Genomic DNA, 142,536 nt, shown 5'->3' with positions numbered 1-142,536 from the left:
TTATAGTCTTGAGAAATACCTAGATAAATGCCAGATAATACAAGCAGGTGAAGAAGCTGTTTCTGGGGAATGAGATGTGGAAGTGAGATAGATGCTTTTCCTAAAAGCTCTTTAACTGTTTGGATTTTTTAAAATCTGTATGGATTACTTTAGCAAGATAAACTAATTTTTTTAACTAATTTTTTTTAAAGATCTTATTTATTTATTTGACAGAGAGAGAGAGAGAGAATCAGGAGGAGCAGCAGGCAGAGGGAGAAGGAGAAGCAGGATCCATCAATGTGGGGCTGGATCCCAGGACCCTGGGATTAGGGCCTGAGCTGAAGGCAGACACTTCACCAACTGGACCCCCCAGGTGCCCCTAAAAAAACTAATTTTAAAAAGAGAAGGAGCAGCAGGCCTGACTGCCTCAGTGGGAAAAGCTGTGACTGGATCTTGGGGTTCTAGGTTCAAGCCCCACACCTGGTGCAGATATTACTTAAGTAAAGAAATAAATAAACTTAAAAACGAGAGAGAGAGAGAGAGAGAGAGAAGCAGCAAGCAGTTGCCTCAATAAAGAGCAGATGAAGGTCCCGTAGGACAAGGATGAGCGTAATCCCTGGATTCAACTGATCTACAGCACTGGGAAATTAGAGCCATGCTGGAAAAGAGCAAGGGGAGGCAAGTCCTGACATTTTTGCTGTTAGATTTGTTCGTGTGGAGCCCATCACATTCCTCAACTCAAATGATTTTCATGTCTCTAAGGGAGAAGTTTGTGTTTCCAGTCTCCAGGGGGCTGGGCAGTAGCAGGACTTTTCCCATAGCAGCCCCACATCATACAGGACTTCACACACGGCGGCGTGAGCCTAGAGGGATAGGGGCTCGTAGACTTTCCCTGAGTGAGCCTGGATTCAGAGATCCTGCCTTTGGGGGTCTAGGGCTGTTAGTTTATGGAGAGATGACTCAGAGGTCACCCAATTGACACTGTGGCTGCCACGTAGCATGAGTTCTGGATACCATTGCTTTCTATTCCCCTGGCCTCTTCCTTGTCAGTCTAGCTCCCTTGAGACAAGTAAAAGCTCTTTTTTTTTTTACCCCCGCCCCCCAATTTTTTTGACAATGTAGAGCAGAGGTCAGAAGTCTAATCAGAGTGGGTTGAGGAAAAGAAACTGATTATAGGTGATATTTCCAAAAGCCAGGTTGAGAACAAGACAGAAGCACTTCAAACTAGGAAGGGCAAAGACCAGCTGGTTTGATTTGAGCTGCAAATTCTATTTTGGTTTATATGCTGATGAAAAGCCTGAGAATAGGAACTTCAAGAGTTTAGGTTAGGAGAGGAAGATAGACTTGCAAAGAAAAGACAGAAGTAAATATATGAGCTTGTCAAAGCAAGACTCAGGTCAGGTGTGCACTAGCAGAGAAAGGGGCCAGGAAGTTGTCTGTCACAGAATAAACCCAACCATCATCCTGGAGACTTGGTTTCACTTGGAGGGGACATAAGCTATCCAGAGTCATATATAAACAAACCTCATAAAGGATGAAGTACAATGCTGTAATTTACTTTAAATTTGTGGATAAGACCCAAGATAACACCTGAGGTGTTTCTCACCTGCGTTGGGCAATACTTGGGAGCTTCTTCCTAAAACCCCTCTAGTTATCGTGCTCAGATGGGACCACAGCAAGATACAAGTGAAGAAACGAGAAATTCTAGAAGAGTGGTTGCACATGCTTACTTTTGGAAGAGATTGACCTTAAATGAGCTTTTGTTTTAAAGATTTTATTTATATATTTATTTGAGACAGAGAGAGAGCACAAATGGGGAGGAGGGTCAGAGGGAGGGAGAGGGAGAAGCAGGCTCCCCGCTGAGCAAGGGACCCCCCCCCCCCCCAGTGTGGATATGGGGCTTGACCTGGGATCATGAACCAAGCTGAAAGCAGGTGCTTAACCAACTGAGCACCCAGGTGCCCCAGTGATTTCTACTTTTTAAAAATGTTTTTCCAGGGGTGGCTGGCTGGCTTAGTCAGTGGAGCAAGCAAATCTTGATCTTAGAGTTGTCAGTTTGAGCTGCACAGTGGGTGTAGAGATTACTTAAAGTCTTTTAAAGGGACTCCTTGGGGGCTCAGTCAGTTCAGCATCAGACTCTTGATTTTGGCTCAGGTCCTGATCTAAGGGTTGTGAGATAGAGCCCTGCCGTGGGCTCCTGTTTAATATTCTTTCTCTCCCTCTCCCACCCCACCCCCCAGTTCATGTTCTCTCTCTCAATAATAATAATAATAATAATATCCTAAAAAATAAAAATGTTTTTCCATATTTAAATTTTTTTTCATAACAATAAGAGGTTTAGTTCAAAATAGGGAGATGCAGGTTGAGTTGCTTGCAGGGAGGTCACTTTGAGGTCTTGCATCACACACATGCATTCCCAGCCTACCTTTAAATTTTCAACCCACATAAACAACAAACAGGATAACAACTTACCGTCTTCTAAATCCCTACGGTTCTCTAAGCACTTTACTTGCTTCATCTCATTTAATCCAGTGCCTTTCCAAAGAAGGTATTATCAACAATATTCCTAATTTAGAGGTAAAAGGAGATTAGATTTGAAGAGGTGAATGAACAGGCTTAAGGCCTTACGTCTCATTTTAGTGTTCTCTTGATCCTCTCTCTTTTTTGTCCAGTCACCTTTGATTGAGTCCAGCTCATCAGTGTATATTCTGGTCTTTGAGCTGAAGACCACAAATATACAGACTCACCATCTGTCTGGAAAACTTCCCCCCCACCCCCCAAGTAAAGGCATCTGGGACCTGGGGGCAGGCTTTCCTGAGAGCACTTCCCCCTTCCTTCTTCCGCTGTCTTTAACTTTTGCTCCTGGGGCCACAGCCAGCTCTACCGATTGCTCGCTGGACCCCCTGGTGCATCTTCCTGCCAGATCAGAGATCCGTACGGTGACCGCTCCCGCTCCTCCAGAGAACCCGAGAGCCCGCAGCCAGCAGCGCATTTGCTCTTCCTCTGGCTCCTTCTTCCCCATTTCTTTCCCAGTCCCTCTATCCCTCTACCCTCTACTCTTTGTTCTCTCGGTTCCCATTCTTGTGCCTTCTCCCCTCATCTTTTCTCTGTTCTCTTCCATTTCAACCCCCGGTTTCTGTCTCAGCCTGCATTGCTCAAAGCGAATACCAAACTACTGTATTTGGGAGGAAAAGAGGTTTTTGAAAAGCCGTGGTCCCAAGCCTTGTTCGTTGATACGAAGCGCATTCATGGTTACTAGGCCTCACCATTCTCTTCTAAGATTCTCTTGGGGTTTTAGGGTCTCTTTCGCGGCGGTATGCGCGGCGGACCAAAGGGGCAGTGGGTGCACGGTGCCGTGGCTGCGGGACCAAGGGTCTGTAGTGGGAGGGGGCGAGCGGAGGGCTTCAGGTGCAAAGGTCCGGGGCGTTCCAAGCTGGAAGGAGCCGGGGCGGGGGGGAGGACGCAGAGAAGGGCGCGATCTCCCGTGCATTCATTCGTTGGTTCATCACCCAGGCGGGAGTTCTGACGACCACCGGTAGGCCACCAGTAGCTTCTGCCCCAGGAAGGCTTGGAGATGGCAGTTTCCCCAAAGTCGTGTCTACTCTTCCTCACTCTCTTCCAGCTGTCCAAGCCAGATTCGGGTAGGTCCCCGCTTCCCCCGCCCGGGCCTCCCGCTCGCGGCCCCGGCGACCTCCGCCGGGCACTCCCGCTGCCGACACCGACTTGGGTCTGTGCGGCCGCGGGCCTCCCGCGTCCACGCTGTCTGCCTGCCCGCTTTTCGCAGCCCGCTTTGACGTGATCGGACCCGCGGAGCCCGTCGTGGCGGCGGTGGGGGAAGACGTGGAGCTGCCCTGCCACCTGTCCCCGAACGTGAGCGCCGAGCGCATGGAGCTGCGCTGGTTCCGCGGGAAGGCGGCGGCCGTGGTGCTGGTGCGCAGGGACGGGCGCGAGCAAGAGGCCGAGCAGGTGGCCGAGTACCGCGGCCGGGCCTCGCTCGTGGACGCCGACATCGCGGCCGGGCGCGTCGCGGTGAGGATACACCGGGTGAGGGCCTCGGACGACGGCGAGTACCGCTGCTTCTTCCGGCAGGATGCGAGCTACGAGGAGGCCAGCGTGCACCTGAAGGTGGCCGGTAAGTACGCCTGCTTTGACCGGGCGCGGTGGCGTCCGGGCGGGGTGGGTTATCCTGTGGCCCTGGTACTTTGGAAACCACCAGATGCAGTGCCCAGATGCCTTTTAGGATGGACAAGGGGGCAGGCCCAGAGTGGGAGGGGGCGGGAGGGGCGTTTGGGAGTGGGGTCAGAGCATTTCCCCGTATTATTAATCAAATAAATGTAAGATGTAATGGCTCTAGAACACTCTTTTCCATGGGCACACCTAGTCTCCGTGATTCAGGCTCAGCCCTGAACATTTTGATCTACTTTTCACTACGTACTTTTCACCCACTACGATGAGGCTGTGGTGCACATCCTCTGCGGCTGCTTTATGGATTAGCACCCAATGACTGATTTCCTAAGATCCTAGAGCCTGGCTGCTCCTTAACATTCTTGATCCACCTAGACAAGCTTTTGGTTTTTGATTCCTTTTATTTTGCTTCAAGCCAAAATTCAGGGCGAAACAATAAAGGAAATGGTAAGCATTCAGGAGGAAAGCATGCACTGTCTCTGGTTTTCCCACTTACTAGTGAATGGCAGCAAACAAATCTCTTTCTGAGCCTTATTCCTTGCTGTAAAACTGTCAAAAGGAGATTTTTCAAGAATGAAATAAAATTAGACAATACCTAAGAAACTGCATTATCAATGCTTGTAGAAGTATTGTATACTTGTGAACAAGTATAATACTTGTTATTACTTGTGAACAAGTAATTATTATTGCTATGCCTCAGACTGCCCTATAATTTCCAGTATATGAATATATTACCTTTTATGTTTATACTAAAATAAAGTTTAAAAAATACTTGGGTGTAATTTGGGTCCCTGCCTCAGAACAGGGACATAATGCATTATGTACAACTCACATTTCCTTCTTCGGAAAGTATCTTAAACATTGATTATAAAACCCTAGAGATCTGATAGCATAAAACTGCCGTTGTTACCTTTTATGAATGATAGACATCTTTGAGAATCTGCTGTAGATGGCAGCTTTTTCATGAAAAGAATCCACATTTTCACACAAATTGGAACATGGATTTAAACCAACAGTTGTGGACACATGTTTGAGGATTCTTCTCTGCAGCTTGGTTTTTTTTGTTTTTGTTTTGTTTTTTGTTTTTTGTTTTTTGTTTTTTGTACTCTGTAGAAGTGTAAGAAAATAATCAGGCTGAAGACAGAAAGGAAAAACAGCTTTATGTTGATATATATTAGGACATAACTGTGTGTAGGGAAGATGAGGTTGAAACCCATTTAAGAAAATCCCTGAATCAGTAACACAGATAAAGGAAACTTAAATTGTCAGCTACAATCTCAATGCAAAGAACCTCCAACCTCCTTCTCTTCAAGGATACTCCTTCTCTGATCATCCTCAAATACCCACTCCTAGTTCTCCTACCCGCCCCCCACCCCCCAAGGCTTTCATAATACTTCTGACCAAAGCCCTCTCCCATCTCTGGAGCTCCCTTACTTGTGTCTATGCCATTGGTCTTGTTCTTCCTGCCGATTAGAAAAGCTCCCTTTGTTGGCCCATCAATCTCCTGCCCACATCTCAAGCACTAAGTCCCAATATGGCATCCCTCTCCGATAAGGCAGGAAATTTCTTTTATTGATAGCACAGCTTTCTTGTGTAATGGAATAGGAGATGAAGATGGATCCTTCACTCCCAGTCCCTGCGTGCTTCTGTTTCTAAAACTGTGTAACCCTATGGTTATAAGACTCCCAGGAGAACGTCCACTAAAGAAGTAAGGCCAGTTTCTCTCTCCATAGCTCTGGGCTCCGATCCTTACATCCGTATGGAAGTTCAAGAAAGTGGAGAGGTCCGGCTGGAGTGTACCTCAGTAGGATGGTACCCAGAACCCCAGATACAGTGGAGAACTTCCGAGGGAGAAAAGTTTTCATCCACATCAGAGTCTAGGAATCCTGATGAAGAAGGCCTGTTCAGTGTGGCTGCTTCAGTGGTCATCAGAGACCCCTCCATGAAGAATGTAACCTGCTGTATCCAGAACCTCCTTCTTGGCCAGCAGAAGGAAGTAGACATTTTGATACCAGGTCAGTAAAATCAAGGCTGAGTTCCTATTTGATGCCATTTCAGGGCCATATTGCCTGGGACACCTGCCCAAGCCATGCCCTCATGGTACAATTGTCTACTTTCCCCACCTAAGCATAAAGGACCACTGGCATAAAGGAACCTCCCTCAATTTCATTAGAAGAGAAAAGATTAAAAAAAAAAAAAAAAAAAAGAAGAGAAAAGATTCTTTAAAAAAAATATTTATTTATTCATGAGAGGTACATAGAGAGAGAGGCAGAGACATAGGCAGAGGGACAAGCAGGCTTCCCGCGGGGGATCCTGATGCAGGACTCGAATCCAGGACCCCGGGATCACAAACCAAGCCAAAGGCAGACACTCAATCACTGAGCCACACAGTGCCCCGGAAAAGAAAAGATTCTAAATGCATAAAATCAGGGGGTCCTGGGTGGCTCAGTCGGTTAAACATCTGCCTTCAGCTCAGCTCATGATCCCAGGGTCCTGGGATTAAGCCCCACCTTGGGCTCCCTGCTCAGCCAGGAGTCTGCTTCTCCCTCTGCCTCTCCCCACTGCTTGTTCTCTCTCTCTCTCTGTCCAATAAATAGAATATTTTTTAAAAAGATTTTATTTATTCATGAGAGACACAGAGAGAGAGAGAGAGAGAGAGAGAGAGAGAGAGAGGCAGAGACACAGGCAGAGGGAGAAGCAGGCTCCATGCAGGGAGCCCGATATGAGACTCAATCCTGGGACTCTGGGATCACACCCTGAGCTGAAGGCAGACACTGAACCGTTCAACCACTGAGCCACCCAGGTGTCCCAAAAAATAGAATCTTTAGGGGTTCCTGGGTGGCTTGGCGGTTTAGCGCCTGCCTTTGGATCCTGGAGTCCCAGGATCAAGTTCCACATTGGGCTCCTTGCATGGAGCCTGCTTCTCCCTCTGCCTGTGTCTCTGCCTCTCTCTGTGTCTCTCATGAATAAATAAATAAAATATAAAAAAATAAATAAATAGAATCTTAAAAATTTTTTTTAAATCCTAAATCCATAAAATCTGCCTTGATCTCATAGAAAGTCCAGATTTTCCATTTTGGGATATAGATCTTAGATACAGAAACTTTGTCTCTGGGGGTGGGCCTCCTCTCCTGAAGTAACAAGAAAACCCATTTCCACCCTTGCCCCTCTGTCTTTCTCATCCCATGCTAGAGCTCTGTCTAGGTTTCCAGGGTCCTCAGGAAAGCAGGTATTCTCATTATTCCCCCAAACTATCTCTGGCTTAGGCAGGAACATTTCCTTATTCTTTGGTCATTGAGTCCCATTCTGTGGCACACAGTCCCATTCTGTGACAATTCCCTTCCTGATTTACTTCCTCTACCCACTTGGCTCCCATCCTGTATTGACAGTTAAGAAAGAATTTTCACAATAACCTGAATTGATCCATTATTTTCTTTATTTCCCCGGTCCTGTCCCGAAATGACTTTTTTTTTTCTTGCCCATAATTCAAACTTTCTTGAAAAACTGACACCAAAGTAGATCACTGTTGTATACCTTGCAAAATTAAACATAATTACATCATCTTGGTTATATTAACTGGAATTACTAAACCATTAAGGCTTTCTGCAATATAACAGAAATTCAAGAGGTTGTGTGGACCATACATGTTGTTTTCTTCTAAACAAATACACTTGTGTGAGTGGCCTTTTGTCCTGTTGGCTATCACAGCACTGTTAAATAGCCTGCACAAGGAACCACCATCTGAGCATGGTTGAAAAACAGGGTAATCTTGTAGCAACCTTGACATCCATGAACTAGGAATTTGGGCTCTGAGCTAGCTATTTCTTTTTACGTTTTTTTCTTATCCCTTCCAAGGGCAGGTGTAGTAAATCCTTAGCCAAAGGCATGAAAAACAACAACAAAAACACACACACACACACACACACACACACACAAAGGCATTTTGATCCTTTCACAGGCAGCCAGTCCCAATCTCTAAGGTGACACCCCTAGTGAGCAGCATGCCATCAGGCCCGAAATGACTCCTGTTCATTTCATTCCTCTCTTTCTCTGCCCTCACCTACTTAAGATTGAAACTTTTCTGAAGAGCTAAAAGCAGCATTGGAAGGACTATTTTTTTGCCAGGGGAGGAGTGGGAGAGGTCCAAATTATCCTCTCTTCCAACCCTTTGGAATCAGAAAACAGAGCTGGATTTATTCGGAGTTGTACAACAACTTGTCCTTCTTGGGATTTTGTTTCAGCTCCCTTCTTCCCAAGATTGACTCCTTGGATGGTGGCAGTGGCTGTCATCCTGATGGTCCTGGGACTTCTCACAATTGGGTCCATAGTTTGTACTTGGAGACTATACAAGGAAAGATCTAGACACAGAAGGGATGAATTCAGCTCTAAGGGTAAGTCGTGGGCTGCTTGTCAGGCGTGCTTCCAAATGGGGTTAGATCCAAGTCCTTTCAGATGGCTGCCAATAGGAAGATATTTGATTCCAGAATTCTGAAAGTCAAGAGGGGGGGGGATTATAAGGCACCTGAATCCACCAATACCCAATATGAAGGTCTGGGGTGTAGAAGGAGTCAAAACCAATGCTAACTGAGATATTAGACCTGATATTCACTCACTATCGCCACTCCACAGCCCCCAGACTCTCTTCTCACTTCTAACTCAGTTTCCCAGTAAAGATTGCAGATCTCATCCCAAACCAGTAGGAACTTCCTGCTGACACATTTCTTAGGAAAAAAAACAAAAAACAAAAAAAAACACCACCATAATCCTTGTTCCTTATTATTGACAAAGTTTCTGTAATCAGGTAGTCATGAATTAACAATTTACTCCTTTATGTGTTCCTCACACCAGTTTTTTACCCTCCCTCATGCCCACTATAAAAGGTCATTAAGGTATTTGTTTGTTTTCCAGAGAAACTCCTAGAAGAGCTCAGTAAGTTCTCTCTTCTTGTCATTATTTCACCAAGATGTTCTCTCTTGTTAGAAAACCTGTCACTGACTCTCTCTCTCTCTCTCTCTCTCTCTCATTGCAGAATGGAAAAAGGCTACACTGCACAGAGGTCAGTGGCTCTGAACTTCTCAGGAGCTCTGAGGCTCAATCCCCCAGGGATTCAAAGTCCTATCATACTTGGAAATAAAAAACACTAACCCATTTTCCTGGTAAGGATAGATAGGGGAAAGATGATAGCAAATGGCCTCCACATTTTCCTTGAAGCACATAGAGGGCCCTTGGGAGATGATGAGAAGACAAGCCCCTCTGACAGGGACCATTGGGCATTGGCGACAGTTGGCTCACACTTCACCCCAAGACTTTTGATGGAAGAGGAAAATAGAGACAGCTGCACAGGCCAAACAGTTCTCCTCCTAAGAGGACCTGCCAACATCTAGAACAGTGCTTATTTACTTACTTACTTACTTACTTACTTACTTACTTACTTACTTACTTACTTATTTATTGGAAAAGAAAGAATAGGTCTTGTAACCCCTAATGGTCACTGATGCTCAGACTTGTGCTCTCTGTCTCTAGTTGATGTGACTCTGGATCCAGACACCGCCCACCCCCACCTCTTTTTGTCTGAGGATTCAAAGTCTGTCCGACTGGAAGATTCACGTCAAGAACTGCCTGAGAAACCAGAGAGATTTGACTCCTGGCCTTGTGTGTTGGGTTGTGAGACCTTCACATCAGGGCGACATTTCTGGGAGGTAGAGGTGGGAGACAGGGCTGACTGGGCAGTCGGCGTATGTAGGGAGAATGTGGTGAAGAAAGGGTTTGACCCCATGACTCCTGAGAATGGGTTCTGGGCTGTGGAGTTGTATGGGAATGGGTACTGGGCCCTCACCCCACGGCGGACCCCTCTCCCATTGGTAGGACACCCCCGTCGGGTGGGGATTTTCCTGGACTATGAATCAGGAGACCTCTCCTTCTACAATATGACTGATGGGTCCCCTATTTATGCTTTCTCCAATGCTTCCTTCTCTGGTCCCCTCCAGCCTTTCTTCTGCCTGTGGTCCTGTGGTAAAAAGCCCCTGACCATCTGCCCAATCACTGATGGGCCTGAGAGAGTCACAGTGGTTGCTGATGCCAAGGACTTCACTAAGGAGATCCCGCTGTCCCCCATGGGGCAGGACTCTGCCTCTGGGGATACAGACACCCTCCATTCTAAGCTAATCCCCACCCAGCCCAGCCAAAGGGCACTTTAAGGAATATCCCAGCCAGACTGCTTTCCTTTGCCCTAAGGCCTTCCCTCCATGCCTCTGAAGCACCACCTGTCAGCTCCTCCATTTCTTCCTGTTGGGTAGGGATCAGTTGGTCTTGGGGAGGTTGTGCTGCTGCTGCTGCTGCTGCTGCTGCTGCTAGAGAGTGTGGGGTGTGGGACCTTCCTCATCTGTTTCTGTACTGATGCTCAGGGGGCAGGGAGGTAACTCTGAAGCTCCTTCCAGTGTTCTCCTATCCCCAGAGGCCAAATCCTAAAGGGAGGGATAGCTCGGCAATAAGATGGGGGTTGGGTTGGCATGGGGTTATGACAGAAACATCTGGGTGTCCAGAATAGGGATGTGTAGAGGAACATGCTTTAGGCAAGCAGGAAACCCAAAAGGTTCTGGGAAGAGAAGATCCAAGGTTGAAATCCCATAAAGTAACTTGTGTGTGGGGGGGGCATCCCAAAGGAGGACAGTGAGGGGAACCCAGGCCAAGGATGAACACCTGGCCCACTTCTAGAGTTTCTGGGCTTGTATCTCCAGTTCCCTAAGACACACCCTCCAGAGTGGAGACCACTGGCACTACTTCTGTGGGATCTGAGCAGTTGGCCTGGGGGCCTAGAGAAGGGATGAAATGAGCAGGGCTGGGGGCCAGACTGAACATTTGATCCAGGAGAAAACTTCAGACAAAAGCCAGGCTGCAAGCATTGCCATACCCCAGATCCTGCTTTCCTCTCTGCTGTCTCCTGTTTGCCTGTCACCCAGGGGTCATTCCAGTCTCTCTTTGTGGACTCCACACACATTTTCAGCTCTCTCCTTCCTTTTGATTTAGAATCTGTCCATCTCAGAGGCTTTACAGGAATCCACCTGAGTGACTGCACCCTTTTATCAGCCAGGGTCAGCCTCAGGGCCCCTCGGCCCTCATCCCAACATCTGGTTTAAACCCCTCAGACTCGGAACCTGCGTGGCTCAGTTGGTTTGGTGTTGGCCTTTGGCTCAGCTCCTGGTTCTGGGGTCCTGGGATCGAGTCCCACATGGGGCCCCCTGGTCAGTGGGAGCCTGCTTGCCCCTCCCCCCTGCTCGTGCTCTCTATCTCAGTCAATTAAATAAACACATAAATCTTAAAAAAAAAAAAAAAGACCCCAAATGTACCTTCAATTTGCTCCCCCTGCAGTTCATGGCCACCCCAGGCCAGCATTCAGTCTCCCCACCCAGCATCCCTGTGCACTGCCCCCTGGGTCCCCAGATGCCATGTCCCTGTGCTCAGCACAGCTAGGCTGACCACGCCTGTTCATGTCTGCATTTTCCTGTAGACATGTAGCTTATCATGCCAATGGACTGCTTACACCTTCCATTTCCATTGTGTTTTTCCAGTTTCCAGAAGAGAGGTCACCCATGGTTTTAGCCTAATAAGTCTGTTGATTGCTGAAAGTGGCATCTGCACATTTTCTTTACCCCAATGAGTGGAACTGAAACAAAAACAGGAAAGAAACTGCATGCATAGAAAAAAAAGAAAGAAAGAAAGAAAGAAAGAAAGAAAGAAAGAGAAACTGCATGTGAATGCAGCTGACTGGACAGAGCAGCGTGCGTTTCTGTTTCCAAGACTCCTCTGCAGGCCTGATGGCAGTGGGCTGGCAGGGGCAGGCAGGCACTAGGGGCTGCTGTCCCCTTAGCATCTAGCTACTTACAGAAAGGCCGGAGTACCCGTGGCTGCTGACTTGTAGCCTCTGGGAGGTGACTCCATGTCTACTACTAAAAAGGTAATTGACTCCTGGTATAGGTGAGTGAGGCCACCTCTTCAGATGTTAACAGTACTCCTCCAGGAGGAGGAAAGATTTGGGAAATTTTTAATGGTAATGCCTTGTAATTGGAAACCAGAAACACTTGGGTGATCTTTAGAAACCACTCTTCCAGAGGGGAAGCCCTATGGTTTCCTATTTCAAGACCCTTGTTGTTCAGTAAGATGCCCACTTTCCCCTGTGTGGTCCCAAGCAAGGATCGAAAAGGGTCTCCTTCACAGAAGGCCTGACCTTAATGCAATTCAAGCATGTCCACAGCCCAAAGGGGACAGATTGTGAATCTCCAAAGGTCCACCAAATGGTGGGAGACCATATCACCTGATATGTGTGTCGCCTGCCAAGAAATCATCAAAATCAGATCTATTACAAATCCAACAACAAGAAAGCCAGCTTCCAAATTATGTTCACACTGGACATATTATTTCCATCATTGTACCACATGACATATCTCATGAGTAAGCTAAGAACCAATTTTTCTTAATTTGCAGTCTACTAACTACCCTCACAGAGGACTGTGACAAAGTAAAGCCCAACATTGTCTCTTAGGGGGCGATTCTAAACACCAAACAGGCCTATTATCATCACATTCACTGTGTATCGTGACATACGACATTGTCAACAACTCTCTATTACTCATCTTTGTTACTATCAGCCCGGAGACCCCAACCCCTTTATGAATACACATAAAGGCTTGTGCATCAGGAGACCCACACAGGTGTTATTTGGGGATTTCAGAGATAAGAAACTGAAGCCAGGAGTCATAAAGATATCTAATTAAAGCATATAGTCTGTGTCCAAGCTAGGATCTGAAAGTGAGTGTCCTTGTTCTCTCTCTGTTTAGGACATATTCCACAGAACAAACCACGATGAGTAGCAAGACTAGAGACTTAGAGAGATTACCAAGGTGGGATCCATTGATTGGGTGAGTCTTAGGTATGAAGAGGGTCAGGAGAAGAAAAACAATGAAATGTGCCACCTTTTACTCGGACCAAGAGCAGGGACCTGGAGAACCAGATAGAAAGGGCCCCTTCATCATTTCATGGATCCTCAACACCCAGTGTCTTCCTTTCCATTGGAGCCCCTGCCTCAAACACTTCTCACCACATTGTCCACCTCATGCCATGCCCCACACCCCAATACCCTTGGGAGAAGAGCATTATTTATCACGGCTTTAAGTATTCATTTGTGTTCAAATTATACTTCTAGAAAGTCAAAGAAAAACAAAGTCCAAAGTTCTTTAAAAATATTTGGGAATCTTAGGCAGTTGCTCTGCTGGTTTAATGTATAACGTGTATCCTGAAATGTTTATGTGAAATCTCACTCAGAATAGACAGGGCTGCCACAAGAACCCCTCTCTGAGAATAGAAAGACATCATAGGTTTTAATCAGCTCTGTGACTCCTCTCCCCTTCCTCCTAATCCTTGACCTACCCATGATCCATGATTTCCCTGACCACTCAAGGAAAATGGTCACCAGGTACAGTACTGAGCTGACAGTAGATTCTTAGGAAACATTTGTGTCCTTCCTTTCCACTCACCCACTCCACCCCCAGCTCTCACCTCTTTTCATGAGACACCTCTAAGGAAGAACTTATCTGATCTCCTCCAGGCTCTCTCCAACTGGCTCTCTCCAACTGGCACCAGCTACCTCCAGGCTCTCTCCAACTGGCACCAGCTACCAGTGCCTAGAGGAAACAATCAGTCTTGGTAGTCCTGGCTTTATTTCTGAATTTTCTAGAAGAGATGACATCGGATGTTGCTAGACCTCTAAAACCCAAAAAGTTTATCTGTATCCTTGAGAGATTATATTTGTCTTCACAAAACGCTTACATACAGCCTCCTCCTGTACAACCACTCCAATAATCGGATTTTAATATTCTCTACAGATTATTTCCGTCTTTTCTCCTGGACAGGTGGGCTCTGGCATTTCAGGTACCAGGGGACACCTTCCTTTGGTTATAGTCATCCCTGGCTATTTCCAATGATTCATATCCAGACCTCCCAGTGCACGTGGGTACACATATACGGAGCCTATGAACATCCATCGTAAGTTGTGCTTTGGACTCTGGCACTCTAGGATTCACAAATATTTTGGGCCAGAGGCCTGTACCACAGAGGTCTGAACATTCTTTTGAATGTGGCTCCTCCACTTTACCCTTAAAAGAAAGATTCAGCCTTTTTCTAAAGCTCCTAAAATAATGATTCAAACGTGGGTTCACAGGAGAATCACCTAGGGGTGGAGGGGAATTCTTAACAAATACAATTCCCAGGTGGAACTCTCAGGTCTGAGGTGGGGAGGATGTTGGCAATAGCTACATGCTTTCACATGTCACCTCCTGCTACCGGCAGAGCAGTGGATCTGTTAAGAATTACAGGTTGCGCCCCTGGGACCCACTGTGCGACGGATCCACCCACCGATGAGCCTGCCCAGCACCTGCGAGCACCATGTCTGGTTCCTCCAGCGTCGCCGAGATGAAGAAAGTGGCTCAGCAGCTCCGGCTGGAAGCGGGGCTCAACCGCCTGAAAGTCTCCCAGGCAGCTGCAGATTTGAAATAATTCTGTCTGCAGAATGCCCAACACGACCCCCTGCAAACTGGTGTGTCTTCAAGTACGAATCCCTTCAGACCCCAGAAAGTCTGTTCCTTTTTGTAGTAAAACGAATCTTTTGATGGTTTTCTAAACCACTTTACATGAACCAGTGAATATTCAAAGGAGAACTAAATTTGAAGCCTGTACCAAAGCTTATCCCTATAACACGTGCCATACTATATAAACTTCTACCTTTGTCAGTCCTTAACATCTACCTCTCTGAATTTTCATAAATTTCTATTTCACAAGGGCAATTATTTTATATACACTGGCAGCAGCATATAATAAAATACTTAAGTGTAAAAGTTTAAAAAAAAAAAAAAAGAACTACAGGTTGCTAGGCTTTAAGCGGGTGACTCTCACACTTGGGCCTGCCTTGGAATTGCATGGAGCGGTTATTAGACACAGATTACTGGACTTTGTCCCCAAAATGCCTGATTCAGTAGGTCTGGCTGAGACTAAGAATTTGCCTCTAACTGGTTCCCCAGAGAGGAGGATTTGTTGCATCATTTATGAGATGAAGCACTGTATTTCCTTAACTGAATTTAGATGAAACTGTAAAGCACCTAGGAAAGCAGTTTCTCAGATGGACAGAGACAAAATGTCTCGTCTGAAATACTGCGGGCAGTTAATACACTAGTCCTAGCTTTGTTTGAAACTCGCAGTCAGGTTCCTGGACTTGCAGTGAATGCTTTTCTGACCACAGGATCCTGATTGTAACACTTGGCGAGAAAAGGTCATATATGATATTAGGTATGTTTAGAAAGGTGGCTGCATGGTATCAAGGGCCCCCTGTGCCAGGTTTACTAGATACAGAAACTACTCCCCCCACTCCCCCCCTCCTTTTTTTTTTCAAACTACCTCTTGCAGTAAAACATCCATAGAGTAACACCGTAAGTCCTCAGTGCATAGAGCAAAATGAACTCAGAACCCGGAGCTAGACCAGCCGGCCTCCTAACCTGGCTCCCAGAGTGAGCACCTGCGGGCTGGGCTTCAGCCCGCACACACCTGCCGTGCCCTAAGACCTGGGAGAACGCGGTCTGCCTTCTGCAGGACTCCCCGAGAGTGGAGGGAGGGTGCCCTTCTTCTCCGGCATCCCGCCCCGCCCTCCGCGGGGCCTGGCATCCAGGTCGCAGAACAGGTGCTCCTCGGCCGCCCCGGGAACCCGGCCGCGTGCGGCGCTTCCCAGGCGGGCGCGCCGGCGGCTTACCCCGGCGCACTTTAACTCTTTCTCCGGAGAAGTCCCTTATCTTGAATAAATTAATAGTGTTTCCGGAGACCCAGAAATATATTAAGAGCAAGAACAACCTTCGGTGAGTCAGGATGGCCGAGCGGTCTAAGGCGCTGCGTTCAGGTCGCAGTCTCCCCTGGAGGCGTGGGTTCGAATCCCACTCCTGACAAGTTGTTTTTAGCAATTGAATGTATCCTGCCTCCTTTTCCTATATTCTCCCTCGTGTGAAATGATCAATATTTTAAAATTTCTTATCAACGCTCTAAAATTATGCACTCTATCTAGAAGACATAAGATCTAGTAGTTTTACCTTCATCTCCTATCTTTCTCACATTCAAGGAATGAAAGGCATGTCAACTCCTAAATCACAAACACTGATGTTCCCAGGGCCCCTCTTTTGTTATGTTTACTTATAGATTTCTTTCTAATATTCACCTTCAAGCTTATTTCCCATCCCTCACCCCCATAAGAAATTACTGGAGAGAGGTCATCTTTTCCTTTCTAAATATTTTTTTTTGTAGAACATTTGTTTTTGGTTTCAGTGCTTCCCTCTTTAATTTACATAAATGACGCTGCCTCCTATATTTCATTCTATTTTTACCATATTATGTCCTACCATGGCTTTCAGGTTTATTTATGCTGCTGTATGTACATCTAGGCCTGGAAAAAAAGATCAATTTCTTTCAATTGCCACAAGTGTGTGTTTGCCTACTCACCCAGGGATGACTCCCAGTTTGGGTCCCATGCCTCCCCACCACAGAAAAGGTGCTCTCAATGAACATCCTCCCATCTATTCCATTGTGGAGCTTTCCCTGTCATAACAGCATGAGAGTCTGACGGTTTGCAAACTTTGAGCTTCAGAAAAGGATTCAGGACCCAGGGAATGTGATTTAGAAACACAGAAATTCGTGTGTAGTGACGTCTTCAGAAATATTCCCCAAATTCAAGGTTCCTGATGTCCAGCCTGCTTATCTTAAGCATCAATAGCTAATTACAAATATTAGCATACGGTATTTCTATTTTGAACTCAAAACTTGGACAGTGAATATTATTATTCTTACACAATTTATTGCAAAGCCCCAAATAATAAAAAATCTCAGGTAACTCGAGTTTTCTCCCCACTGTTCCTTTTTAAAAAAGAAATCTAATCAAACACTCACTTAGAAAGACAGCAAATGGGGCAAATCTGTTTTGTGATCATTGACATTCAGAATCATTCTGCCCTCTCCCAAACTCCTTAAAATTCACAGGAATGTTCATACATATAGTGAAAGAAAAATGAATTGGTATTTCTTAGAAAGATGGTCATCAATAAGGTTAGTAAAGAACAACTAAAGTAGGTTTCTCCTTATTGTCCAGGTGGCCATATATTCAGTCCATGTCTGCCCGTTTTGAGTCCCCACTTGGGTCTCAGCAGCACATGACAAAGGAGGGAACAGCAAATAGGTGCAAAGAGGAGAAGCATTCAGAGATACTTGGGGGGCCAACAGGTTGATTTAATGCTATTCTGGTTACATGAGCTCACCCCTGACTCTGCCACTTATGAACTCTATGACTTTCCAGGCAAGTGACTTTGTATCCCTCTGCCTTGGTGCCCTCCTCTTTAAAATATGGGAAATAATTGAACAATCCTTTGTAAGTATGCTGTGAGAATTGCATAACCTAGTATGTATTAAGTACTTGGCAAATAATAAAGGCCTGGTAAATAACCAACACTGGATAAACGATATTTTTTTGTTCCAATAGAGCACCTGCTGTTTGCTGGGGCCTATGTTGAACTCTGGAGATCCAGAGATATAGCCCTTGCCCCAAGAAGTAGACAGGATGGCAACAAAGATAAAAAGCAAGTAGATGAGTATTGCTATCCAGGGTGAAATAAGAATTCCAGCTCCACCTCCTCACAGAAAAATCTCAGCAGTCCAGCCGTAAACTCTACTTACTCACAACTGGTAAATTCCAAATGCCACCCTTTCTGCTTGGGTAACACATGGTCTTTTTGAAAAACACAAACATAAACACAAACAAAACCATAAAGCAAAAACAAAACAAAACAAATGAAGTACTTGATAACTGTCAATTATCAGGTCATGTCCATCTGTGATCTTCATGAGGCCACAAATGATGAGGATGCCCAAAGGCCTTTGGTCATCTCCAGACACAGAAGAGTTTCAGGTGCAGACATACCTCCCCCCCTCATTGCTTCCACTTACCTGCACTGGGCATCCCCTTTCACACCTCTGGTCACACAGTTTCCCCTTTGCCCTGAGCACTTTTTCCACTCCTTCTCCTCAATCCATTCTCATGTCTGCAAGAAGTCTCCTACATTTCCTTCATGCTCAGTCTGGATGTCACTTCTTTCATGAAGTCCTCCCCCACTTCCTTCTACCTCCGCCAGTCTGGGTTAAATAGCAAACCATGGCCCACAGTGTCCCCACTCCCAGTATTATTAAATACTACCATCCTGGAACTGCCATTGAGTTGTTTGCCACACCGTCCCCTAGTCTTTTTAGAACAGAATTCAGGACCCATGTGTGATTAGCATGGTGCTTGCCCTATAGTTGGCTCTGGACAAATAGGCACCGCTTGAATAAACAAGCATTTGATTAAGTCATTTCCACCGGTACGTATAAATCACTTTCATGATTGAAAATATGGAGACTTAGAAAGGCTTTTAAGCTTTTGGGAGAGATGGTTAGATTCATCACCTGGAACATTCTATACATTTTAGTAGCCAGTACTATTACCTCATGCAATCAATTGAGGGCCTCTTGGCTGGAAGCATCCCAGTAAAGGTGTTCCTGGACCCCTATGGAGCAGGGGGGTGAAGATTAAGTCAAATTCAGTAACGGGATGAAGTAGTGGTTTAGTATTGACTTCTATACAGTGACTCAGCTATCCTCTGCATTTGATAGAATTCTGTACTCTAGGCCTGGAAAAAAAGGCTTTCATGAGCAGAGGATGGGAGGGTGTAGTGAAAAAGAGTCTGCCTTTTCATTACTGCTGATGCCTCTAAAGAAAAGGGGCAGTTAAGCTGCAGAGTGAGCGGAGAAATTCTCCATAAGAATAGTTGGTGTCTGAACTTTTCCTCAAAGCTTTGTGACATTTTGTTTCCATAGATAGAACAAGAGATCATATTTCAACCCTTGACCACCTACATAAAATAATGTGCTCTGAAGGTAAAAGCAGGTTGGTGGAACTTTTTGTGCCAGGTGGTGGGGAGCTTGGCGGTGGGAGATGAATAAGAGGGCTGGTAACAGCTACAGTGAGCTTCCATCTCTCTGGTCTTAGTTTCTGGAGGGGCCTGGCTGCAAGTAGAACTCCAGACTTCTTTCCTTCTTTCCATTTTTTCTTCCCTCTTGGAAAGTTTGGGAGTAGGTGCCTCAGCTCTTCTGAGCTTCTTCAAGTCAGCCTGCCTTTTCCAAGTCTGCCTGTTCTAGTGGGCCACCCACTCTGATGGACAATCACATAGATGCTTCTCCCTGACACGCTCTTTTCTGAAATCACGGTAACAAGTATTTGTTTCTGTTTGATTTTCCCTTCCAAAAAAATTCTGGGCACAAAATCACCTTTTAAAATACTCATTTACAGCTTGTGTTATATTGTTGGGTTTTGGTGGCTTTCAACAACACATTTATCAATCATGCCAGAGGTTGACCTTTCTAAAAATACTGCCTGCAGGTTGTGAGAGTGCATCCCTTTGGAATTCCCCCAGGTGAAAGAGAATAGAATGACCAGAGATGATGATGTAGTTTGTAGTTTAAACGTGGTGATTTTGCCTTCAGCTTTCCCTGGTTCCTTTAGCAAGTGCTAAAAATATATTACATGGGCAATAAAGATGTTGACATAAGGTAGAAATTCTTTCTCCCTAAAGAAATGTAAGTTCATCTTTACATTTCCTCTACGCAAACAGAGAGGCCACCCTCAGACCCATATAAAACAGTAGAGTCAAATTCCAAACTCTGCAGAGTAATCTATCCCAAATACTACACTTTGATCACTCATCCTCTTTATTGAGGGTGGGAAAATCACAAAAGGCCCCGCTGGGATTCGAACCCAGGATCTCCTGTTTACTAGACAGGCGCTTTAACCAGCTAAGCCACGGAGCCAACTCGTTCACTGGCTTCTAAATCGACTGTGAAAGGGAATGATCTTTGCTTTTGTTGCGTGCATCTCTGGATTTTCTCACTATAGAGGGTCAGGAGCAGCACAAATGCTTCACCTCCATGACGACCCCAGACCCTAACGACGAGTCAATCCCGCTTCACCACCACGAAGACCTAAGAAACCGCGCGGCTACAGGAAAACTTGAGTTCCTTCCCGCGGGAGCCCGAGGCATCCTGTCCCAGAAACTGCGAGCAGGGCAGTTCTCCTGCCTCCGCGGGGAGTGGGAGTGGGACCCGGGGCCCAAGGGAGGGAACACACCACACTGACACCAGAATACTCCCAGCACCCAGAACTGGTCCCCGAAGGGAGCCAGCTCTCAGTCCTATGTTTCAGTCTTTAATTAAAAATTCATTCCTTAACCTCATTTCTTTCCAGAAAATTGGTTTCCACCTGCCTGCTTCTTGCTTATAATGTTAGCTAGTGGAATTCCAGAGTCACACCTTAAAAATACAAGACTTCATAATTAAACCTAGTCTTAGAGAGAAAGGAGAGAGCAGTCCCTTCTCCTCTGCAACTACAGAGGGAGAGAAGCTTTCTTGTCCCAAAACTTGTCCAAAGGATCTGTTTGGTAAGATGTCAAATTGAGACATTCATAAGAATTTCTAGATTGTCATGAGGTCTCAAGTGAGTATTTGTAAGTGTTCCCAATTTATTCTATTCTCTGTAAAATAAATCTGTCCTTGGGAATAAAATTTGAACAGTAAGCACCAGTGAAACTCCCAATTGTTGCCGTAAACTGTGAAAGTAACTTCCCCTATGAAATGATGATTGGTTGTGTTGCTTGAAATCTATTGTCATGGTGATAATGTTGAAATCAATATTTTAGTTTTTCTAAACTCTATCAATATTTGAAGGAGTTCTCTGTCACACTATAAGAGGCCTTTACCTCCACCTACATATATGATGGGAGGTGGGGGAGTGAGGTGTAAAAGCCCATGACTCTACTAGATTTCTCATTTCAGTAAAACATAGAAAGTCTATACAATTAGTTTGAGACTCTAAGGAATAATCACCTATTTTCCTTAATATGATAAGAGTAGCCACTATATTATTAGTGCACTTGGAGCTAATATAGTCATAAGCAGCACAGTCACACCTCATATGGCTTTGACCAAACTGTGGCCGTCAGAAAGACAGCAGAGCCGAGAGTATTTTGTTTGGCTTTTCCCTTTGGTTAGCAGCTGTCTACATTCACACTGAAATTCTGGGAAGGCAGTTGTTTAACAAGCTAGAGGGAAAAAATTGAGACTTAGAGCAATTGTTTCCAGAAATCTGGGTGTGAATTCTCTCTTCTACTCAATTCCAAGTGTGACCAGCAAAGACCATGGAAAGGCCTCTTACATTAGCTCTATCCCACAAATCTGAAATTGGAGAAGGTGGGAATCTCTGTGTCACAGCCTGCTGACATTAATGTAAACAAGAGTGGGAGGGGCAGACAGTGCCATTTTCCATATGCTTGAAAGAGAAACCAGAAGAACAAGTATACTGGGACACAGAAAAGGAGAGGAGTCTACCACCGTGACAGTTAGCTTGGTGTATTAACTCAACTAGGCTATGCTATCCAGTTATTCAACTGAACAATAATCTACATGTTACTGTGAAGATATTTTGTAAATATGGTTAAATCTACAATTACTTGACCCTAAGTATCCACAGTAATATGGATAAGCTAGCCAGTTGAACCAATTATTGTTTCTAACCAATTAATATTTCCAACCAGTTGAAAGTAAGCAAAATGGAGGTTTTCCTGAGGAAGAAGAAATTTGGTTTCAAGACTGTAGCCTCGGCTTCTGCCTGAGATTTTATTAAAGTATAGGCCTGCCCTGCAGATTTCATACATGCCAGTCCTAGAAACATTCATTCATTCATTCATTCACTCATTTATATTCTCCTACTGGTTCTATTTTTTCTGGACTCTGTTCCTCTGACTGATACAACCACTAAAGAAAAGACTGGAAACTAGAAACTGGAACTCTCAGAAAAGAAGGCGCAGTATAAAGATCTCCAAAAACAAAGTGAAAACCTGCCCCCAGCTCATGTCCATTTGTGAACATGGCTAAGAAATTTGAAGCAGCAGGAGAAGCTTTCAAAACCTGCAAAACAAAGGGAGGTCTTTGTTGGTGAGCGGATGAGCAGAGCAAATGTGGACAGGGCCTCCAGCTATCTGAGTGGAAGCCCATTTTAGAGGTGCAGGATAGGACCCGTGGCTCCAGGGACACGGTGGGATCTGGCCTGCCTATCCTGAGTATGTGATGAGGATAAAACAGAACCAAGAAGTACCCCAGTTTGCTTTATTTCTGAAAACTCAGGCAAATTGTTCATGTTTCCAAACTTCTCTTTAGAAGTCTTTTGCTTCCTTTAGGGACCGGATAGTCTGTGAACTTGGATGGGAAAATACATTTTTATTTTGACTTACTTATTACTGAAATTTTGGGGTTTCTTCCATTATGAATGCAGGCAACAAATCACACTTCTATTTCAGTCCTTTTTACTTTATCGCTTTTGGAAATCACGAATATTTCATATAAAAGAACAGTTGTTACAAATTTCTTTAAATACCATTTATAAAAAAAAAAATAAATAAATAAAAATAAATACCATTTATGCTCACAAGTGCTTTGAAATTACAGTACTTATTAGACCTCCTGCTGTATATTGTCATTTAGTGCATTAATAAAGGAGCACAAATATTACCATATATTCCATTTTAATACTTTGACAACATATTTCAATATAATTGATTTCCCCTTGAAATCTTACGTTATTTTTTTCTTTATATTTAAAAGTATTCTGTGAAGCAATCAATAACCACCAAAGTGCCCTAGGGGTACAAGGACAAAACCCCGTCAGAAGTCCCCTGTTCTACCATGGGCGGGTGTGTGTGTGTGTGTGTGTGTGTGTGTGTGTGTGTGTAATTCCTAACGAGGTGTACTTTGACTTATGCAGAAAAGATGCATATTCTTCTTAAGGGCTGCTGCAATCTTACGAGCTGAAAGCAAGTATTTTCTAAATTCAGCGCGTATGTTCTCCACGTCAGGCAGTTTTACTCTCTCTGTGACCAGCCCTCAACTTCACAGCGTTCAACCCAGGCATGGAGATAACGCTGACTCCTCAGGAATACAGAGGCTGAACCGCACACGTAAGAGAATAGAGATGCTTATTTGAGAAGGCAAACCCGTGAGCGTTCCTGTGTCGGGGCTGATGATGCTCCATTTACAGGTGTCAGATGCTGTGCGGTGGGGCCCAGCGGTAGAAGCACAGGCAGAGCAGGTGCTTAGCACCGAGTCTTGCTCAGTAAATACTGAGATGGAAATTTTTTAACGACTGGAGGAGAGACAAGAAAGCATGTCCGATCACGCCATCCCCCAACGACTTCCAGTTTCCTACAGGTCACACGCAGAGCCCTCGCGGGGTCGCCTGCGCGCACCGGTACCTCCTGGCTTCCGCCCTGATCTCCAGCGTTCCAATGGCTCCTTCCTCCGGTGGCCGCGTTTCTCTATCGTTGATCCCCGACTCCGCTGGGCTTTCCTAGACTTCCCGGTTTATTTTCCTCCAAGTGCTTATCATAATTACTTTACATATTTAGTGATTCACGGTTGTAATCTCCTCGATGGGCAGGGATCACACCTGTTTTCTCCTAGGCTCCGCTTCCAGAGCCTTGGACGGTGGGTGACACAGGTTGGGGCGCGAACGCGTGGATGAAGAGGGAATGCGGGCGGCGAGCGGGTGGCTGCCCCGGACCGACCTCGCGGCGGCGGCAGCGCGACCAGAGCGCGAACGCCTGGCATCGGGACCCGCCGGAACCCGAGTCCTCACGAAGACCTGCAGGCGCCCCCTCTTCCACGTGCGGGGCCAGTGGCGCAATGGATAACGCGTCTGACTACGGATCAGAAGATTCCAGGTTCGACTCCTGGCTGGCTCGGTGCGCGCGCTTCCATTTTACTCTTCTCTCCACGCCTCGTCGACGAGCAACGCAGGGTTCCAGACCTCGGGCAGACGGAGTCTCCTGCAAGTTCTCCGCAGCGAGAAAGCCCCCGCTTTTACCACAGTGGGGATCACCACGCCACTGCAGAGCTGATGCCGCGGCTCGGCCGCTGAGTGTGCGCCGCCCTGGGGCGTGCCCATTCCGGTCGAAACTCGTGAAGATCGTGGTCTCTCTAGTTTTCCTCCGTCTGGCCACTTTGAGAGTGAATTGTTAAGGCTCTGGCCTCAGGTATGTACTCTGGAAGGACTCGTCTTACCGCCTTGTCAGGTGCGAGCGCTCAAGGTCCAAGCACCCACGCACCCGCGAACGAAGCTCGGCTGCAGGGATTGGGGAAGGGGCGCGGAGGAGAGCGAGCGCGGGGCGTGTTCCGCAGGGAGAACTACCTTCGAGGGAAAGAGTCCCGCGGCTGGTTTCCGTAGTGTAGTGGTTATCACGTTCGCCTCACACGCGAAAGGTCCCCGGTTCGAAACCGGGCGGAAACAGGTGTGCTCTGTTTTGCAATTCATTCTTCAAAATTTTGTTTTATGTAATTTTTAAAAACACCACGTCTTCAGAAATACGCTCCCCAGCCTTTGGTGGTCCTGTCGCCGGGCCACAGTACTGAGGCGGCGCCGCCCTAGGCGGGTCGGGGTCCCGCGGCCGGGGCGGCGGCCTGACGTCTCGCGAGGGGAGAGACGGCTCTCCCCTGCCCCGACGCGAGGTAGCTGGTTGCCCGCAGTCCCGGAAGCGGTTCCTCGCCGCGGGTCCCCTTCCTGTCCCCGGCAGGGCCCGCCGCACGCGTCTCTCCTCCGCGCCACGGCCCGTGCCCGCCCTGCCCCAGCCGAGGGCACCCGCGCGGCCCGGGCCGCAGCTGGGCGCCCTCGCCTCCGGACGGTCGCGGACTCGGGTAAGCGGCGGAGGCCTCGGGGCGCGCCTGGGTGCGTGGGGAGGTCCCCCAACTCTCGGGTGCTGGGACCTCCGCAGCCGAGCCGGGTCGCCGTGAGGGCCCGCCTGGCCCGCCCTCTCCGGAGTAACGGCACCGCTGCTGGCCCGGGGGGCGGGGTGCCGGCGCTGGGTCCCCGAGCCCACAGCCCCGCGGGGACGCCGGGGCAGGACCGGGGGCGGGGGAGCTCTGGGAAGGCCGTGAGCTGCGGGCCGCGGCGGGCAGGTACTCTCCCCGCCTTCTCCCTCGCTGCGCCTCGGGCTACCTTCATCGTGGCCTTCTGCTTTCCCCGCCGAAAGAAAGAAAACGATCCCAAAGTTAAGAAACGGACCAGCTGGATTCCGCGTATTGCCCTGAAGCTTGAGAAAAGTACCTGGTAGCCCCCGTTTAAAATCAGGTCTTGAGCCCCAGTGTTTGGCCTCTACCTCTGTTTTGCCATACATGGCCTGCTTCCGTGTTAATGGGATCCGTCAAAGGCTTTTCTGGTGCAGAAGTCTTAACATTCCAGTGGACAGCTTCAGGTATATCCTCGGGATTTCCCTCCTAGATGAATTATTACTACAATTAATACTTGTATTATTTTTATTACCGCTGCTACTACTGCTGCTATTTTTAGGGGTTAGCCAAGCCTGGTCTCTCAGGTCCCATTGCTCTAGATTCCCTGAAATGATTGGTATGAATGCGGTGTTTTTACGGCCATAATATAAAAAAGAAAGGGCAGTCTTTATCGAATGAGCTGTTTCTTTCTTTCACTCTTTTTTTCTTTCTCCCTCCCCAGGTCCCTCTTCTTCCTCCATTTTCATACCTATTCCAAAAACCCTTGCTTTTTTTTTTTTTTTTGAAGTTTTTATTTATTTATTCATGCGAGACACAGAAAGAGAAAGAGGCAGAGACACAGGCAGAGAGAGAAGCGGGCTCCATGCAGGGAGCCCGATGTGGGACTCTGTACTGGGACGCCAGGATCTTGCCCTGGATGGAAGGCAGGCACTCAACTGCTGAGCCACCCAGGCATCCCAAAACCTTTGCTTTTGTCATCTTTTTAATTTCCTTGTTAGCAAGATAATAAGCTTTGGCATGTGCTCAATAGAAATGTACCCAAGACATTTTCATTTGAAATCTCTCCTGTATCACTCAGAAATACAAGTGAGTGAATGAGGTGCCCTGAAAGGAGGCACGGGTCTCAGGAACCTGGGAGATGTTGGCAGATTTGTCCTCTCCCATCCTTCTGGGATGCCAGTGGGCAGGAGTACCTTAGCTGGGAGACCATGTGTGCCCCAAGCCAACTAGTTGCAGATGAGGGACAGTTTTACTGGAAGCCTGTGGCTCTCTGCTTTTCTTCAAACCAGGTGTATTCTGGCAAGATGCAGAAGCAGCCCTACCCTTTGAGGCACCCTGCCTGTTCTTACCTTTTCCTACTACCCTTCCCTCCCTGCCTCCCTCACTTAATACCAAATGGAAGCTAAGGCTGCCCACCTTGGCTGATAATTCATTTGGAAGGTGGAGAACAAAAAGGCTCTAGGTAATGGCTGACGCCATGTGAGCTCTTGCTCCTGTGGCACACCACACCCTGCATCTACAATTTTTTTATTTAATTGTGTTATGTCCTTTATTCTCTCTTTCCTAACCTTGGTGTTAGCAGTCTTCTTCCAGGTCTTCCCTCCGACCCCAAGGTGCAGAGAGAAGAAGGTGGCCTTCTGACTTTGGGGTGGGATTGAGACTAGAACCCAAGTTAGAACTATCTCCCTGAGATCCAGGTCAGTAACAGTCAAGGGAGCAGAAGAATGCTGCTTAAATGTGCCTTGTACATGGTTGCTGGAAATGGAAGGGTGTGTGTGTATTGGATGAGGTAGGATTTGCTCCAGGGATACTGGAGACAAGCTTACAGTGAAAGAGAAAAAAAAAAAAAAACAAACAGGAAAAGGATTTTGAGAGCTATGCAAAACCTCAGAATGAACCTAATCCAAGATGTGTCACAGGCCACTAAGGTCTTTACGCTCTATTCTCCTGTGTTGGTCGTGCCAGGACTGCTGTAACAAAAGTGCTACTGACCACGTATGACAAGCAATGGAAGTTTATTTTCTCATAGTCCTAAAGTCTGGAAGTCAGTCATCAAGATGGTGGCAGCTTTGGTCCCTTCTGAGGCCTTTCTCTCCTTAGCTTGCACATGTTCACCCTCTTGCTACCTCTACACACGGTCACCCCTCTGTGTTGTCTGTGTTCTAATCTACTGTTATTAGGGCCCACCCGTATGACCTCATTTTTCCTTAACTACCTTTCTAAAGGCCCTATCTCCAAATACAGTCACAGTCTGAGGTCCTAGGGGTTAGGACTTCAACCTATGAATTTGGGTGGGGGCTGGGTGAGGGACAAATTCAGCTCACTTTTGGGGACTGAGATTGACGTTTTATATATATATTATGGCCACAGTTTGGAAAATTTCCACCAGTTAATCTCACAGAAAACTGTAGTACCCTGCATCTCCTCATTTTACTCATCATTTGCATATTTCTGTTGCAGATGAAATAGATTATTTGCTTCTTATTTGACTTTTAGGTCTTTGAAGCTACTTCTGCCGGTTAATTTAAACTTCATGGGTCTGTTTCTAATGAAAAATGCAAGTCTTCATAGCTAACAAAAATATTTTTTAAAAAGGATGGGACAGATGTTCCCTCTCCCTTGAGGCTGCTGAGGGAAAGATACCTTTCCACATTATAGAACAAGCACTCTAGTTAAATGAAGAGTTGAATTGTGAGCTTTCTTAAGAATTTCAGTCTGATTCTTTACAACGTGAAAATGAATGATTCAACACTTTCATGAACTATTTTGTTTGTTCTGTTCTCTGTTAATATAATTATGTCCTTGGATGTGTTATTTTAACAAAGGGGAATTGTTAAGTTCCTAAAACTTTAAAAATTGTTGCCATGTCTTGATAATTTCTTGCCCTGGTGATAGTATTGAAAGTCCTATCTCTGTATTCCCAAAGTTATAAAATTACTTATGTGATTTATCTGCCAGTTTATAATATTTATTTTCTCTCACATGCATGATGGAATATTTGTAATCCTATGACTTCTATATTTTATTGCCTAACAAATTATCACTTCTTTTTCTTAAATTCTTAAAATAGTTTTTTTTTTTTTAATTAGTAGACTTTATTTTTTTAAGAGCAGTTTTAGCTTTTTGACAAATTGAGCAGGACGTAGGTTCTATTATTAGCTTCTCTTATTAATAACAGCTTGCGCTCGTGGGATACATCTGTTACAATTGATGGAAGTCCATTATTTATTTAGGCTTCACTGTATACAGTTGAGTTTTGTTAACTGCATAATGTCATCTATCTACAATTATAGTTCATACAGATTAGTCTCATTATCCTAAAAAATCCCTGGCACTCCACCACCAATAATTTCTATGCAGTTAACACCACTGGGTGGTGAGAACCCTCCCTACCCATCTATCTTTGGCCTTCATGGAAATTAAATTACTTTATTCCACTGGCCCTTTTTCCTTATTTGTGTATCTGTCTCCTGATTTGCAAGGTCTCTGGAGAGTCAGCCTGTTGTCTCCTGATTAGCTTCTGCAAGGTGAGTTTCAAGGAACTAATCCATTTCATATACTCAGATACAGCATCTAGCTGGTGGCCTGTTTTCCTTGAATTTATCTTTATTGTTACCTGCTGTGTTTCGGCCTTTGACATGTGGCGATCACGGCCCCCCTGCTTGGGACGGACTGCAAGGGATCTAACATGAAGAAGACTGAGCCCAGGAAACAGACTGTGAGCGTTCCCACACCAGGACATGGGCTAAGATACACAGTTTTGGAGTGAGATGGAAGGAGAATGGTATGAAGTGTCCATTCTTTAGGGAAGTGTGTCCTAGAAGAAAAGCTCACCCTTTGGTCTCCTCTCTCTCATCCTCTGGTAATGAAAAGGCCTCTAAAAATATATGCAGAATGTTTACAGTGACATTATCATTTTTTATTCACATTGGCACACTTTTGAGAGTGAATGGGGACATTATTAATAATCACACCAGGGCAGTGGATGTAAACCAAGTTACCCTAATAGGAGACCAAATGATTTTCATACCATAAAATATCTCGCAACGTTGGTTCCTTCCTCATAAGAACAGCTGTCTTTTCCTACCTGTTCCTTTCTGGGCACATCTTTACCATACCCAGAGTTGACCTATGTGATTTCTGGCATCCTTCTCAATTACTTTCTTTATAAAGTATTTTCTTTTTTGTGTCAGAATTTGGATTAAAAAAAAAAACTTTTCTCTAAGAATCGCTTACACATTTCTTTAGTGGTACATTTGGGAGAGAGAAAAAAAGGGAATAAATCAGGCATAAATTCACAAAATGCCTAGGGAAGCATGTCCTCAGGAAAGAGCAGGTTGAGTCTACTGGGTCACTTGAACTGCAGCATGTATCTGTGGCAACAGGGACAGTTCGGCCCTCAGTAATTTCAATTATTTAGAGGCAAAGGAAGAGCACAGTAAGGGATTAGAAGGGTCCAGCTAATTTCACATTAGCTTTTCAGTGAATTGCTGTTCAGCATGAGCATAGAACTATTTCTCCTCTCAGTTTCAATCTCAGTTCCCAAAGTTTCTTATAAGGTACCGAGGGAAATACTGACTGATTCAAGGCACTTTGCTTCTTCTTTTCTTCTTTATACTAATACACTTCTCCCTCTATTGCACAAGAAGGAAGGAAAAATGCAACATTTCCAGTAATTCTAGTCATGGTGAAAAACTGAGGAGAAAAATAGATAGTTTGATGTTTTAGCACCATTTGTAGGTGATCATTTTTGTTAGCCAAGGAACATAAAAATCAAAACCAAGTTTGCTCAAGCATCATGTTTGCCCTTTATGTATTTAGATACTGAGGTCCAGCAAAAACAAAACAACAAAACAATACTCTGGAGCAGTTTAGGGACAAGATAATTTTTTTTTTTCTTAAAATAAAACATGGTGGAATGGGACAGGGCATAGGTTACAGAATTCCCCAGGAAATGTTTTCAGGGGTGGGACAGAAGTGTGAGTAGCTAGTCCTAGCGTAAAGCTTTAAAAAAGTTCACACAGTGCTTGTGAATGCCAGCCATAGGCCTAGGCCCTAATTACCTAAACTCAAATCACTTTCCATTTTGTATATCCTTGAACCTATGCTTTGGGCTATGTACTTTTTAAAAGTAATTTTTATTAATTCTTGAGCAGATACATAAAATGGCTCTGTGTAAAATCTAGAGAATAGTACACCAGCCATGTCACTCCTCCTCCACCCCACCCGCAATTCAAGGGAGAGAATGCTACCCCCACCCCTTTCTCTGGACCTTTTTACTCTCCAACCGCCATCCCTTTCTCAATTCCTTTTGCTGTGACTGTTTCGATTTTTATCTTTATCCCTTGTTTTTCTTTTTAGTTTTACTATATGCTTGTAGCCTAAACATGTCATTTACTTTTGTACTTGTAAATGGACCTATACTGTACATATTTTGCAACCTGTCATTTTTGCTCAACATTATGTTCTCGAGATTCATCTCTGTTTTTGCGTGTCACTGTAATCTACTCGTTTCTGCTGCTGAATAGCATTCCCTTGCATAGATGCTACTAGTTACCTATTCTACCACTGAAGGCCAGTGGGTGGTATTGTGTTTTGAAATTACAAATTTGCCATAAACATTCTTGTAGGGATTTCTTTCCTATGCACATTTCTAAGAATTCCTCTAGGAAATACCCAGAAGTGAAATTGCTTTTCAGTATGTTTTCAAATTTAATACACTAATTTGTATAGACATAAACACACATCCAAGCAGTATTTGGTGTTTTCATTGTTACACATCTACTGAGCCCTTGATTTTGTCAGACAATTTAGTTTCCGCTAGTTTAATGGGTGTGAAATGTTAGTATGCATTTTAAGAGTACTTTTTTGTGTTTATTCACCATTCATGCTTCTTCTAAAAAGTACTTGTTAATGCTTCTGCTCACTGTTTAAAATTTTCCTTTTGTCCTTTTCTCATGGATCTGTAGAAATTCATTATATATTCTGGATTCAAATCCCTCGTCAGTCATATATGTTACGAATATCTTTGCCCAGCTTGCAACTTACCTTGTTTACTTTTTTATAGTATCTTTGATTTACACAAATTATGCATTTTAACATAGTCAAATATGAATCTTAATGTAGTTAAATTTGTCAGTCTTTCCCATCATGGTTTATACTTTTCTGTGTTTGTGAAAGAAATCTTTCTAGGAGCAGTGGGAAGGAGACAGAAACCACCCCTTCCCTGGACTGACAGAGCTACCTGCGGAGCACTGCTGCCACCATGCCCAAGAGAAAGGCAAAAGGAGATGCTAAAGGTGACAAAGGGAAGGTGAAGGATGAGCCACAGAGGAGATCAGCACGGTTGTCTGCTAAACCGGCTCCTCCAAAACCAGAACCCAGGCCTAAAAAGACCCCTGCCAAGAAAGGAGAGAAGCTGCCCAGAAGGAGAAAGGGCAAAGCAGAGGGTGGCAAGGATGGCAACAATGCTGCGAAGAACTTAGATGCTTCTGCAGCCCAGTCACAGAAAGCAGAAGGTGGTGGGGATGCCAAGTGAAGGGTAGTTTTTGATAGCGCTGTCCTTCTAGTGACTATACTGTTTGAAATACTATTTTTCTTTAATCAAGTTTTATAAAAATGTAGAATTTTTTTTTTTCAAATTTCTGTTGTTAGCCTACAAGACACATTGTTGTTGTCTTTTCTTTCATGCAAAGTGCAAATACCACTAACAGAATGTCTCAGAAGCTGGATTGAAATGGGGGAAGATGAAATGTGTTTGAAGATTATTCTTGGTTCCCAGGAGGGATTCTCTGACATTCACATAATTCAGCCACTTTGGCTTAGAAGCCTTACATTGTGGAGAAGCAAAACTTTGTCTTCTTTCCTGATGCCATCAGCATATACATGACTTCCTGAAATAGTTTTGATGTGGCCTTGGGCCTCCTAAAATACTCAGGCTTTCTGGTGATGACATCCACATGGTGTTGCTCAAAAGAGCCAAGGTTCCTGATTGTAGTTTGCAGATCATCCCTTTTGTAATCTGAGAGTTTTAGCATCTTTCTAACATGCTGGAGTTGACCTGCAAAAAGATCTTACATATCTGTTGTGAAACATCCACCCCTACTGAGAACTCTGCCTTTTCAAAACAGCAACCGAAGACTGTTGACTTTTGGGGGAGGGGAGTTTGAAAGTTGTAAAATGTTGTGGATTATCAACTCTCTCCTGGAAGAAACTGGTTTTAAAAAATATCTTACTAAGCTGAATACAAATTAGCTTGGTGGTAGGAGATTTCCTACCCAAAGTTATAGAGCTATTCTTTACTGCATTGTAGACATTTTATAGTCTTGCTTTTCACATTTGGTTTTAGTCTGCTCTGAACTGATTTTTGTGAAAAGTATGAGATAGTTCAGTTGAATGTTTTTTTTTTTTTTTTCCATATGGATAAGTGGTGGTTGTCCCAGCACCACTCTATGAATGACTTAATTCTTTCCCACTGATCTATAACACCAGCTCTTTCATAAATGAAGTCTACACATGTGGGTAACTCACTGGCCAATTTGTCTAGCTTTGTGGCAGTACTATACAAGCCTGAGTACTACAACTTAAGAAAAGATCTTGCTATCTCAGGACAAATCCCACCTCCAAAAAAAAAAAAAAAATCACCACCAAGTTTTTCTTCCTTGGGAATATCTTGGCTATTCTTAGCCATTTGCTCTCCTGTACAACTTTTAGAATTAGATGGACAAGTTCTAAAACAAAATTAAAATGTTGGAATTTTTATTGGATTTGTATTGAATTTGTAGACTAATTACAATGTTGAGTCTTCCAATCCATGAACATGATATAGTTCTCCATTTATTTAGCCTTTTTAAATGTCTTTCAATAAAGTTTTATAATTTTCTCCATAAATGTCTTTTATTAATATTTCCTAGGGACGGGATCCCTGGGTGGCGCAGCGGTTTGGCGCCTGCCTTTGGATCAGGGCGCGATCCTGGAGACCCGGGATCGAATCCCACGTCGGGCTCCTTGCGCATGGAGCCTGCTTCTCCCTCTGCCTATGTCTCTGCCTCTCTCTCTCTCTCTCTCTCTGTGACTATCATAAATAAAAAAATAAACTTCTTTAAAAAAAAAAAAATACTTCCTAGGGACTTTTATGCTATTTTCATGGTATTTTTTTTAATGACTGCAGTTTCTGTTTTTAGCTAAACTTGATGTTTAGATCCAGCAACCTTGCTAAACTCTCATTAATTCATGTAATATGTCTCTATTTTTTTGGGTTTTCTACATAGGCAAACCATACACAGACAATTTTGTTTCTACACAGTTTTATTCCCATTTTTACTCTTTCTAATGCTGAGCATTGTCCAACTGCTTAGCGCACAGGAGCAAACAAATTTTTTTTTTTTTTTTTTTTTTTTTTTTTTTACAAACAAAGTTTTTACTGTCACCAACCTGATATTATGGTTGGGTCAGGGTTGGGGGGAGAAGTAGAAAATACACAGATTTATGTGAGGAGGGGCCTTAAGTTAACAAGTAAAAGTGGGTGCCATTTAGATAGGCTGGTGAGGGAAATCCTTCATGATGAGATGGCATCTGAGCAGAGCACTTAATGAAATAAAGGAACAAGAGATGTCAATATGCAAGGAAAGCACTCCAGCAGACAGGAGGTGAAAATGTGTTTGGCTCGCTGAGGAAGAATAGGGAATAAGGCCGCAGAAGTGGCTAAACTGGAAAGAAGATGGATAAGAGTGACAGCTGATAGGATTGCAGAAAAAGCCAAGGGCCAGGAAATGGAAGACCCTCCAAGCTGTAATTTTTCTCTGAAAGTGATGGGATACCATTAGCGTTCCAACAGAGAACACATTCTAAGTGGGGGGAGGGGGGGCAAGCAATCAGCCATCTGGGGAGGGCAAGAGTTGAAGAAGGAAGACAAATTAGATGGCCGTCACACTGAATTGCATGAAATTCTATGTTACCATGCTGTATTGCTGTCCTTCCCTCTGCTCAACTATTTCTGCCCCATTTTATTTGGTTAACGGCAAAACCTGTATCTGTGCTTTCTCTTTGCCAAGCAAGAACAGGTCAGGACCAAAGAAAAGCATTCTCTGTCATCAGAAGCCAAAGTCAAATGCAAAAAGTCACCACACAGTACTGTGCTTGGTGTTGTGGTGATACTGCTGCAGAAGTCCCGAGCCCGATGCCAGAGTGTATAAAGGGGTTTCAGGGAGAACTTCCTGGGTAATTTTGACACCTAGGCAGCAAAATGAAAACAGGAGTGGTCAAGCAAGGAAGGAGTGGAGGAAAGCCTTCTAGTAAGAGTAATAACATTTGCGAAGATGTTAAGAGAATATGGTGCATAGTAGATGTTCAATAAACTGTTGAATTAAAAAAAAATTAATGCATAGCCAAATTGTAGTAGGTTTTTTTTTTAACAATAAGGTATTTCTTGAGTGCTTATTGTTTGCCAAACACTGTATCTGTCCAGTGATTTCCATGACCCTTTGAGCTGAATATTAGTATCCCCATTTTGCTTTACATTTAGTGAAACTGATGCAAATAGAAATGAAATAATTTCCCTTGAGATAATACAGTGAGTAGAAAAATCCAAATTAAGAGCCAGGTCTACAACTGCAGGGCCTGGAAGCTTTCCATTGTTGAAAAGATCAGTGGTTTAAATTTCAAATGTGATCTGTCCAGTTCCTGTGTAAATTAAGGCATTTCCCAAGACACCATCAGGAAACAATCAAGTGCAAGAAATAATATTCTGCATGTTAAACGGTTGTAATTTCCACTAAAGAAAGATAGTAATGAGGGGTACCTGGGTGGCTCAGCGGTTGAGCATTTGCCTTTGGCTCAGGACCTGATTCTGGGGTCCTGGGATTGAATTCCCCATCGGGCTCGCTGCAGGGACCCTGCTTCTGCCTCTCTGTGTCTCTCATAAGTAAAAAAAAAAAAAAAAAAAAAAAAAAAAATATATATATATATATATATATATATATATACACACACACATATATTAAGGGTAGTAATAAAAGAATAAAAGGACTCTAAATTCAATGGGGAAGTGGTCATATGGAATTTAGGATTTCAGTGTTTCTCTAGCAACATAAAACTAGAAAGGCCTATTTTTTTCTATACAAAGATGGTTGTGTTTTAGACAAATATTTCTAAATGGGGAAGAGCAAATTAGGAAATAGTGATTACACTTTAAACCTCCTTGCCCCCTTTTCTGACCCACTTGGTACTTACATTCCTATCTGTAAATTAATAAATTGACATCCTGGTTTATGAATATTTTGAGAATTTGGGTGTCTGACACCAAACAGCTTGAGTGATCCAGAGTTTTCCATAATAAAATTTGTGACTCTCAAAATGGAGGCCCTGGTCCTGGAAGAGCTGGAAAGAGAGAGGGAAACTTACTTTCCTGTATCCACTTCTGTACCTCTTAGTTTTATTGCCTGGTGAACTGGGGGTACCCCAGGGCCCTGGAGCCTTGTCTCAGCCAGACCTGTAGGCATCACCACAGGTTCTTGGTCACAAGAAGGAACTCCAGGACAGACACACAGCACAGCAAAGTGACACAAGTGGGGCAGTTTATTAAAGCAAAAAGTACAATCTCCAGACATGAGAGCAGGCACCTTGAGAGAGAAGAGAAAGTGCTGCCACCTCCGGGTTAAGGTTTCCTTTATTGATGGTTGTTAACTAGGAGGCATGATATTTATTAGTTGGGGCAGGGAGCAGGGTACCCAGTTTTTCTCCTTAACCCACTCACAGGTTTCCTGTGGTGGCCCCACCATCTGGGGCCTGTCAGGTGCGCTGCCAGGCTGGCCTCCAGCTATCAGGCTGGAGCCTCACTGCCGGCTCTAAAAGCCCTCTTCTCAACAGCGGACGCAGTGATCTTCGTAAAACCGGCGCCAAATGCCCTCAACCCGCTCCAGCGCTCCCCACGTGGGGCACAACCCGGAGGTACGAGCGCCCACCCGCATGCGCGCCCAGAGCCCTGACCGCAGGACGAAGCACTTCCAGCCTCTCTGGGGCTTCGGGAGGCCTCTGCTTCCGGCGTCGCGGCCTGGCTCCAGCCGGCTGAGGGAGGCCGGCCCTGGGAAGCTCCTTCCCGGGATTGCTCCTTGGACCCCTCACAACCGTGCGGAGGCCTGGGGTTCAGGGCGCCAACCCTCAGTACCCTCACCGAAGGGGACTGTCAGAGCCGGAAGCCACTTGGGGCCTGTGCACCCGTGAGGGGCTTCAGTGCCCTCTGGCCTCGCGATACTGCCCGTAGAGCCCTCCTCAAAATTATATTCTAAGAAAGTAACAAATAGAGAAAGGGCAATTATACGACAAAAACAGTTACCAAGCATGTAAAATAACACTGTGTTGACGTATTGAATGTTCTACATCAAGCCCTGTCTTACGGCCACTGTCACGTCGGAATAGTAAGTATGAGCCATTTACAACGTATCTCCTAGCTCAGGTCTGTGATGCTGCTGTCATCGGATGTGGGTTCCGGTGACAGGGGCCCGGGACCGGTGCAGCAGGTGTTTCCATGGTAGCTGGGGCAGGACCCGCAGCAGGAGAAGGGGTGATCCTGAGGAGTGGATGATGGTGACACACTTTTTAGTTTGTGCAGGAGGGAAGGTGGAGGAAACCTCCGTTTCTAGGGAATCTGTCAGCTGGAAGCAGGCTCCATAAGACCTTGATGGTCTGGCTGCTGTTAAGGGAAGATAGCTTTAGGGTTTTGGTAAAAACATCAGCAGTAAGGCAGCCCTGAGTTCCTTGAGGAGCATCACTCTTCCTGTCTCGGGGATTTATCAGTGGGCTGCAGGCTGTAACCTGTGATTGTTCTTGGTGATGAAACCACAGGGACTTCTGACTGTCCTTTGCTCTCTACATTCATATGTGAAGGGCATGCCAGATTTTAGTTCAACGTCAGAGATGTTAAAGATGTCAATATTTATTCCTTCCAGGTTGACCGACCAGGCCCCAGGTTAAGAAACCTTGCAGAGGTACCTCTTTCAGCACCTGGCACTAAGGAGCCATCTCCCCCTGGAGATGTAGATATTAGTAATTTAAGTATTACTTTTCTTGCACCTGGTCACATTTCTTTTAGGTGACCATGATGACATGAATCACATGAAGTTTTGAGGGAGCACAAAAATAAGTCAGAATTCAGCCCATTAATTCGGTCATTTTTTTAATTTATTTTTTTTCTGAGGTACAGTTGACATATAATGTACTAGTTCCAATTATATGACATAACAATCTGGTATTTTTGTACATTGTGAAATGATCACCACAATGTCTGGTAAGCATCTGTCATTTTACATAGTGGCAGAAAAAATTGTGTGTGTGATGAGAAGGTTCCAGATTTACTCTCTTAGCAACTTTCAAATATGTAACACAGTATTGTTAACTATATTAATTTTAGTTACATATATATGTAACTAAATGTGTAATATAATATGTACTAAATATATAACATATCTAAATTTACTTATATGTATGCTATTTCGTTTAGATATGCATGCTAAAGAATGCTGTCCACATCCTGAGGAAAGAGAAGAAAAGAAAACAAAAGTGGAAAGCTCCAAGATTTGGCTCCACAGTTTCTAAACCATACATCCTTACAAAGAAAGACTTGCAAAGGAGACTTTGCATAAAGGATTTAGCTCTAAGCACCACTTTTGGTTGTGCTGCCCTGGGAGCCATAGGTTAACATACGGTTAGATGAAACACAAGAGAAAAGAAGGATGTCATGGATAGAAATACCGTAGAGGCAAAGCAGTTCAGGAAGAGTCTTTCTCTTGCAAAGGATTTCAGATTTTATCCTGTTTGACTTAAAAGTTTTAACCCTGGGGAAAAGCCTGTGCAAACTTGCATTTCACAAAAACCTCTGCCAGTTGGCCTTTGTATGGTGGAATTAGAGGGAGGTTATTGGAAGTGGAGATTTCCTGACTATGAAATATACTGCTTTATTCAGGCCTAGAAATGAAGACTTTCAAGAGGATGTGGCAAAAACAGCTGTCCCCTATACTAAAAAAGATAGTAATAAAATTATTGCCATAATCCTCAGAAAGATGGCAAGAGCCTGAATTTGCGTGATAGGATGGGGGCAGAAAAGGAAATGAACTCTTCGCAGAATTCCCTGCACCCCTTCCTCTTAAGTACTTAACGGGTAGACTTGGTAATGGGTTGGATCCAGAGGAGGAGGAATAGGGATGAAGAAAGGGAAGGAGTCTGAGACAGGACTTAGTTTCTAGCTTTGGATTTATGTGGGTGGTTGTATAACTAACCAAGATAAGGAATACACAGAAGGAAGAGGAGAGTGTCGGGTTGATGGTGCCAAGAAATGGGCAAGGTCTGAAATTTTACCCAGCGTGAAAGCTAAACTTGCTACACAGGGTTCCGTGGATGCTGGTATAATTCACAAGACTCCTGGGTTAGAGACAATGGAAAGTCCATTACTCTAGTAATAGCAATAGCCAGATTATGAGCATTTTTTTCTCTGGTTCCCTGGCTCTAGTTCTCAGAGGGCAAAACCATGAATGACATCTGTACATGCAGTGGATTCTAAGAAAGAAACCCATGGATCTCTATTCTTTTATAATGAGCAGTAAGCATGCCTACCCATTGCTCTGGAGAGACATTTCTGTCTTCACTTCTACAGTGTTTGCTGTATAAGCATATTTGAAAAGAAAATCCAGAACAAAGAGCAGTCAGTGCCTTGCTAGCAATACATGTAGAAATGTGAGAGATTCATGAAGAATTATGTCCCAACAAAGAGTTACTTTCACTCATTGAACTTTTCTTTTCTTTTTTCTTTTCTTTTTCTCTTCTCTCCTTCCTTCCTTCTTTTCTTTTTTCTTTCTTTTTCTTTCTTTCTTTCTTTCTTTCTTTCTTTCTTTCTTTCTTTCTTTCTTCTTTCTTCTTTCTTCTTTCTTCTTCTTCTAGAAGCATGGCTTGGAAAATTCAAATCTGGATGTTTTCCTCAACTTATCTGCCCAATAGAAGGGTAAATGACCCATGGAAACTTCTAGTAGCTATTTCCTCTGGACACCAACCTCAAAGTAGCTGAGTTTCTTGAGTGGAAGGTGCCTGCCACATTTGGCTTTTTCTAGTAAAACAAATGATTAGAACTAGTTGACTTGTAGGTTTGAAGATTAATGGAGACAGGTTTAGGGATCGGGACAATAATGGAGAATGGAAATACAACATATCCATTACCTTAATCCAGTGCCATGTTATAATGATCTAATATATGAGTTGCTTGTAGCAACTTTGATGATTTTTCATAGCAATGTAAAATCCACTTTCTCTATTATCTTCTGGATCCTCTAGGTTGAAAATTCTGCTTTGGGCAATGACCAAATGAAATCTCAAGCAAGGGCTGCCAGGTTCTGTTTCTTCAGAGACTCCAAGTAGGGCAGAGATGATGTTGCTGCCAGTGCGCTCAGGTCACTTGAGGTTTTTGGGGCCTGGGATTTCCGGGAAGGGGCAGAGCAGGCAGGTTACTTGGCACAGTATGCATCACCCTGTAATTCCATCTTTGTGATTACTCTAAGCCCAGTGTTTCCCACTGAGGGGGATGTGGAATCAATTTACTGGTGGCTAGTTCCCAGCATTGTAAATAGGAGGGAATCAGAAATATCAGAATGCAGTGCATATGTGAGGGTCAGTGGTTAGTCAATTTTGTTCCTGCTACATTTGTGTGTCTGGTCCAGATGTAAACTCAAGTTCAAACTGGAAATGGCCAAAAAGTTTGGAAGCTGCTGCAACTGGGACCTGAATTCTAAGGGCTGATGTGGGCTTCCCAGAGCTGAGCAAAGTAGAGGATTGGAAAGGAGCACTCCAGTGTAGGGCAGAGGAAGCAATTCTGTTTTGACTTTTGATAACCTGTGACCGTTGTTAACGAAACTTTTACTTGTGCTCTGGATGAAATGTTTAGCATGCTGCAGCTTACAGCCACCTTACTAAAAGGCCCTTCTACATTCTGGACAAATCCTAGGTTATGATATCTGTGTTGTGCTCAGGATCCCCTCTCATTTTTTAGTGAAATCAGCCTGTGATTTGAGATTATCTTCTTTCCAGTTACATAACTTGCTGCGTTAAAAATGCAAGAGCAGGGGAGAAAAAGCACAAACCGCCCGAACAGGGACTTGAACCCTGGACCCTCAGATTAAAAGTCTGATGCTCTACCGACTGAGCTATCCGGGCTCACATAAAGTTTTTGCACACCTCAACCGGCTCACATGAAATGCTTCTGACACATCAAAAGTAGTCAATCTATCCCTAAACTTGAAGGAGGAAATTATTTTAGAAGTTTCACCTGATTCTGGTTCAGCATTGCTCGTTTAGAAAATGCTTAGAAATATACTAATTAGCATAGAAAGTCACAAGGAGGGTCTTCTTTAATACCAAGGTCTAACCATATTATATTAATTATAATGTTGCCCCAAATTCTTTCTCCCTATAAAGTATAGAGATACATATATGTGTATATATATATATATATACGCACAGTATATGTTTATGTATATATGTATATATGCATGTATATGTATATACACTATATGTGTATATATATACACACACACTATATATCACAAACACACTATCTGTATAGGTCAATACTATATAGAGATATATACTATACTATATAGAATTCAGTGCAGTCAAGAACTATGGAATGCTGGGCTTCAGTTCCTCAGTTTCCCAGAGAAATATCTAAAATATTCTACATTTGGCCTCAAACAGAGCACTTTCAAAATGAAGCTGATTCATTGCTGGTGCTCTTAAGGTTTTAGGTAGCACTTTGGGCACCTGAATATGGGTCGAGAAACAGAGGGAATGTTTTGATTTTGTGCTGGGTGTCAGCTGTCTTCATTTATTTATTACTTTTTAATTTAAATAAACTCTTAATTTTTGAGTAGTTTTATATTTACCAAAAAGTTGCAAAAATATAAAGTTCCCATATACCCACTGTCCTTGGTTGTCCACATCCTACATTGTATATGGGTTTTAAGAAAACTAATTAGAATACTGTGTACATGTGCATTTCTCAGCTTAGACAATTACCAATATTCATTTGTCCCTCTGGGGTCCTATCTCTTCACCCTCCCAGGTAAACACTGTCTTAAATTTGGGGTTTATTCTCTCTCTTTTGTTCTTTATAATTTGGTGTCTATTACAGTGTTTCTAAGTTTGTGAACAATATACTATGGAAATTTCCATAATAAAATCCAGACTTATGTATCTATAAACAAACAAACCAATCTCAGGCTTACTTAGTCATCTCTGTTTACTTAATCATCTTCTCAGTCGGTGTCCTTGAGTACCAGCACAATTTGGGCATGAGATTCTATTGATCCCTGAACACATGCCCTGCAAGCACTAGGTCACCCTAACATTTCCAGGGCTGGGAAGAAGGGTCCAGAAGAAAACAGGAGGCCTGCTGTTGACCCACTCCTTCCTCCTCTTCCCAGCCTTGTGCTCCAGAGACTCTTAGAGGAGATCTATCCTTCTAGAAGCCCGCTTAGGGCTTTGGCCTGGAAATTCTGGATTCTGGGACTAGACCCAAGCGCAGTGGGGTGACTAACTTCCCAGTTTTAGCACTGGATGTCTTGAGTCCCAAGGCCAACTGTGACTCTAGAAGACCTTCTGCTCTGTATGGGTGAGAGCCCCTTATAGTACTTGGATCCGTTTTATCCAGGTGGAAGACTTGCCTTAGGTCGTTATTTCTTCAGCCAATTTATCTTCAAGTAAATAAATATCCCCTGTTCTGAGACACTTTTCCACTTCTCTCTCAATTCAGCTTCAAGTTGCCAGGGATCTTATTAGCCTATAGATCACTGCAGTACCTCTCACGTGTCTTTAAAATAAAAGAGAGAGAGAGAGAGAGAGAAAAAAAAGGAAATAAAGAAGGTTTTTATTTTCAAATTTTTATTTAAATTCGAGTTAGATAACATGAGAAAGAAGCTTTTAGAGTCTCTCTGTCCTTTTTCTCATCAGATTTTTAGGTATTTGGTTCCATCCCTTAGTCTCTAGGTTAAGTGTTTGACAAACGTCCCATAGCTGGAAGACTCCTCTACTTGGAATAGGATGTTGCTCTTTTAACTATGTTATGATTTTGCTGAGCAGATAAAGGAAAATTTAATCTCAGCGTTCGAAATATCTTCTGGTTTCTAGGGAGAAAAATAGGAGTCAAAGAATTGGGAAGAGTTAGAAAGGCAGGGTTTGCAGGGCTGGGGATGTAGCTCAGTGGTAGAGCGCATGCTTCGCATGTATGAGGCCCCGGGTTCGATCCCCGGCATCTCCAAGATGTTTTACCTACACAATCAGAAACCATGTTTTTAAAATGTGGAATCACTAGACTTGATATCCTCTTCATCGATTTCCACAGTGTCCTTGTAGCCACTGCTTTTAGAATTGTGTATGTAGGGAGGAAAACAGGATAACTCTAAGGTATTTGGGTTCATCTTTACCTGAAGCCAGTAGCCCTGGAAACGTTGAAAAAAACACCGGAAGGAGAGATGGCGGAAGCAGAGCAGCCTGGAAATTAGCCCAGGACCCATTAATGAAAGGCAATTTGTAGTATCCGGCTGGTCTTCAGAGGCAGAGATAATCTTGGCCTCAAAATACAAAGAGGGAGTAGGGGGGTATTGCTAGCGCCTCGTTGCTGCGTCAGCGTCCTTTTCCTTTGGGAAAGGGACGAAGCCTAACTCGGTGCGGGCAAAATCAGCAGCACAGATACACCATGGTGTTTGCAGCGTAAAAAGCTACAACAATACCTTCTTGTTAAGACTTTGAACGCCTTTTCTGCGTAGTTGGCCGGTTAGCTCAGTTGGTTAGAGCGTGGTGCTAATAACGCCAAGGTCGCGGGTTCGATCCCCGTACGGGCCACTGCTACATTTTCTTTGCCCTCGCCTTGAGTTAAATACTCTTGGTGACTCTCCGGTGGAAAAGGAGGCCCGCGTTCTAAGTGAAGACTGCGTCCCCATAAGAAACGTTTTGCCACGAGTCCACTCCATCGTGGGAGAGCCCTGGGAACCCCTCTGGGCAAGCCCTCGTGCTCAGAAAGTTTGCTCCGAGAAGCAGAAAAGCAGCCGGACACCGTAGGAATTGTTAAATTAATTAGAAGGAAAACGGTGTCGGATGGCGGTTTGGGTCCATCATCGCGCGGGACAGGGGAGGAATCCGTCTAAGAGACGAGCAGGTTCCCACTACTTTGACCTATAGGCTCTCCGGCGCGGTCTCCTCGCCTTGCGTCACTTACCATCCCGTGCGGCCGGGTGGCGACGGCCTCAGCCCCTCTGCTTTGGCCAGTTCTTGTCCTTAGGCTCCGTGTCAGCCTACTTTTCCACCGAAGCCGGCTCCGGCTCCCTGTGTCTCCCAGTGTTCCTAGGGCCGCTGATTTCCTGTATTCAACCACGACCTCACAGCGGTAGGAGCTCCCACGCGTCCGCTATGGGCGTGGGGGACATCGGGAGCAGGCCGAGTCCCCCCGAGGGTCGGGGACGTGCGAGCGGCGGCGGGCCTGGTCCGCCTGCGGAGGTAGGGGGCTGCTCGGGCCTCGACCCCGCACGCTGGCCCGGTGCAGGTGAGGAGGAGCTCAGGCTGCTGCACTGTCGGAGCAGCCGCCGTGGCTGTTGCTTACACGGGATGGGTCAGCGGCCTCTGCGAAGCACTAAGGCTTGATGCGCTCCTTGCGAGGACTGGGGAAGTGCTGAAAGCCACGTCTACCCGGTTTTGAAAATAGGAAAGGAGGGAGAGTCCAAATAAAGGTCGGTTATAGTTACATACACCCAAATATGAATGGAGTACCAAAAAATTGTTTTTACTAAATATTTAATATACTCAGAGAGGGCCTCGGTATAAGTGGCTCGTTGGTCTAGGGGTATGATTCTCGCTTAGGGTGCGAGAGGTCCCGGGTTCAAATCCCGGACGAGCCCGGTTTTTGTGACTTCCCGTGATTCCACTTTTACTAACTCGGCCTTCAAATTCTCACACAACGCAAACGGATACAGAGGCCATTCAGTAAACTGCTATAACTTCTGGTAGAAGTGTGTAGGCTGCATATTCCCTCAATCTGAGTAACACGGGAACTCTTACTTGAGAGAGTCAAGCACTTTTCAGTTTTGCCTTTTATTCCGTGTTCCACCAACTCTAAACGGATTCTTGCAAAGGCTGATGTTTCTGGTTCCTCTAGAGTTCCAACCCAGGGATGTGATCATAGGAAAGTATAGGAAGACGATGCACATCTCAATTCAGTATCATCCACCATTCATGCCTCGCTTTTTTATGGAAAAATAAAACACTGAACTAGAGAGTTGGGGTTTTGGCAAACTTTGTACAAGATATCTTGGCTTTCCTCGTTAGCATAGCGTTGCCTATTCCCCCATCTTTCAGGAGGTCCAGGTTCTGGTTCCTTATTGGGAAGGGGCGCTTTCTCTCGCCTCCTGGAGATACTGTTGGTACACTCAGATATTTGGTACACAGCAATTGGTTTAGCATCTGTTATATTCGATGAACTTCTGTAGTCAGTGATAAATGAGACATTAAAAAAAATCACTGGATCCCATATTCTAGTGGTTGTCAAATAATTTATATTAAAATGAATTTGCACCTCCTCTCTTGAAGTGTGTGTCAGCCTTGATGGTGAAGAAGTACAAAAATGAGGAAACATGGGGGCCTGAAAGGGAGGGAAAAAACCGCATAGATTTTCTTCAGGGCCGCATCCACAGAGCACCGTGGAGGCTGGCAGGTGACAGGGGTGGGGCACAGAGAGGGCCCAGGAGGCCTGGACTCCTCACCTCCATGCCTGGAAGAGCATAGGCAACCAGTCCGGGGCTCTGGGAATTCCAGAGTTGGGGTAAGTGTAACAGCGCCCAGAGATGCCGACCTTTGGATCCCAGAAACCTTCTGGGGTCTATCGCAGCAGGCGGTGAGAATGGAGGTGGGCCGAGATGTAGTGAAAGTGGGTGGGATGTGCACAGTACTTTAGGATAATACTTATACATCTTGGCTTTCATGCCATCTTTATAAAACAAAAATAATCAAGCAAAATCTGAAATCCTGCATTCCTAGCAGGCCCAAGAAGAATTTATATGTCCTCGTAATAAGTTGAGGAAGGCGTTCCTTAGGTTCCCTGACTAGCTCAGTCAATAGAGGTATAGAGCCCTTAATCCAAGGGCTGTGGGTTTGAGCTCCGCGTTGGGCGACTGCTTTACTTTCTCAGTGCTTTTTCTTAATTGAATTTCTGCACATTGAGAAACTAAGTCCCACACCGCTGTCGAACAAGAGGAATTTTGGAGGTCAACACTTTTAAGGAGTGGAATTCTGGAATCACAGCAAGTGGCCACGGTTCACCAGCTCTCTGCTAAACTGCTCTGACTTGCTCTATTCATCTTGCAGTGTAGGCGCAGCGCCCCCTGGCGGGAATGCATTTTTCTGGCCTAGCTGAGGTAGGGCTTGGGCTCTGTGTATTTAAGCTACACGGATGAATCAGAAGTACTACCCCCACGAAAAAAAAGGTTTCGGATACAGGGAGAAGGATGCAGAAATGTTGGAAAAGGTATAATCTGAAGGTGGAAAAAATAATCCAAACACAGGGCAGAGGTGAGAGGCGGCAATGTCCGCGCAGAGTTTTGAGACTCCACTTTCTGGCCCAAGCAACAAGTGTCATTAGGGAATAATGGGAGATGAACGATCTTTCTTTCTCTTTTTCCTCTCTTTCTTTTTCTCTTTTCTTTCTTTCTTTCTTTCTTTCTTTCTTTCTTTCTTTCTTTCTTTCTTTCTTCTTTCTCTTTTTCTTTCTTTTTTTCTCTCTCTCTCTCTTTCTTCCTTCCGTTTCAAAGGCGGAGGTCAGTAACTCATCAGTCTTTTATCTTATAAATCTTATAAGTCTTATATCACTCAGTGCTCATCACATCACGTGCCCTCTTTCATGCCCATTACCCAGTGACCCCAGCCTCACCCACCTCCTCCCCTCCAGCAACCCTCAGTTTGTTTCCTAGAGTTAAGAGTCTCTTATGGTTTGACTCCCTCTCTAATTTCATCTTATTTTCTGGGAGATGAATTTCCCATTACCACTGCCTCACCCACCTGTTCGGTTCCTGCTCACCCACACCTGGATAGCACAACGTACCTCCTGATAGGTAATGCTGTTTCCAACCTTTCTTCCCTTCATATATGACAAATGGAAGAACCAAACAACCCACAACAGATTGCAGTTACCTTCACAATAAAATCCAAAGATTTAAGCTTGTTTTTCAGAATCCAAATTGCATTTCTACCTCCAACTTCTCTGAACTCTCCACCCTCGAGGAAAAACCTGCCCTGTCCAACCAGTTATGTTCGTTCGTTCATTTCATTCCTACTGTGTATCCTTTTTACTCCTTTTTTTTTTAAAGATCTTTTATTTATTTATAGAGACAGAGAGAGGCAGAGACACAGGCAGAGGGAGAAGCAGGCATCATACAGAGCGCCTGACGTGGGACTGGATTCTCCAGGGTCTCCAGGATCACGCCTTGGGCTGCAGGCGGCGCTAAACCGCTGCGCCACGGGGGCTGCCCACTCCTTTTTTCTTAACTGAGTTTCTGCACATTGAGAAATGAGGTCCAAAATGAAGTCTAATTCCATTCTGGTTATGGACTAGGTTAACTCAGTTCTGTGCCTGGGCAATATGATCCCTGATAGGAATGGTTTGTGCTATTCCGGAGTGGCTTGAAAATCATTCCCATGGTGAAATTGACCCTTTCTGTGAGATTTCCTTGTTCCTCTGAAAATTTCATCATGACTGTCCTCCTTTATCATTCCTTTGAAGCTTCCCTAGGTTTACTAGCACTTACTGACAAAATGCCCATGGCCATAATAGAGAAAGCACACATATACATACCTCTTCGTTTATTCTAAAAGCACAATTAATCATTTATGTTCCTCTCTCTTCATTAACATTGTCCTAATGTTCTCTTCAGGCCTCAGGACAATTCAGTGGGCATGCTCTAACTTGGGTATCCAAATATGACCATACATGTGAATCACCTGGTGAGCTTCAAAAACTTGATTCCTGGGCCCCATCTCAGTCTTAGTGAGGCTGAATCTCTGATGGCTTAGAAACGAGCGCTTTTAAGGTTGTTCTTTCTATTTTAACATGATAGATGCCTACTCAGGCTAGAATTCCACAAGGAGCCAATATCTGATGGAAAACACTGATTCTAGGTGTTTATCATTAGCTTTGGGTTCAGAAACTTGATGTTATATGCTTTTCTGCCTCTGTCTCTTCCTCTTGCCAGTTCATGTAGACTCTGGAGGGATGAGGTCCTGATAACCCAAATAAAACATGCTCATCCATTTATTCATTCTAGACATTTCTTGACCACTCCTGTGTGTCAGGCATTGTTTTGGGTGTTTGGGATTTATCAGTGAACAAACCAAAGATACCTGCCACTTACGTTCTATGGAAGGAGGCAGACAATAACAAACAAAGATACAAGTAAACTAAAATTGATGTTAGAATGTGATCAGAGTGCTGGGAATAGGTGGGAGTCTCATCATAGTATTAAACAGGATTATTGGGTTAGCCTTACTGAAGGTAACATTTGAACACAGAGGGGCCACAGTGTTATTTTCAAGAGTTTCTAAGTAGAGGAATCAGGCAGAGCCGAAGGCAAAAGCATGTTTGCAGTAGTGTGGCTGGAGCAGAACATTTAAGGAGAAAGGAGTCATGGGAGGAGGTCAAAAAATGTGAGGCCTTACAGTCTTTGTAAGGACTTTGAACTGGGTGAGATAGGAAGTCTCTGAAGTTTCTGTGTAGAAGGGTAACAGGAACTAACCTAGCTTTTAAAAGAATAACTCTGGCTGCTGTGTTGAGAAACAGATCTGAAGGAGACATGATAGAAACAAGGACACCTGTTAGAAGGCTCTTGGTGGCCGAAAGGGTCAAGTCACACCTGAGTGGTCACAGGGCAGGTGTGGAGAAGTGACCTGATTTCTGGGTATGTCTGGCAGACTGTCCAAGGGATTTTAATGGAGACGTGAAGGACGGTCAAGGATAACTTTGAAGATAGAGTGCCTGCTTTATGAATGAACTTATGCCAAGAAACAAACTGTTAGGTGGCCCAGTACATGTGTGTGTCTGTGTATGTGTTGTAATTGCCCTCAAATTTAGGAAGACAAAATTCACATAAAAGCTTGGCTAGTGTCTGTCTAATCAGAGCAGAAGGAGTTAGATGATAACATTATTTGTGTTGATGTGAACACCTGATACTGCCTGCTGTCTGCACCTCGAGACTGCCACAAGCCTTGGAATATCCAGACTGCATTGAAAGAATGTCCACTTCCGGGCACGATGGCGTCAAGACAAATTACCACTCTCCATCCTCTCCCAACCAAACCTTCCTTTTTTCCTTACCCAGGAGCCTGAATATTGTCATTAATCTATCACTTGCTCTGTGTAATGTTATATTAGGTTCTAAAATTCTTCTGTATTTTGCCTATTTAGATCAATCACACCTATACGTTGGGTACAGGGAATCATGTTTTAAACTAGGTGGACTCCCTAGTGTTTGGAGGTATTGTCATTATATACACAGTAAAAGCAAGGATCAAGAGTCGATATAAAATGCATGAACAGGCCCTTGGAGGGCCTGGACCGTGCAGGTAATGGCCGGTCCTATGCAGGGCAGGGGGTGGGGGCAGGGCACTGCGCCTGCTCCGGACCCTGCCCCATGTGAGCTTCACCAACCTAAAGCCCAATCCAGGCTCCAGGAAACCAGAAAGATGGCAGGAGATTGGAGAAGAGGTAGAAAACATAGCCAAGGCCATAAAGGAGAACAACAGAGAGGAACCCAGCCCAGACCGGCCTTTGGGGGGGGCCAGACTCCATTTTACATTCAAATCCGAAAATATGAGTTTAATGAAGGTCATCATAGCTTCAGATGCCATTATCAGCCTTTGAGCCTCAATAGATTGCAGTATCTTATCGATTTGGCCAAGTGGATCCTGCTCAACCAATTGAATTAACTCAGCTTGTCAATGGGAGATGTATGACCATCCAGCCACTTAAAAGAGATTATGGTGTCCAGCTGGTAGAGGAGGGAGCTGACACCGTTATGATGAAAGTTAAAATTGGAGTACGGTTGGCATCAGAATTAGCCATTGCTGCAATCGAAAAAAATGGTAGTGTCGTTACTATGGCCTTCTATGATCCAAGAAGTCTAGAAATTCTGTACCCACCTGTTCTATTCTTTCTGCACAGACAACCCATTCCAAAACAAATGCTTCCATCTGAAGCATTGATACCATATTATACTGATGCAAAGTCGTGGTTACCTGGTGGATCTTGCCAAATTTCTCAAAGCAAGAGTTGAACTTGCCTAGAGTATCGCTACATTTTACTTGATATCACTAAAGATGAACTCTTCAAAATGCTTAGTATTTGAAAGAATCCAAGGCAGATTTTCTTTGATCTTGCCTCTGGGTGATAAATACAGCAGATAAGAAAATCCTAAAACCTACAGATGAGAATCTCAAGTATTACAGCTCCTGAACTTAAAAGAAAAACAAGTTGTTAGATTTCTGGAAGAACAAGGACAGAAACATGCATATTTCTCATTGTCTTGTCTTCATTTGTGATTCTCTAGATGTTGATGTTTAATTTCTATGTAGCCCTATTTCCATTTTTATCTAAAATTAAATGTAATAAGCAAGGGCTGCAGAGAGGAACTGAATTGGTGTGGGTTCTTTCTCAATTAAAGAAACAAATTCCCTGGTTTTCTGCCAGAGGAAGATGATAGCTTTTAGTGTATTTCTTGTTCATTTTTTCATATTTTTTCCAAATCTTGTGTTATCATTGCTGCAAATCAGTATGAATTGTGCAGGTGGAATGGGTGTGACCACTAGGCCTGCTCAGTCAAGGTTAGAGCGGTTAGTAGTGTTGGCTCATCTTCGTCAACAGCCTCCAGGAAGGTCTCCTATCCAGTGTCAAGGTGAAAAGCCTTTGACTCTGGATTATTAAGATGTGGGATGTGAGTTAAAGGTTTAAGACCAGTGAATAAGTATTACAATATTTGCTAGCAAAACCGAAACAGAAATTATAGGTGCATTCCTTTTCTCAATTCATCTGATAAGAGTAGACAATAATGATGAAGCTATCAGCCTTTTTCTTGAAGAAGGTAAGTGTTCTAATTCTGATACTTTACTTATTTCATAGATATTGGAGACCTTTGTTTCTCATTTAAATTATTTTTGCAAAACTGGTGATTATATAAGCCATAAAAACTGGTAATGTGAAAATTAAACTCAGTTAATGTAAAAGACTCAGCAGTCAGCTAGCTTATTTAGCTTTACAGAAATGTGTCATACCTAAACAGTACAAAAGCTCAATTTATCCTGCTGCAATTAAATCTTGAATGATTCATGACAATTTTTCCATTCCAGAGGAAAACCCAGGAAATCATTCCTGGTTATTTTAAAAGAAAAAACATAAAAACCTAAATGATGCAATATTTTGGTTTGTTAACTTATCTACCTTCTATATTGCTAATCTGGGATTCAATTTATAAAGTAATTTATGCACCAAGAGTTTATCTATTTAAATTTTTACTCAGGATTCCATAACTTGGCTTGTTATTAAACCATTCCTTAACAAACCAGAACTTATAAGAACCTAAAAGAAAATGCATGAACAAGAAGTTTCCTACAAGGGTACACTGAACCTTGACTGTTTTCCAAATCCCCTTTACCAGACAAGGAATTTTTCACATCAACTGATGAACACGTTTATCATAAGCACCTTTCTCATGTTGGATATTTAACAGGAAAACACACAACATGGTCTGGGCCTTCAATAAGGTTGTCTCCTACCTACTGAGGGGATGTAACAGATTGGATGAGAACCGAGTCCCCGGCTGTGTTTCCTGGCCCTAGGAGAGGAGGGCCTTGCTGTGGCTGATTTAAAACTAGGTGGTAGTGACAGAATTGGGTCATGAAGAAATTACCAGCGTTTACCACATCAAATCAAAGGAACAAAGACCTCATGTCTGATTCCTATAGATATTCTACCTACAATGGAACAACCATGGAGGATTTCCAGACCACATGTTGTGCATATGAAGAAGCCCTAAGTCTTACTGTAAAGCCTGAACTCCCTTTCCTTGCCCTGCAGCCTCTGCCTAATGTTCTGGTTTCTGGGGTGCCAGAAAATCTATATTGGGTTATCCTGGGTGGAACAGGTATTATTGATAAACCACATATGCTTCTGTCAATGAACTTACTGGATTTCTGGCTTGTAAACATCTTTTGAGTTTCTTAGAACAGAAGGCTGTTTCCTATTTTTACAGCTCCTTGGCTGTATTGTTAAAACTGAGTTGACATATTTAAAAATTGAATTTCTGAACCTAAGACCTGTGGCATCACTTCCAAGGCCAAAGCTGTCCCTGAGCCTTGTCCTGAGCACCAGCTAACCTAACTCCTTTGATATAACATATTAGCTGCAAAGGAGTCCTTGATGAAAGGAGGTTTGAAAGAGTGTTGGGCAGGTGGGGTGTCTTATTATTCCTGGGCTGCCAAAACAAAACACCATACCTTGGACGGCATAAACAACAGAAATTTATTATCTCAGTTCTGGGGGCCGAGAAGTTCAAGATTGAGGTACCAGCTGTTCAGCTTCTGGTAAGAGCTCTCTTCTTGGTTCGCAGAAGATGCCTCCTCATTGTGTCCTCATGTGGAAGAGAGGGGTGAGCCCTCTCTTGTCAGGAAACTAACCCTAGTGCATCAGGGCTCCACCCTTATGACCTCATTTAACTTTAATTACTTCTATATTCCAAATACACCCACACAGGGGATTTAGTGTAAACTTTAGTAAAGCTTTAACATATGAATTTGCAGGAAGGGAGGACACAATTCAGTTCATAGCAGGCGGACAAAAAAAAAAAAAAAAAAAAACACCCATAACACTAGGTGACATTTGGAATTCAGAAACTTCTCTGGCACATAGTAAGCACTCACATATTTGTTGAATGAATGATTTAGCTGCATTGTCTTTATGACACTTAACACAATCTTTTTTTAAAAAATATTTATTTATTTATGAGAGACACACACAGAGAGGCAGAGACATAGGCAGAGGGAGAAGCAGGCTCCCTGAGAGGAGCCCAATGTGGACTCGATCCCAGGACCCTGGGATCACAACCTGAGCCAAAGGCAGACACTCAGCCACTGAGCCACCCAGGTTTCCCTTGACACAATATTTTATACATTTAACACTGTATAATAAATACTACTAAATTACCTAAAAGGCCATCTTACAGCAGCTTTTCCTCAGGACAGATAATCTGGAAGTAGAATGCATAGACTCTGTTCATAACTAGAGCTTGGATGGTACTGGATTGAGCCAGATATAAAAAAAATGCCAGACATCAGTAATTTGAGGGGCTGCCTACCAAGCTATGTGAGCTTAAAGATAAATTCAAACTTGAGAGGTGAGTCTCTGAAAAAAAGCAAAGGGAGACAAAATCACAATGTTGTGAATATAAGGTTCTAGGTTAGCCTGTTCAGGGAAAGAGATCAACAGCAATTTGTACAGCCACGTGTGCTTCTGGAAGCTTTGGGTAGGTGAGCAGAGTAGAAAGTACAGGAAGGTAGGAGCTTACTCCTGTTTCCAGGGCAGACCTGGAAACCTGGCAGAGGCTGGACCATAGGCCAGGGAGCAAGGAAATATCCTACTCAAGAGAGGTCATCTGCACCAGCAGCATCACAGGACAACCCCCTTGGCATTCCAGAAAGAAAAGACAGTATCATTTTCTGATTGTGAAATAAAAAGGGAAATGTAATGAATGATGTCAGCCAGTATCAGGGACTGCAGCTCAGAGATCTGCACACACAACTGGGTTCCAGGGTAAAGCCTCTGGGAAAGAGGCCCCAACTGTCATGTAACAAAGAACAAGGAACCAATCCGTTAATGTTGTAATCTGAGGGTTAAATTAATACTCGTTCTTTTGAGCCTGTCAGAGCCCATCACACATGTCTCATTAAGGAAAAGCACTACCCCCATTGGTTATGCTTCTGTGAATAATCCTTGGATCTGAGTGGAAGAAATAGCATCCAAAAAAGTTAGGCATGTGTGGGAAGGTGATCTAAAATGAAAGTTGAAATTATTTGGGTCACCTCCTGATGTGTTGCCATATGAAATATCAGCCTCGTTTATGGAGTATTGTCCCTAAAAAAGTTTAACTTGAATCTAATAAAGTTAGACTTAATTAGACTTAACTTCTGATTTGTAGGAAAAAAAATAGAGCAAGTTGAACAAAACCATGAGGCAAGTCCAGAATGCAGGACTTTCCAGAAGACAAATCACCTTCAAAAAGTCAGGGTATTAGAATATTAAGAGACTGGAGGCATTACAACCTAATGTAATGAGTGATTCTATATTGAATTCTCATTTACCAAATAAATATATAAAAGATATTCTTGGGATAATTGGAGAAATTGGATCATGAACTGACTGGATCATCCCAGAGCCAGGTACAAGACAACTAGGGACCATCCTATTGCTTAGAGACCATCAAAATTATTCACGTTAGCCAATTTTCTGTTTACTGAGCCTTGTTTTGTCTAGATGTCTCCTACTTCTGGTTCTGCCTCCTGACCACCCTGGAGCTTCCTCACATGACCCTACACTGTGTACAGTACTTTCTGGCTCTAGAGCCTGTGAGTAGAATAAACTTTTGTTTTCCTGAGCCTCCCCTGTGATTTCTCTTGTGTCCCCCACCTGAATGACCATCACGTAAAGGAACACAAAATGCATATCTTATAGTAACTGCATTTTGATCACAATTTCTTAACGCGCCAATATGTGGATCAATGAGATCCAAACTCTGTAGTACTTGTCCACAAAGCTGGACCCAATTTGATGCCACTGCCACCATCGTGGTACACACTGACCTTAGCCACTGAGCCACAGAATTCACTGTAGTCCTTCTACAAGGGAAGAGTAAAAATAGGATGAATTTGATTAGCTGCATGAACCTATTATATAAAAAAGAATGGCACACCATACCTTTTAATGCAGTTCTGTGCTGGTTGGTATAAAAGCAAATGGGTGGAAAGAGAGAATGAAAATAACACTGAGCCAAGGGTTAAGATGTTAGGTGTTAGATACACACAGTTTTGTGTCACTTGGAAATCTCCTGGTGCTAGACAAACCAATGGAATTCTCAGAATCTCAGTGACCCATTAAAAGGGGTCTAATACTTGTTCTGTGTATTTAACTCATAATGTTATGAGAATCAGGGTAACTCGTGTAAGGGCTGTCAATGCATACAAATCATCCTTTGGGCATAATGCCTGAATCCCTCTCAGCCCCCTCATAGGAAATATATCAGTGTTCAGGGATGCCTGGGTGGCTCAGTTGGTTGGGCATCTGCCTTTGGCTGAGGTTAGATCCTGGGGTCCTGGGATTGGGCCCCATGGTGGGCCCCCTGCTCATCAAAGAGTCTGCTTCTTCCTCTCCCTCTCCCTCTGCCACTCCCCCTGTTGGGCTCTCTTGCTCTCTATTCCTCAAATAAATAAAATAAAATGAAATAAAATAAAATAACGAAATATATCCGCGTTCAATGTGGAAACAATAGACTCAAAGTAGGCTTTGGAAAGGGAAAATCATAAAATAAAAGGAGATCATAAAAGGGATACCTCTTCTAAACACCTATAAGAATCCAAGTAGAAGACAAGAAATTACTTTCCACAGATCTTAACTAATGATCAGTAGGTGTGAAAAAAGAGCGGGAGGTGAAGGGGACCTGTTCCAGCTAACAGGCTTGCCCAGAGTCACAGGGTCACAGAGGAGCCAGAACAGGCCTGGGAGAGCCATATTGCAACAAAGCTTCTCCAGGGAGAAGACCCTGCTCTAAGACTGCATGAAAGGAAAGGCAATGTAGCCAAGAGGGTTGGGGACAATCAGATAATGAGTTCTCACATTCAGCTTTCAATTACATTACCAAACTTTCACCAAACTTATCTGCAACTCAAAGTCCTCTCACAGTTCTCTGTGTTGTACTTTTTCTCTAGAGCAATCTGCCAAACTCCCTGATTCTCTCCGTGCACGTATTGCTGTGTTCAGCATCAATAGGTTAAGCTAGCACACAGATTGTCTGACATCAGAATAGACTGTGACACTATTTCTTAGCAATAAAATCTTGGACCAGTTACCCCTTTGAGGATATTAATTCCTGCCTCATATAGTGTCATAAGAGCTTTATATGACCATTCTTTTATTCACTAAGATTTCTTTATGGAGCACTAATAACAATGACCACTTATAAGGAACTCACCACACTGAAGATTCCATGCAATCTCTATGGTCAAGAGCTAACTAGAAACACATCAGCCCAGAAAGTCCCTGACCTCAGTTAGTAAAGAGTATGTAATGCCTAGTGCCTATCAGGCAAGCCATGCCTAACATGTCCAAGTATGGACATGTTAAAATTTTTTTTTCCTGACAGTTATCTAATGTCTAGCAAAGTTTCATAGACTTTACCTTTACTTTTCTTACATTCCTAACTCTGTTTTTCCTTTCTTCAAGCTTACACTTCCAAGTAATACTGCTTCTGGAAATCCTGGAGGAAGAAGTTACAAATCAATCAAAACAAAATCTCAAGGGAAAACAATGTTAAATTTTAATTTGAGAAACTCCTGGAAATACTTACATCTGTTGGTATTTTCACTGTCTTATGACAGTCTTTATATAATATATTTGCAATCAATCTATACAGTGTACTACAGGCAAAATGATCTACCTTAAGGCAGGGCCTGTGTTGGCAAATAGAATTAGTTTAGCTTTGCCTTGTCCAGTCATCTTCACTACCTGTGTCTCAGCACATGCTTGCATAATCAACTGAAGTCAAGAGTCAAGAAATTCCAGGACTTTTTCTAAAAAACAAGTGTTTATAATAGTAGAATAATACACTTTTACTAAAGTTTGGTCCAACCACAAAGGTTCCATTAACTTAAATACCACACTTTCTGAGTCAAACCTTCAAAGCTATTAACTCCATGGCCTACTCAAACTTGTTCTGTGGGCTTTTACATTTTGACAGCTCCTGGGGACAGAGAGTGTCTTATTTAACACTGTGTGTTCCAAGCACATAGCACACATGACACCTGGATAGTCAGTGCCCAATACGTGTTTGTGAATATAAAGGTCACTGTTGTGTATATATTGCTGCTTTTCATTAATTTTGGTCTTAAAACTCCAATTGCTGACTTTTCATTCAATTATGACTACTGAGCCCAATGTTAAAAAAAAAAATCAAGTAACTTTAAGACCTTGCTTACATATGTCTCTACTTTTTGTCAAAAGTGATTTTGTTATCAATCACTTCTCCAAAATTCCCATATAAAGAATTTCACTCCATCTAGGAAAGCTTCTTTAGTTAATCTCACTCGAATCTGATCACTTACGTAGTCTAAATTCCATGTCCCTGTATTTTTTGTGACATTGTTTGGGACCTGTTGTTTTAAGGATTAACTTGATACCCTTATGATTCAGATGGTATATTCTGGAAGTTTCCATTCTGAGTTACCCAAAGGTGGGGCCCAGATGGAAATTTGTCAAAGCACCCTGTGGGGGTTCCCCCTGCTTGACCCAGCAGGGGTGGGACTGAGCAGTACACCCCATGCAATTTGCTTTACAAATGTTATTTCATTTGTTATCCACAACAATGCCCCTAAAGATCCATACTATCTTTATTGTCATCATCCCCATTTTGCATAGGGCACAAGGAAGTTAGGTCACACAGCTAGAAAGAGATAGGATTCAAAAGTGGTCTAAGTGTTCTAAACACTAATAGTGAAGTAGCAGAAGGAGAATTTAGAAAATAATCCCATTTACAATTTCACCAAGAATAACATGCCTAGGAATAAACTTAACCAAGGCAGTGAAAGACCTATACTCTGAAAACAATTAAATACAGATGAAAAAAAATGAAGATGAGACAGATGGAAAGATAATCCATGCTCATCAACCAGAAGAATTAATATTGTTAAAATGTCTATACTACCTAAAGTAATCTAGAGATTTAATGCAGTCCCTATCAAACACCAACAGCATTTTTCACAGAATTAGAACAAAATGCACTAAAATTTGTATGGAACCATGAAAGATCCCAAATAGCCAAAGCAATCTTGAGAAAGAAGAACAAAGCTGGAGATATCACAACTCCATATAGTTTATATATATATATATATATATAAACATATAACTTTTATGTATAAGATACATACTTCAAGGTATACTACAAAGCTGTAATAATCATATTAAAACAGTATGGCACTGGCACAAAAATAGACACATAGATCAATAGGACAGAATAGAGAGCCCATAAATAAACCCACATATATATAGCCAATTAATCTATGACAAAAGAGGCAGGAATGTACAATGGGAAAAGTCTCTTCAGTAAATGGTGCTGGGAGAACTGGACAGCTACATGTAGAAGAATGAACACCACACACAAAAATAAGCTCAAAATGGATTGAAGACCTAAATGTGAGATAGGAAACCATAGAAGAAAACATATGTAATAATTTCTCTGACATCAGACTGAGCAACATTTTTCTAGATATATCTCCTCAGGCAAGGGAAACAAAAGCAAAAATAAACGGGACTATACCAAAGCAAGAAGCATTTGCAGAGTGAAGGAAACCATCAACAAAATGAAAAGGTAGCCTACTGAATAGGAGATATTTGCAAATGACATATCTGATAAGGGGTAAATATCCAAAATATATGAAGAATTTACATAACTCAACACCCAAAAAACAATCAGATTAAAAATGGGCAGAAAACCCAAATCGACGTTTTTCCAAAGAAGACATATAAGTGGTCAACAGACACATGAAAAGATGCTCAACATTACTGATCATCAAAGAAATGCAAATCAAAAGCATAATTAGATATCACTTCACACCAGTTAGAATGGCTAGAATCAAAAAGACAAGGAATAACAAGTGTTGGTGAGAATATGGAGAAAAAGGATCCCTATTGCACTGTTGGTGGGAATGTAAACTGGTGTGGTCACTGTGGAAAACAATATGAAGTTTCCTCAAAAAATAAAAATAGAACTATCCTATGATCCAGTCAATTTCACTACTGGTACTAAACCAAAGAAAATGAAAACACTAATCTGAAAAGATGTATGCATCCCTACATTTATAGCAGCATTATTTACAATAGTCAGTATATGGAAGCAACTCGTGTCCATCAATAGATGAATGGATAAAGATGATGTGGTATATACACATATGTACAATGGAATATTAGCCATAAAAAAAGAATGAGATCTTGTCATTTATGACAACATGGATGGGCCTGGAGAGTATAATTCTAAGTGAAATAAGTCAACAAAGAAAGACAAATACCACATGATTCCCCTTATATGTGGAATATAAAAACAAAACAAACAAAAAAGCAGACTTGTAAATACAAAGAACAAACCAGTGGTTGCCAGGGGAAGGTGGGTGGGGGAAATGAGTGAAATAGATACAGAAAATTAAGAGGTACAAACTTTCAGTCATAAAATTAAATCAAGGAAATGAAAAGTACAGCATAGGGAATAGAGTCAATAATATTGTGCTAATGTCTGGTGACAGATGGTGACTACAGTTGTTCCATACTGAGCAATGAGTAATGCTGAATCATGTTGCAGCCCTGAAACTAACATAACACTGCTGATTCTACTTGAACTTTAAAAAAAAGTGGCCCAAATGGTTCCAAGCCTTTGTTCTTTCCATTACATCATTACACACTAATAAATAATCTGCCGTGTTGCTGTATAATTCGGTATTTACTTTTAAATTGTGTTAAACCGGCCTTGCCTATAGAAAAGGTCGGCATGAATCTATTTTTTGAAGTATTACAACCCAGGAAGCCTCAGGACACATTTCACAGCAGGGCGCCGTGAGCTTCCGGGGACGCCGGCGGGGCGCACCCCCCGCCCCGCCCCGCGGCCTTCAGCGCACCCGCCGCCCCGCCCCGCCCCGCCCCGCCCCGCCCCGCGGCCTTCAGCGCACCCGCCGCCCCGCCCCGCCCCGCCGCCCCGCACCTGGCGGCCAGCACCGGTTCCAACCTCGCGGGGCCTCGACCGGCAGGCGCTCACTGAGCCCGACCGTAGAGACCCAGGAAGGGGCGACCTGAGGTTCGGCAGCTCGGGCCGCACTTAAAACCAAGGGGCACTCAGCCGGAGGAGGCCGCCGCCCACAGCGCTCCGCGGAGCCGTCTCGGGGGAACCCCCGGCGCAGCTCTCGCGGGGGCGAGGCGCAATGAGGAGTGGGCGGAGCTCAGCAGCCCGGGCCCTCCGCCCCTCGGGCCGCGCCCCAGTCACGAGACCGCCGCGCGCGGGGGCCCGCAGCTCCCTCCCGCAGTCCCCTCCTCCCGGGCAGGGGGGCGGCGCCGGGAGGGGGAACAGACCAAGAAGCCGAGGAAAGTGGAAGAGGGGGCGAGTGCCTGCAAGTGGGAGCCCGGCGCGGTCCCATTGGAGACCCTTCCGGCCGAGGGGCACCCCCACGCGCTTTGGTTTTCTGGAGGTGCCTGCAAGCCCTTGCACCCTAGTCTCCAGACTCCCGCCGCTCTGGGTCAAGTCCGGGAGTACCGAGCGCCTGCGCTTACCGGCGCCCCCCTCACCTGTTGGGCCCAGAGCCCGCGCCACCCCCGCTCTTCTCTCGCTGTGGGAAGGGACAGAGGCCGAGAGTGCGGAGGGAGGGCTCGAATTCCTCTCCTACCTGCGTCTAAGGATACTCACGAAGGAGAAAAAATATGGGACACCCACACTTTTCTGCTTCTTCCTGTGTTCACATGGAATTATAGAGTTTATTTTGAAAATATGTAGAAAAGAATCATGTATGTGACTCAGGCAAGATTCTTCACCTGCAAGAATACCGGATGTGTATACACGCATCTCAGAATCCCTCAAATCTCCTGTACCTGCCCCCTGCCCTCCGCCCCCCCCCCCCCCTTCGTCAGGGCTTCCTTAAGGCCTGTCTTCTTTACCTCTGAATCTCCCCAAATGTGGAGCGGAACAAAATGAAGGACTTAAAAAAAAAATCTGTATAAGGAAGGATCATGCATTTAACTTTTTGAAAGGTGTACTTTGACAAGATGGATAATACTACACCTACAAAATTACTTATTTAGTCAGTGGGGCTTGAGGAGGAGGTAAAATTTTATATTTAATTCATTCAGATCGACCCCTCTTCAAATAGATGTTTCATAAAGACTTGAGGAGGTTAATGGCCAAATTAAAGGATTAGCAACTCGCTTTTAATTCTTATTCGGAAAAGAGAAATGTTTCTTTGTGTCACAGATGGTCTCAATGTTCTACTTGCACAAGGAGGATTGTTTGCTCTACGTGTATGGCTCCATTATAGGACAATTGAGTGAGGTTTAGTGGAACATGAAGAATAAAACATTCTTCATGTCGGAGGCCACTTCGGATCGATTTCATTAACAGAGAATAATAGTCCTTTTGAGATTCAGACAGTCCCAGAAAACTAAAATCTCACATTTTGCAAAATTAACTAGTATTTGAATGACATGACTTTCTACCTTGTGTTAACATAGAGAATTCAAAAACATTGTTTTAGCTCCTTATGGATAGACTTTTGCTGGGTTTACAATTAGTGTGTTGGTCTGGCTTATCTACGAAGGAACTTTTTAGTATGGTTTGGGAGAGTTTAACCCTATACTCTTTTCTTCCCCCTCCTCTTCCATCAGCTCCTCCTCGTCCTCCTCCCCCTCCTGTTAATTATCCTGTTAGAATTGTAGACTGAAGTATTTCAAATCCTGTTTGTAGGTTGAGTCAATATTGACTCCCTTCATTCCTCCTAATAAAAGATGCTCATTGCTCAGGTCTTACCCGTTCCTGTGTCTCCTTGTTTTATTTTCCTTAATGCAAACCAGCGGATGCTCCCGTTTTCTTCTTCGTCGGGGGCAGTGTACCTTTGAGTGTCACTTCCGTGAGGTTGCTGGATTATATTTAAAAAAGAAAAAAAAAAAGAAGCTTAAAAAAAAAAATGGACGCGGCTGGGGCAGGCAGACCTGTGAACAACGCAGCTAACTCGAGCCATCAGCGCCTGTAGGCGCCCAACCTTGCGCAGAGATGGCATCTGCTGCGAGAAGGGGAGACGGTGTGATTCCTTCGATAGCTCAGTTGGTAGAGCGGAGGACTGTAGTGGAAGCTCGTACGGCCATCCTTAGGTCGCTGGTTCGAATCCGGCTCGAAGGAGTTCATGTTTTGCGGGTTTTTTTTTTAAACCTCCACCCTAATGGTGTATTCTAGCTACATATACATATATCCTCGATGCTCATCTACTAAGACTATCCCGATGTACAGCGAGTCCAATTTAAACAATTTTTTTTTCATTTCTGGAACAATGACTAACACCGCGCGATCAGAGTTCATTTCAGCCCCATACTTTCCATACAGGATAGCTGCCGGCCGCCAAGAAATACCGGTCCCTGACCAGGCGCAGCAGAGGCGGCTCAGCTGGGCTCGGGGTCGGCAGACGCGTCTCCGCCTCTCCCTTCCCGCGATCCGGGACCCCGGCAGGAAGGCCGCGACCGGCGGGTACTTGGTGGAACACGCGCGCCCCCTGGTGGGCTCGGAGTCCCGAGTCTCTGGAAAGGGGTTTTTCCAGGTGAAGAAGGCTCCGGGGTGGTATGAAATTCAGGGGCACTACTCCCCCTTCTCTGTTTACTTACGTAACTGTGGTTTTCTTTTTTCGTTTTTCTTTTTTTTTCTTTTCTTTTCTTAAATGTAACTGTGGTTTTCAACCTGGCTAAGAAAGTCGGTGGATACAGAGTTACCTGGGCAGATTTTACAACAGCGCCTTTGCTTGGATAGTTTGGAGATGGGATCTAGACATTGGTAGTTTAAAAACTTCCAGATGATATTACTGGGCTGCAAGGTTTGAGGACCATAGATACAAGACAAACAAAAATTTTACAATTACAAATAACAGACAAGACAGGGGGATTGGCAGGATTTTCTACCCATTTTGGGAATTAGCTCAAAAGAGAGATTTCTCTTAACAATAGAAAGCATTTGCTAATTTTTGGTCAATCTCATTAAGATACATTAATCATACTTGTACCCTGTCTCAAAAATGTGATACTAAGCACCATGGAAGAGTTCTCAGCTACAAATATATTAGACCAAAGTTTAAAAAGCTGTGTGAGAATTTTGTCCTTGATAACGTTTTGTATTTTCCTTACCATGTTTCAGAACTCTTATTCTTTAATGATTCTCAAACTTTGATGTAGGTCAGGATGTCTCGAATTGAGGTAGTGGTTTGAGAACCACTCCCTAAAATGTATTGGAAACTACCCCTATTAAGGGCTGAAGGTTGGTCTAAAATGGTAGCTCCTGAGTCACTTCTTGCTTTTTGAAAACAAATTGGGACAAAAGAATAAAGAAGAAAAATGGCCCAGTTTTCTTTTCAAGGATAATATTTGGGCTTTGGATGCAAAATTTGTTAGATAGTCCTGGTCTGAGCTTCTCCCCAAAACACCATAGAGGTCCTCCATCTCCCATAATTGGGCCATAGTCCAGTATACTGCCATAGTCCAGTATCAGTATCAGCATCAGCATTATCACCACCACCTCCAAAGACGACCCCAGAAGAGGAAAAATGCATGTTTCGAAAACAAATCTCCAACATACCTACATATTATCTGGCTCTTCACCATCGCATTAAGAAATGGGAATCATTCGTCACAGTTTTAAGAACTTCAGGTTGCCCTCAATAGATGGCAACATGTGGGAAATAGATTCTGAGAATGCAAATATAATATTAATGCATAAATTTAGATGTGTAAATCCACTTGGCAGACACTGATATTCAAATCTGCAAAACGTTTGAGAAATCCTCCATAAAGAACTTAGCCATGCCTATCCCAGCACTGTCCGAAGACAAGGAGACACCAGAGCATGGCTTGCCCTGGGCAAACTTTATGCTGGTCCTGTTTGAGAAAGCATAAAACTGGAGAATGCGGGCATCGATCCCGCTACCTCTCGCATGCTAAGCGAGCGCTCTACCATTTGAGCTAATTCCCCACCCAAGACGCCGCCGCGCCTTTCTCACTCCCTTAGATACCTGGGGGTGATTCAGGAGCCACCTGTTAGTACTCGGCGCGCACGAAGCGCCAGACTGCAGATCAGTGGTGATGTTCCTCCGAGCCACCTACAACCTGCCCTGCGGGTCTGGATCCTGTCGGGAAGACCCGGGAGTGCAGGCGGAGTCCAGGCCAGGGAACCCTCAGAAACGCTAGTCTTAGAAACTGGGCGAGAGTTTAACCCTGGGTTCCTATCTGAGGAAACAGGGAACCGGAAGAAAGCTGAAGGCGCATCCAGGAGGGAAAACCAAGTTTCTCAAGCAACGAGGCGCGGCTTTGGCCTTCGCAGTAGTTCCCGACAATCCCTGCACCCCTAAATTTTCCACTAGTTGACTCAGCTGGCCCGAGAAACAGATTTTCCGAAGTCCCTACATCTATCCCTGCCTGGCTTTTTTTTTTTTTTTTCTTTTCTTTTCTTTTTAAAAATCACCTCCTGTGGACACATGGGCAGGAGGGGGCGCGCGTCCCAGTTAATTTCTTCATTCTGGTTTCTGCAATCCCGATTTTGATCAAAGGGTGTAACAAGTTTGTTTTTTTCTAAGGAAAACATTACAAGGATGCTAAGATAATTATGACTGCAGGCTTAGATGCAGAGTCTTTGCAAAAAGACAAAGGTAGTAGTCGTGTCTTTTACTTTTACTGGACCTATTGGGTACTAGGTGCTGGTTACTGTTGGGAGCTAGCTCTGGGGAAGAGGACTCGCTGGGCGTTGCCAGAAACCCATCACATTCCAGAAAGCCATCTGAAGGCCTTCAACCAACATCCAAACCTTCAACTGTTTCTTGCCCTAATAGCCCATCGTGGGAGACTTCCTCTTTTTGGTTTACTGTTATTTTTACTCTTAATGACATTGAAAGCAAGTGATCAAAATTCAAATGGAGGAGAAACAACTCATTCAAGAAAGTGACTCTATGTCTCTATGCAGTGCAGGCATTTCTGAGATCCTTAAAATACCCTTTACGTTTGTTCTTTTTTTTTTTTCCTTTTTCATTGCAATCACCACTGATTAAAAGGGATGAATAACTTTCTGAGGGACAAAACCTTCCACCTACCTTCCTCCCCACAACTTAGACCAGAGAGTCCACAACTCAGGTGTCCTAATGTGTGTGTAGAAACCCACCATTCGTTTCAAGATTTGGCTCAAGGTCAGCCTTACCCTGAATCTCTCCATCACCTGCGTGCTTTCTCCTTACTCTTCCCTGCACAGAATTTGCCTGGCTGCAGACGCAAGTCAGTTGGGCCTCCACTCATTTTTTCCCTCCCTATTTATTTTCCATGACTCTATTAGGGGTGCAGGTGCAGAATTTAGTGACAGGACGTAGCTCAGATCCATGGGGGCACTGGCACAACTCAGCTGGAAGTGACTGGTTTGTCTGGGGACTTTCAATCGTGAGCTGGGAGTGCTGGTTTCCAGTAACACCGAATTGGGTATTACATTTTCCAACACTCAGTTTCCACAGATACTAAATGAAAATCAAGAATATTATTTTAAAGTTCACATGGAAGCTTCACCAGTTGTTAAACCATTGACTCAACTCTAAGCTCTCTGCTCTGGATTGAGTTGTGTTCCCTCCAAAATTCAAATGTTTTTAGCTCTAATCCCCAATATGACTGTGTTTGGAATAGCAAAGTAATTAAGGTTAATAAGGTTGTAAGGGTAGGGCACATCAGGGTTAGTGTCTTTATAAGGGGAGACCCTTATAAAGCTCACTCTGCCACGTGAAGACACAGCCAGGAGATGACCATCCACAAGCCAAGAAGAGTGCTTTCACCAGGAATCCAATGGTCATCACATTGGCCATGGACTTCCAGCCTTCAAAACTGTGAGAAAAATTAATTTCCATTGTTAAAGTTACCCAGCCTGTGATACTTTGTCACAGTGGCCTGAGCAGACTAAAACAATAATCATTTTTCAATCTGCCTTGTGAGGCAGGGGCTGGGACTCTGTACACCACATTATGGAGGCCCCCTCACCCCATGTTAGGCTTTGCCAGGAGGAAGCTAGAAGAAGAATGCAAGCCTGGGAGCAGGGGAGAGTGGGCTTATACATTCCTGTTTCCCTTCTGTGGACTTCCTGTGCCTCATTACCCCAGTAATGAATCTAGCAGCACTCCGAAATCCTGTCACTTGCTGGCAACTTTGCTATTTTCCACTTGGTTTCAAGGCATGGGCAGGACACCTGATAATGTCAAGAGAAACAGTCCACTTCTTAAGATTATTTTTCGTCTAGCTGTGAATTCTCTATCAGGCTAGAAACACTGAAAAAAGTCACTAGGTCCTATTCTCTGAGTTTCTCACAGAAAAGGACCTAATGACTAAGTTCAAGAGCAACCATGTGCTTTCAACATTTCTAATAGGCATTGGTGAGTGCTGTTTGAAGAAAATTTTGGAATGTTTTCAATAATATAATTTTGTAGAAATTTTATTTTAATAAGTACAGATTTTTTTTAAATTTTTATTTATTTATTTATGATAGTCACACAGAGAAAGAGAGAGGCAAAGACACAGGCAGAGGGAGAAGCAGGCTCATGCACCGGGAGCCCGATGTGGGACTCGACCGGGATCGCGCCCTGGGCCAAAGGCAGGCGCTAAACCACTGCGCCACCCAGGGATCCCAAGTACAGATATTGTATACAAAAATCCACTTAATGTTTTCCTTAAATATATTACAAAGGAAAATGCATATATATTTGCTCCAGATAGCGTAGTATCTTCTCCATCTGTGTCTATTTCTGCAGCAGACGCAAGGAAACTGATGAATCTATGTTGAACTTCAACGTTGAATGATTGAACTTTGAAAAGGAATATTTACATCTCCATTTAATAATTTTCAGGATTTGTGTTTCATTTTAATTGCTCTACTATAATTACACAATATAATATGAACCACCCAAACATCAACCAAAAAAATTTTACACACACACGTGCACACACTCAACACTCCAAATTTTTCGCCGCTGGCATTATGAATACACACGATTTCCCATTAGACTTTCAGAATGAAGTACTGCAGTGTACCAAAATGCCAGGGGCATTGCTCTGTTCCCAACCCAGAGATCTTCAGCCTAGTTGTCTGTATTTATGGCAACTATAACACTTACTGAACAAACTTTGGCGCGTTTGAGAGGAGAAGAAGGAAGTCACCAGAGAGCAGGAAGGAAGCCGGGTGTAACCCAAGGCATTACTTTGAGCTATGCTATTCCTAGGGTAAGTGGACATGGGATGGGTACCCTTTGGGTTTTTTCCTTGAGATAGACATAAGTTATATCCTAACGTCTGAGATGTACAACCCAATGAATTTCATGTATTTCTAAAGCCATGGACCAGTTACCCAGTTCATTATAGAAAATACACTCGGTATCTAGGAAGACAGTTCAAAGTTGCAATTTTAGAAGCGAATCTGAACGTTACCAACACGGCAACCCTCCGGATAGACATTATTTTAGCAATCCTGCAAGAAGCCTTTCCGGGGTCCTTCGATAGCTCAGTTGGTAGAGCGGAGGACTGTAGATGGAGTAGTGAGGAGGCATCCTTAGGTCGCTGGTTCGAATCCGGCTCGAAGGACGACAATTTTGGAGATCCCGGGCTCCTCCAGCGAAGCCGCCCTAACCTTTAGGCCCTTGATCCCACCTCCTGGCGCGTCTACAGAGGACAGGTCGCACTTTCCGTTCAAACAAGAACGCGAGCACCTCTCTTATTTACGAGCACGAAGTACATCCGGGACGGACTGCGGCCGCTGTGCCGCGGTGGCCTGGGAAGGGCGGCGGGTCTGCGGGGCACTTTCCCAGCCGTCTCCGTCCTACTAGTCCGGCGCGAACCGCAACCTCTCTCTGCGCAGCGCAGCGCAGCTCCAAGGGGGCGCGCCCCTGGGGAGTAGGGGCCCCCGGTTACCCTGGGGATCCCTGAAGGGGCCTGTTATTGAAGAAATTTCAGACATACCCCAAGGTGGGAAGTAGCATAATGAACTTCATTCGCCCATAGCCCCGGCGCAGCCACCCTGTCGGCACCAGGTAAACTAAATCCACGCCCCCACCCCCACCCCGCACCCTGACCTCTGCACCACCTGGAGATGTGTTCTCATCTCGCCGGCTTCTGTGTTTCCGAGGAGCGGGTGTGAAGGATGAAAGAGGGGACAGGCCCAGCTCATTCCCTCCCCCCTGCACACATCAGCATCAAGCTGTCCCCCTGCAGGCTGGCCGAGGCCATACCTGGGGGTGGCCCGGGGCTGGGACGCCTTGGGAGAACAGCGGAGCTCAGACGTGTACAGGCCCAGCACCAGAACTGAAAGTGGAAACAAGTCAACCACCAGGTTTCCTCCAGCTTTCAAGCCACGGAAGTGCACAGGGCACAAATATGTGACGTAGTCATGTAACGTTGGTCAGTCTTTTCACTCCCAGTCTGGTATAAAACTCCACTTTAAAAAATTACCTGGATTGGTAATTTTCAGGAGCAGCAAGGAATCAGGAGAGTTTGGGTTTGAAGACTCATGCTATAGTTTTCAGCCTGTTCCCAAAGACCGAGTGGCTGGGAGAAGCTACCAAGAAAAAAGGAAAACAGTCTGAATTCTGAGACAGTTTGGACAAGTTTGGACAATTCAGTTTGGACTGAATTCTTGGACAGTTTGGCGGCCACTATGGCTGATATGGCTGGGACCTGGAGCAGGTGAAATGCCTCTGTCCGAGACTTTAAATTAAATCCTTTAAAATTTTTTTTTTATTTTTATAAATTAAATTTAATTTATAAATTAAATTAAATTTATATATAATATAAATTTTCTTGGAGTCCCAGCTCACGTAGCAGTGTCCAGTCTTGAAAAATTGCCATAGTATGTACAACTTCCAATCCAAATTTGTATTCGCTCCAGTGAAGTGGTTCTACTTTTAGCTCAACACATTTAGGAATTCCACAAAGAGCCTCAGCCTATGAGTAGGAATTATTTCAGAACACTTTCCTAGAACCCATTTCTTGGAGTAATTAAAAAAAAAAAAAACCCACATCTCTTAAAGTGGTGTAAGATGACACTAGGCCAGCAGGTAGACTTTCCGCAAAATGTCACTGAGCTTTTTCATCACTCAGTGATATAACATGGACAATTGTTTTAAAAAAAAAATCTGAAAATTCTTACCATATATCTTGGCACAGTCCACACATTTTTGTTGAGTATTTTCTTAGGAGGTGAATAAGCCTTCTTAGTGGATTCAGATTTTCAGATTTCCTGTATATGTCCACCTAAATAGGTTAAGTTACAGTGGAGTAATGAGCATCCCTCATTATTGAGCCCCCTGAGAATCATGTGGGCTCATAACCAGAAACTCTTATTTTTGTGTCATATAAATCATGGTTTGGCTAGTGGACTCCACTCCATCCTGGGACCCTGACTGGTAGATCCTCTACAACTCAGATCATAAATTAGTTTGTCAGGGTGAGGGTAAAGAGGGACATGGTGAATTGCTCATTAACTCTCAAACTTCCAGAAGAGACATATCATTTGTTAAAACAATTGTGTTGCATGGCCACATGTATTTCCAAAAGAGTAATGGACTATAATTCTACATATGCTAGAACACTGTGTCAGAATATTTTTAAAAAGCAGTAATGTCCTTTACAGCTCACCATATATGGCCATATACGGTATACTTGGCTTCTCCATGTGGGAGACAGCATAAAAGTCCATTACATCAATTTGCTGAAAGTCTAGGACATCTGAGTGCTGCATGGTGGTTCCTTAACTGATGAAGGATTTGCATTTGTTTCTGGCTGCTTTTCACACAAGCAACTAGGTAACTTTCCCCAAATGTGACATTTAGGACAACTAAAACTGTTGGATATAATACTGAAAACATCAGCTTGAAAGCATTGGAGATTTGAAAATATGGTTAAAACAAATTTGTGTAATTGTATAATATGTTAAAAAGAATAAGTACTATAGGCAGAAGAAAAGAAAACCAGTAAATTGGGAATCTGTGCTAAGGAGGCTGTGTGCAGCAAGAAACCGACTGCTTAACAAGATGTCAAATTGATGTTGAAGTTTTTGCATGGTTAGTTTTGTTTTTAATTACGTCTACTGCAATATAATTTAAGCACAATAACATTCATTCCTTTTAAGTGTAGAGTTTGATGAGTTTTGAAAATTATATTCAATCATATAAGCGTGCTGCTTTGAGTCTGGCTTCCTCCACTGAGCACAATGCTGTTGAGATTCTTCCTGGTCGTGTGCACATCCATAGTTCATTCCTTTTTACTGTTCAGTCATCCATTGCAAGGATGTGCTATAATTTAGTTTATTCATTCACCAGCTGATGAAATTTTTTATTGTTTTTATTATTATTAATAGAACTGAGAAATAGAACTGAGAAAATATTTACAATTACAGGCTGAATTATGTGCCCCCCTTCATATGTTAAAGCTCTAATTTCCAGGCCCTCAGAATGAGACTGTATTTGGAGACAGAGCCTTGAAAGAAGTTACTTACAACATTCACATGAGGATGTGGGGTGTGCCCTGACCCAATTTGACTTTAAAAATTTAGGCAACATTTACATAAAACACTCCCTTTTTAGTGCCATGAGTTCTGACAAAATTATAGTCATGTAACCACAATGACAATGAAGATATAAAATAGTTATATCACACCCTCAAACTTCCCCATGTTCCTTTTGTAGTTAGTCCTTCCCCATACATTCTACTTTGTTATCTACTGACTTTTCTATTCTTTCAGTTTTGTGCTTGTAAGAATGTTCTATGAATGGAATAATACAGTACGCATGTAGGTGTATCTGCCTTTAGGATAATGCAGGGGGAAATTATCCCTGTTGTTACATTTATCAATATTTTGCTTCTTTTTTTGCTGAGATTCCACTGGAATATTGTCTGCAGGCTTCAGGAGCAGGCAAATTTGAGTCAGAGCCATCTAGGAATCAGTTAGCTATAGAAACATTTCAGACTGAAATCAACTCTGCAATAGAAGTGGCTGAATCTCAGACAAGCACTTGTCTGTGCTTAACCCAGCACTAGCTGATGAGAAAAATATGGAATCATCGAGCACTGGTTTGGAAGTTTACAAAAGACAGAAAAGAGAAAGAAATTTGGATTAGCTGCAAGGGAGGTTTCCAAGATGAGGAGACACATTGGAAAGGAAATGTCATCCTATGTAATGAAAATCATGTCCATCTGTGTGTGTTCTAAGAGACTTAGGTAAAATTTAAACATTTTTTTCCAGTTAAAAAAAAAGAAAATTGGGGAAGCTTTTACTTGAGAGACACGTGAACTTAGATCCTAGATTTTGGCTGCTTTCATGCCTGTGGTGTTCAAGGCTCTGTCAGGACACTTGATACATGGAAGAGACGGTCTCACACAGAAGCTATTTGTTTCTCTAAGCCTTTTCTACTCCAGCTTCTCACAGTCCCCCCATATCAGGTTAGATTATTGGAAAGAAATGTACCAGACCACATATTCTTAGTTTCTCATGATAGGGAACTGAATAACTGAAACAAAAATGAATTATGTGTGGCAGATTTCTCATGCACCTTTTGAAGAAAAATTTATTTTTTTTCAAAAGCCCAGTTATGAAGTACTTTGATTTTTATTTTAAAGATTTTATTTATTTATTCATGAGAGACACACAGAGAGAGAGGCAGAGACACAGGCAGAGGGAGAAGCAGGCTCCATGCAGGGAGCCCAACGTGGGATTTGATCCTGGGTCTCCAGGGTCAGACCCTGGGCTGAAGGCAGACACTCAACTGCTGAGCCACCCAGGTGTCCCAGTACTTTGTTTTTTAATAAGAAATACTCTTATAAATTTACCAGAAATCTTCTCTATAAATATATCGTCAAGAAAAGTCCATCCAGATGGCTTCCTGCTTTCTCCATCCATGTTCTGCCAGGAAGCCAAATGCCGTTATAGGTGCTCCCTAGCAGTGCGTGGCAGCATCCCTATGAACAAATATCTACATTTCTCTTTTTAAACTTGGGGACGGGTGTTTCATTTATTTGCCTCACTGTAGTATTGGAGCCACTCAATTCGCAAACACACACCAGCACACGCACAATGCCTCTGTTTTCGATCTAGTACATTTGTGTCTATACATTATTTTCATTGTCCTTCAAAAAGAATTGCAATGTTCTCAAAATGAACTCGGCAGTATGTCCACTTCAGGGTGGTAGATCCCTCTTTAACCGCGCTGACTATATTTAGGATAAATTATCATTTATTGGTTAAATAGAGCGGCGGTAAGCGGAAGGGACAGCAGGACAGCAGTAGAATTAAGGGTGATGGTCCTATCAATATTATACCTAAGCAAACGGACATGGAACATGGGTGGTGGTGTTTTTTTTTTTAAACACCTAAAACAGGACCTCACCAGAAAATGGAGGAGAAGGGTCCTCAACACACCTGGCCCCAACAACTTACCTAGATAACTTGCAAATCATCCTGCAAACCTACAAATTCCATCTGAGATTTAAAGAGTGAACAGCTGGAACGCCACAGAGTGTAAGGATAGAGGGAACATTCCCCAGCATCTTAAAAGCCATCTACAAAAAGCCCACAGCAAATATCATTCTCAATGGGGAAACACTGGGAGCCTTTCCCCTAAAGATCAGGAACACGACAGGGATGTCCACTCTCACCACTGCTATTCAACATAGTACTAGAAGTCCTAGCCTTAGCAATCGGACAAATAAAAGGCATTCAAATTGGCAAAGAAGAAGTCACACCCTCCTTCTTCACAGATGACATGATACTGTACATTGAAAACCCAAAAGCCTCCATCCCAAGATTGCTAGAACTCATACAGCAATTCAGCAAAGTGGCAGGATACAAAATCAATGCCCAGAAATCAGTGGCATTTCTATACACTAACAATGAGACTGAAGAAAGTGAAATTAAGGAATCAATCCCATTTACATTTGCACCCAAACGCATAAGATACCTAGGAATAAACCTAACCAAAGAGTAAAGGATCTATACCCTAAAAACTACAGAACACTTCTGAAAGAAATTGAGGAAGACACAAAGAGATGGAAAAATACTCCATGCTCATGGATTGGAAGAATGAATATTGTGAAAATGTCAGTGCTACCTAGGAGAATTTACACATTCAATGCAATCCCTATCAAAATACCATTACCATGGACTTTCTTCAGAGAGTTGGAACAAATAATCTTAAGATTTATGTGGAATCAGAAAAGACCCCAAATAGCCAGGGGAATATTGAAAAAGAAAACCAGAGCCAGGGGCATCACAATGCTGGATTTCAAGTTGTACTACAAAACTGTGATCATCACGACAGTGCACTGCTGGTACAAATACAGACATATTGATCAACGGAACAGAATAGAAAATCCAGAAATGGGCCATCAACTCTATGGTCAACTAACTAATATTCGGCAAAGCAGGAAAGACTATCCACTGGAAAAAGGACAGTCTCTTTAGTAAATAGTGCTGGGAAAATTGGACAGCCACATGCAGAAGAATGAAACTAGACCATTCTCTTACACCATACCAAGATAAACTCAAAATAGATGAAAAATCTAAATGTGAGACAAAAATCCATCAAAATCCTAGAGGAGAACACAGGCAACACCTTTTTTTTTTTAACTTGGCCACAGCAGCGTCTTGCAAGATACATTCATGAAGGCAAGGGAAACAAAAGCAAAAATGAACTATTGGGACTTCATCAAGATAAAAAGCTTCTGCACAGCAAAAGAAACAGTCAACGAAACTAAAAGACAACTTACAGAATGGGAGAAGATATTTGCAAATGACGTAACAAAGGGCTAGTATCCAAGATCTATAAAGAACTTATTAAATTCAGCAGCGAAGAAACAAACAATCCAATCATGAAATGGGCAAAAGACATGAACAGAAATCTCACCAAAGAAGACATACACATGGCCAACAAGCACATGAGAAAATGCTCTGCATCACTTGCCATCAGGGAAATACAAATCAAAACCACAATGAGATACCACCTCACACCAGTGAGAATGGTGAAAATTAACAAGACAGGAAACAACAAATGTTGGAGAGGATGTGGAGAAAGGGGAACCCTCTTGCACTGTTGGTGGGAATGGAACTGGCGCAGCCATTCTGGAAAACTGTGTGGAGGTTCCTCAAAGAGTTAAAAATAGACCTGCCCTATGACCCAGCAATTGCACTGCTGGGGATTTACCCCAAAGATGCAGGTGCAGTGAAAAACCGAGATACCTGCACCCCAGTGTTTATAGCAGCAATGTCCACAATAGACAAACTGTGGAAGGAGCCTCGGTGCCCATTAAAATATAAATGGATAAAGAAGATGTAGTCTATATAAACAATGGAATATTACTCAGCCATTAGAAACACAAATACCCAGCATTTGCTTCAACGTGGATAGAACTGGAGGGTGTTATGCTGAGTGAAGTAAGTCAATCAGAGGACAATCATTATATGGTTTCATTCATACAGGGAATATAAAAAATAGTGAAAGGGATTAAAGGGGAAAGGAAAGAAAATGAGTGGGAAATCTCAGAGGGGGTGACAGAACATGAGAGACTCCTAACTGGGAAACGAGCAAGGGGTAGTGGAAGGGGAGGTGGGCAGGGGGCACTTGATGGGATGAGCACTGGGTGTTATACTATGTTGGCAAATCGAACGTTAATAAAAAATATACACACACAAAAAAGAATAAAGTAAAAAAATTTAAGAAAATAAAAACCTAAAACAGACAGTAAAAAGCACAAAACTTAAGTGTTTAAAGGTATTAATTATTTAATATATCTCTATGATCACCACTCCATCTGTTTTAGAACATTTCTAGCATTTTTGTTCACCTATTTTTAAAATAGTGAAAAACCACTGGGATAAACATTATTTAAAGTATTCTAAGAAGTTACACTCTCAATCCTTCGATAGCTCAGTTGGTAGAGCGGAGGACTGTAGATGTTTGGTCACGTGGGCATCCTTAGGTCGCTGGTTCGAATCCGGCTCGGAGGACTAAGCCTTTTGAAAGGTTTTCATTGACGCAGCAAGTCTGGACCCTGAATGAAAATTAAGAAAACTTTTTTTTTTTTTTTTTTTTTGTTAAGAAAACTTGAACACAGTTGGGCAGGTTGTCGTTTGTGCTCACAGATGAACTCGTAGGCCTGAAAATAACAACAAAAAATAAAGGATCCTCAAGTTCGTACAAAAGAAGCTGCTTATATCAGACAGGGTCTCCTGGGAGACTGACTTTTCATGAAGTTTTGGAAAGGGTCATGCGGAGTCTGGAGAACCAGAAAGCAGGCTTGGCCCAAGGTTTTCATTTTATTTTGGAGGTCCTTTTGGATGGCCTTTCTGGGCTCTCTGTTGATATTTAAGTGAATAAACATTTTATTGATGACAACTTCAAATACACACAGGTGGAGAAAACAGCACAAATTACCATCATAGGCATCACACCTGTACAACTAGCATCATCTATTCCCCTTCATGCCCCCTTCCCACCCCCGACCTTGTGAAGCAAAATCTAGACGTGCTCTCACTTTATCCACCGCCGCTCCGTGTTTTGAAGAGGTAAAGATTATTTTTTTTTAAAAATATTTAATTACTTATTTATCCGTGAGAGACCCACAGAGAGGCAGGGACACCGGCAGAGGGAGAAGCAGGCTCCCCTCAAGGAGCCGGATGTGGGATTCAATCCTGAACCCCCAGGATCTCGCCCTGAGCCAAAGGTAGACGTTCAACCACTGCGCCGCCCAGGCGTCCCTGAAGACCTTAGAATTAAATGCGGGACCGAGTCTGTATCTCTTAGCGCCCCCATCCTTCCTCCAAAAAAGCAGCGGCGGGCAACTGATAGAAAATTCCGTTATAAAATTAATGAAACTAGTATAAGCACCGGAGAAGTCTGGTTTATTCGATCTTTCGCCCGCTGCATCAAAGAGCGAGGCGCCGTGTTCAGGCAGAAATACACTGGGAGGGACGCCTGGGTGGCTCAGTGGATGAGCGCCTCCCTTCAGCCCAGGGTGGGATCCTGAAGTCGAAGAATCGAGTCCCACATCGCGCTCCCTGCATGGAGCCTGCCTTTCTCTCTCTCTCTCTGTGTCTCTCATGAATAAATGAATAAAATCTTAAAACAAAACAAAACAAAACAAAACAAAAAAACCACGAAACACTGGGAGAGCCTTCCCCTCGGATGATAGCTCGACCCCGGCCCCTGCTGCAGTCCTCCGGCTTCGTGTGCGCACACGTCCGTCTCAACGGGATGGGAAATTTTGTCCGGCTGCAGGGAGGGCGGGTTTATATTATCCTCACACTCGCCCGGGGCCCCTTCTAGAAAGCCGGCTGCACGGCCGTCCACATTGGTAGCCTCGGGGCTTTGCATTTGGCCCTGCAGCAGGTGCAAAGGCGGGGGCGGGGGGGGGCGTGGCGGGGAACCGCGGCGCCAAGAGCAGGTGAACGGCGCCCCCTCCCGGACGGTTTCTGCGCCACGGGAGAGGTCTCGGAGGCGGTTGGGAGGGGGCTGTGCGGGGGTGGCCGGGAGCCAGGCGTGAGCCTCGCGGGCCCCGCGGTTCCTTACTCCCGGCCTCTGGTAGGGCAGGGCCCAGGGGGCCAGAGTTAGAGCAGGGCGACGCCCCGAGTCGCCAGGGCCGAGGAACACAGGAAACCATGTGTTCGTAATATCAATATGAATCACGTGTCAATACAAAGGTATGACAGGCGCCGAAATAACGTTTTTAAAACCAGATAAGTAACTGTTGCACATTAACTGTTGCACATCTTTTGGTAATCTTATTCACAAAATCAAATTTATAATTAATATTTTAAAGCAAACAAAAGGTTTTACACTAAATGAGGTCACAATTGAAATCTTTAGACTTATCTAAATTTCCAAAACGTGTATTTTTAAAGCTAAACTACATCTCCAAAACCTAAAGACATTCAGAGCTCGAATTCTCAAAAAAATAATGGAAACGTCAAAACTCAAGACAATTTTAAAAACTGAAATTTAAGTCCACTTTGAAAGGTGTATCATCTCCCAACCGGAGTCTTGCCTAGGTCCGTAGGTCAAATGTCGGGTTGATCGCTAAGACACAGAAACCTCGCCCGACTTCCCAAAGCTTTCCAACGTATCCAGAAGAGGCCGCCTCCTGCGTGTTTCCACGTAGCCGAGGCGTTCTCTAGGGTAAGTGACCCCCGGGGACCAACTCCTCCACTCCCGCCTCCCCATCGCCAGCCGCAGCCGGCTTCACCATCTCCAGTCTTTGATCCCGCCTTCCCGCTTCGAATCCCGCGGCCGACCAGGCCCCCACTTCCGCTTGCTGCATCCAATCTGGTCCTTCTATGTACTATGACGTCATCTCCCCGCCCTTCGCCGCCGGCCGGCGCACGCGGTGTGCGGCAGACGGCGCGGTGCTTTACGGCTGTCGTACGTCTCATGTGCGCTAGCATGGAGGCCGAGGAGTTGGAGAAGGAAGTTGTGGGGCAGGAGCCTCTGGAAGGGACAGATCAGAAAGCAGAGGCAGAGGAGGAGCAGGAGGAATCTGAAGAGGCGGCGTGTGGCGCCAAGAAGCGGGTGGTGCCGGGTATTGTGTACTTGGGCCACCTCCCGCCCCGCTTTCGACCTCTGCATGTACGGAACCTTCTCAGCGCGTTCGGAGAGGTTGGACGCGTTTTTTTCCAGCCCGAGGGTAAGAGCGCGGGCCCTGGATGTTCGGGAAGGGGGTGGGTTCCCTGGCGCGGAGCCAGGGCGCTGCGGGGGCACGGGGCTCCAGGCCGGCGCCCGACTCCCTTGGTCATCAGTGAAGCTCTCACCTTTCAGGAGGCGGGATCGGGGGTGGATAGCTCAGTAACACACAATGAGTAGTTCTTGCTTGGATGGTTAACTTGGGCTTGTCGTGTCATTCCGCACGCCCCCGTTTCCTGAACCGGATTTGCCGGCTTGTTAATGAGTTCGCCCTGAATAAAAATCTGAGGCTTTTTCAAACACAACGGAACCCATCACCTCTGCCCTCGTGACCTGAGTCTACCGGTGTATGGCCAGGTGACCCCAGCTTTCGTCTGAGCACTGGTTGAGTTGGGTTTGGGGGCGTGTGCGAGTTTTAAATAGAATGTCCTGAGCCGATCGGATGCAGAAGTTGACGTTTGAAGAAAAGATTGAGTTTGACGTAGGGAAATGGCGTATGGGGAAAGGCCTTGCGGTGGGTTCCTGGCCCTAGGGGTCGTAGATGAAGTTGACTGGGTGCCACGTCGGCCTCCTAAACCACTGCTGTGCCTTTGGTTCACAGACGGGTTCGTGAGGCGCAAGAAGAAGGCAGTGTCAGCCTCAGCCACGGGAGGGAAAAAGCGGTCCAAGTACAGCAAGGACTACACCGAGGGCTGGGTGGAGTTCCGGGACAAGCGAGTAGCCAAGCGTGTGGCGGCCAGTCTTCACAACACGCCCATGGGAGCCCGAAGGCGCAGCCCCTTCCGTTACGACCTATGGAATCTCAAGGTGAGGGGGGTTAGGCTCGCCTGCCGCATCTCATCCTCCCACCTCCCTAGCCCCAGCATAGGCACCTCATTCCCTCTTGCTGGCCTCACTCTCTCTCTTCACCTCTGCATTCCTGACATATCTTAACCTGGATCTTTTCCTGTTTTCCTGTCCACAGTACCTGCACCGTTTCACGTGGTCCCACCTCAGCGAACATCTTGCCTTTGAGCGCCAGGTGCGCAGGCAGCGCCTCAGGGCCGAGGTTGCCCAGGCCAAGCGTGAGACTGACTTCTATCTTCGAAGTGTGGAACGGAGACAGCGCTTCCTTGCTACTGATGGGGACTCTTCCCGCCCGAATGGCTCCTGGAACTTTGCCCAGCGTCCTACTGAGCAAGAGCTGAGAGCCCGGAAGGCAGCTCGGCCGGGAGGAAGTGAACGGGCTCGCTTAGCTAATGCCAAGGACCAGGCACGTTCCAACCGAGGGCTGCTTGCCAAGATCTTTGGAGCTCCATCACTTTCAGAGAGCACAGAGGAACCCTCACTAGTCAGGGACTCTTAAAAGGGAGAGAGACCCTTTTCATCTCCTGGCCCTGCTTCCTGTCTACATGATAATGACCACTCAGGCAGACATTTCATTTCTAAGACCAGGAATCTCTAGTGGGTGCTTAGACATAGATGTCTTATGGATCTCTGGTCCCCCCTCCAACTTCTGTTGCCTGGCTGAGGCACCTAATTCATACTAGCATGAGTATGACTAACTGCAGATTCCTATTTTGTTTGATTCTTGACTGTCTGCTTCCTGCCCAATAGGCTCCTCTAAAAATCCCACTTTCTGGACCCAGGAAGAGCCTTTACTTCATGCTGGAGTGATAATATCTAATGCAGAAAGCTATTTTACTAACTGTTAGGTGAAGGGCAACAGCAACATCCTTTCTTTTTAGATAAGATTAACAGGGACGGGTTAATGGGGTGGGACTGCGTTGGGAGCCACCTTCCAAATGTTTGTATAGAAAAGAAAAAAATGTGTTTGTAGTTTATTGGAAATGGGAGGCGTTTTGTAAGTTCTGACTTCTATTTCTTCATGTCCTGTTCACTCCCCTTAACTTCATCCCCTGGTCTCAGAGACACCATTCCTCCCTGACCCCTCTCAATTCAGCCTGGGACCTTGTCTATCTATCAAATTAATTTCTTAGCCCATTTTATCAGTTATCTAACCCAGCATTTACTAAGTCACTGTATGACTGGAATGGTAGGTAGGAATGGTAGGTAATATAATACATGGCCCTTGGCATTAAGTTATAGACCACTAGAAAGAGACAGATACATAAGAAATAAATATACAGAGGTACTACGGGCATCATTGTAGATATATATAAGGGATAAAGTAGGGGCCATGGGAGGGCATGGTTGACTCTATCTTGGATGGTAAGCCATGCTTAATATGGAGCTGATTCTGAATCACAGTCTTCCAGAGATGGATCACTTTCACCGGGTTTCTAAATCATTCCTGAAAAGAGAATTTAAAATCTAAATTAACCTGATTTAGTCCTGATGTTGGAAACAAAGCTCCATGGATGGAGTGTTTGAAGTTCAAGAAACCATTGTAAAGGCAGACAAAACCTAGGAGGTAGTCAGGCCCAAATGATGCCCCTCAGGGGCACTTTTATGAATTATGGCTTAGATGAGGGAGGGTTCACAAACAATATTCAAAGCAGCTCTGGAGGCCACAGAGTCTATGTAAGCCACGAAGAGAAGCTGAAAAGTGAAGTGTCACGATAAACTAAGGAATTAAATGATAAAAACAAACATTAAAACTGGGCAGGGTTCCTGGCTGGATCAGTTGGTAAAGCATCTAAATCTTGATTTCGAGGTTGTGAGTTTGAGCCCCATGTCAAGTTTAGAGATGACTTAAAAATAAAAAATCTTGAACAAACTGATCAATATCTAGTTTTTTAAACTTATAGGAAGTAGTAGAATGTAATAATTTGGATTTTGCTTGTGCTATTTTTTCCCCCACTATGCTTAATATAATTACTCATTTGTTCTTTGGGTGAAGTGGATTAATCCACTTATTTGGTTCTGAAGTAAAATTTTAGTCCTGCACTTGTTTTGAGAGAATAAAAATGACCATACAGTAAAAAATGTTTGCTTGGTGTAACATTTTCCACAATGCCTATACCTTTCACACCCATCAAACAAAAATGTGTGTAATGTTACAGCCTCAGTCTTATAAGAACTCCATACCCTTGTTTCTGTGTTCATTTCTTGTGAGTTTGTTTCATGTGGATTGTTTCTTTGGGTCCTAATGTCTTCCACGTGAGCCAGAAAAATCCAGTGTCAGAATTTGATTAGCTATTTATGTACTCAGAATTCTAAGTGCCCATTGCCACCTTTGCTAGATAAAGAGAATATCAAGATTAAGAAACTTCTTTCCCTTAGGTTGCTAACAACTTAGAAAGTAAAATACATATAGGGCTTAAGTATTTGAAATAAACTTCTCAGGCTAGGTGGCATATTCAAGGTCAGCATCTCAGGCTCCCAGTCAATAGTTTTGCATGATTAGCTCACACCTACAGCCTGGTAAATTGGGTAATTCACAGGTCCAGTGAGAAATGAAAATAAAACGGGTGGAAGAAAATGAATTTCCCGAGGAAATGTCAGCTTGATTCCTTGGGGACTGAGCCCTTTGAGGGCAGGAAAATTCCTTTTTTACATTTACTATTTTATTTCTCTTTTAAATGTTGCCATGAGTGACCCTGACATAGGTCAATTTTGTACAAATGCAGTACTTCTATACATTTCCAGAAGTGGACTCACAGGCTAATTTTGGTAGCTAATGTCAAAATGCCTTTTATGAAAAGTGCAAGAGACCATTTTGGGGATTACTCTTAAAAGCGAGGAAACATGGTTTGCAAAAATACCAGTCCCTGGAATCCAGGTGCTCCAGGTAGAAGCCTCAGCACTCCTCGCTATCACTTACGGACGTGGGGGTCCGACCTGAGAACCCGACTGAGGGAGAGGCCGGGCCGGCTCGGTGTAAGGGGCAAGCTTTGCAGGACTTTGGCCAAGCGCCCGCTGCTGCCCTTCTCGGTATGCAGCTACCGGACGAACAGACGCAGGTACAGGAGGTGTAATCTGGAAACAAAGTCAGCAGCATCAGGTACAAAGGACGGGTTTGCGCTTGTATCTGAGGGCACCGCGAAGGGACTCGGCAAATCCGTAATCACCAAGCAAGAGAATATGACGCGTATCTGCATTCTCGATTTTCATTTAATTTGTGACAATGGTCAGAAACAACCTAGTCAGACAAAATATCAGAAGTAAAAGTACTACGCGAGAACCTTAAATCGCAACCACCGTCCCTGGGTGGGCTCGAACCACCAACCTTTCGGTTAACAGCCGAACGCGCTAGCCGATTGCGCCACAGAGACGCCGGTGGCGAAAAGTCCCTCCTCAAACATGATCATTTCATTTTTCCAGTTCAGCCTGATATTCTACTTCTGTAGTTTTCGTTAGGCTTATATATGGAAAAAAATGTTCCCTCGTGATTTTTTTTTTTTTTGTTCCTATGTTTGTTTTTCAAAACAAGTTTGGGTACTACAAGTCTTACTCATAGAGAGGAACCTCGGAATTCCGATTAAGCGGGGAGCAGGGCGCAGGACTTCTCTTTACCATCAGAGTGTGATACCATCAGAACAAGGACATCGGACAGAGTTTATTTTCAGGTCAAAAGAGAGTTTTCGCTGACACTTGAGTTGATAGAGCAGCCCCTCTAAGGATTCTGTATAGATGAAGATAGCAGTAAGAGCGACAGAAAGGAAAACCACTTAGGGGAAAATCTAGAGGCTCATCAATGCATCCTTAAATTATCAAATAAAAGTGTGCTTGCTGGGCAACAGGAGATTCTCAGGTACCAAAGCGGCAGTGCAGAGCTATCTGGCTAATTGGAAAGAGAAAAACAAATCTCTACAGAGAGGAGACTTACCTCTCCACTGAAACTAGAGATCAAATTTAGCATCATTAACAGCGGCACAAATTAACACTGTGTGCTTCCTGATGAAGTCACAGGAAGTACACAGCACATGATATTCTGCGAAAAAGGATTAACTTGGATGCAATCAGATCTGTAGACAACTACTAGCCTTGTCGCTTCATTAAGCTATTGCTGTGTAACAAGACACTAAAACGTCAGTGGCTGTGTGAGTCATGGTTCTTCCAGAAAAGCTTTTAATGAGGGATAAATCTCTCCTCTCTACCTCAATCCCTCTCTTAAATTTAATTTTTTTTTTTTTTAAGATTTTATTTATTTATTCATGATAGTCACACAGAGAGAGACACAGGCAGAGGGAGAAGCAGGCTCCATGCACCGGGAGCCCGATGTGGGACTCGATCCCAGGTCTCCAGGATCGCGCCCTGGGCCAAAGGCAGACGCCAAACCGCTGCGCCACCCAGGGATCCCAATCCCTCTCTTTATAGAGATCTTCCTTCTATATCTATTTATCAATCTGTCTCATGGGGATGCCTGGTTGGCTCAGCGGTTGAGCGTCTGCCTTCAGCTCAGCCCTGATCTCTGGGGCTGGGGGCCTGAAACCGCATTGGGGTCCCTGCAGGAAGGCCTATATCTCTGTCTGTCTCTCTGTCTCTCATGAACAAATAAGTAGTGTAGAGCGGGCCAGCAAGCCGGAAACTCAGGATTTCTATGTCACAATCTTGAGACAGAATTTCTTCTTCAGGAAGAAAAGTAGTGAAACATTAAGAATTTAAAATGTTGGTTGAGTGAAATAAGATATTGGAGATTTCAAGGTCAAAAAATCCACTTAAGGTCCTCAGTATAGACTTTGAGTGTTTTTGGAATACAGAGTGCATGGAAAGGTCTGGAAGGTAGTGCAAAATTGACATTAATATGTCCCTAGAAAGACTCCCCAGCTGGGAGCAGAGGTAGAGGCAGATGATCACAATTATTATGATGCAATGCATTTTTCTTTGCTAGGAGAATAATGAGCCAAGTAATGTACTATTTTGTCTTAAATAAAACTTTGACTCAGAAAGGTTGAGTGACTCGCACACGGTAACACAGGTGGACTTCGTAATCCTAAACTCTGAACCAGTAAGCTCTAGTATATTTCCTACTACATCATGACAATGAGGGGTATTTCAAAGAGTTTCTGATCTAGGGTAAAGAGAATAGTGTCATATAAGTTAATCTACTGGCTAGTGTCTGTCTACCACACTTCAAACTAACGTATCTGGGAAATGGAAAGCTGAAACACTTGCCTCTTGGGTTAAAATGTGCTTAGAAATATCTGATTATTCTGATCCCACATCAGAGAGAAGTCAATTAAATTCTTGTGATACGTCAGCGCTATTAACAGAGGCAAAAGGCATTTCAAAGGGAATAGGAATTTTTGACGAGTGAGATCAGATTTCTGTCATTCTCCATCATCATATCCCAGTGTAAACCCTTCTGTTCAGAATCCAATTGAGCCTTGGTGAATTCTATAGCCACATCCTTAAATGTCACTGTTTCCTTAAAAGCCAAACAAATCCAGGGATGCCTGGGTGGCTCAGGGGGTGATCCCAGATTAGGGATCGAGTCCCACATTGAGATCCCTGTGGGGAGCCTGCTTCTCCCTCTGCCTATGTCTGTATGTCTCTGTGTCTCTCTTGAGTAAATAAATAAAATATTTTAAAAAATAAACAAATCCAGAATAACCTGAGGGGCTACAAGCCCAGGGATGAATAGAGTGTAGAACAAAACAAAAACAAAGCAAAGCGAGATATAGTTATGACAGAATAAAATATTCTGAGTCAAGACAAGCCAAGTCTATTCATTCTTACTTTGTGTCTAGTACTGTGTTTGAGTCTATGCCAGATACAAAAACAAAGAATATCAGTCCACAAGAGATGGGAAATTTTACATGTGTAATAATTTCAAAATGATATAGCACATAAATTGTGAACTTCTCTCGTGTCAAATAAATAAAGTCTTAAAAAAAAAAAGAAGAAGAAATAGAGGCGCCTGCGTGGCTCAACTGGTTAAGCATCTGCCTTCAGCTCCGGTCCTGATCTCAGGGTCTCGATTCCTCACTCTGGGGAGTCTGCTTCTCTCTCTCCCTCTGCTGTGCTCTCACTCTGTGTGTAAAATAAATAAAATCTTCAAAAAAATGAGAGTTATTAAAAGAACAAAAAGACAAGCCATAGCCTGGGTGGAAAATTTACCAAAAAATCCACACACGATAAATGGTATCCAAAACAGGCAAAGAACTCTTAAAATCAACAGCAAGAAAATAATTTAAAAATGGGCAAAAGATCTGATTAGACACCTCATCAAAAGAGGTGTACAATGGCAAATAAGCACATGAAAAGATGCCCCACAGCCTATGTCATTAGGGAATTGAGAATTAAAATAACAATGAGATACTATTCCACACGTATTAAAATAGTTAAAATTCGAAACATAATAGCACCATGCTGGTGAGAATATGGCCCAAATGGCCCAACGAGAGCTCACGTCCGTCTCTGGTGGGAATGTACAATGGTACAGCTACTTTGGAAGAATGATGGTTTCTTACAAAGCTGAACATAGTCTTCCCATGCAATCTAGCAACTGGATTCCTTGGTATATACCCAGAGAAGTTGCTATGTCAACACAAAAACCTGCGCACAATGTTTCTTGCAGCTTTATTTGCCAAAACTTGGAGACCACCAAGATGTCCCTCAACAGGTGAACAGATGAACTGTGGTGCATTTGGACAGTGGAATATTATTCAGCACTGAAACGAAGTGAGCTATCAAGCCATGAAAAGACATGGAAGAATCTTAATGCATAAGGCTATAGACCATAGGATTCCAACCCTATGGAATCTGGAAAGGTAAAACTGTGGAGACTGTAAAAACGTCAGTGGTTGCTAGAGGTTCAGAGTGGGAGGGAGGGATAAAAAGGTGAGGCACCAGGGGGTTTTTAGGGCCAAGTATCCTGTCTAAAGCAGTAATGGTGGACACACATTATCATGCATTCTCAAAACTCAAAGAATGTCCTAATGTAAACTATAGACTTAGGTTAATAATAATGAATTAATATTTGCTTACCAATTGTAATAAATGTGCTACTGATACAAGGTGGAACAGGAGGAACTGTGTGCAGAGGGAGATGCAGTACATGAGAACTCTGTATATCTGATTCGGTTTTCTATGAACCTACAAATGCTCTAGACAAATCTTTTAATTTAAATCTATCAAATCAATTAGTCCTATTTAAAAAAAAAAAAAAAAGAAGGACGTTCCTGATGGGCGTCAAAACAGGATCAAAGAGATGGCTCCTAAGCACTGTCACCTGTTCTTGCACTCAGGACAGAGCTTTGGTCCTGGAGTGAGGACACAGTGGACACATCTGGAATTCTCCCAAAATGCCTTTTGCTCTGCAAAGTATGATTCACCCTGACAGTAGCTTTAGCCTATGTTTTCATTCAGTGACACATTTTTACTATTCCCCTCCTGCTGTATAGGGTTATAGAAATCAATCAGTTAAGTTCCAGAGAGGGACATAATGAGATAAAACATGTTTCCTGTTCTGTTATGTATGCAGAATTCATGTCTCATTTAATACATTTATTGGACCGTTCAGTTTCCTCAGGGATTTAATGGGAACGTGACACCTGCCCAATTTCTAGAGCCTAGTTGCAAAATGGAAGCCTAGTAATCAGTATTCAACCACATTCTTGGTGGCACTGATTTATTTTACAGATTAAGAAAACAAAAAACAAAAAAAAGGAGGGTTGAGAAGAAAAATGTCCAAGAGCAAAGGGTCTTTTTGCTACCAGATCTGGAGCAAATATGGTAATTATTTCCTTCCCCTGGGTTTCTGACCCAGAGGTTTGCTGCACACTAGGGCTAGGAGAGAGCTGGAGTTGATGTGATACACAAGATTCACAGACACATAATGAGAATGTTGACTGATTTTTTTTTTTTAACTAAGCCATCTACCGGATTGGTAAAGTTTGGTAAATATGGAATTGGCTCAAAGCTGCCCATCCTACCCTACACCTCACCCCTTTCCCTCTCCCACAGTTCATACCCTTCCCCTGAGGTCTTTGGAGGCTGTCTTCTCATGGGACATGTGAACCATCACTTCTGCTTTTTTCCCAAAAGGATGGATCAAAAAAATCCTCTATAGCTCCAGAAGCTCTAGGATCTGTTTCTGCTTATACATTTCTGGTTTCTTTCTGAGTCAATACCCACAGGGGGCAAAGGGCTAACTCTGTCCAGGACCGTAGCAGTAGCATCCAACTAACCAGTGGATGCACTCTTTGTGAGAAGTTCCATTGCAGAATCCACCAGCTGGACTCACAGCCTGTGGAGGGTGGGCAGTGGGTTGGAGTTGGGTCGATGCTGTCAGCTCTGGCAAAATTCAAAGTGAGGAAATCACAGAATGCAAGGGATAATGTATTTTCGTGACTGACTAATTTAATTCCACTCATTTTACTGAAGGAGATAGGGACCAAAAACATCTTACTGTCATTGGCTTTGAAGTAGAAAAGCAAATAAGTAGAAGAGCAAATAGTAACTGCCTGACTTCCTGAATCGATTTCAGTATTCTTTTCACAATGCACCACGTTTCACAGAGCTGCTCCCTGAGATCAGGCTTCATGGCTATTATGACTGTTGGCTTTTGCGTTTACCCCAACCTCCTATCATAATGTAAACTTAATGAACACATGAACTGTTCACTGATCTTTCTGCAGCATCTAGAAAAACGTCCAGCACTCAGTAAATATTTGTTAAATGAAAGAAGTTCTGTGACTGTAATAGACTACATTGGATCTGGTTAAAGCCCTGCGTGTTCAGGCAAACCCCCCATCAGATGCTTTTAGGCCGAGCCACAGCATGCTCCTGTTTCCAAACGGGTGTGGAGTCACTGTAGATGGTACTCTACGACCAGGTTTTAATGTTCTTTGAAAGAAATCATAGTCCTTCATATATAAGAGTGCTTAACAAATGTCACTTCCTTTCCACCTCGCTTCCCTCTAAGAGAGGCTGCTTTCACTGTAGCTGTTTCATTTCCTACAGCTTTTTTTTTTTTCCCTTCACACTAGAACTTTATTTCACAATAAATGAACATTTGAAATGGGGAAGCATATAGGAGCAAGCATAATGGAAGTGATGGAAGTGGTGCTCAGGGGATCATATCCAAAGAAATTCAAGACAAAAAAAAGAAAAACAGATTAAGGATACAGTTTGCTGCTCCATTTGTTTTTATAGTGCACAATGTATGTGGAAGGCAATGCAGCCCATTACACTCTGGACTTTTTTTTAAATAAACTCTGGTTTTTAATAACCTGGCACATAGCCCTTTAATTAGCTGTAGTTTACTGAGATGTGCAACCTTAAATACAATATAATGAAAACTGAAGTCTCAGAGGAAGAATCTGGAAAAAAATACAAGTCATAAAAATATGATTATTGCTGCAGGGAACTTGTACTCCTTGCAGAGATTAATCTAGAACTGTGTCAGAGTGGGAAGAGCAAGTTCTAGCCAATCTGGTTGAGTACAATCTACTTCCTTCAGGCTCAGGGCACACACATCCCAGAAGGCTGCATGGCTCTGAGACCTTCACAAGACACAAGAGGTCCAAAGTGTTATGCCAAAAAAAAAAAAAAAAAGTGTCATGCCAAAAGGTTAGCCACCCAGGTGGCCTTTTGAGGCCCCCTTCTGGGATTTAGTAACATACATGTTGGGACTTTAACTCCTAAAGTATCTAGTAAGATAGCAGATGTCCTGTTCAGAAAATCTCCACATGCAAACATCACGAGAGATGTATGCAAGAAACTATCCACTTCAGGCTGTAAGTTCAACTGTAGGGAGCAGAGAGGCTGCGGTGCTCTGGCCCTCGGGTGGGAACTCCAACCAGAGGTTCTGAATATGAGATATGGGGCTTCCAGAATGGATTTTCCTAACCAGAAGCTCAGTTGGCCTCCCTCCTCTGGGTTCTGCCTGGACAAACTCTGTATCACAATTAAGTTCTTTATTGGTATCTTATTTTAAAAGCATTTCATGTATATGTTTTATCTCCCCAGTAAAAGGAAACTGTATACATCTTGAACATTGAGGAAAAATAAGAGAGAAAAAGAGGAGAACAACTGGAGACACAGAGTGCCAGAGAATCCTTTCAGGGATGTTTACTAACATAAGAGGCCTTTTTGGACACTCTAGGGATGTCAGGCTGGCTCAGCCAGTAGAACATGCTTGGGGTTGTGAGTTTGAGCTCCACAATGCGTGGGGGAAATTACACAAAAATAAAATCTTAAAAAAATAAGAAAACATAAAAAAGGAGAATCTAGTTGTCAGTTTAATTTCATAGGCAGAAACGTAAGAACTTCATTGCATCTGGGCCCTAGAAGCTACAGGAAGAACAGTTTTTAAAGTACATGGATTAAAAGGTAAAACAACCCAAATTTCCATCCAGCAGAAGAGTAGATAAACAAAATGTGGTATTTTCATACAGCAGAATATTATTAATCCTTAGAACACAATTCTGATACATGATGCCCAGGAATAAAGTTTGAAGACATGATGCTGAGTGAACCAAGCCAGACACAAAAGGACATGTATAGGATGATTCCACAATGTGAGGAAGCCACACGAGGCAAACTCATAGAGACAGAGATTAAGGTTTCCAGGGGCTGGGAGAGAGGCAATGAGAAGTGACTGTTGAATGGATTCAGTTTCTGTTTGGGATGAGGAAAATTCTGGAAATTGTTAGTGGTGATGGTTGTACAACATTGGGAATGTGCTTAAATGCTATTTGTGCACTTAAAAATGGTTAGAATGGTAAATTTGATGTTCTATTTTACCATCTTTTAAAAAACGTGGATCTTGCATTTTCTTTTTTTAATTTATGATAGTTACAGAGAGAGAGGGGCAGAGACACAGGCAGAGGGAGAAGCAGGCTCTGTGCACCGGGAGCCCGACATGGGATTCAATCCCGGGTCTCCAGGATCGCGCCCTGGGCCAAAGGCAGGCGCCAAACCGCTGCACCACCCAGGGATCCCAGATCTTGCATTTTCAACTTCAAAAGTATGTTCACTATTAGATATTTAAGAAATAAACCTATAAACCAACAGAGATAATTGCTGTTACCATCTTAATGTGTATATTCCCAATGCTTTTCCTATGTATGTCTGCAGATATTAAAATGGAGTCATATAATACATACCATTGTATGACCTGCTTTTCAGTGCTGACAACATATCATGTAGATCCCTTAGTGCCAGACACGTACATTTTATGAACAACTGTGACAAGCACCCTTGTCTGTGTATTTTTTTTTTTAATTTTTATTTATTTATGATAGTCACAGAGAGATAGAAACACAGGCAGAGGGAGAAGCAGGCTCCATGCACCAGGAGCCCAACGTGGGATTCGATCCCGGGTCTCCAGAATCGTGCCCTGGGCCAAAGGCAGGCGCCAAACCGCTGCGCCACCCAGGGATCCCTTGTCTGTGTATTTTATCACAGTTTATTGCTTCCTAGTGGTAAATTTCTTAAAATAATTTAAGATCAAATCCAAAAGGATTTGAGTGTTGAGGAATACTAAAGAAGAAATTCCTTGGACACTGGGGGTAGATATAACTCTAGAGTAGAGAGAGAAGAAAAATGATGAACAACTAAGACAAGCTGTTGGGTTTTGAATACCACAATCTGCCATGTAAATGTTCCATGGTTTATGGTATAGCTATGCTCTGAGAGTTGCCCAACTCCAGTAAAATAGTTGTATTCTTAATATTCTGCTCAGACTGTTTTCTCTGAATTTTAACATTTAAATAATGAAATGATACAAAATACATAAATTAGAAAATACAAATGTCCTCTATTTGTAACATTCATAAAAATACTATCAATATCCTCCTAGAATATTATTTTTCTTTGCATTTACAAACATACCATTTTTTACAATAATGTACATACTACTTTGCTACTCTTTACACAAATATATTTTGACATTTCATCAAATACATTCACCTTATATAAATAGTTTATTTAACTCGGCGTTTGTTTTTTGCTATATCATTATATCACAAGCTGGCTACAGTAACTGTCCATATAGATACAGAGACACAGACTTTTATCAGTATATTTATGGAAACATCCTTAATCATGAAATTACTGAGGTAGAGTATATACATTACATATGAAAGCTACTGTTTTCTCCTAGTTTCCAATCATTTCAGGCAAAAGTTTGTTACTCCATTAAGACTATATACAAGTATATCCACATATAAATATGAAATACTAGTAATGTATGAGTGTCAGTCTGTGCATGGACTAGGCAGCTTATAAACAGCAGAAATTTATTTCTTAAAAAAAAAAGAAATTTATTTCTTACAATCTGGATTCTGGAAGTCCAAGATCAGGGTGCCAGGGATCCCTGGGTGGCGCAGCAGTTTGGCGCCTGCCTTTGGCCCAGGGCGCGATCCTGGAGACCCGGAATTGAATCCCATGTCGGGCTCCCGGTGCATGGAGCCTGCTTCTCCCTCTGCCTATGTCTCTGCCTCTCTCTCTCTCTCTCTCTCTCTCTCTCTGTGACTATCATAAATAAATAAAAAATTAAAAAAAAAAAGATCAGGGTGCCAAAATGGTAGAGTTCTGTGAAGGCCCCCTTCCTGGTTCTGTTCAAGATGGCAGTCTTCTTGCTATGTTTGCACATGGCCAAAGGGGCAAGAAGTCTCTCTAGGGTCTCTTATTCAAGGACACTAATCCCATTCGTGAGGGTTTCACCTTCGTGGCCTAATCACCTCCCAAAGGCCCCACCTCCGAATGCCATCACATATGGGGATTGGGCTTGAAACCATAAGAGTTTTGGGGAGATGCAAACAAACATTCAATCTATAGCATAGTGTCTATTTTTTCTAACTGCCACCTACATGGCTATTACAGTTTTTTACATCTTTGCTAATAGGAAACATTACCAAAAGAGTTGGATATTCAAAATAGTGGAAGTATTTTATATTACTAAGAATATTAATGTGACTCTCTTTCCAAGTGTATGTTGGCCAGCTGTATTCCTTCAGTGAACTCCCTATTCACATCTTTTCCCATTTTCTTTTACTTATTGATTTGTAGATGCTCTTTTATAGCATGAATAGGAGCCCTTGTCTATGACATACAATAAATATACTTTCTTACCTGGCTGATGGTGTAATTAGGTAATATAAGTTTTTAGTTTTTACACCGTCACTTCTGGTAACTCTTGCATGATTTCTGGCACTGATACTATGTGAAGAAAGGCCTTCACAAGAAAGGACTGTTATTTTTTTAATTTACCCTAACTTTATTTTGGTACAACCATTATCTTATATTTTACATTAAGAAAATATTTAATTTTTCCAATTAAACCTCTCCAGAGTGTTTTTAGATTTGGTGTGGTAGGAATTTAATGCTATTTTCCCCAACCCTTAACGTCCCAAGAATATTTTAAAATAAACTACCCTTTCTCTATGATTTGAATACCAATTTGAAGATACATTGCTTCCTATGGAAATCACTGATCTGTTTCTGGACTAGTTATTCCACAGACTCTGGAGGAAACATAAGCCTGTAAGTATGGTAATAGAATTTTCTGAGTAGACAGAGAAGCTAGTTAGAAGACCTATGTGGAGCAGCCCCGATGCTTGTTTCTTTAGTTATGTAGGTCTCTTTCAAGACTCACTCTCTTTCTGGGGTTTTGCTTCTTTATGTCTTCTCTTTAGTTCCTATAGAACCTGGAGGTTCGTACCTAATGAGGCAAACTCCCTTCAGTTTTCTCTCGAACTCTGAGGCTTACTTGTACACCAAAGAGGGAGACAGACAACAGGTCAAAAGAAGGGACCTCTTCCCCCAATACATACACACCAGCACCACTGCCACTCAGATCAGTCCTGGTGTGAGCTCTGAAGATTGCAAGACACTCAAACTCTAATATAAACATCAAGTTCCATGTATGCCTCAGATATAAAATGAAACATCCCAGGATCCAGCCTTGGAGCACAGCACAGAAGGGACTTGCTCTAGTCCTGATTCCATCATAGGAATCTTGAAACTGTCTTTAATAAAGGCTTAGTTTCCTCACCATCTGAGAAATGGGGATAATCCTTGTGATCCTGCCTGGAAGCTCTAATTGAGACAATATATCATAAAACAGCTGTAGAAGATGTAATTTACTATACAAATGTAAGGAATCACAATAGGCTTTTAAAGCTTGAGATGGCCTTAAAAATTATACAGCAGTACAATTCCATAGAAATATAATGCAAGCCTCTGGGACACCTGGGGAGCTCAATCTGTGGAGCTTCCAACTCTTGTTCTCAGCTTGATCTCAGCTTGATCTCAGGGTTCAGGCCCTGTGTTGGGCTCCATGCTGGGCACTGAACCTACTTAAAAAAGAAAAAAAGAAATATACTGCAAGTCTCATGTGCAATTTTAAATTTTTTAGTAGCCACATGAAAAGAAAAATGAGACAGGTGAAATTTGAGTAATATATTTTATTTAACACAATATATATCAAAAGTACTATTTTAATATGCAATTGATATAAATTATTAAGGAGGTATTTTACATTTTTTGGGTACTAAGTCCTCCAAATACAGTGTGTATCTTACAGGTATATCTCAATTTAGACTAAAATTTTAAGTGTTCAATAGCCAGGTGTGGCTAGCTACCTAATAGTGCAATTATATGGTCCAAATGCTAATTTTATAGAGTGGAAAACTGAGGATCAGGGGTATTAAGGGACTTTCTTCAAGGTCATCTGGTTTTATCTTGGTAGAGTTTGGTTTAAAATTCCAATCTTTTAGCCTACCTGTACTTTATTTTTACGCTTCACGCTGCAGGGATGTACTTTTTTTTCTCCCAAGCTTTCATCTAACTAATCTAACATCATTGAGTGAATCATGCCTTCTGCACTAATTTAAAATGACACCTTTTAAAATATAGTAAATTCCCATATAAAATGCAGCTCTGTGTCTGGACTTTGCATTCTGTCCTCTCTACCCCCTTCACAGGAACAGGAGCTTTTGATCGCTCGGGGTCTGCAGCGAGGACCTCCCGGCGGTCTTCCATCTAGTTTACACCACTCAACAACGACCGCGAAGCAAGCGCAACATTCTAGTTTCCCTGTGGACACGTAACTGTAAAAGCACATTTCATGCTGCGGTTCTTAGTACAGAGCCGCTGCCAGGCCGGATCCCGATGCCCCCCACCCCCGCGGACGCGGGTGCTCACTCGCACACAGGACTCCGCCCCAGACAGATTCCGGGAGCTGGCACCGAGGGCCCGGAGGAAGGCGAGGCGAAAAGGAGGACAGAGACATCCGAGCCTCGAGTCCTGGACCGCAGGGGTAGCAGGGAGCCTCGGACCCACGCGCCACCGGACAGCGGGAAGAAGGCGGCGCGTCTTCGCGGCCGGAGCCCCCGCGCGGGGCGCGACTGGAGGGGAGGGCGGCGGGGCCACAGCGAGTACAGCCTGGGGCGGGGCGGGGCGTGACTGGAGGGCATGGGGCGTGGCCAGCTGGAGGGCTCGGTGCGAGGAAAACAAACGTCAGGAAGACAGGGTGAGAAACCCTATGTACTGGGTTGCTGAAGATGATAAAAGAGACGGCAGCGGAACGGCAAAGTGCACATCTTCTGGCAATTTGGTTCAGAGATCAGTGATCTTTGAGAGCATCTCAGTAGAAAACTGAGAGAAGGCAGATGGTAGCATGATAGGTAGGAAATGAACACTTAGAAATGGAAGCAGCATAGATTTTAAGCGGGTATATTCTGGAAGGGGAAAAAAGAAGAGGAAAAACTAGCATCTTAAGGGCAACCTAAACTTTTTTTACACAGGAAACGAAAGGATATCTATATATATTTGAATACACGAGGAACAATCTCAATGAAGGAAACTAATTTAAAATTCTACAGAAAAAAACAAGTGGAAGAAAGTTCCAGAGGTGGTTGTACCATGCGCTCAGCTTGTGAAAGGAATCAGGACATTTATTCTTGTGGGAGAAGAAAAGCAGTCTAGATAAAACGATTTGTTTTGCAGTGGTCAGGAAGGCTCTTTTTGGTATAGGTGATCCTGTGGGGGCACTGAGAGGGAGCTGAAGAATGAGGGGAGTGTGGATTTAGCACATCAGCAGAGGTGACCAGCAGCGACTGTTCCATACAACTCCCTCATCAGTCCACTGCCCAGTCAGGAACTCAGCTGCCCAATGTAAACCACAGGCCCTGCTGCCCCTCAGTGCCTGCCCCAGGTCTCCCAGGACAGCTCTAACTTCCTCCACCTCTAAGGCCAGCCTCCCCAGTTAGAAGATCTGGATTCAATGAGAAAGGTCCACTTAGAATTTCATACAAAGGGCTTTTCCTAGTTTTCAGATATATTAATGCAACTGTCTGAGACAGGAACTAAGGCACAGGAGAATTGCAGATTTTGAAAATAGGCACAAAAGGTAATGGGAGCCTCTCTGGGAGTCCTTCCTTTCCCTCAGTGGACTGAGAGCACCAATTATTCCATGTTACCAGACACCACTCACAGTGCAGCCCCTACTGCTGTTTCCTTGGCCAGACAGGAGGAGCATTTCCTCTGCAAGAGTAACTACCTTCAGCTTCTCTCACTTCCTAAAGGCCAAATTTCTGCTTGGGTAAAGTGACAACACAAGCTAATGTTGGGGTATCAAATTGAAGGAACCTTCAATTTCATTGCAAGCGTTTTGTTTTGCTCAAGGAGCAATGCAAAGAATGATTTCAAGAAACATCCGTGGCATATGTATGTGTGCCAGGATGCATCTTTGCTTTTCTACTTCCCCAGAGACACCACTTCTTTTCTGGTTACTTGTAAGAGATGTGGCTGTTTTCCAGGTAATCTCTTACCACACCCCCACCACCGGAGTGCAGGGAACAGTACTGTAAGGTGGTGGAGTGGGCACAGGAGCTTGCGGGCCTTGTTCCAGGTATTCCACTCCAGACATCCCTCTCAAGTTCAGAAGGAAAACAAAAGGACATTGTGCTATGCTCCCTTCCCTTTTCATCTACCCAGCTGTCATGCTTCCCCCTTATTCTTTTCACACACACACACACACACACACACACACACACACACACACACCACTTTGAAACCTGAGACCTATTCTAGTTGGCAGAGCAAACATACCAACAGGCAAATTTGCTAATGGGAGGAAAGTGGGCACCACCGTTCTGACCCCGCCTCCTGAGCTGCACTCCAACCAAGGCGGGAAGACTGCACTGCAGCCCTATGCAGCTTCTAAGGAGGACTGCAAATTCAACATTTTTCTTGATTTTTGACGTTGGAGGTTACTCAAACAATAGATGATTTTGTTGTTACGGTCAGTTTAATCTATTACTCTCTCCTGTGCTATTTAGGTAAAGCAGTGGGGAGGCTCCAAAAGGATCCAGTACCCACAGCAGAGCACAGACAATATTTCTTCCAGGTTTCCATTCACTTCTCTGCCTTAGCACCAAAAACTGGAATTCTGGAGACAGTTTTAATGACGATCACCCCTACCAGGTGGAAGGGTCACATGAATACCCACTTTATTTTTCTGCTGTTTCACTGAGGTATAATTGACAAAACTGGAAGGTAAAGTGAACAAGCTAATGGTCTGACATATGTATACACTGTGAAAAGGTTCCTGAATACCTGCTTTATTCTCGTGCAAGTGTAGGGGAAGTGCTTGTTCTTAGTAGAGCAGAGACAAAAATGGAGTTTTTCAGAATAAATGTTTATTTAAGAATTTAAGGGAAAACAAAAACATTAAAGCATAGGAATACATAGACTGAATACAAGTGTCTTGTTTGGTCTGAAGTCTTGAAAAAGTTATTCTAACTACTTACCTGAGGTAGATTTAGGTTGGCACTGTCTCAAGAGAACCTCCATCCATCCCAGAAGTTACCTTCTAGTTCTGGTTACAGGCTCCCAGTGGTCCTCTCCAACCTCAGGTTATGCTCTACAAATAACACCAACCCCTCTCTCAATGGGTAAAAGCCCTCACCCTCAGACCTGTCTCATACCCTGCCTGTTTGCCGTTTGAGGGATGGTCCATCCTTAATTTATTTAAAGACAAGAGACAATTATCAGTAAGATTAGTTGAAAGAAGGGGCAAGTCACTGCCCTGCCAACAATACAAACTCTTTCCCCTTCTCTAAGCTGTAACGATTAACAAGTAGCCATGAGGAATAACTCTCATCACCACCATGCCATACACCCAATACTATTTTAAGCATTACAACCGTCAAACATATACTAGTGACAGGCATGATCTGCACCAAAGAGAAACAAATACACCTTGTGTGTTTAATCACACTGGGCAACTTTTCACGGTATAAGAGCTATTTATGAAAATTACTAAAACACAACAGATCAAAGAAACCCTCCAGCATTTGTTTCCTAAAACAAAACAAAACAAAACCCGAAAAAAACCAAAGGAAAAAACAAGAAAACCCCACCCTAGAACCAGATTCCTTATTATTACTATACGCTATATCCACTGACTCTTAGATTATCAAGCTCATTAACCAGTTAATAGGACCAAAGCTTAGAGCCATACACAAGGTAACAGCTGGCCACCACCATGAGTCTGAATGCCAGCACTCTCCGATCATTCAGGGATTTGTTAAAATACACCAGAGAACCCAGACTAGCAACAAAATATTTACTCACCAGTCTATAGTCCCAAATACTGTAGGAATCTTATTTATAGTAAATGTCTTTTAACTTGAGGGAAGGAAAAAAAACCTCTGAATGGTCCTTTTATAATCCCTGGATTAAGTACAGTATTTCTTGAGAATGTTAGAGATAATCATTAATTATCCTGTTAAATTGGAGATAAGTGCTTATCCTTAAGTCTCTGATGAATCTGTCAACTACTTGTGCCTCCTAGCATTCAGAATCCTACATTCCAAGCCAAACAGATACCTTATGTTGTGGTGACTGCAATCCTTTCCCTGGGAAAAAAAGTATTCTCTCTTTCCTTGGCAGAACTGAAATAAATGAAAGGCATATCATTATGGGGATTGATTTACTATCAACAGCAGGATAACAGAGTGAAAAACACCAGCTTTGAAGTCAGGATACTCAAAATCAAAGTTTAGCTCCTTCATCAATAATGTATCATTATGTGTTTTTACTCTGTGTCTGTTCAGGCTTAAATCTTTCTTTTGGTTTCCCTTAATCATTTTGCAAGGAGATGAAGAGCATCTTTTCATCAAAAGAGACGTATTAAATAAAGTCACAAAAATACAGATGCTAGCAACATCATAACATCATGACCATTATACTTAAATTTGCATTTCTGAGTTGAAAATAACTCTCTAAAGCTGAAATTTCAAATACCAGTGATAATCTCAAAGATGTTCGAGGGAAAGGAAACTTTTTTGGGGGGATCCCTTAACTCACACAGTAAAAAGCTAAGTATTCTGCCTCTTTATGAGGTTAGCCCTCCAAAGAGGGCACTTTGGGGAGTGTTTTGATCTGGCTACTCGCTAGCTGTTCAGTTCTTTTCACTACCAGCAAAAGGTTCCCAGGCTACTGACAACATACTAGTCCCCATTCTTGCCAAGAATTAAAAAACTGACAGAGGCAAAGTCAGTATAATCCTTTCCCCCTGACAGTAACACATGCCACACCTTCTATCACAAGGTTACAGTCCTTTCCTTTATTGGATTTCCAAATTTTAACAAGTGAAAGTAAAGCAATCATTAAGTGGTTCAGATAAAAGTATCTTTACCTGAGTTACCCATCAGGCCACTTCTGACCTGCCTAGCTCCTCCCAGAACAAGGTTCCAGGCATCTAAGCAACTGTTTACATACTGACTCCATTAAAAATCATCTCTACCATATGGGTCAACTATTACCTATCATATGTACACAGTCCACAATGAGATCTCTCATTTGCGCAAAATTCTGTGCAGAGTACGTTCTTTGGGACCTGATAAGGTAGGAGTTTCTAGCAAGGCTTTTTTCAGACTCAAAGGAGGGTTCTTCCCTTATGGGAGTTCCCTGGTGTACCACAAGAGCTGCTCACTGACAGGAGTTTTTCTTACTCAGAGACTTTGTAAGGTCTTTCCTCAGATTGGGTTTCTTTGGTGCAAACCCAAGAAGGCTCTCAGCTAATGTTTTTGCCACATTCAAGACAAATACACGCATTTTCACCAGTATGGCTTCTCTGAAAAGTAAGAAAGTCATAGTTCTGTTAGAAGCTTTTTACGCACTTGCTGGGTTTCTCCCCACGATGGGCTTTCTGACATCCAATTCGACGTACATGCTGTTTGAAGCTCTATTGACAATGAGGGCATTTAAAAAGTCCTCTGGAGCGAATTCTCTTGGGATGAGGCGGGGTGAATGCTGCTAGAGAGCTCTCTTACACTCACTGCATTTGTAAAGTTTCCCACCTGTAGGAATCCCCTTGCGGGTGATCAGATATGAGCCTGGACTAACGGTTTGTCCAAACTCAAGGCATTTGTATGGTTTCTCATCGGAGTGGCTGATTAAGTGTTCTATTAGGGTAGTTCTCTGGGCAAACCATTTCTCAACTTCCCCAGTTGCATTCTCTGGTCCCCACTGAAGTCTGAGCTCTGAGGAAAGTGTGAGATTTGCCTAGAGTTCTTTAATGAGTTCTCTCACAGGTAAATACATTTTTTATGGTATTGTAACTTCTTGTCTGATCAAGACATTTGTGAGGCTTCTGACGCATGGGGAGGGCTGAGCTCAAGACCTTTCTCGCCCATATTACAGATGTATGGTTTCTCACCGATACGGATTGTCTGATGTTGAAGAAGAGCTGAGCTCTGGTGGAAGCTTTTATCACATACACTGTATTTATAATGCAGCTCCTCAGTCTGAGTTCTCATTTTCTGTTGGGCAACAAAGTCCATCCCTAGGAGGAAGCCACTCTCGCATGTTGACCACTGATGTGGTTTCTCCTCCATGTGAATTCTCTGATGCACAATAAGGTCTGAGCTACAGCTGAAACTTTTCTCATATTCAAGGCATTTAAAAGTGTGAGTATGAGTTGCCTGATGTCTGATGAGGTTGGCACTCCGGGTAAAACTTCTCATACATTCCAAGCATTTATATGGTTTCTCACCCGTATGAACTCTCTGGTGTACAATGAGGTCTGATTTCTGGCCAAAGCATTTCTCACAGGCACCACACTTATAGGGCTTCTCCCCGGTATGAACTCTTTTATGAACAATGAAGGCTGAACGGTGTCGGTAACTTTTCTCACACTTATTACATTTGTAGGGCCTTTCACCAGTATGAGTTCTCTGGTGGCTAATCAGATCTGATTTCCCACTAAAAGCTTTTTCACACTCCAGACACTTAAATGGTTTCTCACCTGTGTGAGTTCTTCGGTGCCTTATAAGGTTTGTACTTCGACTGAAGCATTTATCACACTCACTACACAGATATGGTTTCTCGCCTGTATGGCTTCGCTGGTGGACAAGCAGATCAGAGCTCTGACCGAAATTTTTGCCACAAATATCACATGTATAGAATTTTTTACCTGCATGTGTTCTCTGGTGTCCTGAAAGAGCTAAGTGGTGCCAAAAGCTCTTCTCACATTTGCTACATTTGTAAGGTTTCTCATAATTGTGGATCCTCTGGTGTGAAATAAGATCTGAGCTTTGGATGAAGGTTTTCTCACACATATCACATCTACAAGGTTTCTCCCCAGTATGGGATCTCTCACACATAATAAGAGCTAAGTTTTCACAGAAGTTTTGCTCACGTTCAAGGCACTGGTATATCTGATCATCTATTTGAGTAATCTCATGCACATGAATAAAAATCTTTTTACCCTTCTGAGGGCATACATGATATATTTTACTTTTCTGAGTTCTCTGATTATATCTCTCTTGTGAAGTGAACATTTTCTATGGCTCTCTCCTAGGAAGTCTTCCACTTGTCTTCCTGACCCATCATTTTTTTCATCGTTGTTTTCTTGATATGAACTTGAAAGATACATCTGTTGTAGGCCTTTCAGTCATGAGCAGCTCATCTCTACAAGCTTCCAGCATTATACACACTAATTCTTCACTTGGTATTTCCAACCCTGTGAGACAAAGAAGAAATATTATTTATATTCCTGTAACTAGGAAAAGAATGCACAAGGTTATTACTGCAGGAAAGATGGAACTGTTCCATCAGTTCATAAGTGCTCTAGTTTTTATAGGGCTTGCAATCTTTTCCTCTTTTCTAACATACAACTAGTCAGAGACACATATGGGGAAAAGTCCAGGAAGAGTTATTTCTGTCATGAGCCTGGGTGATCTCAACACTAGGCTTCCTCCTCTTTCCCCTGCTTCAACTGAGTAATCACAACAGGCCTAACAGTTAGTGTGCTTGCTCAAGAGGAGAACAACTCCAAAGGGACTGGGAAGGTCTATGCAGTCCTCTCGGTAGCAAAGTTGGGAAGGAATCAGGAATGATCATTAGATTTGAACACACACGTAATCACTACATATCTCACAGTAAGCACTCTGTGTTAGCTCTCACGCTCACTGTTATTAAGATGAAGATTCTGCTTTGCTATGAGCACAAACCCTGCTCAAAAAGAAAAATCCTGACTATAGATGAAAGCTTGGGCTTCAAGCCTGCTTTTTGTACCAGGCTCTTCCTTATATAATGAAGAGATATGGAAGAATTTCTTTCCTCTTTCGAGGGATGTGCAAGTATTAAAACTGAGGTTGAGCATCTTGAAGAAATAAGCCCTTATACAAAAAAAATCACAATTACATAACTCTCCTTTGTCACTTCACTGAAAAGGGCCCTCTGCTTAGGCTGCCAATGCTCCACTCTTCCTGGATAAGGGATGCAGCCACATCTTCAATTGAGTAGGAGATTAAAAAGGAAGGAGAGGAGAGAAATGCAGAGGTCTTTCAACTAAGGACCTATTTTCCATGAAGCTATAGTAGTAGATGAATTAAAGACGCCATGGTCAACAGGAAATAACACAGACTAATGCTGTACACTGGGCTGATTTGAGAGAGAAGCACGGCGGGGGGGGAGGGGGCAATGAATTGGTCACTTAATCAACCACTCACAATATACCAAAGAAGAAACACAGGAGAAACAAGAAAGGGAAAAAACCATCATATTCTGTGCCCTTTACACTCTTTTCAGTGATCATTTCCATATTGGATCCTCCCCTCATACATTCTAAACCTTTCTCATCATCTAAGGAGTAAAAGCTGATGACTTTGCTTCCTATTTTTGAGAAAATTTAAGTAAGCCAAAAAAACCCCCACAATACAACACAATATACACTTATGCTCAAAACAAAAACATAAAAAACCACTTCTACATGCTCCCACCACATCAACTAACTTCTTGCCAGCATGGTCATGGCTCCATCTTTCCTCTGTCCTTACGGATGACAAACTGCCTTTACTCAGTCTAAGGACAGACAGCCCTTCCACTGGCGTACTGGATTCTATCCCTTTACTCCACAAGGACATCACTCCAGCAATTCAATCCTCCCTATCCTGCACCTGTTCTTTTTGTGTGGATCACACTAACCAGCAAGCTGGCTGTCCTGTTCTCCTAAAACAAAAGCACAACCAACATGAGAACTTCTCTTGACCACCTTGCCCTCAAGCTATAATCCCACTTCTGTTTCTTTTTCCTGCAAATTTCTTCAAAAGAAATCAATCTGTTTATTGCCTCCAGGTCTTGTCTTCTAAGGTTTCTGGAACATCCTCCAATCTAACATTCGCCCTTATCGCTCTGCCAGACTGCTCCTGTTAGAAACCAACAAGCCCCTAAGAACTCTGCCTCCTGGTTACCACTGACTCGTCTCCTTGCTTTTCTTCTACTGTGCACATGTCAGTCACATTGTCTCTCTGCTGCTGTTCAAACTAGCAGGTCACCCCCACTTCAGGATCTTTGCATGTGTGCTGTCTCCTGGCTAAAGTGCTATCCCCTCTAGATCTTCAAGGTTCCATCCCCCTCATCACCTTCAAATCTTTGCCTGGCCATCCTACTTTACGTTGTAATACACCTGCATCCCAGCTGACCCACACATATAACACTCCTGTTATACTGTTGTATTTTCCTCCTTGGAATGTCAGCCCCTAAAGGACAGGGATTTTTTTCATTTCAATGCTGTTTCCCTAGTACCTGGCACATAGCAGGTGCTCAAAGCTAGAACAGAAGTCCTTATGCAGCATCTATAGACTCCTAAATAACCACAAAAACTGTGAAACTGATTGCAAATGTTATTTGGTGTATGTACATTCTTCTGGGGACAGGGTCCACCATTCATCAACTGTGACATATAGGACTAGAGCCTGTGTATGTGTGAGGAAACAATATGCAGGCCACCTGAATTCAGAGTAAACAATGAGGCAAAGGGATCCAGAAGATGGGGGACTTTCTGTTTCATCCATTTGCTAATTGGTTTCCCAATTTCCATTCAGCAATTTGCAAACTCTCCATGCGTAAGGCACAGAGATGGTTGTCATAATTTAAAAAAAAAAAAAAAAGTTATTTATAAATAGAAAAAGAAATACCAAGGCTTTAGGTGTCAACTCAAAACTGAACAGGGTGGGAGTAGAGCAGTTTCTTGAAGAAGCCAGAGAGAGGTCCACAGAAAGGTAGTGTTCAAACCACTACAGAGGAACAGTATGAGAGAAAACTGATGCATGGCTGAAAGAGCAGTGACGTCCACAGCTCGGAGAAGGGAAGGAGGTGGGCTACACACAAGAGATGGCGTGTTTATGCTAAATACAGTTAACTCTACATCATAGATTTCAAATATTCTTTTTTTTTTTTTTAATTTTTTTATTTATTTATGATAGTCACAGAGAGAGAGAGAGAGGCAGAGACACAGGCGGAGGGAGAAGCAGGCTCCATGCACCGGGAGCCTGATGTGGGATTCGATCCCGGGTCTCCAGGATCGCGCCCTGGGCCAAAGGCAGGCGCCAAACTGCTGCGCCACCCAGGGATCCCCGATTTCAAATATTCTATCATGTCACCGTGATCAACAAAACTGTCATAGAAATTACATTTTTTGGTCCAAATTACCTGTTCCAGGTGACCCTCATAGTTATCGTACAAGAATTCCTTACACTCCAAGATCATTTCTCTCTGTTCATTCGATAATGGATCCTAGGAAATAAGTGTACACATCTGACCAGTCAAATGAACTCCTGCTACCCAATGAAGTATCTTAAAGATGAGTACCTTTCTGACCTGATGATACAAGAGAGTGAATACTACTCCATGTATTTACCAAGATGCTGAGTCTCTGAGTTCTAAGGGGCTGCAGGCAGCCACAGAACACATACCCTTGATTACTGATGAACCATGGGCCTCTTGAGAAAAAGTTATCTGAAAACTACTAACAAAACAAAACAAAACCCCCAAAGCTAAAACAAAACCAAAAACTACTAATAATAACATATTATTAGTTACTAAGTACCAGAGTGTATGCTGCAGCTTCCACAATCAACCCCCAAAGCCTAAAGTGTCACAAAGAACATTTTCTGTTAGTAGAATTTAGAACTCAATGTCCCGTATCTGCTCTTGCCTTACTTAGTCAAAAAGCAGGCCAGCAGAGAAGCTGCACCGAGCTGAAATCCAGACCTACTCCACTACTCCTCTGCCTGATCGCAGTTCAGGGCAAATCTATCCTTTCCTGTCCTCAGGCCCAAACCCTGGAGTATCCTGCAATCTCTCTCACTCTCTACAACTGAGTCATCAACAAATTCATGGGCTCCATTCTCAAAACTAGAATGCAACCACTTCTCACTGTGTCTGCTGCTGCAACCTTGGTCCAAATCATGCTCATTTCTTATTTGGATGATGGTAAAAACCTCCTAACTGGTTCCTATCAGTTAAGGGGTGAAGGGGGTGCTTCCTGGATTTGTATGTTGAAGCTCTAACCAACCCCACACCCCGTTACCTTGGAATGTGGCTGTATTTGGAAACAGGATCTTTATTTTACTTTTTAAAAAGATTTTAAAGTAAACTCTACACCCAATGTGAGGTTCAATCTTACAACCTTGAGATCAAGAGTTACCTGCTCTATGGACTAGGCCAGCCAGAGGCCCTGGAGACAGGACTTTTAAAGGGTAAAGTTAGGGACACCTGGGTAGCTCAGTGGTTAAGCATCTGCCTTTGGCTCAAGGCATGATCCTGGAGTCCTGGCATCGAGTCCCACATTGGGCTTCCTGAATGGAGCCTGCTTCTCCCTCTGTCTATGTCTCTCTCTGTGCGTCTCTCACGAATATACAAACAAAATCTTAAAAAAAAAAGGGGGGGGTAAATTTAGGTGGGCCCTAATCCATTTTGACTGATGTCTTTATAAGAAGAGATTAGGACACAGAGGTATTTAGAATCTGTGGGCAGGGGGAAGATGATATGAGGACCAAGAGAAGGTGGCCGTCTGCAAGCCATGGAGAGATCTCAGAAGAAACCAAACCTGACACTTTGATCTTGGACTTCTAGCCTCCAGACTGTGAGGCAACCAATTTGCTGTTTAAAGCACTCAGTCTGTGGCAGTTCATCATGGTAGCCCCAGCAACTCCTGCCATCCTATCATTACCCTCCTTATACCCACAAGCCCTCAACCCTGCAACCAGTGAACTCCTGTTAAAACAACAGAACAGGGGTGCTTGGGGTGGGGCTCAGTCAGTGAAGATCTGCCCTCTGCTTGGGCTCTCTCTTCCTCTGCCCCTACCCCTGCTTGTACGCTTGCACTCTGTCAAATAAAAATCCAAACAAAATAAAAATAAAACAACAGAATCCGTTCTTCTCCCTTCAGTGGCCTCCCCTTTCCCCACCTCTTTCAGCCCCCACAAAGGCCCTAGAGGCCTCAAAGGGGCTGCTTTGCGACCTTACCACTGCTTCTCTGACCTGCTCTCTGTTCTCCCCACATGATGTGCCCACAATGGCTTCCCAGCTGTCCTCACCCCAACTCCCTTTAGGGCCTCAGTCCTTCCCTGCTGGTTTCTCCAGCTTTCTTCCCTGTGGGTATGTGGGTATGCACAGCTCTCTTAATTCCCTCAACTACTACTTCAGCTGTCACTTCTCCAGGAGGCCTCCCGTGACCACCATATTCAGAACTGTGGGCCATCCCCATGCCCAGTGTTCCCAAGACTGCTTTTCCGATTTTTCCACAACGCTGATCACCTTTGGATACGCTACATAATTTGTTTTTTTATGGTCTAAAATATGGCAAGGATGTTTATGTGTCTTGTGTACTGCTCTTTCTTTAGGATACAGAGCAGTGCCAGGCACACAGCTGGAGCTTACTAAGCATCTGCTGAGTGCGTGAATAAACCTCATTGTAATTCTTCGTGTCCCTATGGTAAAAGCAAAAGGCCGAGTTCCAGAAGACAGGGGGCCACTCTGACAGAGCACGATCTAAGAGAAGGTACATGCCTGAGGACCAGAGAAACTTAGCTTACCTAGAATCTAACTGGAAAGAAAGCAGCATTTACCTCCTGGTCCTAAGAATTTGATTTCTCAAGGAAGACAGCATTCTGTAAAACACAAGGATGAGAAAAGAATACACCATCATAAATGAGCAAATTTAGCACCAGATCATTTCACTCGAAGAACCTGAAAATGGGTAAACTGGTTTCCTTAAAAGAGCAGATGGGTTTTCTTATACAATGCCTTAAATTCAATTCTGAGGTTAATCGGAATCCTACACCATCTCAGAGAACTCTACAGAAAAGGGACAAGGGAGAATCTGAAGACCACCTGCACAATCTACAGCTTCCTTGGGGATTCTAACAGCATCGAAGAAAAAGGCCCCTATCCCTAAATCTCAGTGGAAGACAACACATGCTAAGGCATCATCCTCCCAGCAGGAACTCGGGCTGCAGGAGGGACCTACAGGGCAGTAGGGAACACACACTATACCTGCACTCCCACGAAACCACTCCTTGACAATAGACATCCTTCCTTCACTGGAGGGCATGCCATCATCACACTTCTGGTTATCCAAAATTTACAGTGGCCTAAGGGGACTTGTATTTCAGCCACAAACAATTCGGGAGGTAGTCCATTACGGGCATAAAAGAAGTCAGAGAGCTCAGACTTGTCCACTGATTCCTTCCCTCGGCAGCTTTAACCTGCCTATTTCAGGCCACGGAGGCTTCCGTTTCCTCAAGAACCTTTCTGCTCCGGAGGATCAGAAGCAAGAAAGAACTCCTGAGACCCAGAAAACAAGTGGGCACATTTAGTTGAGGCTCTCTATGACATGGAGTCCCTACGTAGCTGCCAGTATAAAGACGACAAGTGGCATGATTCTGGTTCCAGGCTAAGATGGAGTAAACACATGCCATTTTTGTTCTCCCTCAGAATGCATTTCTTTTTTTTTTTTAAATTTTGTTTAATTTATTTATGATAGTCACAGAGAGAAAGAGACAGACAGAGACATAGGCAGAGGGAGAAGCAGGCTCCATGCACCAGGAGCCTGACGTGGGACTCGATCCCCAGTCTCCAGGATCGCGCCCTGGGCCAAAGACAGGCGCTAAACCACTGCGCCACCCAGGGATCCCCAGAATGCATTTCTGAAATCTGGACAGAATCCATGGGCTAGGCACTTAAGGCCTCTGAAAAGTAAACAGTGCGCAGGTCAAGGAAGACCAAACTTTCAAGCACAACCCAATGGGCAGTGAGTTGACTCTTCTGATTGCTGTTTCCTTCAGGGTGAACCCAATACAGCCTGAAACAAAGAAGTCAGGGAAACCATAAATTGTAGTTCAACTGGGATTTTTCAGAAAACCTATGAGCTTCTACAACAATGATTTAAAACTGACTTCAGTGGATAGAAAACCGACTTATGTATGGAAAAAGGGCAAAATACCTCTGGGAGAACTCTACAGAACACAGTAATAAAGCAAAGTCGGGGTAATGGTGGCTGTAGGAAGCCCAATTTCCCGACACCTCCTTTAGAAGCTAAAGGAGCAAGAAGAAAAACAAACGCACAACACAAGCCCACATCTTCAAGTCACAGCTGGCCGGCTCTCAAGTGCAAGCTATGCATGCTGCCCATGAGAGTATGTGGGGTGCAGACGAGGGCTCGGGGTACACAAAATCAACTGAGTTTCCTGCCAGAGAGAGAAAACCCACTCTAAGTACAAAACACATTTTGAAGGTTCTGATCAGAAAATGGTATCAGAAAGGGACTTAGCACCCACACCAGAGTAAAAGAGGCAGTCCTGGCAGGTGCTTCAGGAGAGAGTAAACAGGGAGGGAGAGGAACGAACCCTCTGGGCTGCATAGTGAAGGAGAAAAGAAAGAAAATTTAAGGGTCCTTCAAGATGAAGTTTTTTGTTTGTTTGTTTTTTGTTTTTTTTTTTTAGAAAAAAGGAAAATTAAAGAGACACACTCTATCTCCCCATTATCTTAAAAAAATGCCAACTCATTAAAAAAGACAAAAACCCCATAAAACCTTACCACAATGACAAAAGTGCCAAAGTGTTACTAAATTAGCAGTCTTGTTAAACACTTTATGTTTCAATAAAATAGACATAATTCAACTAAAAGCTGAGAGAAGAAAGAGAAAGTGGCCTCACTAGTTAGTGCATTAGTGGCAGACAGGAGGAAAGGGTTCCTACTAAAAACTGAAAAACCAGATAATTAAAGGCTCAATAAGAAAATGGGACTAACATCACAAAAGATCTATGCCATGATAACAAAAACCAAACATTCTAAAAACATTTTTAATGAAAGAGCAATGAAAACACAAGTAGCTGAAAAATTAGGACAAATATAAACAATATGATCACGCGGAGACCAAATGTATCAATCATCAATGCATGCGAAGGAGTTTGGCTCACCTCTTCAAATGTTTTTACCATGGCTCACAAAGCAAGATCCAACTACATGCCAACTACAAGAGATGCTTAAAGACTCAAAAAGGCTGAAACTAAAGGGAGAGAAAAAGGATCACAGGCCATAAAAAAAAAAAAAAAAAAAAAGGATCAGAGGTAAATAGAAAGAATAAAGGAAGGCCCTGTATCCAAGATATCAAGAAGAAAAGAACTCAGGCCGAAAAATATTAGACATGATGAATAACTTTTTAATGTTGAAAGCCGTAATTAAAATAGAGCTTGTAAGATATAATTTTGAACCAAGTTACATAGCAGTCACCCTTACAAAGCAAAAACTACAAGAGACAACAAGAAATACAGATTAAAAACATTAATAATAAAACAACATGCCACAATCAGTAAAGACTTACAAAGCAGAACAAAAATAAATAATGATGCAGAAGACCTAGATAATCTAATTATCAAGTAAATCTTAAGAATAGCTATGGAAACTTATGCCCTAATAATACGAAGTAAACTTTTTTCTCAGGCACATGTGACTCAGTCACAGAATCCTGTCATGTATTAGGTCACAGAGACAACATCAGTAAGTTCCATAAAGTGACATGAAACTAAAAATTTATTAAAATGCCAAATTTAAAAAAGCCCCTCCTAAGTGGGGAAAATAAGCTATTAAGACAACTCTTCAGCAAATGGGGAGATGAAACAAAATTTCTTTTTTTAAAAATTTTATTTATTTATTTGAGAGAGAGCACGATAGGGGATGGGGAGAGAGAGAGAACCAGACTTCCCACTGAGCAGGGAGCCCCATGAGGAGCTCCATCCCAGAACCCCAGGATCATGACCTGACCCAAAGGCAGAAGGCAGACACTTAACCAAATGAGCCACAGAGGCACCCCTGAAATAAAATTTCTAAATATTGATAATTAAAACTATTACAGATTATAATCTATAGAGTAAACTTAAAGCAGTGATCCAGGAATGTTCATAGTCTTACTTTTATATCAATAAAAAGATTAAATGAACAAACACTAAATTCTCAGATCAAAGAACTAAGAGAAAGGTAAATCAAAGGAAATTAAGGAAGAAAATAAAAATAAAAATGGAAATCAGTGAACTAAAGATAAAGAGAAAAGCAACCTAATTATAAATAAAAATCCTACTTATTTGGAAAAACTTAAATGATTTAATGAAGACAAAGAGAATGTACATATTTATTAAAAAAGAAAAGGAATAAATAACAAGTAAAACAAAAAAACCCCACATACACAAAACATCATTTTGCAGACTTCTACACAAATAAATGGGATAACCTATGAAATACTGTTTCCTGGGAAAAACCTAATTTACCAAAATCACCCTTATCAGAGACAGAAAGTTTTAGAACACTAATATGCACAGAATAAACAGAAGATTGTTAAGGAATTATCCCACAAAAAAGCACTAGATAGACATCATTTCTAAAGGGTATTCTAACAAACTTACCAAGACCAAATAAACTCAATGCTGCAAAAATGTTTTCCAGAATACTAAAAATTAAGAAAAACTTCTAGTCTTTTGTGAAAATAGCTTAATGTTGACAACTAAATCTGATGAAAAGTATAAAAATGTTTATAGCCCAGCATTAGTGTGAAAAATACTAATAAAAATCTAAAATCATATTAAGAAAAGTAACATCACAAGAAAGATGAACTTATTCAAATGTAAGATTTGTTCAATTAGGAAATCCATTAATATGATACCACATATTAACTGATCTATGGAGAGAAATCATGACTATCATCATAGATGCTGAAGGAACTCACAACAGAAATCAACATCTATTCCTAATGAAAATACTCAAAGTAGGAATTGATGGACTTCCTTTTAAATAATAAATTATACATTCTTTAGTCTAACAGCTAGTATCTAAGTGAGAAAAACTAGTCATTTCCAGTAAGATCAGGAACAAGTCAAGAACAATCACTATCTCTTCCATTACTAAACACTGACTTGGAAGTATTAGCTAATGCAATAAGAAAATAAAAATCAATTAGAAGTATAATAATAGAAAAGAAATAAATTTATATCTGTTTGGAGATATAGGTTATGATTCAAAAACCCTAGAGAGAATCAACATTAAATTGACTCAAAGGTTAGGGGTACCTGGGTGGCTCAGTCAGTTGAGCATCTGCCTTAGGCCTGGGACTTGATCTCTGGGTCCTTGGATCTAGCTCCACCTCCAGCTCCTGGCTCAGCAGGGAGTCTGCTTCTCACTCACCCTTCGCTCCCCTGCTCCTGCTCTCTTGTGCTCTATCTCAAATGAATACATAAATAAAATCTAAAAAAAAAAAAAACCTGACTCAAAGGAATTCAGCAAGGCAGCAGGATATAATACACACAGAAATGAACAGCACTTTTTTGTACACAAATAACTAGAGTATACAATGACAGAGAATACTCTTTGTACAAAAAAATATGAAATACTTAAAGATAAATTAAACAATAATTATGTAAAATGAAGAAGAGGAAAACTTTCAAACACTACCGAAAGACCCAAGAGTACACTTAAACAAATGGAAAGATATCTTTTCGGATAGATTAATTCAGTATGATGAAGATGTTAGTTCCTCCTAAAAAGACTTATAAACTAATACAATTCCAACAAAAATAATAAACTTCTTCATGGAACGAGACCAAAGGTGGGTAAACTATGGCCACAGGTAACTCTGGCTTGCAGCCTAGCCTTTTTATAAAGTTTTCCTGAAACAAGGTAACACTTATTCATGAATGTATTGCTCATGGCTTCTTTCACACAAGCAGAGTTAATTAGTTGAACAGAGACCATATGGCCCCCAAAGCCTAAAGTATATACTTTCTGAGCCTTTACAAAAAAAAAATCAACAATGCCTGAGCTAGTTATTACTCAGATTCACTTGGAAAAACCAACATGCAAAAACAGCTAAGAAACGATGAAAAGATTGAGAGGTGACTGATAATCCCAGGAGACATTAAAATATACCATAAAGACTCTATATTTAAAAAATGTCATTCTGGTACATAAATACATAAAAATATAAGTGGAATAGAATAGAAAATCATATACAGAAATTTAGTATATAATAAAGATGATGTCTCAAATCACCAGGAAAATAATGAATTTTTAAATAAATGATTAAACGATGAGATTAAATGATTAGAACATCAGGATAGTCACATGGAAGTTGATACAATTTGATCTATACCCCATACCATATACCAAAATCAACTCCACACTGATCAAAGATGTGAATTTACAAACTGAAATCATACACATACTGAACATACAGGTAATTTCAGTGTATAGAAAGGTTTTTGGCTTATGATACAAAATTGGCCATTTGAAAAAAATAAAAACAGTTTTGCATGTAAAAAGAATTGCAATAAATGTACCACTCTGGGCTGAGACATTGATAGCTGGGGAGGCTGGGGTCGGTTGGGTGGAGGGTGGCAGAGGACATACAGCAACAATACGTACTCAACTCAATTTTGCTGTGAACCTCAAAGTACTCAAAAAAAAAAAAGTCTATTTTTAAAAAATGAAATAAATTGAAAAGGGTATGGGAAATGCCAAATCAATTTGACATACACTAAAAAGTATGACAACCCATTTTGTTGTCAAAACCGTGGGGAAGTAAGACACTTTCATATGTTGCCAGAGGTAACACCAATTGGTACAACCTCTGGAGGGGAATTTGACAATGTAACTAATAAAACTAAATGCATGTATGCTTCAAAGTATTGGTTATTTTATGATTTCTAATAAAACTAAATATGCATTTCTATCTGACTCAGAATTCCATTTCTAGAACTTGACTCTGAAGATACACGTCCAACAATATAAAAATATACAAGCATAAGGTTAGTCACCGTAGCAATGTTTGTAACTTGAATATATTTAAAACAACTTAAATACCCATACGTAAGAAAGTGGTTGAACAAACTCGGTATAGGCACATATAATGGAGTACTATGAAGCTGTAAAAGAATGAAGAAAACCTTTATGAATTGACGTCGAGTGATTTTCAGGATATTCCGTAAACTTTAAAAACAATGGTATAAAAAAGCATGCTACATTTTGTATAAGAATGAAGTAAAAATAAAAAAATACACGTGTATGTGTGGGCACCTGGGTAGCATGCCTCTTGGTTTTGGCTCAGGTTATGATCTTAGGGTTGTGGGACCTAGTCCCCATTTGGGCTCTGTGATGGCCTTGGAGCCTGCTTGGGGGTTCTCTTTCTCCTTCTGCCCTCCCCCTGCTGATGCTCTCTCAAATAAATAAATAAACAAACAAACAAACAACTATAAATCCATTCATTTGGCCAAAAATAACTTTTTTTTTTTAACTTTTTTTTTTTTTTAAGATTATTTATTTATTCATGATAGTCAGAGAGAGAGGAGAGAGAGGCAGAGACACAGGCAGAGGGAGAAGCAGCCTCCACACTGGGAGCCCGATGTGGGACTCGATCCCTGACTCTGGGATCGTGCCCTGGGCCAAAGGCAAGCGCTAAACCACTGAGCCACCCAGGGATCCCAGGCCAAAAAGAACTTTGCAAAAGGTTAAAGAAACTAATGCATGTGGTTATCATCACAAGGTAGGTGAAATGGGATTAAAAGGACCAGCAAACGGCATCAGTGTAAATAGGTCGAGGACTATACATTTTTGTAACACACTCAACATTTTTACTTTTAGAACTGTTACATTTCACACATTCAATAAAACAGACAAGAGAGAAATGTTAAAATGTAATACAAACAAAAACAAATGAGTCTGCTTTTCAAATGATTAAACACCCAGAAGGGAAAAAAAACAACTCAAATAGCACTTTAATACAGTCTTAGGATTATATAAACTCAAGCTAAACATAAAAGAACTATAAAAAATTACTAAATTCTCATTAGTGGGGCTTTTTTCTCTCCTGTGGTATAGATATATTACTTAGTGTATACCCTAGAACTGAACAAGTATATACTTTGGGTAAAATGGCACACAGATTCCTCTTTCAGAGAAGGGAATTATAAATATAGAAAAGGCAAAGGCAAGAATGAACTCTGTAGTGATTAAATGGAATTAGAAGTATCCGTATGAGGCCAAGGTTTTATAGTATATATGAAAAAAAAAAGGTGTGTATGTGTCAAAGTATGTGTTTATTTTATTTTTCTAATGACGTCTGCTGAAAGGTTATATAAAGAATGAAATCCTAGTAGTAATGTGCATACTAAACACTCAGGTCTTAGTTTCTAAACACATTCTCCACTTAATGCTATCAGGGCTCCTGGAGTAATGGCTGATTCCCGGGCTTAGAAAGTATAAGATGAACCCAGAACATCTTATTGTGCCAGGTAAGAAGTGCTCAAATAGTGGTGACAATATGCCAAAAGGACCCAGGAGCCAGGCCGAAGGGGCTGCTACTGTACAAATCTGGAACAAACAGAACATCAAAATAAATATTGACTATAATAAGTTTTTTTTTCCAAGATTTATTTATTTATTTTATGATAGACGTAGAGAGAGAGAGGCAGAGACACAGGAGGAGGGAGAAGCAGGCTCCATGCCGGGAGCCCAATGCGGGACTCAATCCGGGGACTCCAGGATCACGCCCTGGGCCAAAGGCAGGCGCCAAACCGCTGAGCCACCCAGGGATCCCCTGACTGTAATAAGTTAATAACATAACTTATGTAATAAGAATGTAATGTAATGTAATAAGAATCCATACAGATTTTAAAAAAGTGAATAAAAATGGAGAAATGAGCTTTTCTTATTTTAAAAAAGTCAATAAATAAATGTAGAAGAAATGATGGAATTTTAAAAACCACCATGTCAAAAAATAAATAAACATAAAAATAAATAAAAATAAAAACCACCATGTCCAATCAAAAGAAGAGTATTTAATTGTTTCAGGTAGAAATCTAGTGGGTGAAAAGTTTATGAGATCAGGATATTTATACAATGTGAAAGTATCTCCTTACTAGATATTCAATAATTACGAGACAAGAGTACACTTCACAGTACCGAAACCTACAGAAACCTGGAAGATACCACCTTAACCAAATGGTCAAAGTTACTATTACCAGTAACACGATGTCCAAGTTACCCAACAGAAGGTAAAGAACAGAACAGGACATCACCTCTGTGCTATCTTGCCAAAAATGTATAACCTAAATATGCGGAAACATCAGACAAACCAAATTGAGGGAAATTCTACTAAATACATGACCTAACCTCTTAAAAAAAAGCCAATGGGGCACTTGAGTGGTTCAGTCAGTTAAGCAGCTGCCTTCAGCTCAAGTCACAATCTCAGGGTCCTGGGATAGAACCCTGGGCATGGGGCACCCTGCTCAGCGGAGAGTCCGTTTCTCCCTCTCCCGCTTTCCCTGCTTGTGCTCTCTCTCTCTCCCTCTGTCTTGCTCTCAAATAAATAAATAAATAAGATCTTAAAAAAAAAAAAAAAAGTCAAGGTCTGAGGACATATATTCCATGATAAAGAAGACATGACAATTAAATGAAATGGGGAATGATGGACTGATCTTGGGGAACAGAAACTGGTTTCTTCCCTTTCCTGAAAAGGACACTAGTGGAACAATTGACTCAACTTGAATAAGATAATAGTGTTATATGAGTTTTAATTTCCTAGCTTTGATAGCTATAATGGTAAGGAGAACAGCCTTGTTTTCAGGAAATAAACTGCTGCGTATTTAGGACAGGCATTCTCAACTGGGGTTCTAGGAAAGAATGAAGCTCTATAGGAAACAATTTGAGTATTTTTTCAATTCTCCCAAGAATGGCATGTAACTAGGAGCACTGGACATGCATAGGAGAGAAGTTAATTCATTACATACTTTTAGGGCTTAATTCTCTTAAGACTTTAGGGCTTAGCATGTCATAAGACTTTAGGGCTTAATTCTCTCATAGTTTGAGGAGAATCATTATGCCTATAACCTAGTCTTAGAGGGTTCAGGGAAAACATATATATGTATGTGTATATAGAGACACACAGAATCATAAAGTGAATACAGTAAAATGTTAACATTCAGGACCATGGACAAAAGGTATATAAGCATTCTTTGTACTACTCTGCAACTTTTTCTTACGTCCAAAATTATTTCAAAATCAGAAGGTATTTTAGTTTGTTTAAAAGAACATGAGAGCTGAGAGTTGATATATTGTACTAGTTAAAACTGAATGTTCAAGTTCTGGAATCAGATTTTGGTTCAAATTCCCACTATGCTTCTCTGTAGCTGCAAGAACTTGGGTAAATTACTTAACTTCCTTCAGCTTCAATTTCCCCTTTGATAAAATAGGAAAGATACCATTACATGCCTCAAGAAGCTGCCATGAGAACTCAGACATCACCACGAAAGGACTCAGCTCAGTACCTATGTCTCTACAGATACTCAATAAATGACAGATTCTATTATTTTCTTAATTTCATCTTCACACACACAAAAACCCTCTTTATCCAGTCCATCCTCTGCATCTGCCTCGTGTAAAGCTTTGTTCAGAATCCACTAAAAATTAACTAAATCACAAGCAATAAAATAACTCACCCAGTTAACAATGAATATGGAGATTCTGCAAAAGCTAGAAAAACAGTAATGGATAAATATTAGGAAAAAAGAGAAAAATTCAGAATCAAAACCATGTAAAGACATGCAGGCATATGGACAAATAGCTAGTAGAAGACAGTAGAGACTTTGTGGAAGCTTTGTCTTTTAAAATGTGTATTACTGCTCAGGTCAAAAGTACAGCAGAATGGAAATAAAGGATTATGAGTTTGGCAATAGCCTGGTAAATGAAATCAGAGTCTTGCCTAAAGTTATCAGCCCAGGATATTGTATTTATCCTAAGTAGCCAATAAACTGTGGGACACCAAAAAGAAAAAAATTAAAAAATTAGGAAATCATTTTCTTATTCCTATCTAAGTCTTTTAGAAGCCAGCACCTAGAAAATAAAACACTCTGGTTTGTCAAAACTTAAAGTAGACCATGACACTTCCCTAGCTCAAGATATTATCATTTCCTATCACACTCAGAATAAAACCCAGTTCTCACTGTTCTACATAATGTGGCACCTCCAACTATCTTTACCCTCACGAACCACCTTTGAACTTCTGCACTTGTTCCCTCTGCCTGGGACATTCTTCCCCAGGTAGCTTGCTTCTTTCTTTGATCCAAGTCTCTGCCTGAAAATTAATTCCTCAAAAGGAGGCACATCCTGACGACTTTATATAAAATAGCTATGTCCTCTTATTCTCTTTTATTTCTCTTCACAGCACTTATCATTCTCCAACTTTATGGTACACATTTTATATCTGTTCATTTGTTTCTCTCTCCTACTAGACTACAACTTTCATTAGGGTTAGGACTTAGTATTTCATTCACTGCACTATCCCTATACTCTAGAACACATTTGTTGAATGAATGAAAAATATGAATAAATACCACAGCAACAAAAAGGACCGACCACCATAATTCTTAGGGCCCCCATAGCAATGCAACCGGCCAGGCTGGCAGTCCTGGCTGGTCCTTCTGGCAATCTCAAACATATCCTGTGTGTCCTAGCTTCAGGGTGCCCTCCTCCAAGAGGTTTATCCTACCTTACCCTAGGGGGAGACTGGTTCTCTCTTCCATGGCTAGGGTCAGAGTGTGCACAATAAGCAGGCATGCAACAGAAGTCCAAACAGAGAATCTGAGTATTGAACTTCAAAGCTCAAGGTTATTCTTACAGTTGAAGGATATATGGGACAAAGTGGATAAGGCATTAATCTAAAAAACAGATAATGCTTATTGTATCAGGCCCGAGGCGATACATTTATCATTTATCTTTCATTGACTGCATGGATTATCTCATTTAATCTTCCCAAGAGCTTGGTAAAATGGTAAAATAGGTATTAATACCAATATTTGCACTTAACAGAAAACCTTATGCGTAGGGCAATTAAATAATTACTCAAGAACTCATGGCTATTAGGTAGCATGGCAATGATTGAAATTTCAATCTTCTAACTAAGGAGGCTGCCTAAGCATTGGGCATACTGCCTTTTTTGGGCTGGAAATCAATCAAGAAGCAATTGCTACAAGCCTACTGCGAATACATATGTGGGAAAGAAGTAGAAAATACACTTAAATTGGCAGAATAGGATCCAGTTTTAACACTATCTCAGGACCTAAGAAAGTATCAATCTCTTTTTCCTGTTATCTTCTTCCAATCCTTCTTGTCCTCCCCCACCCTCCTGTTCCCAAATCCATATTTATAGAGAAACATGTAGTCTGGTATGCCACTTACCATTAACAAAGATTGAAGATGGCCTTCCTTTTGGCTTCAAACAGTCTCTAGTCCGTAAGTATTCACAATACTCAATGCTTCCCTCTCCTAGAGAAAAAACCAATAATGTAGAAATTTATAATTTTTTGGTGAAATTTATATATTTTTCTGGAGCTGGACGTCTAAATATTGGTCCCATTTACGCCCCAGTCTGGTCAACATCCTTCAATCACATCTAACTCTTCCCACAATTGCTTACATTCCGTTTCTCCTGCAAGAAATAGCTGCCACTGGTAGCCATCACTTCCTTCCCAAGCAGCCCTTGACAAAACATCAAGAATCCTTCTGCATAATGACTAACTTTCTTAGGAAAACTCTGAGTCTTGTTTTACTTGTCTAAAGTATTTTTTTGCTCATTTTTTCTTTGCATTATCTCCACTTCTAAGATCAAGGACCCATTCATTATTCGACCACAATACATCCCAAGACACACCAGTAAGTGTATATAATACACTTTTCCAAACATAGTTATGAATAGTTAAAAAACGGTATTCTTCTGCATATAGATTTGAGTACAACATAACTAATCTCCGCCTTAAAAGACGGGGGGGGGGGCGCTTCATTCAATGTCCTTGGGTTTTTCCCCAACAGGAGAGATACAGATCGCTCAGAAAAGTGCCCCGTAATGTTTATTGTTATCCTCTCCAGGAAGGACCGGACTGAGCTGCTCTTCTTTCAACTTTTCATTGACCGTCTTTCAGTCCGCTGTCTGGGCGGGGGCGAGGCGGGGGAGGGGTTACGGACCCCGCTCGGCAGCCGGCTGCAGGGGCCCAGGGACCGTGGAGGGCGTGGGGTGGTCGGTCTCTTGTCCGGCCTCGCCCCCCCCCGCCTCCGCCCCCGCCCCTGGGCCCCGCGGCCGCGCCCCTCCCAGGCCCCACCGGCCTGGCTTACCCCGGCGGCCGCAGGCACCGCCCCTCCGTCTAGGACCGCACTTCCGGTTAGTCTTCGGACACTCGGGTTTGGGTTTCCCGGCAGCCGCAGGCTTCGCGGCGGCGGACCTCAGGGCCCACCTTCGGGAAGAGAAAGAAAGCAAACCTGGGGAGCCGACGAGAGCCAGAAGCAGCTTCCTTTGCGCGGCTCGGGAGGGGAGCCGAGGCCAGGCCGCCCAAGGAGCGCTTTAAGGGCCGACAAGGCCGGATCCGCGAGCCTTTTCAACCGGCTGCGAAGCAGCCGGCGTAGCCCCGCCCCCTAGAGTCACATGACCACCCCTGCTTCGGAGGCTGGGGCGCCCCGCCCCCGGCCTCTGGGCCAATGGGAGATGAGCTTCTGTGAGGGGGCGGGGCCCTGGGGCGCCTGCGCTCCGGGCCGCCGGCGGTTCGGGGCGGGGCGGCCAACAGCCGGGGGCCTGTGAGACCCCTGGGGTCCTGGGTTGAGGGCGGTTCCCTTTGCCACTTTGAAGAGAAACAACGTTGTTTCTGTTACAGTGTCTGCCTTCTGTGCTCTTTCCTGAAAAGCAATTAAAAGAGGACTCGAGCCAGAAGTAGCGTCACGGAGACGAGGGCCACCCTGAGAACACCCGGAAGGATCCGGGAGAGACGGAGGCTCCCGGAGCGCGGCGGAAGCGCTCAGCCACCCGAGATGTGGCTGGCGAAACGGAGGAAGTACTTTACCGGGGGTGCTGGTAGCAGCCGCGCGGAGGATGGGACCGCCCGGGATCACGGGGGTCCCCGGTCCTGCTGCTGGGTGCAGTCAGCAAAGACCAATCACTTTTGTTTGGGTTGGAGCAGAAATAAGATTTCCTGCACAGTGAGAAATCTGTGAAGGTCTGCTTTCCCTGTTCGATTGTTCAGGGAACAAAAGTTTTTAAAAGGCCCTCAGAGAGCAAAGAGGGAGGATAAATACTAAGAAAATAAAGGAGGAAAGGCTGGGTGAGGTAGCCAGGGACCTGGATTGTGAGCTCAGTACTGGGGATGGGGAGCGGTGAAAACATCAGTGTTTTACCAGTCACGCCTTCAGGAGTAGCCAGTCGTGTTTCTAATCCTGGAATTCTCCAGAGGAGCTGCAGTTCATTTTAATTTCATATATATTTTTAAAGATTTATTTAGAGAGCGTACAAGTAGGGGAAGAGACAGAGGGACAGACTCTTGAGCAAACTCCGCACTGACAGGGGAGCCCAACACAGGGCTTGATCTCAGGACCCTGAGATCATGACCTGAGCTGAAATCAAGAGTGGGTCTCTTAACCTAGGAGTCATCCAGGCGCCCCTTTGTTTTTGAGAACTAAGGCCAAAATATTCTATCTATCCAGAGTCGTCTTAATATTTGAAGTAACAACTTTTAAATTGATACATGTGGTGTGTTCCACTGTTCTAAACACTTTATATGTGTTATCTCATTAGCCTGTAACACAAATTCTGATATGTATTATTATTTTTATCTTAGAAGGGAACTGGTGCACGCAGAGATTAAGTGACTTGCCCAAGTTCACACATTTAGTCACTGGTGAAGCTGAAAGATGAACAGTCTGATACCAGAGCCTGTGCTTGCACCCGCTCTATTTGTATGGCTACCTGGATAGTGGTGAGTGTATTCTGGGAAAGTACTGTAGTAAAAATCAAGCAAATGGTTCTGATCCCTGCACTCCATGTAGGAAGGATTCAGTACATGTTGAACTCTTCAGCCTTTTCTTTCAAGAGACATTGGCCCAATCAAAGTGCTCATCCTATTTATTGTTTCATTCACTCAACAGGTGTTTCTCAAGCACTGCCAATTCATGTGACTATATTGGATTTTAGGAATTTATTTTTTTAAAGATTTTATTTATTTATTTATTCATGAAAGACACAGAGAGAGAGAGAGAGAGAGAGAGAGAGAGAGAGAGAGAGGGGTAGAGACACAGGCAGAGGGAGAAGCAGGCTCCACTTAACCCCGGGACTCCAGGATCATGCCCTGAGCGGAAGGAAGGTGCCAAACCACTGAGCCACCCCTGGATCCTAGATCTTAGGAATTTAAAGATGAGTGAGACTCAGTTCCATTCCTCTAATGGCTCACATCCTAGCATGGAGACAGCAGGGGCCATAAGTGGTATGACAGAGGTAGAAGTTCCATAATATATTCTGGGAGCCTGAGAAAAGTTCAGGAAAGACTCGGAGGGGGGGGGGGACGAAATATGAGGTGGAGCTTAAAAGAACAGAAGCAATGAGATGTGACTGGAATGAAAGATGGGAAAAAAGAGATACTTGAATGTGATTTCAATTAATGGATTTATCTTGTAGGAAATGGATGCTATTCATGAGATAGCTTAATTATTTTCAAGCTTAAAATCTTTAGAAATAATGGTTTTATTTTTATTATTTAGTTATTTAGAAAGATGATTTTACTTTAAAATACAGACAGAAGCAAAACAGGAAGCTGGGAGAAAAGGATAAAGAATAAGGAGTAGGCAGCAAATTATGAGGAAAATGAACAAACAAAAATGGGTCAGGACAACCAAGGGAGGAGAGTTTCAATTAAAAGTTTGACAACAGGGGCTCCTGGGTGGCTCAGTCAGTTATGTGTCTGCTTTCAGCTAGGGTTATGACCTCAGTATATTGGGCTCTGCTTCTCCCTTTCTGTCTGCCTACTGCTTCCCCTGCTGTGTTCTCTGTCAAATAAATAAAATATTTAAAAATAATAATAATAAAATAAAACGTTGACAACAGCAATGTTATATGTTATAGAGATCAGTTGGGAATTCCTATATTCTAGGCATGTTATAAAGCTCCTTATACCTACTAACTCAATCATCCAAGAACCCTTTGCTGTTTAATCCTCACAACAACCCCATCCTAGGGATGATGGAAATGGAAGTACAAGGAAGTTCAGTGTTTTGTGCAAAATCATGCTGCTGGTACGTGGCAGAATGGGGATGTAAACCCTGGCAGTCTGGCTTCCTGAGTCTGTGCTGGTTACCATTACCTTATACTCTCTCTCTCTGAAGAGGATCTATGGAATTTAGGATAACCAGGAGTCTTGTGTTTAATAGGGGCAGCTTGCGTGCAGTATGGTGGAAAGGGAAGAAGGGGACACAAGCTGTATCATTTCTTTCCAGAATCTTGGTTATAAAAATGAACAATGAAAGGCCATCTCTACTGTAGAACATAGGACTACTAGAGGGAGTAGGGCCTACAGCTTCAGGGTGAAAGAGATTTGAATATGTTGCTAAAGGGAAAATGGCAGTGGAGAGGATGGAGATTCAGGAAAGGAGTATCTGAGGCCACTCAGGAGATAGGAGAGGCTAGGTTCTAAAATATCAGGGGAATCAATCCTTTAACCGAGAAAGAGTCTGAGATCAGAGGAAGGAAAATACATCTGCACTGCTTGGGGCTTGTTCAGAATCCCTTTTAGGATTTGGAGGGAGGAATCCCAACTAGCCACAGGTACCTTATTCATCAGGCTTCCAATTACAAATTGGAATATATATATATATATATATATATATATATATATATATATATAATATATTAGTCATTCACTAAAACCCTGATTCAGCAGAGTTATAGTCTCACAAAGGTGTCTTCTGTTTGATCTACTCCAAAGTCAACAACCAACAGCACATTTTTAAAAGATCACCATCTTGCTGGTTCAACAATTCCAAGAGGATAGCATTGCTGTCCTTCATGTTTTGATTTCCTAGGGCAGCTCAGATTTTCTCACTGAGGAACACCCAAGCAAGAGGAAAATGAGCAGACACCCCAAAGTGGCTTGTCACAGGTATCAAATTAATTTGAGGGTCTCATTTTATCTTTTTGTTGTTAAGCCACAGCAATTGCTTCACTGTTAAAAGTATTTATTTTTAACTAAGTATTTTAGGTCACACAAAAGTTGGGAGGAGAAAGATGGATGTCAACTAGCCCATGTCCAAATCTGAGGACAAAGAGCTGCCTAAAGAAATGAGTAGCTGGAACAAACCACAGAGATCACAATGGCCACTGGCCAGTGGAGTCAGCTGCCTGGGTGCACATTCACGAGCCACATTCACAAGCACCACTGGGGTGTAGTGAGGGCAGCAAAGCTGCTGGCCCCGGTCATTACAACTTTTTAGGAAAGGAGAAGCATGAGCTCCCTCTTCAGACACGGCCTTGATGCATTTGTGCTCCTTCCTGGCCCTCTCCCAATCCATGGCATTGAATTCCTCAGTGGCCATGCTCCACACACCACTCTCCTCCAGGCGGACAGCATGTGGCAATTCCAAAGCCTCCAGGGTGTGAGCAGGATGTGTAAAAGCCCTGAATGCCACAGCTCTCATAGAAGTGTGATGAGAAAAAAAAAAAGTCTTGAAAGACAAGGGAAGCCATTCTTTCTAAGTTAGCATGAGTACCTAAATGTGGTTCAAACCCAAAGCCTAATTTATGGCCCACCACACATGCATTGTACATCTGCTTTGTAAATGAGTAGCCTGAAGGAAAATCAACTTATCTTTGAGCTGTCAATGTTCCTACCACTGGCATTCCTTTACTATAAAACTCATTCCTGCCTATATGCTAATCTATGATCTTCTGAGCTTCTACAAGATGTAAAAAAGTATATAACCCTGTAAAAACTGTTCATTCTCCAGAATATTTTCCAATCTGTGAACAGTGTGTTTCCCTGGCAGCTGGCCTAAGTTGGGCTCAAGTAAAACACTCTTTCTTACTTTTAGAGATTCTAAAAGGCTTGTTCATTTGGCATGGGCCAGTGTGCTAGGCTTTGTTGTGCTTTGAGTGTATATGTGGTTATGCCCTTAGCTCCCTTCAGGAGCTTGGTGAGAGAACCCTGAGCAATGAAGTATCTGTTCTGCTGCTTCTTGCAGATACTGCAATTGCAGTCATAAAGGTACACGTCTGGAAGATGGCGCCGAAGGCGAAGAAGGAAGCCCATGCCCCTCCCAAAGCCAAAGCAAAAGCAAAAGCAAAGACTTTGAAAGCTAAGAAAAAAAAAAAAAAAGAAAAAAAAAAAAAGAAAGCTAAGAAAGCGGTGCTGAGAGGTGTGCACAGTCACAAAAAAAGAAGATCCATATGTCACCTACATTCCAACGACCCAAGACTCTGCATCTCCGAAGGCAGCCCAAATATCTTTGAAAGAGTGCCCCCAGGAGAAACAAGCTTGATCACTATGCCATCATCAAGTTCCCCCTGACTACTGAGTCAGCCATGAAGAAAATAGAAGACAACAACACACTTGTGTTCATTGTGGATGTCAAGGCCAATAAGCACCAGATCAAACAGACTGTGAAGAAGCTCTATGACATTGATGTGGCCAAGGTTAACAGCTTGATCAGGCCTGATGGAGAGAAGAAAGCATATGTTCGACTGGCTCCTGACTATGATGCTTTGGATGTTGCCAACAAAATTGGGATCATCTAAACTGAGTCCAGCTGGCTATAAATTTAAATATAAATTTTTTCACCATAAAAAAAAAAAGAAAGGTACAAGTCTGCTGAGACCCAAATGTTAAAGTGTCCTGCTCTGTATTGGCAGCCTCCTGAGTGTTATCCCAAGGCATCCAGCAGCAGCTCAGTGGCCCACTGAGCTGGGGAGCGCCTGACAGCTCCTGGAAAGTCTTCCACTGGTCACCAGGAGAAGAGAGCTGCTGTCCAGGGCCACCTCCTGGGCCCAGCGACCACTATCTCCATTGCTGCTTGTTCTGTGGGTGCCTCACTGGCCACAGCTCCCACTCCCAGCTGGCCTGTGGAGTGCTATTTGTGGCTGGTGTTCAGGCCTTGGAGATCCAGCTGCTTCTGCCCCAGGTGGCTTGGTGGCCTGCTGCTCCTTGCTGAGAGCATTAATTTAGGAGTCTCATTTTATCTTTAAAAGTCATGCAGTTTACATTCTACTCTATAATCTAGTTGGGCACTAGAGATAGAAAATAAGAGACTGGTTCCTTACTCTTTAGAAATCATATTTTATTTTTTTAAAGATTTTATTTATTTATTCATAGACACACACACACACACACACACACACGCACACACACACAGGCAGAGATACAGGCAGAGGGAGAAGCAGGCTTCATACAAGGAGCCTGACATGGAACTCCATCCCAGGTCTCCAGGATCATGCCCTGGGCTGAAGGTGGTGCTAAACCACTGAGCCATCCAGGCTGCCCTAGAAATCATATTTTAAAATGAAATAGATGCATGCCTCACTCAGAGGTGGAAAACTATTAGTCTCCTTGCCATATTTAGGCAGGTAACACCAAGCAGTTGTGACTTTCTTTTCCACTCAACAAAAACTTGGACTCAGGTTCTTCCTCGATACAGTATTCACTCAGGTTCACCTTGATACAGTCCATCCACAGAATGGACTTTGATTTGGGAAATCTCTATGTATAAGAGACAAGTTTAATTCAATAAGATATGCATTGGAGGAAAGATCAGTGCAAAGTGCAGTAAGAGCACTGAAGGAAGGGGTTTTCTGCTTGGACGGATCTAAGGGAACTTTACAACAGGAGGTATTCAGTCTGTGACTTGCTCTGGCTTTGCTCTACAAAGTCTTCAGGGGTCCCAGTTCCTTCCAACTTATATTCCATCATCCCTTGTCCGGTAGGTAGATTTCTAGTCGTCACATTCAAATTTTAGATAGAAACATGGAGGAAGAGACAAGAAAAGGTGAAGGGTTGTGGGCCAGCTCTTATTAAAAGAAGTCTCCAAGAAGCCACAGCTCAGGCAGCCCACCCTCATCTCCTTGGCCAGACCTTAGTCACATAGCCACACCTACATGTAAGTTCCATTCCTATAGAAGAAGATGCATATGGACATTACATGGGGCCAGGGTGGGGGATGGGAAGGAGGGGGAAAATGGTTGTTTTGTTAAGTAAATGTAGGAAATACTGGATTCTATTAAATGGTCTATTTTTATTTTCAGTGTGACTCTTGTATGCCCAACCCCTGACGTGTAATATATATATCTTTTTCCATAGGAATAGAACCTCCTATAATTAAGTAAATGGACAGCAGAATAAGACTTAATTCCCTTACAGCAAGGGAGGATGAAGAGGGATATCCACTGAGTAAGAGGGATAAGAGAGGTTAAAACAACAACAAAACCTCAAAAACCTAGAGAGAATCAGCTTAGGGAAGCAACAAGAAATAAAGCTAGTAGTATGCAGGGTCCAGTACATAGGGAGGGAGTGGATTATATGGGGAAGGCAGAACTTTTTTTTTTTAAGATTTTATTTATTCATAGACAAAGAGCGAGGGGCAGAGACACAGACAGAGGGAGAAGCCGGCTCTATGCAGGGAGCCCGATGTGGGACTCGATTCCGGGTCTCCAGAATCGCATCCCAGGCTGCAGGCGGCGCCAAACCGCTGGGCCACTGGGGCTGCCCAAGGCAGAACTTTGCGCAATCTGATAGAAAGCAACTGGAGATTTAGCCATATCCAAAATCTCCTTTCAAAAGAGCTCAAGTGGAAGGAGCTAGCTCAGGCCTGGCAGGGAGAAACAGCAGAGGGATGTTCCTAAGCATGTCTTGTCCTATGCCATCACTGGTTCCATTCCATCTTCACCAGAACATGAATCTCTCCCAGGAAGAACCCAAGGAAGCAGGTCAAGTCTCTGTCTTGGCCCTCAACTTCATGGCCACCTTCTTGCTGAAATAGACTTATACCTCCTTATCCTGGATCCCTGTCATGTTCCTTGACAAGCTGACATTCAGTAGTGTCTGGGATATCTGTTTGGAAGGTGATTTTTTACTTTCTCCTGGTGCAAAGGGACTAGGTGACAACTGTGGGGAGTGGTTACTTTTGTTGTAGGCTAGGTCCCCTCTAAGGTGGGTGTTCCTGACCCAGACCTTATATTGTGTTAGTCTTAAAGACTTAAGAAATGCAGACCTCTGGGGTACCTGAGTGGCTCAGTTGATTTGGCATCTGCCTTTGGCTCAGATCATGATCCCAGGACCTGGGCCCCACATTGGGCTTCCTGTTCAGCTGGGGGTCTGCTTCTCCCTCTGGCCCTCCTCCCCATTTGTGTTCTCCCTTAAATAAAATCTTTAAAAAAAGAAAAGAAAAGGAATGCAGGCCTCCAGGTAGACTTTTACCTCTAGGTAAGTGCCAGCAGGCAAACAGGCTCAGACTGAGATCTCACCCTTCCTGAACTCCTCCATTTTCTCTATCTTCTCCATCTTCTCTGAGTCCTCCAGCATCCTGTCCCTGAGCTCACCTGACCATCTTTGAGTTCTCTCTCATTTCTTCTCCTCTGCTCTTGACAGTCTGTGAATATGACTAGGTCAGGTGGGGAGGAGCATGTGAATTTAGAGGCTAAAAGAATCAACTCCTGTCCCAAACTGGACTTCCCACTTCCTCCTCAGCATATTTGTGGCTGGTGTTTCATTGTCTTTGCCATTATACTCTCCTCCTCAAGCCTCATTTTGGTAGCATCCTTCCAGACCTTTCCTCTTTTTCCCTCAGAGTCATCTGTTTTTGCCGTCTGGGAATTCACTTTGGTTAAGGGATCCCCATCCAGTTGCTTTGGTTCTGAAGAGCATCTGGGTTTAGGGATTGAGATGAAGGGGAAGGGACAACATTGTGAGTAGGCTTGAATGGTTAGAAATTGTGATCTGCAACCCCTGGACAGGCACATTTCATCAGTCTGAGACCTTTTTCTAGGATGAGATACTAGAAAATGAGATGCCATATTGGTCCTAAGGAGAGTGTATGGTATCTGGGGTTGCCAGATTTAGAATGAAAAAAAAAAATACAGGGGGCCTACTTATATTTGAATTTTAGATAAATAATGTATTTTTAAGCTTTTTTTTTTTTACATGGGGCTACTTACACTAAAAAAATAATGATTCATTGTTTATTGAAATTCAAATTGAAATGGGCATCCTGTATTTTATTTGGCAGCCCTAGAAGTAGCCTTTGTGTGGAAGGAGAGACAGATTGTGTGAAAGGAATTCATTTCTAAGTAGGAGGATTCGTGTCAAATGAGGCAGAAAATTCCACACCTTCCTAGGATGCCTCTATTTGGGATGGTGAAGAGACAACCACATGAGTGAGATAGATCGTGTGATTAAGATAATGAGATCTGATTATAGGAGGGAGTGATATCTGTAGTTAGGGTGAAATATTTGGAAAGAATAAGGGTATGGCAATTTGGGAAAGGAGAAATTTAAGTTTGGGCTAATGGTAGGTAGGAAGACAAGGCATCAGACATGTGGGGGAGAGGACAGGATCAGGGGACAGCAGAGGTTTAGTGTGTGGGCCATATTTAGGTAGAAGGGTGAGTTTGGATGGAAAGTGATTTCAAATAGGTGGATGATAGATTTACATTGGTTGGACAAGCATGATTAGGCAAGCAGGTGGGCAGTACAGAGGTATGAGTTGTGCTTGGCTGTTTTAAAGTGTGGAGAATTGATGAGTTGTAGAGGAAAGTGATCAATGAGCTTTTTTGAAGGATATGTTTTATAGATACATTGGAATGCCATTTGAAAAGGTTTTGAATCCTCCTTAAACACTATGCAGTCTTTTTTTTTTTTTTTTAATCATTCTGCAAAGCAACTTACACACTAAAGAAGCAGGCCTATTTTACCCGTATGACATGCACTAACACAGATGATCTTAGTGATGAGACATAATCAAGATCAAAGTGGAACTTCCTAGGACACTTTAAGGAAATAGCTGAGATCAGGGCTGAGGCTTTTCCTGCTCAAACCTAAGCTCACACCAATGGTGGACTCCAGAGAGCAGTACTTTTCTTACACATGGAGGATACATTTGTGATTACTGAGCTCCTGAAGCACGCACTGCCGATGACGACTTTCACAGGAGTCAGACCCCAAGTCACCTGTTAGTGTCCTCACTTTATACTTCATCGTGTTCCTGAGTTCTGGTGATTGTCCTCGCACCTGTAAATCCAGCCAGATTTTAACTTGGTCAAGGGAAAGGTTTTATGCCATGCCACCTCTTCTTCATTTACCTATTCTCTCATTTGTTGAATTTATCTGGCTACCCATATGAAGACATCCATTATCCTTCTCCTGAATACCACCTGACTGCCCTTCTTGACAGTATGTGAATATGAGTGGGGCAGGTGGAGAGATGTCCAGCATTCCATGTTCTCTGTTTTGCAACTCTCCATTGTGTCTTTCCATCTTGACTATTACAAGTTGATAATGCAACACCTCCTTCCCTGAGTTGTGGGAAGGTTGCAATTGTGGTAATTGGTGCAAAGAGACCAGCACAGTGGCTAGGGATGAAATAGGTACTCATTAAAATGATAGTTCTCTGAAGAGCACAAACCACGCCTTTGGTTTCTTTTGGCTCCAAACTGTTCTGAACCCAGCAAACACCAAACAAATACTGACAATTTGAGACTGCTTGTTAAAATCTGTTTCTCTTTTAGTCTCCACTTCTCAATGTTTTCATATCTCAATGGCTTTGTGAAATTTCTCTTTCTCCTTCTATTTCCCAGGATTCCTTTCTTTCAGTTCATCCTCAACCAAATATACCTGGAGGACTAGCCTTGAGGGATGAACAAAACCTGAGGAAGTCTGAGCCTAAAGCATGTTCCTGGAATAGACTGAGGCCTTCTGAGATAACCATTTGCAGTAGTGAGAGCACCTGAATATTTGACTTGCATCTGCGAGCCTTCCTGTGCATTACATTCTGTGCTCTAGGAGTCTCTCTCGTAGTTCATGAGTCGTTTGGTCAAATTCCCATTCATTCCTCCCATGGAATTAGATTCAGATTTAGACAAGAAGGTGGTTTAAAGAGATTCATTCTCAGCTCAGATGAGCAAGTGAAGCCTCTTGTACAAGCCTGTGTACACCTACACAACATTTCTAAGCTTAGGGACTCCCGTGATTCTGCCTCCCCTAGCTGAGTGCCTATACAGCACAGCTATTTCAGAAGGCAGACTGCGAAGGAGACATAATGAGCCTAAGTTTAGCATACAGCTGGATCAGTGGGGTTGGGAGGAAGAAACCTCAGACCACCACCCTCTCCTTTCTTGCCCTCATTTCAAGTGGATTATGCAAAAGCAGCTGGTTTTAAGTAATTTTCAGGCAATGACTTAGTCTGCCATTTGCTACTTCAGAGTTCCTGTTTTTCCAATGTTGACTGATTTTGCATTGTTGGGGGATCATGTTAAAAAATCAAATTTTTGGAACGCCTGGGTGGCTCAGCAGTTGAGCGTCTGCCTTTCATTCAGGGCGTGATCCTGGAGTTCCAGGAATGAGTCCCACATCAGGCTACCTGTAGGGAGCCTGCTTCTCCCTCTGCCTATGTGTCTGCCTCTCTGTGTCTTTAATGAATGAATGAATGAATAAATAAATAAATAAATAACTTTTTAAAAGATCAATTTTTCTTCTTAAAAAATTGTATTGTGGTAAAATATATGGTGAGTAAAAAAATGTAAAGCACGCCACCTTTAACCACTTTTAAGTGTACAATTTGAAAACATTAATTAAATTTACAGTGTTCTCCAACCATCACTACTATTTCCAAATCTTTATCTATCACCCAACTAGAAACTCAACCATTTTATCTTGTTTTCCTCCAACTCCTCATAGTCTCAAATCCATGTTGTCTCTATGAATTTGGTGCAGTGGTTTAGCACCACCTGCAGCCTGAGGTGTGATCCTGGAGACCCAGGATCAAGTCCCTGCATGAAGCCTGCTTCTCCCTTTGCCTGTGTCTCTGCCTTTCTCTCTGTGTGTGTCTCTATGAATAAATAAATAAAATTTAAAAAAAAGAATTTGCCTCTTCTAGATATTTCCTCTAAATGGATTCATATAATATTTATACTTTGGTGTCTGGCTTATTTCACTTAGCATAATGTTTTCAAGATTCATCCACTTTTTTTCTTAATTTTTATTTGTTTATGATAGTCACACACACACACACAGAGAGAGAGAGAGAGAGAGACAGAGGGAGAAGCAGGCTCCATGCACCAGGAGCCCCATGTGGGATTTGATCCAAGGTCTCCAAGGATTTGATCCAAGGTCTCCAGGATCGCACCCTGGGCCAAAGGCAGGCGCCAAACCACTGCGTCACCCAGGGATCCCTCCATTCATCTGTTCATGGATGTTTGTGTCATTTCTACCTTTTGTCTATTGTGAACAATGCTACAATGGGCACTGGTGTGCAAGTATCTGTGTGGATCTTTGTTTTCAGTTACTTTGGGTGTATACCTAGGAGTAGAATTGCTAGCTGATAATGGTAATTCTATGTTTAGCTTTTTGAGGAAGTCAGCTGTTTTGCACAACAATTTACATTTTACATTCCCATTGGCATTATATGAGGGTCCCAATTTCCCCACAACATTGCCAACATTTATTTTCCTTTTCTTTTTAGTTATAGCCAACCTAGTAGGTATGAAGTGATATCTCATTGTAGTTTTAGCTTGCATTTTCCTGATGATTAATGATGAACATCTTTCCATGTACTTTTTGGCCATCTGTACATCTTTAGAGAAATTTCTCTTTGATTCCCTTGCCTATTTTACTTTTTAATTAATAAAAAATTTTAATTGAAGTATAGTGGACACACAATATTACATAAGTTTCAGGGTACAATATAATGATTCAGCGACTGTATATGTTAGTCTATATTCACCCAAGTGTAGCCCCCATCTGTCACCATATAATGCTATTACAATACTATTGATTATCTTCTCATGTTTTCTGTACTTCCCACCCCTGTGGTTTATTCATTCCATGTCTGGAAGCCTGGACCTTCCACTCCCTTTCAACCATTTTACCCGTCCTCTTGACCTCTTCCTCTGTCAAACACAAGTTTGTGTTTTGTATTTAAGGATTTTTTCCTGCTTTTGTGTTTGTCCTTTTGTTTTTTAGATTCCACATATAAGTGAAATCATGTGGTATTTGTATTTTTCTATCTGACTTATTCCACTTAACATAATACCATCTAGGTCCATGCATGTTGTCACAAATGGCAAGATCTCATTCTTTTTTTATGACTAAATAATGTTCCTATATCTGTTTCTATATACCACATCTTCTTTACCCATTCATCTATTGATGGACACTTGGGTTGTTTCCATATCTTTGCTGCTGTAAATATTGCAGTAAACATAAGGGGAGCATATATCTTCTCAAATTAGTGTTTTTGTTTTCTTTGCATAAATACCCAGTGGTGAAATTACTGGATCATATAGTAGGTCTATTTTTAAGTTTTTGAGAACATCCATACTGTTTTCCAGAGTGTCTGTGCTAGTTTGCATTCCCACCAATAATGCACAAGGGTTCCTCTTTCTCCACATCCTTGGCTCCACTTGTTGTTTTTTGTCTTTTTGATTCTAGTCGTTCTGACAGGTGTGAGGTGTTACCTCATTGTGCTTTTGATTTGCATTTCCCTGATGATTAGTGATGTTGAACATCTTTTCATATGTTTGTTAGCCATCTGAATGTCTTCTTTGGAAAAATGTCTTTTCAGTTCCTCTCCCTGTTTTTTAATTGGATTATTGTTATATATCATACAAGAATATTATGTATTATATACAACTTACAATATTATATATTATAAAATATATAATATTATTATATTGATTAAGTTCTTTATATATTTTTGGATATTGACCTCTTAATGGATATATCATTTGCAAATATCTTTTCTCATTCAGTAGGTTGACTTTTCATTTTATTGATGGTTTCCTTCACTGTGCAAGTTCTTTTTGCTTTGGTAGAGATGGCAGGAATGTAGGAGCCCAGGCAGGATAAGGAAGACAAGTACAAAGACTTGGATTGTTTAACCCAAGCATAGTGCAGAGGGCATCCATTTAGGAACGGGCCCAAAGTATGGAGTTGGAGAAGAAGAGCGTGGGTCAGTATGAGGTGTTCAAGCCTAATTAGTGCAAGGAAGGTGTCTGTCAGAGGCAGAAGCCCAGCCAATGGTGTCAAACCCTGAGCAGGATGAGGAGAGCATCTCTGTAGTACAAAGCAAAGGCAATTGAAATAGAATTTGTGAAAAGGACTTTGGAGTGAGCTGTTGGTGAACTATTATTTTTGTACATTCCCCACATACAAAAGTTCAGAATGAGTTGTCTCTTCTTTTTTACTAAATCTTCACAAGAGAGATGCCAGTCAATGGCACCAAAATATGGGGGACACAGTGGGGAGGCCATGGGTAATATTAAGGCAATGTTACCCAAATTAGTTCTTTATTGAGATTAGTCTGCAGTTTCAGAGCTCTTTGGGGACAACCAGGCATGAACATTTCCCACACGTGTGGGAAACAGAATAGAAAGAGGATTGGCCCAGGAGCAACTTAAAGCCAGTTTAGGGGTGCCTGGGTGGCTCAGTGGTTGAGTGTCTGCCTTTGGCTCAGGGCATGATCCCAGAGTCCTGGGATTGAGTCCCACATTGGGCTCCCTGCAGGGAGCCTGCTTCTCCCTTTGCCAATGTTTCTGCCTCTCTCTGTGTATCTTTCATGACTAAATAAACAAAATCTTAAAAAAAAACCAGCATAAATGGGCTGAATAGAGAAATGAAAGCAACTCAGAGAAAAAGAAGCAGGAGGAAAGAGAGAGGAAACATTTTCCCCAACAATTGTCAAGTAGCCGCTATTCAGCAGCTTCAGGGAGTGAAGGGAAAAGTTTGATATTTATGTCAAGTATGAGTTTGAATGTGACAGGGAGCTCAGCATTTTAATTTTGGGACTGAGACTGTATTACTCAGGATAAGTCATGAAACTACTTAGGTCTTCATATGGACATAGGGGAAAAAATGAGTCCCAGTGAATGGAAATAAAATGATAATGGAACACCTTCAAATATATGGTCTATATCATCATGTCCCAAACCCATAAGATAGTTATGGACAAGGAGTCACGGGGCTCAGGGAAAATAAGACAAGATCATATACGAATGAAAATAGCAAGAATGGGCCTTGAAGAATGAAGATGAGAAATCATGGATGTATGGATCAGGCATGAAGTTGGAATTCTTCTAATGACTTTTTTAATTGAGGAGGCTTTAACAAACACATAAAGGGAAGTAGTGACAGCAAAGGCTGAGCATTTTGAGCATGTTATGGGCTGAATTGTGTCCCTCCAAAGTTTGTATGTTAAAACCCTAACCCTTGCTACCTCAGAATGTGGCTGCATTTAGAGGTAGGGCCTTTAAAGACGTAATCAAGTTAAATGAGTTAGAGTGGACCCTAATCCAATCTGACTGGTATCCTTTAAGAAGAGGAGATTAGGACAGAGAGAAACCAGACATGTACATACAAAGGAAAAACCATGTGAGGACACAGAAGGTCGCCATGGACAAGTCAAGGAGAGAGGCCTGAGGAGAAACCAAATCTGCTGACACCTTGATTTGAACTAGGATTTGATCTAGCCTCCAGGACCGTGAGAAGAATTTCTGTTGTTTAAAACCATCCAGTTTGTGGTATTTTGTTGCAGCAGCCCTAGCTGAAGAATACAGAGCGGAAGGGTTATATTATCAAAATGAAGTATTTCAGAGGATATATTTAATTGTAAGAATGAGGAAGTTTGAGAGTGTGGGAACTGGGCCTTTGTTTATCTGGCCAGCTCCTGAGGTTAAGGATTGTTCAGGTCTCTGTAAATCTCCAACCTCAGTATAATGCTTGGCACAGAATGTGTTTTCAATAATTATACGTAAAATGAATGATGGGATTAAAAGGAAGAGAGATTTAAGAGAGGTTGTATAGAAATAATCTGTAGCGATTCTCAAGATTTCTGGTGTCAGGACCCTTTTTTTTTTTAATTTTATTTTTAAGTAATCTCTGAACCCAGTGTAGGGTTTGAACTTATGACATTGAGATCAAGAGTTGCATGCTCAAAAAAAAAAAAAAAAAAAAAAAGAGTTGCATGCTCTACTGACTGACTCAGGCTGGCACCCCAGGACTCTTCATACTCTTAAATATTATTGTGAAACCAAAGATCTTTCTGGATTATATCCATCAACATTTACTATGTTAAGATTTAAAACTGCAAATTTAAAAGCATTTACTTGTTGGGGTGCCTGGCTGGCTCAGTCTGCAGAGCATGAGTCTTGATTATGGGGTTGTGAGTTCAAGCCTCATGTTGGGTGTAGAGGTTACTTTAAAAACAATTTTTAAAATCTTGGAAAAATTGTTAATTTTTTCTAAAATAAAAACAATCAACTTATTAAATAACATTTTATGAAAAAATAGCTATATATTTTTTCTTTAACTGTCCTTAATGACTGGCTATGTCATATATGAACAAAGTTTGGTTTCATACAGATATGTTGTTAGAAAAGGAAAGAGTATTTTAATAGCTTTTTTAGTAAATTGTAGATATTCTTTTTTGATTTTATAACAAAACTTGACAGGTGGCATCTTCTTAGGGTTGGTTGTAATGTGGAATCTGAAGCCTTATCATTAAGTTTGAATGGATCTTTTAACCCATGTGCGTTTGGTAAATAGGTTGGCATATTGGTCCACGGAGGTATTCAGCTTTTCCAAATATTGAAACATTTCAGTATATAATGTCAAACAAACAGAAAAAAACATTCATTAATACCATCACCAATCTCATCAGAATATATCTCATCAGAAATATCTCTAAGTATTAGGGACACCTGGGTGGCTCTGTTGGGTGTTTGCCTTTGGCTAAGGTCATGATCCCAGGGTCCTGAGATTAAGTTGGCATGGGGCTCCCTGCTCAGTAGGGAGCCTGCTTCTCCCTCTCCTCCTGCTTGTGCTCTCTCACTCACTCACTCTCAAATAAAAAAAAATAAATAAAATCTTTTTTAAAAAGGGAAACATGGGGATCCCTGGGTGGCGCAGCGGTTTGGCGCCTGCCTTTGGCCCAGGGCGCGATCCTGGAGACCCGGAATCGAATCCCACATCAGGCTCCCGGTGCATGGAGCCTGCTTCTCCCCCTGCCTGTGTCTCTGCCTCTCTCTCTCTCTCTCTGTGACTATCATAAATAAATAAAAAATTAAAAAAAAATAAAAAAGGAAATATCTCTAAGTATTGCAAAGCTGCAAGTTCATGAAGTCTCCTAACTGCTAATTTTCACTTGAAAGCTAATAATTCATCATTGTAAACAAATCCTCTCAATTATTTTCTTTGAATTGTTTTTTAGACAGATTTCTTTGATTTTTGAGAAAAATCTCTGAATATATCATAGTTTTGCCTATTTGTGCTTTCAAATAAAAATGATGTTCCATGAAAACAAAACATCTAGATCAGTTTGCAAGTCAAAAGTCATCCAAACACTTTTCTTAGACAATCATCCTATTTTTATACACAACTGAAGTGCTTTTTCTGCACTTAACATTTATTCATATGGATTATTAAAAAGACATGTACTTAAGGGTAAGAGCTAATAAAGTGATTTTTTTTTGTTACTGCATCATCAAGGATATTCTCAAATAAACCAACAACCACCCCCGCCCCAGCCCTATATGTGACCCCTATGAACACAATGAGGGCGAGTACCTCTTGATATACTGCCTTGATCCATAAGAGGAACCAGCAGTTTTATCTACTGTTTTTGCACCATCAGCCTTTTTCATAACAAATAAAAGCCTTGATATTATTATGAAAATAAGTTTGGCTTCACAGACATTGAAAATGTCTCAGGATCTCCATGGATCTGTTCACCACACTTTGAGAACTGATGTTCTAAAATATGGGGATTTGAAGGACAAGAGACCAAGCTTGCCTTGGAAGTTTTGAACTGAGTCCTCAACTGAATTAATGTTGGTTGAATGGACTGGAGAATCCATAATTGTATAAATATTTGCTTAATTGAATGAATGCAGTGATGTGGGTAAAAATGGTGGAGAGAATATGATCTAAAGTGGAGAAAGCATGCTTTTTGGAATCAGAATCTGCTTTAAAGGTCTGGCTTTGCCACTTAGCAGCTGTGGGGTTAATTCTGCAGAGCCTCACTTTTACCAGGATAATGATATATAGATTTATGACCAAGAAATTAAATTGGGACTAAATGAAATTATGTGTATAAAAGTCTTTTAACAAGTGCAATCTACCCCCGAACATGGTGTTTGAACTCAAAAATCTCAAGATCACACACTCTACCCATAGAACCATCCAGGTTTTCTTATATGGATAAAGTCTTTAATAGAATTTGTGGTTGTAAAAAAAAAAAAAAAAAAAAAAGAATTTGTGGTTGTATACAGGTAGAGAAAGCATGGAGACTTTAAAAATCAGTTTGTGGGGATCCCTGGGTGGCGCAGCGGTTTGGCGCCTGCCTTTGGCCCAGGGCGCGATCCTGGAGACCCGGGATCGAATCCCACATCAGGCTCCCGGTGCATGGAGCCTGCTTCTCCCTCCGCCTGTGTCTCTGCCTCTCTCTCTCTCTGTGACTATCATAAATAAATAAAAAATTAAAAAAAAATCAGTTTGTGATATTTCAAGGGTAATATCTCCGGAGACATCAGTGGGAATGTAGTCAAATTGACAGGTAGGTATGGACCATGGACATACTATTTAGTGAGTCTACTTCTGCAACAAAAGAGGCTGTGGACGGTAAAAGATCGGCATCTCTGAAGAGAAGACGATCTAGATCAATAGGGAATAAAGAAAATACTGGCCACAGGTCAGTTTTTTAGTGGGTACACCAGAAATTCCAGAAATTCCGTGATTCATTTAAAATCTAACCAGAGGTAGATTCTCACTGCCTTCTTAGCGCAGTGGGCAGCGCGTCAGTCTCATAATCTGAAGGTCCTGATTTCGAGCCTCAGAGAGGGCATTCGCTTTTGTCTCGAAGCTTGCTCACCTCACCTCGTTTTCACAGTCGACGACAACCTTACTTTTAGAGACCGGGGGCATCCTGAGGGCTGCGCTCACTGCGCCTGGGATGTGGTTGCTCCTGTCCCAAATCGAGAAGGTGACAATCTGTGAGATGCGGGGAGTTCCCGCAGCAGGTGTTCGGAGCCGCATTCCACCCGCGCTCTGCCTCCTGCCGGGGAAGCCCGGGAAGCCTGCGGGTCGCGAGAAACCCGCGAGCAGGGGGGTGCGCGGGGGCGGGGGCGCGCCACCCCTGTGCGGGGACAGCCAGGGGCGCCGCGAGGAAATCCTCCACCGAGGCTGGGACGAGCCGCAGGGGCCGCGCTAGTGCCTGGAGGTCGGGCCGCGCCTTCCCCGGCGGCCACCTGCCGAGCGGCATCCCAGCGCCGCGTGCACCTCGGGGGCCTGCTTTTCCCGTCTGTTTTCAGTTTTAGGGGCACGTAGAAGACGGGGACATAGTGGATATCTTTGAAGCGTAGTGAATGGGCTCTTTCTGCCCTTTTTCCTACGTTTCCGCCCACACTCGGCAGGCCCCGCGATATTCTGATCGACCCTCCTAACAGACCGCTTGTGTGCGACGAGGGGACACAGGGGAAACGGGGTGGGCGTCCCCGCGGCCTCGGAAGGGCTCAGAGAGGGAGGAGGTCCGGGCCAGGAGGGGCCCTGGGGCGCCCGCAGTGCGCTGTGCTGGTGCAGTGTGCCAGGCGCCCCGCACCCCCCTTACCAGCAGCTGTGAGAAGTTAATTTTAGTGGTGACAGCACCTCTCCGCTCCCTGGATCTGGGATTTACATGCGGGATTAGCCTGGGGTAAAGGAAGCTAATGTCGTGGGCCTGGAGAAGCTGGACTATTTATAATATGCGGGGGCAAGGTCTCCAGGCAGATGCTGGCTTGCAGAATGGAGTGCAAAGTGCCGGAGACTCAGGCAAAGGAAGGTTAGGACACCCAGTGGAATTTATAGAAACTGGATTCACTCAGGTTAGGACACCCAGTGGAATTTATAGAAACTGGATTCACGTGGAAAGAAAGGAAGGAAGAAAGTGTGGGGAGGTCTGTCAACTCAGTGCTAACCCACCTGCCGGGGACCCCGTGGCCTCCCTATTTCAACTGTAAGACCAGTCCTGAACAATAGCTTCTGAAACCCTTCAAAATTAGAGATGGAGACAAAGAGGCCATTGTCTGTGCCATACACAGAACCCAGATAGTTTCCCCTCTTTTGTTTTAGAGGCTCCCGGAGATGGAAGCAAATATGCAACAGCTTCCCAAGCAAAAAAGCAATTCCACGCCGACTGTTGTCAGAACTTACTGAGGTCTAGACAGTGGGAGGGAAGGGACTCACTCGGTGATACTGGGCAGTGGGACACTCTCTGCCTTTGGACTCTTTCTCATAACCTTTTCACGGCTTCAGCATGAGCCCAAGCCCCAAGATATCTGAGGATGATGCAGGCGGCATGAGGAGGTCCTGTGACAGGAATCACCCTTGGATAATAAGACATTATCATGGCTTTCAGATCCACAAATCCCATGTGCCCTTGACTTTTAAGGCCACCAAACTGGAGTGAGGATGGAATAACCGCCTACCATCCCAGAGGGTACCCAGGGTGGGAGCAGGAGGACCAGCCATGGCTCTGTTGTCTCCACAACAGTAAAGTTCCCAGGCCCATGGAAGGGAGCATGGTCCATCTGGGGAAGACCACACCAGGAACTGCCTGGCTAGTTAATACAGGAATTCCAGAATTTCCTTCCATATTTTTTAAAGTTATGATTGTCAGCTGACTGTTGTGGCTGACACTGTGGCTATCTGGTAGCTTTGGGGTAGGCCATTCTACACTCTCTGTTTGCACATCTGTTCCCAGCATGTCTAGTCCACGTGTAAGTGGAAAGATCATGTCTATGGGAAAAATTATCATTTATGTGTAACTCAAGATAAACACTTTTTTTTTGTTTGTTTAAAATGCTAGTTAAACATTCTCTCCTTAGACGTAAAAAGGAAACAGGTGGTTTTTGTTGTCTTTTTGTTTTTGTTTTTTTTAAGTAGCTGAGCTTAATTGGTGGAAAGAAATCAAGGTTCAGCTTTAATTTTTGTTGCTACAAGAGCCATTTGGAAACAGACAGGGACCATGCAGTGTCTGAAGACTGTCATTTAGGCTTCTGCTTCTCACACTTCCCCCAACAGTACTGCTGGTCTGTTGTGCTTCATACTGTCCCTACTCCATCTCCTTCATAGGTAGACCATCAGCCCCCCCTGGAGCAGCAGCAGGGGGCTTTCCCTGGAAATCTGGGGGCTGCATGCTGTTCCCTTGGCTCAGTTCTCAGTCACTCTCATGGATTCCAATTCTGAGTTTCACTACCCAGCAATCTCACTTTCACTGCATATTCCTGGCAACTAGAGATCTCATCCCACAAATTCCATACTAACTGAATGAATAAATACACTACTTATGTGACTTAAATAAAAGAGAGTTTGATTGATCTTTGAGGACTGGGACAGCCTGATAGAAACTTGATCAAAGGCTGGGTCGATCTGCAGAATGTCTCTTGTCCAGGAGCCGAGACTGGGCGGAGACGTGAGTGCAGTATCTCTAGGGTGAATGGCAGCTGTTGGATTACCAGCTGATCTTCTTGCAGCTGCAGTCAGAGCAGCAGGGCTAAAGCCCCATCTCATTACAGTTCAGGGTCTGCAGGGGAAATGACAGGGGCTGCATTCTGTTACCTCCCTTAGATCCCTATATCCCAGCAGGCCCTAGTTGATCTTCTCCCCACAGAGTGCCTGAGCAGCAGGGGAAGTAAATACTGGGCTTGAGGTTTCTGCCGCCTGAACTTCTTTACTCCTGTGAGCATCTATCTGGCCCTCAAATTGCTAAAGCTTCATGGGTACCACTGAGGCTGCCTGCTTCAAATTTCCCCCTTCCCTCACAACTCCAGCCCAGTCTGATCCCTGCTCTCAGCCTTGGGCAGGTAAAAAAGTAAGACGTGCCATCGATGAGACTTGGGGTCAAGATTACAATGACCCCATGATGCTTGTGTGGCCAAGTAGGTTAGTTCTTAACTCTTTATCTCAGGCTTGTGAGTTCAAAGCCTGTGTTGGGCTCCACCCTACTTAGAAAAAAAAAGAATATGATGGATATTTGCTTTTCTTTTTATCCTTTTGAAATAATAAACTAGTAGTGTAGAGACTATTGGGGCAGTTACCTTACTTTTAAATTTTATATTTTTTTGAATAGATAACAATTTAACACAGTTCAATATTCAAGAGGTTTTCCAAAGGATGACAATGTTCCTGGTGTTCAATTTTGTCCCCTGAAACCAATGAAAGTTAGCAAATGCTTATGTATATTTCCAAAGATACTTAAGGAATGTACGAGAAGCTATCTGTGTAGCTAAGTGTAATTTTATTGATTTATTTATAAAAGATTTTTACTTTTTTATGAGAGACACACAGAGGCAGAGACATAAGCAGAGGGAGAAGCAGGCTCCTTGCGGGGAGCCCAGTGCAGGACCTAGGACCCCGGGATCATACCCCCAGCCGAAGGCAGATGCTCAACTATGAAGCCACTCAGGTGTCCAGCTAAGTGTAATTTATGTATCTGGTCCCTTGCTACATGGTTTGTGAAAATCTGCTTTTAACAATAGACCTTGGATCTGTTTGTTTTTTACTTTATGCTCCTCTTTCCCCTTTCAATCCCACTAAAGATTCTATTTTATTCATTTACCATATTTTGTTTAACTGTTCTGCTATTGATGGGCCCTTAGGGGGTTTCTGGTCCCTTGATGTTACAAACAATGCTACGATTATTATATTACGCACATTTTTTGGCATATGTAAGGGGATCTGTGGCATGGATTCCTAGAAGTACAGTTGCTGGGTTAATTTTGAGAGATTTGGCCAAATTGTGCTCCAAAAAGTGTTGTACTAGATTTGGAGGGAATCACAGGTGAAGTAAACTAACCCTTTGTGGTCAGGGAGGAAAACAGATCAGGTTTCTCAGAGACTGATATTTATTTACAGGAATGACAATTCTCAGAGAAAGTGTCACTTGTTCAAATGGCCCAACATTTGTATGGGCACATTTTGGGGCAGGGAAGACGTACAGCTCCTTGCTGGTGGGACTTGTCAAGTCCCAGAAACATGTAGGTTCTGGGGTTACAGTAAGACAAAGAAAAGATATTCTGCCGGGGGGCGGGGGGCTTCCCCCAGCCGCTCCCACTCCCGTTGCTCCTGTGCTCAGAAGGGGCCTGCGCCTTTCTCTCTTCCTTCCAGGACTTGTCCCACTTTTCCCTTTCACAGTCTTCACTGAGTCTTCGTGTCCACAGAGGCCTGATAAGGCCAGGAACCCAGAATGCCTCTTCCATCCCTTGGGCTGTCCAGTTCCAGATAGAGTCTCAGGCTGGATCCAGGGTCAAGTCCCAGGGGGCCCCTGCCATGGTCCATCAGAGGTCAGTCCAGATGGGTCTGCAGGGGGGGGGGGGGACCTGGGGTGAAGGCTAGGGGGGAGAGGAGGTTCTCAGTAAGAGCAGACAGAACCCCAGATGCTGACTGCATGAAAATTTCAGAGACACCTCAAAATGTAAGAGAAAGAAAAATAGAATTGAATACATATGAATAAAGGAATAGAATAAAATTGATTTGCCGTGTTCTCAGAGGTATGCTGTGAACACACACACTTTGCCTCATGGCCTTGGCCACAAGTCCACGGAGCCGGCGCCACGCAGTTAGAGGCCTCTGACTCTTTTTTCTGTCCCCTGTCCCTTAGAAGCTGGACTCCTGGAAGGAATGACTGGAAACTGAACATTGTTCTAATCAGAAAACTAAAAAAGAACACTTGTTCCTGTTCTTCCCTTTTCTTTCCTCTTCTTCTCAAGGTCATGCTTGTAATTACGTTTTATTGGCTACAGAGCCAAACAATTTAGAAATGGGCATTTTACGCACAGGCAAGGTCCCAAAGGCATGAAGTCATCAGGAATGGAGGAGAACCAACAGGTGGCTAATGCATAGAAGGGAGAGCAGGGTGAGGTTCTCGAAGGTGAGAGGCACCTTCAAAAAGGGCCCTGTTTCAGTGATTTTACAACATGGCCAAGTCTGTGTTTCTCAAAAGATAGCTGTGGTGCTGGTGCAAAGGGAAGAGTTGAAAGTTAAGTTCAAAGGTCAGGAGAAACATTAGGGCATCACTTTAGTGGACCTGGAAGAGACGTGGAATGGCTTTTCTGGCAGTCAGGGTAGGCTCATTTGTCCCTATGAGCCTTGGGAGTTCAGTCACCATCGGGGCAGACATCAGCCTCACACTGTTGTATGGGGAGATAAAAACAAAAACAAAATAATAAACTAGATAGTTTCAAATGTGATGGAAGTAACAACTTGATGATTCAGGGGCAAGTGCTCTGAGGGGATGATTTTTTTTTTTTTTTAATTATTTATGATAGTCATACAGAGAGAAAGAGAGAGAGGCAGAGACACAGGCAGAGGGAGAAGCAGGCTCCATGCGCCGGGAGCCCGACGTGGGATTCGATCCCGGGTCTCCAGGATCGCGCCCTGGGCCAAAGGCCGGCGCCAAACCGCTGCGCCACCCAGGGATCCCCTGAGGGGATGATTTTGAGGTGAGTCTAAATATGTGGAAAGTTAAGTATATGAAGACTCTTGAGCCTTGAAGCAGACGGAATAGTAATGCAAAGACCTTGAGACAAAATTCACTTGAGTTATCAAAAGGGAAAAATGAAAAGAAGCTAGTGTTTCTAATTTAGACAAAGAGGTAGAACTCATAGAATGTAGTGAACAACTGAATGCAGATGATGAGAAGGGACAGAAAAGTCCTGGAGTCTCTTGCTTGGTCCATTGCATGGTTGGTGGTGCTTTTTCCAAGAGTGGATATTCTTCACTAAAGCAGATTTGGAGAGAGAAATTATTAGGTTCTTGCCATGTTCTATTAGTTCTGAAATATCATGGGATGATATTCAGAGATATCAGTGAGGGGTGGAGATATCAGTGAGGGGTTATGGATAAAGGTTGAAACTCAGGAGAGATGACCCTTCAGAATATA

The 142,536-nt window shown here is 43.0% G+C and overlaps 4 protein-coding genes, 14 non-coding genes and 2 pseudogenes across 21 annotated transcripts; 15 read left to right on the top strand and 5 right to left on the bottom strand.

Annotated features, from left to right (window-relative positions):
• Nucleotides 1–2,221: 2,221 nt before the first annotated feature.
• BTN1A1 (butyrophilin subfamily 1 member A1) lies at nt 2,222–11,450 on the top strand. The gene is made up of 7 exons (XM_041771501.1): nt 2,222–3,620; nt 3,764–4,111; nt 5,898–6,179; nt 8,406–8,555; nt 9,073–9,093; nt 9,194–9,220; nt 9,688–11,450. Exons 1-7 carry the CDS (start codon nt 3,554–3,556, stop codon nt 10,359–10,361), a joined length of 1,569 nt encoding a protein of 522 aa, XP_041627435.1. The 5' UTR covers nt 2,222–3,553; the 3' UTR covers nt 10,362–11,450.
• A 674-nt stretch (nt 11,451–12,124) lies between these two features.
• Nucleotides 12,125–14,985, top strand: LOC121500120 (annotated as a pseudogene).
• A 1,077-nt stretch (nt 14,986–16,062) lies between these two features.
• TRNAL-CAG lies at nt 16,063–16,145 on the top strand. The gene has a single exon. It is a non-coding gene; the product is annotated as a tRNA-Leu (tRNA).
• Nucleotides 16,146–20,008: 3,863 nt separating this feature from the next.
• Nucleotides 20,009–20,082, bottom strand: TRNAT-AGU. The gene has a single exon. It is a non-coding gene; the product is annotated as a tRNA-Thr (tRNA).
• A 3,907-nt stretch (nt 20,083–23,989) lies between these two features.
• TRNAR-ACG lies at nt 23,990–24,062 on the top strand. The gene has a single exon. It is a non-coding gene; the product is annotated as a tRNA-Arg (tRNA).
• Nucleotides 24,063–24,534: 472 nt separating this feature from the next.
• On the top strand, nt 24,535–24,607 carry TRNAV-CAC. Its single transcript has one exon. It is a non-coding gene; the product is annotated as a tRNA-Val (tRNA).
• A 207-nt stretch (nt 24,608–24,814) lies between these two features.
• Nucleotides 24,815–32,863, top strand: HMGN4 (high mobility group nucleosomal binding domain 4). Of its 4 annotated transcripts, none has more exons than XM_041771585.1 (3): nt 24,815–25,011; nt 25,347–25,568; nt 31,285–32,863. In XM_041771585.1, the coding sequence occupies exon 3, from the start codon at nt 31,370–31,372 to the stop codon at nt 31,640–31,642; it is 273 nt and encodes a 90-aa protein (XP_041627519.1). In that variant the 5' UTR covers nt 24,815–25,011; nt 25,347–25,568; nt 31,285–31,369; the 3' UTR covers nt 31,643–32,863. The 4 variants fall into 4 exon arrangements, with proteins under 4 accessions (XP_041627519.1, XP_041627517.1, XP_041627516.1 ...); XM_041771583.1 differs by lacking the exon at nt 25,347–25,568 and adding an exon at nt 28,587–28,631 and having other exon boundaries at nt 24,817–25,011; XM_041771582.1 differs by lacking the exon at nt 25,347–25,568 and having other exon boundaries at nt 24,823–25,011.
• A 7,360-nt stretch (nt 32,864–40,223) lies between these two features.
• Nucleotides 40,224–40,296, bottom strand: TRNAK-UUU. Its single transcript has one exon. It is a non-coding gene; the product is annotated as a tRNA-Lys (tRNA).
• Nucleotides 40,297–42,325: 2,029 nt separating this feature from the next.
• Nucleotides 42,326–42,397, top strand: TRNAA-CGC. The gene has a single exon. It is a non-coding gene; the product is annotated as a tRNA-Ala (tRNA).
• Nucleotides 42,398–42,907: 510 nt separating this feature from the next.
• Nucleotides 42,908–42,981, top strand: TRNAI-AAU. Its single transcript has one exon. It is a non-coding gene; the product is annotated as a tRNA-Ile (tRNA).
• Nucleotides 42,982–43,958: 977 nt separating this feature from the next.
• On the top strand, nt 43,959–44,030 carry TRNAP-AGG. The gene has a single exon. It is a non-coding gene; the product is annotated as a tRNA-Pro (tRNA).
• A 942-nt stretch (nt 44,031–44,972) lies between these two features.
• Nucleotides 44,973–49,627, top strand: LOC121499891 (annotated as a pseudogene).
• An 11,638-nt stretch (nt 49,628–61,265) lies between these two features.
• TRNAY-GUA lies at nt 61,266–61,355 on the top strand. The gene is given in 2 exon segments: nt 61,266–61,302; nt 61,320–61,355. It is a non-coding gene; the product is annotated as a tRNA-Tyr (tRNA).
• A 1,757-nt stretch (nt 61,356–63,112) lies between these two features.
• Nucleotides 63,113–63,185, bottom strand: TRNAA-AGC. The gene has a single exon. It is a non-coding gene; the product is annotated as a tRNA-Ala (tRNA).
• Nucleotides 63,186–66,717: 3,532 nt separating this feature from the next.
• Nucleotides 66,718–66,808, top strand: TRNAY-GUA. Its single transcript is given in 2 exon segments — nt 66,718–66,754; nt 66,773–66,808. It is a non-coding gene; the product is annotated as a tRNA-Tyr (tRNA).
• Nucleotides 66,809–74,128: 7,320 nt separating this feature from the next.
• TRNAY-GUA lies at nt 74,129–74,219 on the top strand. The gene is given in 2 exon segments: nt 74,129–74,165; nt 74,184–74,219. It is a non-coding gene; the product is annotated as a tRNA-Tyr (tRNA).
• A 2,400-nt stretch (nt 74,220–76,619) lies between these two features.
• On the top strand, nt 76,620–79,815 carry ABT1 (activator of basal transcription 1). The gene is made up of 3 exons (XM_041771529.1): nt 76,620–76,891; nt 77,489–77,694; nt 77,852–79,815. Exons 1-3 carry the CDS (start codon nt 76,639–76,641, stop codon nt 78,230–78,232), a joined length of 840 nt encoding a protein of 279 aa, XP_041627463.1. The 5' UTR covers nt 76,620–76,638; the 3' UTR covers nt 78,233–79,815.
• Nucleotides 79,816–81,030: 1,215 nt separating this feature from the next.
• TRNAN-GUU lies at nt 81,031–81,104 on the bottom strand. Its single transcript has one exon. It is a non-coding gene; the product is annotated as a tRNA-Asn (tRNA).
• A 14,305-nt stretch (nt 81,105–95,409) lies between these two features.
• ZNF322 (zinc finger protein 322) lies at nt 95,410–118,462 on the bottom strand. Its single transcript, XM_041771519.1, has 4 exons — nt 117,730–118,462; nt 116,800–116,886; nt 105,117–105,191; nt 95,410–99,757 (listed from the first exon to the last, which is right to left on the bottom strand). The coding sequence occupies exon 4, from the start codon at nt 99,573–99,575 to the stop codon at nt 98,367–98,369; it is 1,209 nt and encodes a 402-aa protein (XP_041627453.1). The 5' UTR covers nt 99,576–99,757; nt 105,117–105,191; nt 116,800–116,886; nt 117,730–118,462; the 3' UTR covers nt 95,410–98,366.
• Nucleotides 118,463–136,391: 17,929 nt separating this feature from the next.
• TRNAM-CAU lies at nt 136,392–136,464 on the top strand. The gene has a single exon. It is a non-coding gene; the product is annotated as a tRNA-Met (tRNA).
• Nucleotides 136,465–142,536: the final 6,072 nt, after the last annotated feature.

This window comes from Vulpes lagopus, chromosome 10 (genome assembly GCF_018345385.1).
Source record: "Vulpes lagopus strain Blue_001 chromosome 10, ASM1834538v1, whole genome shotgun sequence".
NCBI lineage: Eukaryota > Metazoa > Chordata > Mammalia > Carnivora > Canidae > Vulpes > Vulpes lagopus.
This window is presented reverse-complemented; position numbering and strand designations above follow the sequence as displayed.

Excerpts from the sequence above, each read along its gene's own strand:
- ZNF322 (XM_041771519.1), bottom strand. The coding sequence starts at position 99,575 with ATGTTCACTTCACAAGAGAGATATAATCAGAGAACTCAGAAAAGTAAA.
- HMGN4 (XM_041771585.1), top strand. The coding sequence starts at position 31,370 with ATGCCCAAGAGAAAGGCAAAAGGAGATGCTAAAGGTGACAAAGGGAAG.
- ABT1 (XM_041771529.1), top strand. The coding sequence starts at position 76,639 with ATGTGCGCTAGCATGGAGGCCGAGGAGTTGGAGAAGGAAGTTGTGGGG. Across the intron at positions 76,892-77,488 it reads CGTTTTTTTCCAGCCCGAGG|ACGGGTTCGTGAGGCGCAAG; the intron begins GTAAGAGCGCGG and ends TTTGGTTCACAG. Across the intron at positions 77,695-77,851 it reads ACGACCTATGGAATCTCAAG|TACCTGCACCGTTTCACGTG; the intron begins GTGAGGGGGGTT and ends TCCTGTCCACAG.
- BTN1A1 (XM_041771501.1), top strand. The coding sequence starts at position 3,554 with ATGGCAGTTTCCCCAAAGTCGTGTCTACTCTTCCTCACTCTCTTCCAG. Across the intron at positions 8,556-9,072 it reads GGATGAATTCAGCTCTAAGG|AGAAACTCCTAGAAGAGCTC; the intron begins GTAAGTCGTGGG and ends TTTGTTTTCCAG. Across the intron at positions 9,094-9,193 it reads GAAACTCCTAGAAGAGCTCA|AATGGAAAAAGGCTACACTG; the intron begins GTAAGTTCTCTC and ends CTCTCATTGCAG.